At 39.8% G+C, this 122680-nt stretch overlaps 12 protein-coding genes across 25 annotated transcripts in view; 6 read left to right on the forward strand and 6 right to left on the reverse strand.

The window, feature by feature from the left end:
* The window catches only part of cops2 (COP9 signalosome subunit 2), a 6177-nt gene extending 3175 nt beyond the window's left edge, over positions 1-3002 (reverse strand). Inside the window, exons 1-9 of one of the 2 annotated variants that reach the window (XM_022768276.1) lie at positions 2869-3002; positions 2272-2385; positions 2111-2188; positions 1880-2005; positions 1665-1754; positions 1487-1564; positions 1169-1343; positions 865-1043; positions 571-623 (exon numbers count right to left, since the gene is read on the reverse strand). In XM_022768276.1, the coding sequence (XP_022623997.1) occupies positions 571-623; positions 865-1043; positions 1169-1343; positions 1487-1564; positions 1665-1754; positions 1880-2005; positions 2111-2188; positions 2272-2385; positions 2869-2922 (947 nt within the window). In that variant the 5' untranslated portion in view covers positions 2923-3002. Of the gene's footprint in view, positions 1-570; positions 624-864; positions 1044-1168; positions 1344-1486; positions 1565-1664; positions 1755-1864; positions 2006-2110; positions 2189-2271; positions 2386-2868 lie in introns of both variants that reach the window. The other variant, XM_022768275.1, reaches the window with a different exon arrangement.
* A 25715-nt stretch (positions 3003-28717) lies between these two features.
* Positions 28718-35614, forward strand: fgf7 (fibroblast growth factor 7). The gene is made up of 4 exons (XM_022768297.1): positions 28718-28933; positions 29378-30016; positions 33548-33654; positions 33833-35614. The coding sequence occupies exons 2-4, from the start codon at positions 29731-29733 to the stop codon at positions 34046-34048; spliced, it is 609 nt and encodes a 202-aa protein (XP_022624018.1). The 5' UTR covers positions 28718-28933; positions 29378-29730; the 3' UTR covers positions 34049-35614.
* A 7779-nt stretch (positions 35615-43393) lies between these two features.
* dtwd1 (DTW domain containing 1) lies at positions 43394-47378 on the forward strand. Of its 4 annotated transcripts, none has more exons than XM_022768228.1 (5): positions 43394-43622; positions 44940-45257; positions 45445-45582; positions 46371-46656; positions 46782-47378. In XM_022768228.1, the coding sequence occupies exons 2-5, from the start codon at positions 45000-45002 to the stop codon at positions 47009-47011; spliced, it is 912 nt and encodes a 303-aa protein (XP_022623949.1). In that variant the 5' UTR covers positions 43394-43622; positions 44940-44999; the 3' UTR covers positions 47012-47378. The 4 variants fall into 4 exon arrangements, with proteins under 4 accessions (XP_022623949.1, XP_022623950.1, XP_022623947.1 ...); XM_022768229.1 differs by having other exon boundaries at positions 43394-43509; XM_022768226.1 differs by having other exon boundaries at positions 43394-43494.
* Positions 47360-60324, reverse strand: LOC111238631 (NAD(P) transhydrogenase, mitochondrial-like). Of its 2 annotated transcripts, XM_022768225.1 has the most exons (22): positions 60236-60324; positions 59949-60114; positions 58916-59145; positions 58640-58839; positions 58455-58542; positions 58208-58296; positions 57913-58100; positions 57182-57315; positions 56898-57089; positions 56215-56365; positions 55139-55300; positions 54921-55031; positions 54665-54810; positions 53886-54081; positions 52855-53088; positions 52181-52341; positions 51761-51940; positions 51504-51663; positions 49183-49264; positions 48219-48337; positions 47741-47856; positions 47360-47614 (listed from the first exon to the last, which is right to left on the reverse strand). In XM_022768225.1, the coding sequence occupies exons 2-22, from the start codon at positions 60076-60078 to the stop codon at positions 47468-47470; spliced, it is 3216 nt and encodes a 1071-aa protein (XP_022623946.1). In that variant the 5' UTR covers positions 60079-60114; positions 60236-60324; the 3' UTR covers positions 47360-47467. The 2 variants fall into 2 exon arrangements, with proteins under 2 accessions (XP_022623946.1, XP_022623945.1); XM_022768224.1 differs by having other exon boundaries at positions 59949-60306.
* Positions 60325-61388: 1064 nt separating this feature from the next.
* Positions 61389-66414, forward strand: spata5l1 (spermatogenesis associated 5 like 1). The gene is made up of 11 exons (XM_022768270.1): positions 61389-61510; positions 62551-63169; positions 63259-63444; positions 63734-64018; positions 64093-64278; positions 64662-64820; positions 64996-65205; positions 65313-65540; positions 65659-65793; positions 65977-66102; positions 66230-66414. The coding sequence occupies exons 2-11, from the start codon at positions 62576-62578 to the stop codon at positions 66365-66367; spliced, it is 2247 nt and encodes a 748-aa protein (XP_022623991.1). The 5' UTR covers positions 61389-61510; positions 62551-62575; the 3' UTR covers positions 66368-66414.
* Positions 66415-66707: 293 nt separating this feature from the next.
* cunh15orf48 (chromosome unknown C15orf48 homolog) lies at positions 66708-68113 on the forward strand. Its single transcript, XM_022768271.1, has 5 exons — positions 66708-66762; positions 66867-66927; positions 67042-67130; positions 67275-67335; positions 67629-68113. The coding sequence occupies exons 2-5, from the start codon at positions 66889-66891 to the stop codon at positions 67695-67697; spliced, it is 258 nt and encodes an 85-aa protein (XP_022623992.1). The 5' UTR covers positions 66708-66762; positions 66867-66888; the 3' UTR covers positions 67698-68113.
* Positions 68114-72737: 4624 nt separating this feature from the next.
* slc30a4 (solute carrier family 30 member 4) lies at positions 72738-81267 on the reverse strand. 2 transcript variants are annotated; one of them, XM_022768246.1, is made up of 8 exons: positions 81145-81267; positions 80306-80822; positions 79142-79288; positions 77584-77737; positions 76087-76303; positions 75049-75154; positions 74813-74947; positions 72738-74026 (listed from the first exon to the last, which is right to left on the reverse strand). In XM_022768246.1, the coding sequence occupies exons 2-8, from the start codon at positions 80703-80705 to the stop codon at positions 73872-73874; spliced, it is 1314 nt and encodes a 437-aa protein (XP_022623967.1). In that variant the 5' UTR covers positions 80706-80822; positions 81145-81267; the 3' UTR covers positions 72738-73871. The 2 variants fall into 2 exon arrangements, with proteins under 2 accessions (XP_022623967.1, XP_022623968.1); XM_022768247.1 differs by having other exon boundaries at positions 81141-81267.
* Positions 81268-81298: 31 nt separating this feature from the next.
* On the forward strand, positions 81299-85583 carry bloc1s6 (biogenesis of lysosomal organelles complex 1 subunit 6). Its single transcript, XM_022768248.1, has 6 exons — positions 81299-81404; positions 81647-81747; positions 82298-82457; positions 83718-83805; positions 83887-83973; positions 84086-85583. Exons 2-6 carry the CDS (start codon positions 81684-81686, stop codon positions 84203-84205), a joined length of 519 nt encoding a protein of 172 aa, XP_022623969.1. The 5' UTR covers positions 81299-81404; positions 81647-81683; the 3' UTR covers positions 84206-85583.
* Positions 85584-92665: 7082 nt separating this feature from the next.
* Positions 92666-95345, reverse strand: LOC111238663 (nicotinamide riboside kinase 2-like). Of its 2 annotated transcripts, XM_022768285.1 has the most exons (8): positions 95076-95345; positions 94343-94433; positions 94049-94097; positions 93609-93795; positions 93423-93494; positions 93216-93322; positions 93002-93095; positions 92666-92916 (listed from the first exon to the last, which is right to left on the reverse strand). In XM_022768285.1, the coding sequence occupies exons 1-7, from the start codon at positions 95099-95101 to the stop codon at positions 93010-93012; spliced, it is 618 nt and encodes a 205-aa protein (XP_022624006.1). In that variant the 5' UTR covers positions 95102-95345; the 3' UTR covers positions 92666-92916; positions 93002-93009. The 2 variants fall into 2 exon arrangements, with proteins under 2 accessions (XP_022624006.1, XP_022624007.1); XM_022768286.1 differs by lacking the exons at positions 94049-94097; positions 95076-95345 and having other exon boundaries at positions 94343-94432.
* A 3592-nt stretch (positions 95346-98937) lies between these two features.
* On the forward strand, positions 98938-104990 carry LOC111238620. 6 transcript variants are annotated; one of them, XM_022768201.1, is made up of 6 exons: positions 98938-99398; positions 100616-100702; positions 102068-102200; positions 102769-102946; positions 103037-103284; positions 103797-104990. In XM_022768201.1, exons 3-6 carry the CDS (start codon positions 102177-102179, stop codon positions 104043-104045), a joined length of 699 nt encoding a protein of 232 aa, XP_022623922.1. In that variant the 5' UTR covers positions 98938-99398; positions 100616-100702; positions 102068-102176; the 3' UTR covers positions 104046-104990. The 6 variants fall into 6 exon arrangements, with proteins under 6 accessions (XP_022623922.1, XP_022623923.1, XP_022623925.1 ...); XM_022768202.1 differs by having other exon boundaries at positions 102071-102200; XM_022768204.1 differs by lacking the exon at positions 100616-100702 and having other exon boundaries at positions 102071-102200.
* Positions 104991-105890: 900 nt separating this feature from the next.
* On the reverse strand, positions 105891-108330 carry LOC111238636 (hyaluronan and proteoglycan link protein 3-like). The gene is made up of 5 exons (XM_022768238.1): positions 108198-108330; positions 107876-108098; positions 107626-107771; positions 106887-107189; positions 105891-106180 (listed from the first exon to the last, which is right to left on the reverse strand). The coding sequence occupies exons 1-5, from the start codon at positions 108328-108330 to the stop codon at positions 105891-105893; spliced, it is 1095 nt and encodes a 364-aa protein (XP_022623959.1).
* Positions 108331-110837: 2507 nt separating this feature from the next.
* On the reverse strand, positions 110838-121408 carry LOC111238650 (lactadherin-like). 2 transcript variants are annotated; one of them, XM_022768262.1, is made up of 10 exons: positions 121181-121408; positions 118007-118132; positions 117788-117919; positions 114759-114872; positions 114006-114187; positions 113741-113896; positions 113512-113656; positions 112771-112955; positions 112529-112684; positions 110838-111782 (listed from the first exon to the last, which is right to left on the reverse strand). In XM_022768262.1, exons 1-10 carry the CDS (start codon positions 121254-121256, stop codon positions 111639-111641), a joined length of 1416 nt encoding a protein of 471 aa, XP_022623983.1. In that variant the 5' UTR covers positions 121257-121408; the 3' UTR covers positions 110838-111638. The 2 variants fall into 2 exon arrangements, with proteins under 2 accessions (XP_022623983.1, XP_022623982.1); XM_022768261.1 differs by having other exon boundaries at positions 112771-112973.
* Positions 121409-122680: the final 1272 nt, after the last annotated feature.

Below are 122680 nucleotides of genomic sequence, written 5' to 3' on the forward strand. Positions count from 1 at the left end.
CACATGAATAAAAGGTGGGAGTCTGTATAAGTCATTATCATATATAATAACTAATGTGTTAGGGGATTGTGTCAATAATAGCTAATCACACCTCTCCTTTCTTCTCCTTTATAAGTTGTTCTCTCTTCACAATGACATAATGAAGTTTAGTAATGAAGCCTGCAGTGACTTTGCCAGACATAACCTTACAACAGAGTGCATGGGACAACATTAAATCAGACAGATTAAAGGTCAACTGTTCAACCATATTTTTTCTAAGCCTATGGAAATAAAAAGTGAACCATATATTTTGTAGCCAAGGAAAACATTGTTTTAAACATTTTAGATGTGTACTTTTGTTCTCGCTTAAAATAGGTTAAACAACTGTCACTGATGAAGCCTTCTCACTATTCTTGTCATTTGTCCATTTTTGCTCCTTAGTAAAGCTGTGACTGCTGAGATGGTGTAGACCTCAGAGTAAACTTGGCAAGTAAAATGTTACAAGAGATAAAAAAACAAAAAAATAACCAACACTAGAACAAAGTGTGATGTATTTCAACACTTTCAATTAAGACATGAATACATGCTTACCTTACTAAGTTTGTCATTGCTAGGATCTCGGGGTCATTTTTGTATGGTTTGGCCTTTGGAAAAAAAATATGAAAAGTTATGCCTGGCGCTAACACTGAAGTAAATGTTAACAAAATCCCACAATAGTTTAATAGTTCAAAATAGTTTAAACACATTCAAGTCGTGCTTTATCAAAAAATTCAACTGCAAAATGCTCAAACTTATGTGGCAACTAGCTGTCTTGTTCTCTCCCGTTACATATTCTGAACAGTTATCAAACGCAAACATTTAAAACAGTCACAATTATTTTCATACCTCTTGAGAGTCAAAAGGGTTTATTCCTGACTTCATCAGCATGTTGGCTAGGACCAGGTACTTCAGGCATGTTGTCCTTCTTGGGCTTCCAGACTCGTCATAGTTTTTAAAGGCCTCAAAGAAGTCTGTGTGAGCTTTCTCAAACTCACCCTCTCTCAGGTGCATCTTCCCACCACACTCTGGTCAGGAGCAAACAAGCACACGTCTTTCAGCAAACAGCTATAACAGTACATAATGAGAAAGTATCACAACGCAAGGCTAAACAAATGTTCTGTGAATGAAGGAGGTATGTACACCATCATACCTCTGATAACTCCCATTATGAGTGGGTGAGGAATGGCAGATTTAATATGAAGTGACTGTTCATATAGGGCTTTCAATTTCTTGTTGTTTTTTTGTGCAGTGTACATCTGGATCTCGAGAGCATAGATCTCCAACAGCTGTGTGCCCTTCTTAAGGTCATCCTCTCCATCATCTGTCTGTAGTTGACATAAAAACATTTATTAAATCATTATCATAACTGATTGATTGTTGCTTTTAAAACCTCCTTTCTTGTATGAAAACAGGGAAATTTATTATTGCATATTCAATCAAAAAAGAATTAAAAAATTGAACTATTTACCTGACATGACTGGTGAAGTTGCCTAAGGATCTTTTGCAGTTTCCCATACTCTTCTCTCTCCAAGTACAGCTTCCCCAACTGCAGGGGAGAAACAAAAAAGAGCATTTTTTTTAAGACCTGCTTTACATGGAAATTATCACATAAGACTGCGTGGAACCAGTGAAAAATCTTTGTGTACCTTTGTGTTAGTTTTAAACCACAGTCTGTCATTTTTTGCATCTTTCAAAGCCTCCAATGTGGTTTCGTAGAACTCCTGTAGCAAGTCCATCTAGTAAAACAGGAAACACATTTCAAGAAGACACATTTAAAATCACCTGGTTTTCCAAGTTCCAAGGAAACAACATATGTAACTGCCAGCTGGAGTTTCCTTTGTCTCACATTGTCTGTCGATACCTGTTTGGAGGTAGAGATGTAGTCCAGAATGGAATTGATGGACTTCTCTGAGTAGTTCCTGGTGACAGCACTTCTGATGTACGTAAGGAGCTGCTTGTACCTGTTCATCATCTCTGGAAAGTTGGTCTACAAGGTTGAGAAACGCACATACATAAAAAAACCTCTTGATGCAAAAATTAATTCTGGTGAGGCAGGCATAAAAAAAACTATGGCATGTATTATATTGCATACCAACTTGAAGTTGATTTTGATCATCTGTTTCAGTGCTTTGAATCCCCATTCTCCTTTCTCTCCTTCTAGTTCCAATACCTGAACACATAGCAAAATCAAGAGATGTCAATATATCATGCTTGAATATAACGTCGGCTAATTTTTAAGGAGCACTACTCCACCTTCTGGAAACTGCTGAGTGCTGCTTTGGGATCATCCTCCTTCAAGGCTTTTGAGTTGTAGTACTGGTTCTCCAGGTCCACATTTGGCTCTGAATTACTGTCCTCTGAGTATTCCTAAAGTTAAGCATGTGCATGTCAAAGTGCAAACATAGAAGTTACATATTTAGAAACAAAACATGTCAGAAACTCTTCGCTAGCTAACGTAAGGCTAAACATTGCAAAATGAGTTTTCATATTATTCTGCAAATATGAGCCTTGTGCTAACGTTAAGTTAGCTCAACGCAAGGGCTTGGTAACTAGCAGGTTGGCTTGTTTTTCCTGCTGGCAAATTAAATCTACTGGCAGCTGTACGCGTGTACCCTAATATAGCTAACAGGCAATGTTAATGTTCATTAATATTAGCCAGCTGCCTAGTAGCTAAAGCCAACTACCGTTAGCTAGCTAGGAAGCTAACGATAATCACCCACTCTCAGCTTGATGTTAGCCAACAAGCTAACTAGCTAAACAGCTAACGTACTGTCGGCACTGCACTGTTAGCGCTCAGCGGACAAAAACGTTGAAATTTAAAGCAAGGTAAATAATTTCAGGTTTAAATACCAGGTCGTAATCTTCTTCATCATCGCACATGAAATCGTCTTCCATGTCAGACATCTTGATGGTGTTCCTTGTCCTTATTCAGAGACAGACGGTAGCCCGGCCTGTGCTGTGTTTTGCAGCGGCGGTGAGGTGGTGTGTCAGGGCGGCAAGAAGCAGGAACCTATTTCCCTCCATAGATGGCGCTATTGGATCGTCTCAGCTGCAGTCCTTTGGCCGTTGGAGCATGACACGACTGTGAGATGCATCTTTAAAACAATGTACTGGAATAATAGATTGTACAACTCAGCGGTGGAAAGTAATTAAATGTACTTAAGTACTGTTCCTGAGTACAATTTTAAGGTTCGTACACTAGAGTATTTCTATTCAATGCTTCTTCATTACATTTCAGAGGGATTTTTTTTTTATACTTTTTATTTCAGTACATTAATCTGACACCTGCAGTTAATAGCTAGTTACTTTCCAGATTCAGATCTGATATTGAGTCAAATTAACATCAGAAAGCTACAGCATCAAAATTATTAAGAATAATAGCATACTCCAGTAATATGAGGTGACATGAGCCATTTTGCTGCATAATAAGAACTCAGCTATTGATACTATAAGTAGCTACTTCTTGCTGTTAATTCTTCTGTACTTTTTAAATTTTATTTTGAATGTAGGATGTTTGCTTGAAATGGAGTATTTGTACATTGAAATGTACTTACATACTTAAGTATTTAGCTACTTTTCTCCACTGCATTGTCATATGGCTGGTTTTACTTCAAAAAGGGATCTGAATACTTCTTCCACCACTACTGACACAGCAGTTCTGTTACAGAAACTAAATTATATGTTAGGCTACTGCATTTTTCTGAAATAGTATCATGGGAAACATTTGGATGAAACATTACATATAGTATATACAGCTCCGGAAGTTGGATATATAAGGATTAAAATATTAATATAAAGCTATATTCATAACAAGAAATGTTTCAGCTCTTTTTGGCCTTTAGCTTCTTAAGCTAGGGAAAGTATATATGACCTAAAAGAAAAGAAAGAATATATACTTATAAAATGTATGGATCATGTTGCAACTGACTGAGTTGGAGTATTTAAATCCATTACTAAGCATATTATGATTGTATGTTGTATTTTGCATGTCAAATTAATCAGCTAAGTAACTTCTAACTGTACCTGTCAAATAAATGAAGATAAGTACAGTATTTCCCACTAAAATGTAGAGTATAAGTATAAGGTAGAACAAATTATAAAGGCACAATTGCTCCAAGTTGTACTTATATACAGCACTTGAGTAAATGTGTTAATTTCCACCACTGTAAATGTCCATGAACTCCAGTTCTGTGTGTCAGGTTTCAGTCAGCACTGTGAGTCAGGTTCACGTTTAAAGGATTTCGTGACTGTTCTCAACAATCTTGGCTGCCATACAGAGAGACCATTGGCAGCATCACATCCCTCTCTAGCGTCTCTGCTTAACTCGGGGGGGGGGGGGTCATTCCACATCAAACCATATGAAAGATTTTATTACTGAGGACATTACTTTCCTGTTCCGAAAATTTACGCAATCTGCTTGTGTCATCAAGTTATGTGTCATACGTTTATTTCCAAAAACTGATGAGTGCGGGTGAAAAAGTTCATCATCCTACGCAGTCAGTTTGGCCATAATATTTACAATATCCAGACATGAATCACCAACACCAATACTAGAGGGAAGAATGTATTCACAGACTGACTTATTACTTTAAATGCATTAAGAGGACCCAGAATAATATTACTTTTGCGAGTGTGTACAAAGGTGTCATAGACAGTACACTTTTTTCAGCCATATTATCTTTAATGTGCACACTGACAGATTTATTGCATCTCTTACATAAAGCCACGCAGCAGCTGTCTGCTGGCTTCACAAAGAAAGCAGAATATTATAATTGTTCTGCATCAGCACTGGGCTGGTGACCTGTGTGTCTGTGAGTGTGTCTAAAGTTACAGGATACAGATGTGCACATCCATTTGTTGCATGTATGAGATGCATCACTCTACAAACAGTGGTGCGTGTGTAGTGTCTATCAGCACTTCATGAACTGCACTGCATCAACACAAAGACTTAACAAATGAGCAGCGCTTCTCTACAAAAATCAACAACACCAGAAAAAAGCTGTGGGTCTGTGACAAAGGACACATGGTTGCTAATACACCCTGGTTCACCATCACAACACCCACACAACATCCTGAAATGACATGGCATCAGGCTTTTTCACATACCTGAAACACACCATTATTATTATACTGCAGACTGGCTAATGTGTCAACACCTTCACTGTTGCTTAAGAGTGAATTTCCCAGCTGTGGTGGGGAGATGCTGCAGTACTTGAAGGGCAAAGGAGGACCCTCCCAGCCCAAGCTCAATACAACTCTATCCCATGCACCAACTTGGTGCCAAAGACTTTTATTTATCTGACTGAGTCAGGGGGATGGTGTGATAAACACAAGTTCACCATGTTTAACCTTGCCATGTAAACCTACTAACCTTATTTAGAGATCCAAAAGTATGGTATTAAGCCTTATAAACACCTCCGAGCAGCCCTTCTCCTTTCAGATAATCTTTGATGATTCATTTGATAAAATTAGTACATTGATATTATTCCCGTGGCGTCAATGTATACACTGGTCTCTATAATCCGTTTAATTTTTGGTTGCCAAAAATTGTTTTATGCCGAACCTAATAACCTTAATAGAGTTAATATAATCTAATTTCTGGCAGTTCCTTAATCATGAGACAAGAGTCTTTAATATATCTCCAGCATGGCATCTGGCAGCAAAAGCCTGTGTACCTCTCTGAGCAGGCTGCCTGCTTGTATACTCTACGCAAATGGCTCTCACCACTAAAGTGCTCACATAAGGGTGCTAACCCTTGTTGTACTGCTGCCAACTCCCTTGAAGATCATTAGTCATGCATGCTTACACGGTCACACACATAGCCGTTCATATAATGTATATACACTGTTGCTCATAAAGTTGGAATTGAATGTTTTTTACATCTTTCCATGAAATGATTGTGACATTGTGATTTATTCTTGACAGATAAAGTGTATATCTTCCCAAAACTTTGCACTTTGCACCTGGTCAAAAGTGATGCATTTAAATAGGAATAAACAGAGGATTGTGTCTGAAAACAAAATTATTCCAACTTTATGGGCAACAGTGTATATATATATACATATATATATATATATATGTATGGTCTAATTTACACACCTGCTTAATTGTGTGCGCCTCTGCACATAATGGTAAATAGCCAAAAAACCTGAGCAGTTGCCAACCTTGTACAACCTTCCCTGAGGTCATCATAGCTGCTCTCACTTCTCAACTTGTGCAAGATGCGTGACTAGCCATTTTGTTTTTCTCTTTTTATTTTTTTGTTGCTGTTTTCATTTTAACAAGGTATGTAGAAGCGTGTCTCAATTTTATGCAACAACTTCCATCAAGTGGTGCTGTTATTACAGATCAAATCCAACTTTCAAGAGCTGAACCAGCCACTGCAGCCAAGTCCACACGCACCCCTTCTGCATCACACGCTAGCATAATGTGGTATGTATGTGGTATGTGGGCTACAGTTTGAGAATGTTGGGGTATCTGGAGAGTTTGTGTGCATTATAAATGTATGGGGGTTAGAAAAATACTATCCAATGACCACTTTTTGGTGGAGGCGTGTGGACACATTTCTAAGGACAAAACAATCTCAGCTCAATTTGCATTGTGATAGAATCAATATAAAAAACCCTAAATTAAAAGGAACATTTTGACATTTTGTAACATCATGCATATACTTTCTTGCCAAGAGTTAAGAGGAGAAGATCGATCACACTCTCATTTCTGTACATAGCTTAACATAAAGACTGGAAGCAGGGAGAAACAGCTAGCCTGCCTCTGTCCAAATGTGACAAAGTCCCTCTAGCAGCAACAATAAAGCTCACATATTAAGATGATATATATTCTCTTAATTTGTGCAGAAACCAAAGTGTGAACAGACACTTAGTTTTACGAATGGGTTATGTGTCAAAGTATTTCCTGGCCAGCCGCAGAAACTGGCAACAAGTCTCCTGGAAGTTACTGCAAGTACGTGTTTCTTATTATGTGGAACTACTCTTTTAAGGATGACTGCACTGCCAACACTCATTAAAAAACATAACAAACATGAAGTCACACGTCTGTGGTTTCTGTCAACCAAAATTCCCTAAACATTTTTAATTGCAGAGAAATTCTCCCTACACAATCATTGAGTTAACGGTATTACTTGTTTGAGTACAAGGGAAATTGGTAAGAGTTTATTGTTTCATAACTGCAACCATGTCATGAAGTCCAGCCGTCCAAAGCCTTCCCTGCAGCACAAAGCAGCAGAATATCCCACCCATGCTCAATGATGTGACTGCCCTCCGACAATGGCAGGCTAACGGCTCTAAGCTACCCTGTTTTTATTATTCTCTTTTGTGGATGAAAATAAAAACAGATGTGGCCCAAAAGCGAGTCCAGCTTTTAGGTTAGGTCCGGGATACAGAGTGCAGGATGGGTCTCATCACCTCTCCTGCCCACTCCTTTCTCCTCCTCCTCCTCTGTTGCCTCATGCCCTCTCCCTTTTTCCTGGTGTACTCATCCCTCTGGGTTTGGTTTAGAAAATCAAACCAGGAGACAGGGTATATTTAGATGCCCTTACATATTTCAGATGCCAAGGCTGAGGCTATGGGACTGGTGGTTTCCAGCTTCACGCTCATGCAAAGCAAGAGGACCACATTCAGTACCAGACTGACAGAAGAAGTGTGACCCTTTAGACGCTTTCATCAGCACGAGATAGTGTCAAACCCTTCGGCAGACAGGATGCTGGTTTTGCAGAGCAAGTGCTTAGCGACGAACTAACCTTCTGTTGTCACACCGCTGACCTGTCAGAGAACGCGGAGTGATTTATGCCCTAAGCTGACAGCCAAGCTCAAAGGAGCCACGGCTGTGAGAGCGCTTGTCAGAAGTGAAGTAATAAAACCTCTGCTTGTGCATAACTCATCTGCTGTTGAAAGGCTTGCATGTGTCTTCAGCTTCCACATACAGTATATATAGATTGAATACGTAACTATTTCTGGAAGCTCTCGGCATGCCTTCTAACGGTGGTCTATTGTCTTCTTCAGGGTCTCTTTCTCTTTGTACAAATTCATCTAGTTTGATTTTCTGTGTATTGTCTTTCATCCCTTTCTGGTCTGCAGCTGTCATGGCTTTTATTGTGCCATCTGCTGTGATTGTGACTCTTTCACTTGAAAAGAAGATGACAACAGGCTTGGGAAGAAAATACTGCAGCTAGTCCGAGGAATGTTTTGTTGTGGAAAAAAACTACAATAACAGTAATGCTCTTACAAGCTTTACTGTAGTTTACACTGTCTGCAGAAAGGTTGTAGGAGCTGTTTCTTACCAGCGCAATGATGCTTTAGAATGAAAACAATATTGTAAATGATATGCTTTCAATGGGGTTTCCCATAAGCATCAGCACTGATGTTTTTTTTTACTTGTATGTTTCCACATGTAGGTGATAGTTTCAGTTTTGAGAATTTGAGTACAGTTCTGATTGTGCTCTGCTCTCTGCAATGCACCATGTGTTGTCTTCACATTGTGTGATAAATACTGTAAATAAGACTGAATGACACCAACACTAGCAGTAATATTAATACCAGTGTCTACTAGTTTGCTACTGAGTATCAATACATGTTTGGACTGATGAGTGAGGAATTTGTTCTTCAGGAAAACACAGTTTCCACTATTGCAAAATTCTCCAGACCCCCCCCCCCCCCCCCCCGCATAATGTATCCTGGATTCAACCTGTGTCTTTTTTTGCCACAAATAATACAACCTTTTGCTTCTAAAACAATATTGTACACACATATGTATGCTGACAACCTTACTTGGGCTTTCTAAGCTGAGAGAGAATGAAAGATCTTAAAAGATCAGAGCAATAGAAAGTGCAGAAATGTTGCTGACAAGAAGTTTCTTTTTGGAGAAGAAGAACATTTGGATGCAGTAACAAATCGCAATAAAACAGATATTACAGTGACTGAATGTACTGTATTTGTGGCAGAGAGGCTGTTATAACTGTGTTTGTCTGACCTGTTGTTACTCCAGCAGGCTCTCATGTCTGAGGCTAAAGTCTATGAGCATCCCCCAGATCAGATAAAAGCCCTAAATTTCATCCATTAGGATCTACTTTGTTTATTTCTCCACTAGTGAGTCGCCCATATTCTGCACTGAGACTGGTGGTACTACCAGGAAGGCATGCAAGATTTTCCACACTCAGTCACAAATAGTAACTTTCCATTGCATGGAACCAAGGTCCTTGCTGAGAGATTACTTTAATGTACCTTATCTGTCTCTGAGTGCCCTAAATGTTACATGGCAACAAATTATAGTTCTAGGAAAAGCAGGGGGTGTTTAAGTTGGAGGAAAACGTCTTGATCAGAGTGTTGATTGATGGCCATTCATTGGCTCTAGCCTTGTTTACGCCTGTTGGTGCACACATATGTTAGCTGGTGCATCGATGTCTGGATGCAAGTTGTGTGTCTGACCCTTGTGGCACAAACTTACCAGAGTGGAGCACTGTGACATTCCATTTCCCACACTTGATGAAATCACTTCTATTACAAGATAAAGAGCTGCTGCAGAGGTGACACACACACAGCTGTCAACGCTCTGGCCTCTGATGCAAGATAAACAAATAACTCAACTCACAGAAATAAGTTGGATTGTCACAGATCATTGTAAACATAGATATTTAACAAGACGCATGATCAAACCCACATCAAAACCAATTTTGTTTCCCCTGTGCATGCAGTTTACGCATAAACTACCACAGATAATGGTGTGGTTAACAACATTTAGGCAATCCCATAAGGAGGGGAATGAGACGGAAGAATAGCAATTCAGCATTCAGCATTTTTTTCTTACTTCTGTGGTTCCAGATGAGTTAGGGCCTGCTGAACCTGAGATAAGGCTAAAGAGCGGAGAAAAGCCTGGAGAATGGCACAAGTTGGAGCAAGATTGGAGCTGAAGCCGGGTCCAAGGCATGGGGTGGGGCTTAGGCTGCATGGGAATAGTGATTAGGATACTACATGGGCCAGTGCTGCATCCGATGACACTTTGCATGCAGATGTTTCTTTACGAAATCAAACAAAATTTTTCATATTCAGAATTTTCCATATATATGAGCATAAGCTTTGTCCTAAGTATAACAAAACAAATGTTATTTCACATATCAGAATCTATTACTTATTTAGGTGAGGCATATGGCTCAGGTTTAGTCATGACCACAGCAAAGGCTGGCCGCCTGCCAACGCTTCCATGTAATTGTAGACTCTTATGCTTGTAAAGGGGAAACAGGCAAACACTTTCCCCCTGGAGTAAACCCATGGACTTAATGCATAACATACAACACAATACAGTAAATCTATATCATTCACAGTGTTGTCTACATATAAATTGTCTATGTTATGTTGAAGTCTGCTAACCACATATTTACACAGAAGCAACAGGCTATAGCATAGCGTGGGTATGTTCTGAAAAAGCCATGCAAATGAATACATGTGGTCTAACGTGTGAGGTTTCAGCCTGCAAGAGATAAATATATTTGTTTGATTGTATTTTTTTTTTCTTTGTTTTTTTTTTTTGGTCTGTCATGACCCTCAGAAAGAAGGGTCAAGAAACTCAACAGAGTAACCTAATATAGAACCAAACTTTTACAATCTGTAAAGAGTTAGGAGGCGGCGGAGAAGAGGGTTAACAAATGGTTCTGGGCACATTTCCCACAAAGGCGGGAATTCCATCCTGCTTCACCAATCTGGACATGTTTACCTACAAAATGTGGAAGCATGATGCAGTGTCTATGTGTCAGTGTCAGTGTGTGTGTGTGTGTGTGTGTTTATCAGCATGTGTGTGTTTACAAGCGCATGTGTGTGTGTGTGTGTGTGTGTGTGTGTGTGTGTGTGTGTGTGTGTGTGTGTGTGGTCGTGGTCAAAGGAGACCCTCGGCTCTCGTGACTCTGGCTTGGGATAGGAGCAGGGGGTGGGGAAGATACTATCAGGCCCTGATTTCTGTGGTTATGATGACATCCAGATAATAGCAGACACACACACAGACACATGCACGCACAATAGATACACATGCACAAGCATCACTTCTCTCCGGGGCCCGCCACCACTGGCCTCTCACACACGCGCGCACACACCAAAACACAGACACACACACCAGAGCTTGAAAATTACAGCTTAGCATGCAAGCGTTGAGCAGATGGGTTGCCTAATGACTGTTGTGTACAGTGCAGAGGGAGTGTGCTGCTTTCCCATTACACGTCGCCCTTACAACTTACTAGACCCCAAAGCGCAGGTCTGGCTTTCATTTACTTTATGTCTTAACTGGCACTAGAATGACATATGTAAGTTGCAGGTGGTCAGACTATGAAAAAAGACTGGAAACATATTGGAGACCGCTCTGCACTTGCTTTTTTTGCAGGAGGTGGAATCATCACTTGTCAAACGTGATGTGAAGTTTTAAGTTTATGGCATTCAATCACCTGATTAAGTAACATCATCTACTTGCTTCCTTTGTTTTTATATCTGTTTGCTTTCAGATGCAGCATAACATGATGAAAGTCTTTTATAGTCAAAGTGTCTACAAACAACAGTCCTTTTAGGAGGCTTTAAATGACATCAGTGTGTTAGCGTGAGAGTCGGAGGTAGACTGCTGAGGATCCGTCATGATTGCTGTCAAGGGATGATTACTTTAAGATGATCTCATTTAATGACCTAATATTTTAAAAGATATCGCCCGACTCTCCTATCATTAAAGGGGGATAATGTGCCTCTTAAAATCAACCTGGGCTCTTTTCCTTCTCCTTGGAGAATACTTGGACAATATCCTCCTCGCGTATCAGAGGATTTCCAGAGAATAGAATCAACTGAACTTGGAAACATTCAGAAACTCTCCATTATTAGAGCTAACACAAAGAGACAAGACTAAATTGACCGGTACTGAACTGTATGATTTACTCTTTGAACAGCATAGCGGTCCTATGCTGCAAAGTATTCATAAATTTTTGTGCAATTTCTTCCATTTCAACTCAACTTTGACAGACAGATTTGAAATAAACTGACTGAAACACCTGACCTGACATGACCTGTCGCACAGGGATTGCTGAATATTCTACAGCTATTGTATCTTCAGTTTAATGATGATACCCTGATGGAAAAGAGCTCCTCTAATTATGTCATTTAGTATAATACATCATGCTTTTTTTGTTTTGTTTTTGTTTTGTCATAGATATAATGCACAACGTGTGCAAGGGTCATCTGATGGCGCCATATCCACAAACAATGAAACTCCACAGGACTTGCTACCCACCAAAATAAAACAGATCAAAAGTAGATTTTTCTTCTAGAGAAAACAAAAATAGATCAATCTAAGTTAGTAAGGGTTAGGGTTAGTTAAGTAATTTAAGGGTTTTGTTTTTATTATGTAATTTTATTGTTTAGGCTTTTATGGTGGAAGCTAATTGGGAGCCAAACAAAGAAAAGTATTAAAGAAAGTTATGTATGAGGGCTGAGTTTACACACTTCCATGTGAGTCATTCCTTCTAGTTTTCTTTCAACTTTATTATGCTTGTTTACCTTAATGTTTTTATCTTTTTCCAGGTTGGAAGAAACAGGTATAGTAAGAAATAAGCTGTCAGACACACACATACAGCTCAATATTTGTAGAGTTGTAATAGTATTACTTAAGCCAGCAATGCCAAAACACAGTGTTCCTTATTTCCACTAATGTCACTGATGATCAATACTGTATATAAAATACATCCAAAATATGTTAATATCTCTATAAAGAGAAAGGATTAGCTGACTGATAAGGTTGCATCTGACCTGTTCCCCAGAAACAGTCACACACACTTGCAGACAAACACAGTTATAGAACCAAACCCATAAAAGCACTCATCAGGTCATACTCACAGATCTGCATTTACACACACCTATCTTTATTACTGGCTGCTTTTAAGAAGCACCAGCCAGCAGCTCGCTCAGAGCCATATGAGTGCGTGACTGATGTTGCCTTCATGTGCGTGACCCCTCTTTATGCATGTTCAGCGGGTGCGTGAGGAAGAGACAATAGGGGAGAAAGGCCTGTCTGCCGGCTCATCTATACCTAATCTGCTGTTGCATGCAAAAGGTGGTGTGTCAGACAGCCATGAAGGTAACTTCAGATGGACAAACGGCCGCTCTGAATTACATCACTTTGTGAGGATGCTTTTGTTTCTGTGAAACCAAACACATCCACTTGAATGACATGGTGAACTGGCTGTAATTGAGATGTCAGTGCAGGAAGGCGTGTTGAACTTCTGTTAGTCTCAATTTCTCCCCTTCTCGCACGATATCTCATCCATGATACCTCCCTTCCCCATTCTCCGGTCTCTCCCCCTCCATCTTCATCCTCATCACTCTGTCTCTCTGTGAGGCACAGCGCTGTGATATCCTATACAGTCTGCACTTTTGACCAACAGTCCTGGATAATGGTTTTCAGATTCTTCAAGGTGGCCTGAATCTGTGCCAGAGCTGAAAATGGAAAGCAAACACAAGTCCACCACCCTCTGTTCCTACTTAGCTCCAATGTAAGCTGATTATTCAGGTTCTTAGAAATTTCTGTCATGCTTTTTCATGTGAGACTCCCATCCTTCAATGGCCACACCGACTGAACTTGAGTTTGTTTTATGACTGCCGGTCTTAATGTAATACAGTCAGCTATGGTGGAGTCAGTCATTAGTTTCAGGGAGAGCAACATGCTCCAAGAAACGTGCTAATGTACGTTAATGAAACCTCTACATGCGTGACCCAGGTCTGTACGATGAGGTTAGCTGTTATACAGTAGGTTGTATGTGGATCATTAAACACAGTGCCAGAATCTCACATGCATTATAGGTGCTTTAACAAGCTCTCCTCACATCCCACATGGCCTTGGTGTGTGGTTCCTCCGCAGAACCACAGAAATATGTTTACGGCCTCATCTTTTCTTGTCTTACAATTATTGCGGTTTTGGAACAGCCCGAGACTTGTCTAGCGATCCATGATTCCACCATGGTGTTATTATTGGACAACAGGAAAAGTGAAATTAAATATTATAATGCCTTGGTGATATCTTTCATTGGTTTGGAATTTGCTATGTAAACAGCCAATATCTCAATCAGATCAATGACACATAATCCCTGTGAGGTCGTGGTGGCTGTGCAATCACTAGACAGATGGGGCTATTTTCTCTGAATGTCTGGGCAAAGCCTGAGATCTCAGACTTGTTGATGACTCCACCAGAGTTGATGTGAAACTAAAATTAAGTGAAAACATCCTGCAGTATGGCAGTAGAGGAAGAAATAGATATGAATCACTTTTTGCTTTCATTCAGTTCAGTACAAAGATTTCTAGTCACCGACTATGCAGTTGGTTCATTCTTCATTTTTTGTCTTTTTTGTTTGTTTGTTTTGCTAAGCAATTGTAGCGCCGTTCCAATACGAATATGCAGTTGTACATCTGTAAGCAATTGCATGACTGTTGAAAACACTTGAATGTTATAGCGATGCTTCTTGTGGTCTTCAGCTCAGTCTTGGATTCTAACTATGATCAGTCTAATGCTGGTTCAAACTGTTTTACTAAGTTCAGCACAAAACTAGACCTATAAAAACACCATTTATAAGGTTAATAGCTCAGCAACCACCTATCTGCAAAAGAGTTATTGCATCATGATTGTTTTTGTTTGTTTTATGGCCATTGTTTGCTTATTATAGAGCTTCCAGCAGAGACAGAAGGAAATGAGGAGGGAGAAGGCAAATGGCACACAACAAAGGACCCCAGTCAGACACAAGCCAAGCATGCTGTGGTCATGATCAGCACTTTAGCCCTTTAGCCACACACCTGCATCATGATTATTTATGTGGATTTCAGTGAACCTCATAATACATCATCAAGTCACAATTATAAGCTAAACTTATATCACACAAACAATGATGATCTTTTGTGTCTTTACTGGACACAGCCATTAAACATTTATAGTGCTGGTGGAAAAAGTAAGTGAACCCTTGGATTTAACAACTGATTGAAGCTGGCGGGTAGCTGCTGATCAGATCTGCACAATTTTGGCCCATTCTCCCTTATACAGCTGCTTCCGCTGACCCATATTCTTGGGTTGTCTGGTGTGAATGGCTCTCTTCAGGTCATTCCACAGCATCTCTACAACCAAAGCTACTGATTCACCCTCAGTTCAGCTTGATGATTTTGTGAAAAGGATTCATTGTTTGTATTCTGAAAGCTTCCAAACGAGAAGGGTGAGAAAAGTACTTCCACCATGTGAATTGCCACTGTCTGAAATCTCCCAAAGTTCTCAGGATCTTCATCTAGTCACGTAATTGATTTGACCCCCTCTGTTTTAAGAACATGCAGAGCACCATATGTGCACTGGTTTCAAGGGCTAGCAGGTTTTGCAACAGCATTGTAATTTTTTCCTCTATGGCCCCTGAGCTATACTCTGCTCTTCGGTACAGATGAGTGGTGTGACCACAGAGAAGTCACACAGCAGACACTATATCGATGAGCTCTGAAACTGATTAATGCATGCATTCCATGTTACAGGATGACACTAAACTGGGGAGTATTTAATCTCCAGGATGTGAACCAGGCCGGCGGTGGGCTGGAGAGGGAAAATATAGCTCTCTGGGCTTGCATAAATTGTGAAATGTTAAAGATAGATAGAGCAAGAACTTTGAAGCATGAACAGTGCATATGAGAAATTGTATTTTTTTTTTAAACCAAAGACTCACATTATGTCAATGAAAAAACATCTCTTAATGAAGTCTCTTACAACTTGTAGTATTTTATCATTTTTGAAAACATAATGTATATATATGTATGAGGTGAAATAAACAAAATGATACTTGCATGCTTGAACTTTTTTTTTTCCTTTTACTTCCTACGTGAGCTCTCTCCTTTTCTGCGTGCATGCCATCAATATGTTTTTTTGTGTGGTTTAAATATTTCACCATGTGAACCCCCTCCCCACACACCATCCTTTACCTCACCCACCCCCGGCTGTAAAGGTGTGAGGTGTGTCTCATAGTGTGGCGGGAGCAGGGCAGGCGTTCCTACACTGCTAAGAGGTGTTAAGGCCAGTAAATCTGGGCTGAGGGGTGGTCTCTGAGCCTGCCCCAGCCTTGGCAGGACCCCTGGGCCCAAATTGAAAGCAGACGTGTTTGGAGTTCATTCTCTGAGTTACTACTGTTCAATTGTGATTTACAAGAGTGTGTGAGATATGGAAATCTCTCACGCAACTCAAGATATGGGCTGAGTGAAAGCACATTGTGAAACAGGCCCCTCCGCCCTGTGGGAAGGACTAATCTGTAAACTCATGCTATCCCTCCATTTGGACAAGACTGTTTATTCAGTGTTTTCATCCTTTCAGCCTGTCATCTTCTCAAGTAGGGGAACAATGTCCGCTTTGGCTAATGGGAAAAGCATGGCTTTTCCACGAGGGGTACTATCCTCTACGAACAAACACGTGTTATATGATAGTATCTTCTCTGTTAATAAATTCATGAAAACTATTTAGTAATTGACATGTCAGTGCTTTCCAGCGAACTCCCGCACTCCTGCTAAAATGTCAGTGACTAGGGTACCATAGTCTCAATAACAGTGTTTATATCTATTGCTCTGGTCGATGCTTTTGTCCAAAGAAACATGTAATTGACATGACATCCAAGTCACCGTAGCTCTATCTGGATCTACAATTTTATTCACTTTTGCAAAATTAAAAGAATAATATGTATGCATTTCTAAATAAAACATTTAATAAGATATTTACTTAAAATCTATTGACTAATATGTCATCAGAAGTAATCACATACTGTATAAAGTTGATAACCACATGTTTTTTTAAATTCATCATATTCATCTGTGTGGTGGGGTATGAGAAAACACAAAACCTGGCAGCCTGACCTCCACGCTCTACCATTACAGTTTTACACAATTGTTTACCCACTAAAATTGGAAGTTGAAATGCAATCACCAAAACCTGAAACTCATCTTCCAAATCCCTAAACAAAGTCTGCAAAATTGAAAGCACAATTTCTTTTTCTTTTTTTTTAATTTTATTTATATAACTCTAAAGGCCACAGATGAACTCTCCTGGTTTGGGGGAAAATGGAGATCAATGGTGAAGCAAGAGCTAGAGGTCAAGGAGAGAAAGTAAGAGGAGGAAGAGGAGGACGAGGGAGGGCAGTCGTCTCAGATGAGATCGTGGGCCACATCGATTGACCGTGTGCTCAACCATGGATTAATCATGAAGGAGGCTGGGCGAGTTATTTATATATTTGAGTCCATATTACTGTAACCAACTGATCAGATATTCATAGTAGTGTTTTGTGTTGAGCTCATCACTTTGTTGTTGTTTGGTAGATCTTTTCATACGATGGCGTGTGTAACATTTTGATGTAAAAAAAAAAAAAAAAAAAAAAAAAACATTTGGAAAGAGAAAACAGTTTTAAATGCAGTGTTTGCTTTTGCTAGAGATTTGTAGAGTTTCGCATTTTGTGTTTTGTGTTTAGAGTTTTGAGGAAAATGAGCCACAGATTCAGAAAATGTTTGTAAACAATTGTGAAAAGAGACATTTGCTCAGCTTGTCGAGTCGCATCTGTCCCGCTTGACAATGCCAACAAGTGTGGTTCAAAACAGAGCAAGCACACTGCATATCACACTATGTGCAATGTAGCTGGCACATTTTCCAAGTCTTTGCAAAGGCTGACTCAACTAAACAACAGGTTTCAACACAACCAGCAACAACATCTCCACAGTCTTTCCTGTAGTTCCTCCACAGCTGAAATAAAAAGTAAGACATGGAAAGTTACAGATTTCAACTGTAACTGTAATAAAAAACTTTAATAAAGATGTGTTAAGCAAAATTGTAAGTGATAAGATGAATGTCCACCTTTTAATTTTCTATTTTACATCATCTGAATACCATTTGCATTTACCTGGAAAAAATTAAGTTCATCTGGGTTAATTTGTTAATTGTTTGAATACTTTAGTCAATAATGTTAACAGTTTTCACTATGTGTGCTTTGTTACTAAGCAGAATGGCAGTAAAGTAAATGTTAAGTGCTTTTATGACTAATTCCCTACAACAGATGTCACAGGTAAACAGAAACACATGTCACCCTTGTGGGTTTAGTTTGTTTTGTTCAAGTGGATGGCAGCAGCACACCTTTGGTTATAAACCAGGCCAGTTCAGGACATAACTGTTCACTTAAGTTATTTCCTCTGGCCTGTGTCCTGGCCTCTTGCATGCATGCATGTTGCCTCACAAGGGTCTCTGCTGGACACACACACACACACCCAAACACATATACACAAAACGCACCAGGCTCCTTCCTCCAGACAACACCTGCTCTCCACACGAACAGTTCCTGTTCATCCATCGTTCTCTAGCCACAAAACTCTCCTGCCCTTATGGGAAGTCTTGGCTTACCAGGCGATAGAGGACTTTAATGAAACACTTAGAAACTTTGACCTGTGACCTTGCTAGAATAATGCTCACTCAGTGACGCTGACCAATGCGAGATGGAAGGTCAAGGGATAAAAAGGTCAATGGAATTACAGACATGAGAAATGGAGGCAACCCTGCTGTGATGCCATAATGTAGACCACCATCTAATATCCTCGCAGGTTCAGGGCCAATCGCACGATGCAGACAGATAAACTTCCTGGCGAGGTAGCCGCTAGCAGGAATTCATAAGGGTAATGTGTCTGTTCTCCTTCCAACATCGGCTCCTGTTGTCCAGCTCTGCTATGCTTCTCCCACCCTCACCATTAAAAAGACATCTATCCTTAAAATGAGACAGAGAGGGAGGCACGACAGAGATTGAAAGGCACTGTTACCTAAAAGCCGCAGACAGTGGTGCTTTACTTGTCAAAAATAAAACCACATGGATACATCACATGGACACAGACGAGCGTTGGCATGTGCGCACACTCAAACACATTCACAGATTGACTTCCATTTGACATCTGCATAGATGATCCAGTTGGACAAACACTCATGAATGATGACTAACTTGCGGATGCAAATAAAAGTGTAAATATTATGTTCAGTGTTGAAAGCAATATACGTAAACTCGATAAAAGATATTGGCTCCATGTTTTGAGAAATCCTTGCATATAAACTCCTCGCTGTGTAATCGATGTGCGTGTGTGTGCGTGTGCACTCATGAATCCATGAACTTGTCAGCCTTTTGTAATGAGGGTTATGAAAATAAAACACAAAATACTGGCTCTTGTTACCTTCTATCATAACACATGACACAGACATTCCTCTCAGAAGCCAATGAACAGTTGAGTGACTCAGTGTTATGGTTATGGCTCCACTAAAGCCAGTAGCTATGAGAAGATTAAGGAGGACTTCAGATGGATCCAAAACGAGCTCTGCCCCAGAAGGAATTTTATTTGGCCTTTCACTTGTGGGAGATTAATTCTGATCATGAGTCCTTTTTGTCTGCTTATTATTTTCACTAATTACCATTACTAAAGTGAAGGACAGCTGATTAGTGTGTGTGTATGTGTGTGTGTATGTGTGTGTGTGTATGTGTGTGTGTGTGTGTGTGTGTGTGTGTGTGTGTGTGTGTGTGTCTCCACTCACTGCCTCCCTCACTGGCCTCTCCTGCAAACCACACCGCAGCTCAAGTGTTCCATACAAGTGATTCACAGAGCATTCACTTTCTTGTTTTTTGGGCTTTGGGTTTTTGAAGTAAATCTACTTTCAGGGCACAGGTTTCATTTTTGGATTTTAAAACTTGTGAAAAAAGTGAAAGTTATAAAGGAGAGAGCTCTTACGGAAAATTACATTATATATACTTATCTAGACCCAGGAAGCTGCTTATAAACAACGTTCTGTAAAATCGAAGACAGATCAAGACCAATCACTAAAAATGTACCTCCTACAGAATCATTATTTTCCCATGGTACAATGTGCTTGGCACTGACTCTGTTTTGTGATGAAAGAGATTCAAATATTAAAGTAGGCAGTTCCTGTCAACACAGGTAAGTCAATGTGGTCTCAGGCAAATTCCAATTACTTCACCTGTTTTCTACTGAGACGGTATCTAGCATGACTGACAAAGTATAGCTGAAACTGACTGCTGAACTGAAAGCCTGACAATGTACAGCTTAGATCAATGAGAGCTGAGTCCGACGTGGTCTTTTATGGCCACTGTATAAAGAATTTTAGGTGACAGCATGGATTTTCCTCCGGCAACAGACCAAAGAGACCAAAAATAAAAGTACCCTGTGGAGTCTTTGAACCACTAGAAGTGCAACATGTAACAGTTGCCCCCACAGATTTTCACTCATCTCGCAGTTTTGTTTTCTGGTATGAAACCACAGAACACAGAGTTTCCAGCATGGATACAGAAGTACGTTTTTCAGTGGTTTGGGTGTGTTGTCGGAGGTGCTGCTGGTGGAAGTGGTGACAGTGACAAGACTTAAAAGGTGGATGTAAGTAAAAATAACAAGGTGCACAGGTTGTCCCGGTTACCAGCCAAATCAGCCACTGTTATCATCCCAGTTTAAGTTATCAGTAAAATTTCAGTTGGTGTTCAGACAAATAAAATCGTATTTACCTGCAGCTCCTGACACTAACAGGTAAAATACAAAGGAAACATGTCCATTATGCTGTGCTTGTATCTTATTTCTTACCTGGCTTATTGAACAACTCCATTTTCATGCTCTTTAAATTAACAAACATAGATATGAAATTAGTTATTCATTAAACCTAATTATTTAATTTCAGCAGTTATTCAGCCGGACTGCATAAAAAAGGAAAGCAGCATGAAGGTGGGAAACGCTATCACAACGTATTGATAAAAATCTGCACCGCCACTTCTGTCAACATATTTTGCAGTATTACACAGTATGGCACCTGTATAACATTACTTTAGTATCACTGTAGAGAATTAAAAGTGCCTATCTGATGGGGTTTAGAGAGTTTTCTTCCTCCAAGGAATGTCGTCTGGCATTGCCATCCCTGCACACAAGGCAATCACAGTCCAGACTTTTCTGGTCTGTGATTCCCAGATGGTGGAACGAGCTACCAAATGCTACCAGAGCAAGGGCGACTCTCTCTGTCTTCAAGAATCTCTTGAAGACTCATCTCTTCCAAGAGCACCTCCCCTCCTAACATTTTCTAAGTAGTACCTACTGTGCTCTCTCAGTGCACTTATTCACCTGATCTCCTTGCACTTATTGCATTGATGTAGTACTCCTACTGTACTGGAGCTTTAGTGTTGTAGCCCACGTAAGAATGTAATGTCTGACATCAATATAATAATTGCAATATAATTGCAATCTGATAAAGGAGACCCCCAACAAAATATGTATATCTTTACTGATAACAGTCTGTGGTGAAGTGTCTGTGACCAAGCCACACAAGAGCAACTCTAGAAAGACTGCAAACAGCTTTGTCCCCAAAACACCCCCACCCCCCACCCCCCAGCATACTAGCCCTCCTTTTCACATTCCCCCGTCGATGCCAGATTCATGCCAGGTTCATTAAGTGCTCCATTTAGCTCAGTGAAGCCCCATGCATGGCTCTTTTCATGAAGTTAATACGCTTGGTGTGTTTGAACCTCACACATGTTATTATCACTGCACCCTGCTGTTTGAATCCCCCCCATTTTTTATGATTAGACTAGAATGTGCTGCACCTAGATGAACCATGGCATTTTATTAGCACACTAGTTGTTAGTCTGTTTTTAAAAGAATGTTTTGCAAGGGTTTTAACATGTTATTATTGTAAAACAACCTCCACCCCAGCTGTATGGCCAGAGAAACACAGACAGACCCAGCTAACATGACAAAGAGGCAAAGACTAAAGAAAGACGGTGAGAAAAACAGAACAGAGAGGGAAATGCAGACACTCAGAGTAATAATGAGACTCATCTGGAAGTATTTTGTGCCAAAGAGGAAAGCAACTGTGGTTATGAAAAAGGTTGTGACAGCAATCTCCTACAGTAAAGAGTGTTATCTGATGTATTTAATTTCAGATAATTCTTTAAATAAAGCTCTCTTTAGATAAGACATGGCTGCTCAGAGTAATTATGATCATAATTTATTTGGAGAGTCGAGTTCCGATACTCAATTTACCAACAAATTATGATGTTTTTTCAGTAAATATAAGTATACAAAACAAACACTATACAATATAATTCTAAAAAAACTTGAATTATATGTATTATGGTATCACTTGTTTATTAACTACTTTTTGACACCTGATAGTTAATATCAGAACTGCTCAAAAGCTAAAATCAGTCGACAGCAGCAGTCCCTTTAATTGTTGTTGATGATGATGATATGTGTTTTAATGTAATCCACATTAAAACAGCCCATTCTTTTGTAGTTAGTGGACACAAAAATACCAAAACTTATGGTACTTATAGTACAAACTAAGAGCATTTGGACTCGAAATATTAAATATTTCTCCTGGATGAGAAGAAAGACAAAGTATCCTTGACTTGTACTTTAAGTTTAGCATGGAACTGGCTAAACATTAATTATTTTCATGGTTTTCTCAGGAGGCATATTTCATATTAGTTCATAGTGGTGTCGCTAGAGGAAGTCAGGAAGTCACAAAAATCATTAGCATTCATCTTCTCTGAGAACATCTGTACAAAATGTCATAATCCATGTATTAGATACTGTAGTTGAACTGGGAACAAACTGGTGGACGGTCAACCTAAGTGACAAACAGCGATGTCACTAATATGGGTAAGAATGTGGTGTCTCTCTCATAGATTTTTACTTGAGAGGTTTTAAGGTGCAAAAGTTTGAGTTTCCTCACATCGCTGTTGCATCTCTGAAGACAGTCAGTGCTCATACTGTCAGAATGGCAATGACATTATGACATTACAGTGTAGCAACAAGGTCCGTGTCCTACAAAGCAACTGGTCAACAGCAACCGAAAACAGCATCTTTTCTTCATGCATTTATGCGTCAGATTATAAATACAAAACCAAATTAGACACTGCTATATAAACTATCCACTGTTCTGGGTCAGAAACTCAAAGCGCTTATTTTAGAACATCTTTCTCCTTTCAAGCCACTAAGGCAGAGCCTGTTTTTATAAGTAAGGCTCTGCTTTTTCTGATACATGAACAGATATGGTGAGCAGTTAAGACTGTGATCCCTAACAGCTGTTCCTGCATTAGATGGGATCAACATATTCCCCCGACAGTGAAGCACAACACTGGTTCACATTCTCTAACAAGGCCGATTACACTGGCCCTAATGCACTGCAACTGCCTACAACATCACGAAGTGTGCCTACCAACAAATCAACGCATGTAATACAAAAAATTTCTGCGATTGACTTTTGGTACTCAGTTCTACCACAGTAACATGGAGCCGTGATGTTCTGTCATTAACTATCCAGTATTTTAATCATATCAGGTATTAACTGACATTTCACTGCGATCGAGTGCTGACTGAATAGAAGAAAGCCAAAAGTCAGTCGTGCAAATAAGCCGTTCACCCCTCTCTCATATAAACTGTAGGTTCCAGTGAATGGAAACCTAAGAATATGAAACTGAATAGACAATGTTTGCAAATGCAAAGATCTTACTTTTCATATATGTAACCTCTGTGAGTATCTGTTTATATTTACAGGATGTGTGCTGTGGAATTATCATTGATAGACAATAAGGATACTGTTATCCAACATGATCAGAAATATTATGGATATTATTCGGTCAGACATGATGTCACAAACCTTTTTTTTAAAAAAAGGAGAGGTTGTTCTATATAATAATAATATTTAATTTCGGCCGAAACGTGGTTTTATCATTACTTTTGTGTTTGTTTACATTTGTGCATACAGATTTGTCGCTTGAATACAGCCTGGGTAACTGACCTTTAGGTATAAGTTAACATTAGATTTCTAATGCAAACAATATCCTCTGTGTGGTGTTAACATCAGGTTTATATATTTCATTCAACACACTCAAGGCTGTATTCATAAGAAAACCCTGTGTGTAAACACATTTATCGAAGGAGAGCAATGAACATTAGCAACTCCTATCTCACACATCAGAACAGAAAGCAGCAGTGACAACCGGAGCTGTGAAACATGTGTCATCTTTTACTGCACTAACACCCAGTGTGTTAGCAGGACCCAGGAAGAGACGCTTCAAAGAGCCGAGCAGAGTAGCTGTGTGTGTTTTTGTGTATGTGTGTGGGTCACACTGTGTATACGCGTGCAGTGTTAACAGACTACTGCAAAGCCTGCTGTCACAGACAAAGCTTCACTATTCCCTTTGTACACTACCTTAAATGGTGAGTACAGCCTCAACACTTGAAACCTGCTTTAGTGAGACGATATTTAACTTGTGAAAAATGCATTTCTGGACACATCTGATCTGTATAAAACAGTTTAAGAGAAAAAAAAAGAGTCTAAATATAACTAAATATATGGGAACCTAGACCATATCTTATTTGCTGAGTTTTTCTAAAGATTAAAATATTACTTTTCATCCCATTCAATTCAATCAAACTGACGGCTTGGCTGCATATCATTGAGAGGAGGTGAAATTGGCTTGGGAGAGACATGACACTGGCTGGAAAAGTACAGCAATCCATATGAATTCAGCATTTTATTTCTGATCTGTTCCCATTGAACTGAACGCATGTGACTTTTTGAATTGAACTGGTTTTACAAGCGAGTGTGTGTATGTGTGTGTGTGTGTGTGTGTGTGTGCGTGCGCACATGCTTTTGTGATTGTACAGTGTGTGTTTGTAAGCTATAGTTATTTATAGTTGGAGCTAATGTTATGAGGCTCCATCCCAAGAGATCCCCAATTATCATGGAATTTAGAAAGCAAAAGCTAAACCCAAACAGTCTAAAATAGTGCTAAGAATAGACTGACCTTAGACATAATCCATTCTCCCGGCATAATGCAGTCATATCACTAGAAAACAGGGTAAAGAGCACGTGCACACATACAGACACAGAGGCTCTTCTCTCTCCAGGAATGCTTTTAGAGTGCTAAGAGCAGACACCGTGTGTAGGCAGATGTCTCGGCAGTAATAGTGGAAACTACAATAAATTCTGGATTTATGTGCTAACACTCCAAAAAGTTCTTGAGATACAACAGAATGATAAATCACATAGCAATATTCCTGTCCTGAGTGTAAGGGATCGGAAACAACATGCTGAACAACTGCTTATCTGGTGAGCCTTCAGACAATGAAGTGGCGTGTGATTTGCATGACAACATTTTAATGAAAACAAGTTCCCAGAAAGACAATCCTACAACATTGTATTTCATTCAGAAAAACAAACTACTAAAACAATGTCTTTTTCTTTAGTTATCTCTATGATAACTAGTAAAATGGTGTAGGAAAAGTTAGATATAAGCCTAATGAACACTTAAACTTCACAAAAAGCAGCAATTAGACCAACTGAATGTCACTGTGAGTTTACGCAGGCACACACACAGCAAAGCTCTGAGACTGGAGCTGGAGGTTAGTCTGAATTTGGAGTCGGACTGGGATTTGAGTTCATTGTGAGCTTGCATGTTTGCGTGTTACACTGCAATCATCTAAACCCTCACTGACTCTTTACTGGCTTCAGCAACATTCAACATAACATTAAACAATGGGAATGAATTAAAAGGAGTTGTAAGATTTTAAAACGCTGACCTCTACTCGTCAAAACAGCAAATAACTCAGACAGAAAAAGAGAGAGATAAACAAAGTAGCGGGACCGGCTGATGGGAACGAAGGCATACAGTCATTGAGATTTAAAGAGGCTCACTCACGCAGGTCTGGTGTGCCTGCCTCACGGCCACTGCACTTCCTATGCTACTGTAAACTCCAGACAGCGTATGGCCTTTGATCCTTGAACGGCAGCAGGCAGCCATTCAGGCTATAAAAGCAAACTACCTGCACACACATACAGTACCTGTATGCATGCACACAAATGCACACACACACACACGCACACGCACAAGATTCAAATGAAAGTGATTTCCGATAACATATAATGTATAGATGATGTGTCAACTGAGGACACACGTGCAGCTTTTAGGTCTCAGTTTCCTGAAATGCTAGTAACCCAGTGAAGTAGCATTATCATACCTTTCTTGTGGCATTGCATTGATCTACAGTTTCACTTCTATTACACCTCTACTAATACGACTACTACTACCACTATTTCATTATTACAATAAAGATAGAAGAAATAACAAGAACTGACTCTAGACGTGATTCTCTGAGCTCTGATGGCAAAAACACTTACAGTAAGAGAATTTTGAAAAGCTTAACAGGTGACTATTTTAGATTTGAATGCTTGGAGAAACCAGTTCCTGTAACAAGGATAAATAATGCATTCAAAAGTTAAAATCTAATCTGATATGTTGTAAGTCTAAGCAAAGGTCACATGGGTAAGCTCAAACATCTTTCAAGAATAAAGTGACAGAGATACAAAGCCTAAAAAAGCCCCCTACAAAGCCCCCCCCCCGCTTTCCTCATCATGTAAGGTTAATGATGCCGTCCTTAACCTGTGAACTTGGGAGTCTTGTAAAAACGCTACAAGAGGTACATTTAACCGCTGCAATCAACTATTCAAGAGGTGTTTCCAGCTTCATGCAAACATGCTGTTGGACCTTTCAGCGACCTAGTTTTTAAAACCTTTAAACCTACTTTTTCACATGACTCGGTTTCCGATTACATCAGCAAAGTTGTTACGCATTTCAAGTGATGCCCCTCGATATAATTTCCTTGTCCCAACTGACCCAACCAAGGTGAGAACAAGGGTTCAACGACTGCTTAACTAATGATAGATACTCTCCATTCTTCCAGCCTTGCAGCGCTATCCATCTATCCATTTTACAATGCATACAAATCCCGCTGGGGACTCTTAGGAGATCCTGAGGTCTTTCAAAGCCAGATAGGATACTTAATCCTTCAAACATGTTCTTTGGAACCAGAAATGCCTCAACAGGGAGAAATAATCATCACACGCCACTCAACTCAACTGGCTCACTTCAAAATGAAGGACTAACATTTTCTAGACTGAGCTCCTTTGGATATCACAATGCCTGACTCTAGATATAAAAAGTCTAGTAATTTGACTGCTTTCATTGTTATGCCAACTCCACAGAGGGTGTGTCAGTGTCCTCTCCAGGACACCACCCAGAGAGTACAGAGACACAGACAAAAGTCAGAGTCTTCCCTGAAGGAGTCTATAATACAGCAGTACTCATCTGGGGGATTCTTTGTATCCCCAAATCCCACCATGCCTCTCACCTTAGCTCTGGAAAAAGGGAAGAGTTCAGCCCCTATCTAGGACTTTTTGCATATGAGCCTAGCTACTATGGTCTCGCCTGTAAGCTGCCCTTACTGGTTTGTCTACAGGAGGGGGCTCCGCTTTCCTGATTCCATGCAAGGTTAGTCATTTATGTTGAGGCCAATTCAAAGGGGTTTTGGAAATGTTTTGTTTGGCCCCTCTTGGGAGAAACTGGCCTCAGGGGTCCCTACCAGGTGCTACCTGCACGTGACAACACAGCTTCTAAGGTCACGCAAACCCCTCCACCTTGAGAAGGTGGCAACTTATGGACAATGAACCTATAAAATTCTCATAAACTGCAATCCACATGTTTGAAAAATTATTTTTTTTATTTAGGATTCAAACAAAGTATTGCCTTCAATGTATATGTACAGTACCTAATGGAATTATATGTCAGTTTATGTTGAATTGTTAATTTATGCAAATCCACAATGTCATCATAATTTTTACATCTAATTGTCTGGTATTTGCAATATGGTGGCTGCCAGAGGTGATGTGTTAAGTGATGTTTCCTTGGCCTATGCATCCAAAAGACCAGTGTGAACTGTGTCTGAGGTGATAGAAGGGACAAATGAACAGGCTAGAATGACAGGTCAGGCCTTTACGACCACCAGTTTAGAGATGAGAAGGAGACCTTCTGTGGCCAGACGTCCCCCTCTCTCTCAGGCCTGCAGCCCTGACCTCCCTGGGGGAGCACGTCATTAGGGCCCATATAAACTTTTGAAGTAGTGAGTCCAAGGAAAGGCCAGGTATGTAAGGCAATAAATTGTGACTTTAAATACAAACACGAAAAGTGAAAGAGTGCATGACCCCTGACATGGAGATGACTACTTCTGAGCCGTTATGTCTTCTGTTTTTCTCCCCTTGGATGGATACCTGTCAGCCATAACTTATTACTTCCCACTATTACACTCAATAAGAATGAGAACATAGGAGTGTCTTTGAAGTTTTTTACTTGAGTCAATAAATCCTTACCAATGATTCAGCGCAACTATGTAAAACCACTAATTAATTGTGACATTTAAAATGATAGGGAAGAAATTCTTCAAAGCTTAGTCATTAGAGCAAATATCTTAACCATCAGTGAATGTGAGTCACTGTGAGCTCTGTAACATGCACAGCACAAACCTATTTAAGTGCAACATGTTTCTTGGAAAAGACAGAGAGTTTGTAATAAGTTCTGCAAGAGTGAGTCTACATGCAAATGTTTTTTAAAGTATTTAGGAGTGCATACCAAGGAGAGCCTGTTATTCTAAGAGTTTATAGCTCCCTCTCATGTCCAGAGGGTGAGTGACAGCGAGAGGCAGGCAGAGAGGGTGTTTCTCCATTGCATCTCAGCCAGGGACAGCTGACTGGTTGGGATCTAATTGCTCTCAAGTGAGGTCAGCAGGAGGCATTTATCTAAGCAGAGTGCACAGCGACAGTGGAAGATGCACAAAGTCGGCCTGCCAGAATCAGGACGACATCCATGGGAATTGACAGAAGCTCCCAGCTCTTGTTTAGTTTTACTGCATTACTGGACTTGGTTTACAACCCTGACTTCTACAGCAGTAGAACTTAAGAGTCTTCAAATTAAAACTCTTGCTGAAAGGGAACACCAATCTGACAACTCCTGTCATCCCTCAGAGCACATGTAAGTCATTAAACTATGAACTATAAACTATTTTTGAATAAGACTGGCAGCATAGTTTGTTTGTTTGTTTGTAACTACATAGTGTATGTGTACTGATACAGCGAGGGTTACAGACCATAGACTTGTGAAGCAATCCAACAGCACTGTTGCAATATTTCACTGTTCCGAGTTCGATGTCAGGGAGACGTGTGTCTGTCACAGTGCACCACAGACAGTTAGATTTACTGCTAGAAAACGTGCAATACATATTCATATGAACACAGAAAACCAGAAGCTATTCGAAAGCGGTTTGAAAATTTATGGGAGCTCTACTATGGTGCTGGATGAATCACTGCAATCATTTATTTTTTGAAGCTGCTTTAACAAAACTCTTTCGACTTGGAAGTGTGAGTATAACAGTTTGTTTCCAACTGCATTAAATAGAATTTTTTTTTCGTTTTACAGTGACATTGTGCATAACATTTCCTGACCTGGATTATGATGCCCATTGTTGGACTATGGTCTCAAGAAGATGGAGAAGTCAACGCGCACCGTCACTGAGGACTAAAGCAAGACCTCATCTCATAACACTGTCACCCGTCCTCTTCTTCAGACCACTCTAAAGCTTCAGCCAACCCCAACCACCCTGTCACAACGTCCCACTAGGACTAGGACTGCTGCAGAAACAGAGTCCCGGAGGTCGCAACACAAGGGTCACAAGTCAGGGTTCAGGGGGTCGCTGGGCTGAGGAATAGTGCACAGATCTCTATCTCACATTTCAGTATGTTGTTCATTGATTCCCACTGCATTGTATTATAATGCGCAAATGGATGCTGACATGGAACCTTCAAAATCTCTTCTCGGGACTGTACCTACATGCAATCTTCCTATTTGGCAGTGTATGTGTGGTCTACAGTGACTGCACTCCAGAGCAACTTGCCGCCATCATGAACTGCTCCAAACATGAGCGCCACACCAGGAACTACGACTACATGGAGGGAGGAGATGTGCGTATCCGTCAGCTGTTCAGCCGCACGCAATGGTTCCTAACAATAGATGACAGAGGCAATATCAATGGCACTCAAGATCCCACCGACTGCTACAGTAAGGATGACTCTTTTTGTCTAGTTATAATACCAACGGTTCAGGTTCCTCTGCATTTATTAGCAATACAAAAAACATAAATATATTTTCCAAATGTGAAATAACTTAAATGCAGGCAGGAACTAGAATTTGATGCAGTATTTAGTTGTGAAATCTTTCCACTGAACCAGTAAAGAACCTTTGGCCTGTCAGGGTGACAGAAGCACATGGGAGGTGTTATTGTACAGAGTTCTCAACAGTGTAATCACAGTGTTAATGGGTGATGTGTCTCTGTTAGGGCAGCCAAAGTGACAGAGGTAAAATGAAGCAGGTGGAGGTTTTGGCTTGTTAAACTATAACATCATGTAAACACAGGCTGTAATGAAGTAAACCAAAGAGTCTCGGAGACCGATGGGTGCCAGTTCTCCGCAACCTCAGACTCACACTGGCACAGACTCACGTTTGTTCAGCATGATTTACTTGACAAAGAATTGGCATGAATATCAGAAATGGAAAAATTATGAAAAATGATATTCAGCTTCTGATGAACCTATGGTTAGCAACTGACATCTCACACAGAGACAGCTACCATAATGTGTCCCATCCAAAATTACTGTTCCATACAACTGAAAGTAAAATTTGTCAAATAACACATGCTCATTAACTACTGAATGGCTCATTTTATTTGCTAGCCATGGTAATTGTGTTTTTAAGACTGTAAATTGTTACAATTGTAGCTTCAGAGCCAACATTTTTCAAAGCTCATATTTTTAGATACTACTGGGAATCTCTGTCATGGTGAGGATGTTTTAAGTAGTTATCATTTCCTCCTATCAGACAGTGCGGCTGTGGCTGGAATGTTGGCTTGACAGAGAGATGCCTCATGGAAAAGATGCTTGTGCAACAACTGGCAATGAAAGACAAAAAAATTGATACACCCATATGTGGCTGACGATCGCACGCTAAAAACAGACAGAAATGAACCCAATAAGCCTTAGAAGAGGCCAGCGTGGTGCTGGTATATACTACATACTTTTTGAGTGTAGTGAACAAGACGTTTTAAGTCCCGAAAAGCTGATCGCATAAGGAGAAAGCAAAAAAGAGGAATGAGAAACGTGGAGCTGCATTATTTTTGGCTTCCACATTCTGTGTGCCTCTGTAACAAAAATAAAGGCTTACATCCAGCGAGCTCATCTCTTGCACCACACAAGTTTGTTTTTTTTTTAAACTTTATTATATTTCAAAGGGTTGTTTTTACAAAAAGTCAAAATGTATCCAGTGCGGATTTTGTTATTTCATTGAAGCTTTTGTATCTACAGTGTACAGAGAACTAAAATGTCACACACTGTCAACACTGATATTGGGCAACATATTCAAAAACAGCTGTTCTGTAGAAATGTTCCTGAAAAAATAATGTGTTCATTCTGCGCAGCCATATTGCAATAGTTTCTAGTACAAGTTTGTTCTGAATCTGTAAACAAATCCTGACAAGAAAACAAACCTATAAGATAACAGATAGATTTAATTCTAATAAAACAGTAGATGGTAATTACAAGTGAAGTGAAACACCATGACATCGCTCAATTTGAATTTTAACTGAAATGATAAAAATGTCAATAAAAAGATGTGTTAAGCCACAGCAGATAAACAACTGCCACAGCAGGATGACGAGAAAACAGGGACTTCAAAGACAGTAACTATACATAAGAAGGTAGTAATCGTTTAGTGCTCTACTGTCACTCAGATTGTAACACACCTGGTGTCAGGTGCAGCTAAATTAAATTAACAGAGAGACTTGCCGTATTCTATATCCACTTTAAATTCACTGTAACTTGGTAAATGCCAAACTGTAATACAGATCTGATAAAGATGTGGAGTATTTTTAGTTTCAGTGCAGATGAAATGAAACTTGCATTCGACGACAAAGGGAGTACAAATAATTAAAATCAATTACATGTTGTCAAAGGTCACACCTGTGTGATTACATGGCATTTAATATGAAGCATGTCCTTATTTATCTTAAATGCCCTATTCCTGGAAAGCTGTCTCTCAACATCCTCACCCATGATTGTAAACAATCGATTCAGTCTCTGCTCAGAAAAAGATGAATTAGGGATTACCCTCAAGTTAGTTTGCTTAGCCAGGGACTGGACCAGAAAGTGATGACAAATCTGTTCAAGCTGAGGATAGCCTGAGAGGTTATCCGCATCAGAGCCACAATGTTAACAATATGTGCGTGTGCATGTGAGTGTGGAAATGTGTTCCATCTTTCTGCAGCAGACCAAACAACTGTAGCTGTTACATGTACTAATATGGGAATAGCACCTCCATGCTATAAGAGCGTGCTATAAAATGATATGCTTCTTAACAACCATAAAAACACACTAATCACAGCTATACACTCGGGCCCTTCTCGAGACATGCAATCGCATCTGAAATGAATGGTCAACTGACTTTGACTGTATAAGTGGGGGCGGTTTACAAATTAAGATGAAACAGTGTTACTTTGAACTCTGACATCACCTTCACCTCGAGTCATGATAAATAAAATCAAACGGGAATATGAGCGCACAGCCAAAGGGCAGTGATATTAAGTCAAATATCAAGTGCAAGCAGAGCACAAACAACATTCCAAGATTGGGAGACTGCCATCTGTTTGTGATCTAGCAAACGCTAAAATGCAGCATGCTCAGTGTCAGTCTGAAAAGCTTTAATAGGCTTTTTCCTCTGCCTGTCAAATTAAAATGGAAAAAAAAATATATAAAAAAAGTGAACTGCAAACTCTTTCATAATGTTTGAAACACATTTCTGTGTTAGTTTTTACTGTTATATATATTTTAATTTCTCATTGAGCTGAGTAAATGCTGCTGGAATAATGATCAGTAATATGTGTATCTGATGGATTATAAGATAAAGTAAAATTCATTCTTACTTTAAAGTCTTGATGATAAGTAATTAGCTCTTTCAGTTTCAAGGGAGGTGAAATATAAGACTGAATCCCTATTAAATGTTGTTCATTTAAGACCTTTTTCTTATGTGGTGTAGACACAGTTCTGTATACATGATCTGAATTTCTGTCTTTACAGATGTAATTAGTTTCATTCTATCAAAATGGTACTGTGGCCTCTTTTTTCTTGCATTTTCCACTAAAGCATCCAGACTTTGTTATTCATTGTGCTAGTACTATTTGTTTCTATTTGCAAAATAGTGTCTTTACTCTCCAACAGATTTGAAAAGCAGGCCTAAAATGTAGCGTGCAAAGCACATGCAAGGAGGTAGTTCTCTCAATCCCAGGAGAGAGAGGCCTAATCTGTCTCCCATATGTGCTATGGCATAGGTTGTGGTTTGTGTAATGGCCACCCAGGCCAGTTAACAAGGCTTGAATAAAGCCAGAGAGACCACAGACTGATTAACCACAGGAACTTCCACCCTGTTTGTTAATGAAGATGAATGTTGAGTGCAGTGTAGAGCTGGAGTGAAGGCTAGATGATGATAGTGTCTTATCTGTCCTGTAATATGTCTCATTTTCTTAACTGTTTGACTGTCTGGCAGGTATCCTGGAGATCAGGACAGTGTCTGAGGGGGGCATACTGGCCATCAAGGGTGTGAAGAGTCAGCGTTATATCTCTATGAACAGGGCTGGAGTACTGCAAGGCAAGGTAATATTTTTCCTCAGTGAGATGAATTATAAACCATTTTCAGCTAATTGATAATAAACAGAAATAGAAGTATTGCAAAACATCCATTTGAATGTGAAGACCAAGGAATGTCAATAAAGGCAAATACTGGCAACTTTAGATTGTACTGTATTAATGCTTTCACATCTTTTCATCACAGGATACCTACAACGAAAACTGCAACTTCAAAGAGGTTTTCCTAGAAAACTACTTCAACGCTTACTCGTCTGCAAAGTGGACTAAAAATGGCAAAGAAATGTTCATAGCCCTGTCTCAGAAGGGAAAGCCAATACGAGGGAAGAGGACCAGGAGGGAGCATATAGCATCTCACTTCATCCCTATGAAATGCAGGGAGGAGGAGAGGAGGGTGGACTGAAACAGCACAGGACTAAGTCGCAAATTGTGCATGATTTCAATCACATATTATATATGTTAACAGACACATGTAAACTCATTACCAACATCACTCTCCACTCTCCTCAAGTTGTAGATTAGTTGTGTATGTTCCATAATATGTTGTCATTTTCATATGAGAAAACAAAAGATATCAGATGGGCACATTAAAGTATTTCAAACATCCTCAAATAAGATGCTGAAATAAGAAATTTTGGAAATATTTGAAATAGCTTCAACTGATACACAAACTGTAAGACCACTAAAGTCTACTCAATGTTATTGTTATTTTGAGTTAAATATTATGTTTCCTTATAAAACAGTTCAGTGTTTTCTTATAAAACAGTAAAATATATTACACACAGTCAGGACTGAATCCTTTTCCAAAAATGATTGACACCCAGCCAGATGAGGAGACCTGTATGATCAACATAAATGTGCATAACAGAGATTTGGCTTGACTTAGATGTGCTGAAGCAAGCTGGACTTGTCTTTTTTAATGGTACAAGTGCTCAGAGCTCACAAAACTGAGGCACAATAAATACGATTACGACAGCATGTTCAGGAAAATGAAAGTTTTTGTAGGATGATCTGTTTGTGGATGACCTGTTTTGATCTGTCTGTCCTTCCTGCATTGAAAACCAGACTCTGGTCAAATGCATTGTAGCTGCTCACTGATTTCCTCTTCATTATCAAGGTGTGATTTTGAAATGCTAAAATGTTCTGCTGCTGCTGAAAAGATATCCAGATTAAAATACAAAAGTGAACAACATAATAAATGTGTATGCTATGCAATCTCTTTCCAACAGAGTTAACAATCCTGTACACTATTGAATACTTATTTATAAGGAGATTATTTTTGGTTTCAGTTAAAACATCACCATTTTACTAAGTATGAATGAAAATGTACCAGGAGATCGACTTCCACACATATCCAAAAAGGCCAACTTTCTCTGTATGATGTCACTGTAATATCCCAATACTGACTACAACATTACAATACCTTATAATTCACAGTTGTAAGTTATTTGTTTTATTTATACACAACAGATGAGTTATATGTTAAAGCATCACTTTTCATTACAATGTGATTGTTCCACCTGCAACATTTACCGTGCAACTGCTGAAGCACAGAATTACAGATCGCATTCACTGTTTTGTTGACCACTAGGGAATATAAAAGACTCCACAATATACTCACAGGAACTAGCTCATCACGTAACATGTTAACAAGCAATGCCCTACATACACATCCTTTTTACGTAATTTTTCCAACATTCACAAGCACTTTCTCCTGCTGTGGTCTTGACCTTTTGTGAGGAAAATGTCTGGTACTCGTGGACTTGCCAAATGTTCAACCTTTGTGTAAGCAGCCACTCTGCACGTCACCTGAGCATTTCCTCACACCACACACCTGCTAATGTACAACCCACGTCTGTGAGCAGTGTTGATTCTTTGTGGATTTGACAGCAACTGAGTTCTGAAGTAAGATGAAGAGGGAATGTTATTCTATAAAAATAATACACCCTCATTAACTCAATTAATCGGACTGGAGAAATAAACAAGTTTTTAAGAAAGATGACCTTGTTATTCAATTACATATTTTTAGGTATCTGTAATCTCACGCCTCATATGGCCTAATTTTTAGAACATGATAAAACTGTACAAAATGTATGATCTCTTATTTGCAGTGATTTTGTTCTTATTGGAAAATGACTGTCTGTGGATTAGTCCTAATTTAATCTTTGAATATCATTTGATAAAATTATTCAGCCTCTAATGCTATAATTCACACACGCCTGTAGAGAAAATGTAATACACATTAAGCAACTGCTGTGTTTCAAACTCTGATATATTACCGCAGTCCTCTGGAGATATTAAGCAGCCCATTTCTCAGCTTAGCTGATTTAGTGACAAGATAATCAAATCTGTTGATGTTGTCTTTAACAAAATTGAACACACATTGCAAAGAAACATTTGGGAAAACTTTAGTGTTCTTGGACAATCCTAAGCACATGATATACATGAATATGATCACTCAGTCTGATAAGGGAGCGTGAGATGTGGTAATACAGCTTGAGGATAAATCTATTAATTTATGATGGAAGATAAAAATACATCAACAAGGTCAAATGTTGCACTAATTCCCTCTGAGTTTATAGTGTATTGAGAATAACTGGAGTCTTGCCAGTGTGCAAAAATATTGTAGACATATTGGCAGGAGGCCTACACCATACGTTCAAATACACATACATACAAACCTCTGCGTGCAGGCGCACTAACACACACCAACACACCAGCACGAGCTTTACCTTTCGCCTGGGTTCACATCTGGCTTGGAGAACCCCTGTCAGATAAAGACAGTCAAATTGAGAGAGCAAACCCCTGAAATACGTTTGACCCAAACAATATCTGAGCAAGGTGAAGGCTTCTGCCAAGTCACGCAAAGTTAGTCTTAGCAGATAATTTGTAACATGCTCAAAATGTAAACACATTTCAGACTCAAGGCTGTGTATTCCCAGCAGGACGAGGAGAGGCTGACGCCAACAAGAGCGAGAGAGAACTGTCATAGACGTGAAGCTACAGACTTCCAAGAGAAAAGACGCAACATATGTATGCCAGACACATGAATTATAAGTACAAGGTGATCCAAGACCCACAGATGGTGTTTAATAAAATGCTCCTGATATAACAAATAATTTTAATACTGTTTTTAATACTTTTTTCTCTTTTTACAAATTGTGGGATTCCTGCACTTGTCGTCATCTGCTGTGTATTAGAGTTATCAAATAGTCAAATTATGAAACTGGCAATACTCTTGCCAGCATTGACACAGAGTTTCTTTACAATAATATATTTTGCCTTGTAATGTCATCACTGATTGTACAGTAGACTGGTTAATCAGGCTGAGTAGTTTTTATTTTGTATTATTAATAAACATAGATCAGTAATTGCTTACCAGATGTAGCCATAATTTAAAGGGATAGTTCGGGTTATTTGACGTGGGGTTATATAAGGTACTTATCCATAGTCAGTTTATTACCTGCAGTAGACCTGAGCTGGCAAGCTCCCAGTTTGGAGGAGCAGACAGGAGTACGGGCACAGAAGCTCAGCAATATGCTGCTTGTGGAAAGGGAGAGCAAAAAAAAAAAAAAAATCATATTTTAGCTACCTAAAAACCAATATCAGGTTGAGTGCACGCTATAATTTGAATATTTTCACTGCTTTATCTTGCTGTCAAACAGCCCTTCCCGTGGCACTACATCTTCTAAACCTCCGAACTTTGTTGTTTGAGTCATAAAGAGCTGTTATCCATAGTCCTATGGATAAGTACCTCATACAACCCTATGTCAAACAACCTGAACTATCACTTTAAGGTCAAATGTATTGGTTAATAATCATGGAATCCAAAGTTCTGTATTAGCAGATAGCAAATCAGTAGTTAGAGAGGTCTACTAGGGTTTTAAAGCACAGCAACAGTACAACTTTTCAAATTTTAATATCAGTTTAGAGCAGTGTTATTGTTAACAAGGTTATGCGTCTTAATTTTCCCTGCTTAGAAAAGTAGCTAAAGAGCTACTGTGCAGTTTGATGGAGCTCCTGGGATCAATAATTATTCTATGACAATGATTTACTATTTGTTACAATACTTTAAAACATCAGTATTATATTTGCATTTGTGTGGAAGCATGAACACAGAAAACCACATGTCCCATATTACAAACAGAATGTGCAGACAACGGCAACGTTTGCAGGCAGTTTGAAGGAAGTCACTGGCCGTGAATGGAATGAGGCAAACAGAAAGGGGGAGGATGAGAAAGTAAGGCAAATGAAGATGAACAGGGCAATAGGCTGGGGAGTCTCGTGCGATGTGGAGAGGTGGTCTTGGGGCAGCAGGAGAAAGGGGAGGCCCCGGGGGGAGGGGGAACACGCAGCTGAACTTGATACATTTCAGGGCCGTAAACCTTCATTTCCCCAGAGGAAATCTGTGGTTATGCAACTTGGGGAATTCTGTGTTTACAGCCTCTAGCACGGTACCCCCAGAACACCAGATCATTGTGAAAGAGGATCGGGACCTCCAGCAACTCACCACAATATCGCACTTTCCCTAACAGTGGATTAAATCCACACAGAGAAATAATAAATTATGATTAAAAGAAGATGTTTATAATCCACCACAACATTTGAGAACACCATTCGGTCACCAAGTCCACCAAGAAAGTAAAAACACATCTTCAGTTTCAGCTGGGTTTTAAAGGCTATTTTAACTATTGTACATCAAGAAATCATTGTAGACCAAGAAGAAATAAAACAAAAACCTCTAATGTCCAAATACAACACAACAAGAGCAAATAATACTGTTCAACACTCAAAATTCTGCCTGACCTGCAGAAATATGTACTGTAGATAGATATGATACGATGCTAGATATGATGACCACATTTTTAAACATGAACCCTGCAAATAGGTTCAAGTTTTTTACCTGGAGCAGGTTGCAAAAGTCAGTAGCTGACAGGCTGGACCAACAGTGAAATACTATAGTGTCTCTCTTCAGTTTTTAAATATAACACTGATGATGAGACAAGAGATTGGCCAACTCTATGTTTATGAAAGTTCACAATGAGTAAACTCCACAAGAATGACCATGTTTGGGGGAGTGTCCGCCTGTGTGGTGGCTCAGGTAGGACGGTTGATTTATTATCAAAGCAGACAAAAGTCCTACAAATGAATAGAATCAAAGGAAACGCAGGATAGTCATCCTTTAACATATTCATGATTGTAAAACTTTTTCAAACTCAGTGCAAAAAAAAACAAAACAACAAAAAAACACTTTTGAGGCTCAAAATGCTTGTGTGCGTCTCCTTTGGAGTTCAGTCAGGTCAGTTAAGCTGAATTTTGTGGCCACTCCCCAATCATGACAAAATAGCCATGACATCAGAGCATTTGTGCCCATGTGGTATGCACCCTAACCACTCGGCTATTGGGTTGCCCCCACAATTTTATATCTATAGAACTGAGGTGCTCCATTGTGTAGAAAAAGCAGAACCATTTTACAGCATACATTTTACTCTACACGGTTGTGTGTTCCAGTTGTTGGGAAAAATACAAATACATTGGTAACAGCAATTGCAGCGAGAGAAGTAAGTAAAATGAGAACCGAGCTTCTGGATCAAAATTGGCTGCAGGCTAACCTGAAAGTGCTAAGGTCAACATAGTTGCAATCACTTGAATTTACTACTACTACTACTTGAATTTGGATTACTGTAAGAATTTGGATGTACTGAGCTTGACAGTTTGACTGTACTGACAAGTGCATAGTTTTCAGTGGTTATTTTAGGGGTCCTGGGAGTGTGCATACAGTAATTCCAAAATTTTTTAACCCTGTTCATCCATTAAAGTTACTGGGTTGGAACTAAGATGCATTTTTGTTGGAAGGACATGCTGGTATTGATTTTTTTTTTGAGCAAAGAAATTTTTGTTTAGCCCCATTGTGCTGGGTGTTTCAAACAGGATAGGATTCAAAACCCTTTTGTGTTTCCAAGGCTTGATAGCACTTGAGAAAAGTGAAACAATTGTTTTGTTTTTTCGTGATTGGCATGCGCTGTACCTTTAAACCTGCACTTTAAGACTACTGTATCACTGATGCTGGATTTCCAGTTCACTTTTGCAAATATATTATGGACACATGGAAGCTTTTTTAAAATTGCTTAAAATACTTCCTGACTAAAACTGGTATGGGTTTTAAGTTATCATGGCACATGTACAAATATGAATGTACACAAATACATGTATGCACTAGTGGGAATACACACAAGTACAAATAACACAGTTTGAATTTATCTCTCACCATGAGCTGGATTCTTCTCTTTTATTCTTTATTCTGTTAATTCTTCAGGATTTATCTCCAGCTGCTACAGTGAACCTTTTGATTCAGGCAATGTTCAGTAAAACACTATGGTGATTTCTTGGGCTGGGCAGCCTGGATGCACCTGAAAAACAATATTTTAAATATTAGATTCTTAAATTTTCAATTGTCTGACGGTATTCAGAATTGGAAAAAACATAGAATACAGAGGAAAATAATGTAACACTAACAGTCCTCTTTGAACTTTATCTGGACTAATGTGAACAGTAAAACAAACATTCCTGAAATGTGGTCAGACAGTTTGTTTTTTCATTCCTCTGTGTAAGACTAAACAGGAAATGACAGAAAATAAATGAATTGTCTGTAACAGTCAATCCATTCAATTTGAAGCAGACAGATGGATCTCAGCCGACTTATTGTTGTTTCTATCTGTGACAATTTAATACTAAAGGCAACACTGAGCTTGACGACCAGAAGACATCATCAAGAAATCCTGTCTATGGAAGCCGAAGCAGCACACAAAAATTTTGTTTCAGAAAGCAGAGTCACTTTGAACCTGTGGAGCAAGAACCATTAGATGATGCCTTGAAGCATGGCCACATTTTGTAAAGCGAAGACACAAAGACAGGCTCGTAGGTGCTATATAACACAGGCTGCAGGGATGACAGGTAAGCCTGCTGTGATATACGATGTATGTTTCACTGCCATGATTCTCAAAGCAACCTGGCACGCAGTACACATTTGGCAGGTTTCTAATAATTTTGAATCTAATATCACAGACACTGGGATCATTCGATACACATCTGCTTGCCATGCAAGTCTGCGTGAGATTGTCTGTTTCACAAAAAGTGTGACAGTTCAGATATCTTTGAAATCTGACATAAAACAATCTGTTTTACATCACACCAAGTACATCTGGCTTTGAACCAGACAAATGCAGATTAATATTCTATATTAGTTTTCCCTTTGATCGGCTCTTACTGGAGAAAGATCTGCAAAACCAGAATTTTGCTAATGCAATATAACTTTAAAGGGCATCAACTGCTTGCAGAGCATCCAAGAAATTTCCATTGTATAGAGTGAAAAAAAATCATAGTAATTGAACCGAATTACCATTTTATTTGATTTCAATATTAAAAGCTAAAAAATATGAGATCTGGATAGTAGCTGAGAGGTATGGGTCCAGGCTGTAGTGAAAACATAAATCCAATACTGTGTCAAGAGGAAGGGAAATTAGACTACAAAAAGTAGTCTGCATCAGACCAAACAGGTAAGAACTATCTATTAGTTCTTTGTCATTTCTGTTAGATAGTAATAATATTTGTTATAGAATATCAACACTTGTTCTTCTCTAATTATACTTTGAAAATGTGGTTATCATAAAAAATGACAAATTAAGATTACAGAATAATGTCACTGATTGTACAACAAACTGACATGACATTACCATCTTTATGCACCAAAGTGATGCCCAGAAAGTCTGCTATTCTGAATTTACAGTGAATATTTGACTGTTGTAGCTTCTGTGAAGAAAGTCATGTAGTTAGGGACTATTTTATGTATGTTTGACCTTTTATGTACCCTGGTTCATCAAAAAAACACACACACACACACAAATTAAACAATGATTAACCATTGTTTGAAACAAAACACTGAAGAGTTTAGAAATCCAGGGAAAATCTGTAAGCTGAATTCATTTACAACTTTTTATTTCTAATTATTTGAAAATAATACCTATTACAATGAATAAAAATGTATCACAGGATAAAGTGCATTCTGTCAATTTATTCTAATATGTGCAGATAACATAGTTTTTTCACCAGTTTAAGATATCATGCAACTACCCAAAAAGCAAGCTACCATTAATGAAATATGAATGTTTTTCAAGAATATAACAATGAAACACAAATTTTCAGTAACATTAACCTAGCTAGCTACGTAATGGTACCATCACCTTAAGTACAACATCAGCGATGAGTGGTTCTCCATAATTCATCTACATAAAATATCAGAAAGTAGTGAAAAAGACCCATCACTATTCCTTTAAAACTTAATTAAGTTAACGTATTCAGATTTCTTTTCTTTTCAGACCAAAAGTAAAAAATACAAAGATGCTGAGTTTAATGTCATAGGAAACATGCAAATATTTACATCTGAGGAGCATTGTACCAGGGACTTTTAGACATGTTTACTAAAAGAATTACCTAAACATAGTTCAAATATAGATATAAATATAGATCAAATAACAATATTCTTGCAAATTAATTTTAGGTCACTTGCATAATTAATTAATCAACTAATTTCAGTACTGGTTGGTTTTTGGGTATCTGGGGAAATGTTGTTTATAGTGGAGGTCTGCAGGGGCCCAAGAAGAAATTGTTTACCTGGGGCCTCCCAGTAGGTCTTAGGCATGGATGGATTACTGAACGGGCCTAATGGGCAGAGGCCACAGGTCAGGGTTGAAGAGGGACCCCAATCACCTGCAAAATCTCCTAGGAAGAGACCCAAAACAGTCAAATTCAAAATCAACACCGAGACTAAGAGACTCAAAACGACCACAAAGAGAGGCAAAACCACCATAAAGAGATTCAAAACGACCACAAAGACAGGTAAAAACACCATGAAGACACACAAAACGACCACAAAGAGACGCAAAACTACCCCAAAGAGATGGAAAACAAGTGGGGACACCCTTTTAAATGGCTGGCTGTGCCCGGTTTCTCCTTGGATCACAATTTGACAGTTAGCTAGCCAATTTCAAGGCTAGAAAAACTCAACAATTAACCTGTAGCGTTGTGGTTTATTTAACCAGCTGACCCAGAGTGCTTCATTTACATCATCAGTTACTCAAGCTTAAAACGACCAACAGTAGTTTGGTTAATTGTTCTTCTCCTTTGCTTTCAGCGTTAGTAGCCTACCTTCATTGCTGTGCCACTGCTGTCCACCACCAGGTAAGGTTGCAACAGCGCACGTTCGGGATTTAGTGCTTGGCAACTGGTGAATAAAAAAAAATCCATCTGAAAAACTTTATTTACAAAATGGAACTTACAACATGTTTACCAACAGATAAAAGACAAAAATACAAAAATGAAAAAAGTCTAAGTTACGAATCAAATTCATTATGTAGGTCTCTAGTATACAAAGTTGAGTCGAGTTTGTGCAGTAAATTTTATTATTTGCAGTCATATAGAATTTTAAGTTGGACATGAGGACATATGTAATAATAAAGAAGTCAGACTAATGATAGACATTTCAGTGAAAATGTAAAATAAAATAAATTCATTTAGAATTTTTTCTTGAGTATTAAAATTAATTATTAAAAAGATATTGAGGTCATACTGATAAGCTTGACCTTAAGGTACCGTCCCAAAAAATGACTTATAGTTACTATTCAGATTCTCTGCCCTCTCCGTGTTTAGCTTTCCCTCATTCGAAACACTATTTCCGGCGTAGAAGAAGACGCCCACGTCGTGGAACGTCATTTTACTAAATACAGCTAGTCCGTCTTTATCGGGACTAACCAGTGGACCACGTTGCTTGCAACTCAACTGAGCTACACAAACGTCTGTTTTCCTTTGGTCTCTGTTATTATCTAATTTAAGCCACTGTGATTTCGTTCGCTTATACTAGCCGAAGCAACAGATGTTGAGCAAGCATGCTAACAGAAGCTATCTTCACTAGCATGAATCGGGTAATGTTGACTGTGTTGTAACGTTAGCAGCTCTAAGAGTTCAGTATGTAGTCTCATCGAGCTAAAGAGAGAGAGAGAGATACCATAAGAATACGATGTTAACTGACTGTTGTGCTCATGAACTCTCAAACGCTCATCATTCAGTTGAATGCAGTCGCATGTGTTTAGCTCATTATACGTGCATTCAGTATCTTTGTCACATTAGCTGATGCTCGCCAGAGGTGGAGGAAGTATTCTGATTGTTTTCCTAAATAAAATTAGTAATAACACGCTGCAGAAATTACAAGGAAATGTCATGCTTTGCGAATGCTACTGCAGTAAAAGGTTTTAATTATGATCAGGAATATGTACTTTTCAAAATAAAAGTACCCTACGAAGACAAATGTCCCTTAGGAGTGTTGTACTATTTTACACAGAAATTATTAGTAACATCAAGCTAAAACTATTGCAATCTAATACAAAAGTCCTGCAATAAGTCCTCCCTTCATGAATGTTATAATGTTGGGTTTTTTTTTTTGAAAGGGTTGATTCATCTATATGATCATTTTGGAGTATGTAGTTTGTGCTGCTGTTGAATTGTATGACATTCTATACAGAGAGGTGATTCTTGTTTTGTCTAACAGTCCTAACCTCAAAATGATCGATTGGTGATCATTTCTCTTTAATGAACAGATCAATATGGTCAGAAAATTGTATAATAATGCTGCAAAATTGCAAGGAAAGCTGAAAATAAGGACAAAGGACAAGTAAAACACCAAGAAATAATGATTATAAACTGAGCAAAGCAGCAGCCATATTTTCAAAATCTGTACCCAGAAACATATGTATATGAAAATGCACATAGCCTACATTTGCATACTTATACACATATATAAACTCGCATGCATAGTTGCCAGTTCAGGTGAAATCAAATGAAGGTCTTTCTCTGAAAGTGTTTCTAAATTTCGTTGTCGAGGTACCCTGAGGTGTCTGGTCTGTCTCTGTCTAATCTGTGTTGGATTTTACTTCTTATGCTTAGTGACTATGTGCCCTTATAACCAGGAAAAGACAGCATGTAAACTACATCATATTCATTAAGTATTTGAAATCCTAGACTCCAATCTCACCATAGTATTAATATTATATTAATATACCTAATACCTCCCAGCTCAGTCCATCTATTTGAAAAAGAGTCCTCTATGACCTTTTTATTATCAACGCCTGGCTTCTTTAATGGTTTTTCTACATTATTGTGCCCCTTACTTTTAAATTTATGTAAATATTGGATTATCTCTGTCTGATAATATTTGCATCATTTGTTTTGTCATTCTTGTTCAGCTATGAATGTACAGCCCACATATACTTCAGGATTGATCTGCCAACATTTAAAGAGCAAGCATGAGCAGCCTGGATCAAGACCAGCGTCTCAATCCTAGTTGCCGTGACAAAACAACAGTCTCAAGTGATTCATCAGACACTCGTGAGCTCGCCAAGCAACCTCTCCAAGGTCTACAATTGGCATCACATGCAGTGCTGGAGAAAGCGCAGCAGAGGGGCAGGTTGAAGTGCTCTAAATGTGGAGGATCAAGGATGTTTTTCTGCTACACATGCTGCTCATTAGTGGGTGTCGGCCTGCAAGAAATCCCCTTAATCAAGGTCAGTTAGAGGTTAGGACTCACTTGATTGTTCTTCTAAGAGAGGCCTTCAGCTAAGGAGTTGCTGTAATAGTAGTAGTCTAATGCGGAGGAAAACGTTAAGTGATGTCTTTCATGGAAGGTTTATGAAATATTTCAAACAGTGTGGTTGAAATGTAAGTCTTCTACATATTGTATGTTGTGCTCAGCTTCCTGTGAAGATAGACATCATCAAGCATCCAAATGAGACAGATGGCAAGAGCACTGCAATCCATGCCAAGATCCTCGCACCCAGTGATGTCACCATATACACCTACCCCTGCATACCTGAGTTTGAAAAGGACAAGGTTAGTTGTTCATCACTAAAAAGTTTATTTAACTCTTACACGTTTAGAAAAATAAAAAATAAAAGTTGAATTGGTTGTCAAAATAGCAGTCGAATTGTTTCTTTTTATCAATTAATCAAGCAAACAACTACTTGTTTCAGTTCTATTGTTAACTCATATTTCTGCTGCTTATTTTTTATTCTTTTACCTATCACGAAAACACCATTGTCACTGCATTTTGTTTGCTTTATTCATTTATATTTTATTTTTATAGCAAGTTGATGCTTTTAATAGTGTTATTCACTAAATTCACATTGATATTGAGTTAAATGGCTGTTTTGTGCATAAGTCCACCTGTATTTGTCATAGTAAACACATTCAGATCCATTGATCCATACCATCCAACTTAAAATAAATAAATTTAGAGGGTCGAGTCAGTTTCTGTATTTTCATATTTCGTGATTGACAAGTTTAAATTTCACAGCACTAGTTTATATTAGACATAATCAAATAGACTTACAGTGGCTTTAGTGCACAGGCCATGTAGTATGTTTATTGTCTTTGACAGCTCCAGACTTTACATTTTTTCTTCTTGCCTCATCTATTTTACTCAACTGAATAATCTCCTGTTTTTAGTTTTTCTTCTTTCTTTATCGAACTGTCTTCCCCCGGTGCTTCCTAAACCTAACCATGTATAAAACACCAACTTCAGAAACAACATATCTTAAAAACACATTGTTTGTACCGTAGTCTTGGTTTGTATGATGGTGTTCCGCTCTGAATCTGTGTCGTCTCTTTGGGCTCCCCAGGTGGTTTTAGTGTTCCCTGGTCCTGGGGCTGTCTCAGTTCAAGACATGATGCAGTGTTTGCTTGACAGGACTGACAGCAGGTCACATGACTTTGATGAACCCCGCATAAAGAGGCTGAAAAGTGAGGAAGTTCAAGGCGCCACACACACTGCCAAGAGCCTGGAGTCAGGGACCCCAGATGAATCAAAGGGCACAGAGTCAAGGGTGTATCCCCTACAGAGGGTGGTCTTCATTGACAGCACATGGAACCAGACCAACAAGATCAGCACAGATGAGAGGCTGCAAGGTAATCATGAAAGATTTCATTTGTGCAGCTTTTCAGTCAACTTTGGCTGCTGCTGATTATTAATAGGTTAACATGATCTCACTCTGTGTTCTCTTGTGCTTTCTGACTGACGTGTTCTCCTCCAGATTTACTCCAGGTAGAGCTGAAGATGAGGAAAACATGTTTCTGGCGCCATCAGAAGGGCAAACCTGACACCTACCTAGCTACCATTGAGGCTATTTATTATTTCCTCAAGGACTTCCATGAGCATTGTCTTTCTAGGGAGTACAATGGAGAATATGATAACCTTCTCTTCTTCTACTCCTACCTGCACTCGGTTGTCAACAAAGCCAAGATTTCTGCTGGAAAATGCTGAAGGATGCTGTGAGGAAAAAAAAAAAGAAAAGACGAAATCCGCTAAAAAGAGACTGTAAAGAACTGGAGCTAAAGAGCAGATACATGCAAGCTCCAGTATATCTGGTTGTATTATGATTTTTATTTTGTAAGGGATACCATGACATCTATTTGTATAAGAATATGCACTAAAACATTTCTGTTTACAAATACTAACATGAATGAGGTGTGTTTAATAAATGAGTAATAAAGGAATCGAAATCAAATCAGAGATTGACTTAGATATATTTTTATTTACAAATCAATACACATTAATTTTGAGTTATTTATGTCCCTTATTTTCAAAAAAAAAAAAAAAAAAATCATCTTCTGAATCTTAGGCACCTGTGTAATAGAATCACATCTGTTGCAGACCCAATAAATATATCCTGAAAGCTAATGCTGGAAATATAGTATCTGTCATCGTGATGAATGGCAACTAGTAGTAGGCCTCTCTGATCTTGGCTTGCAGGCTATCACAGGTCTTCTTGGCATCTCCCAGCAACATTGATGTGTTGGGCTTGTAGAAAATGGGGTTATCTACTGCAGCGTAGCCCACGCCCAAGGTACGTTTCATCACTATCACCTGGAGAAAGGTTGTTTTTTATTAAAGTATGGTTTTACTTTTTGTACCACAAAGAGAAAAATACTATGATATTGTTGGTGCATCAATACATATCAAAAAGATAATTAGAAAGAAAGGTAGACCAACCTGTTTAGACTTCCACACCTCCAGAACAGGCATGCCAGCAATTATAGAGTTGGGATCCTCTTGTGCTGCAGAATTCACTGTGTCGTTGGCTCCAATGACCAGCGTCAAGTCAGTTTCTGTGGGCCACAGATGTTTACAGACTGATACACCAGACAGATGTTCTGCAATTGTCCCTACCAATGTTATTGGGTTCCCCAGCACCACACTTATCTCCCCCTGTCATAAACAGAACCATGTGTCGGACTGCATGCCTGGTTGCTAAGAAAACAGGACTGTTGCCCTAATAACATGGCATGTCAAAATATCAAGACAACACAAGGCCTCTGCAATGGTATCTGAGAGATGGGGGGGTGCAATTATTACACATAATTGATCTAGTATTATTATCATCATCATCATCTGGTAATATTATCTGACTCCTTCCTGCCAAAGCTGACAACCACATAGCAGTAAATATTCAAACAGCACTCTAGGCTACCTGGGAAGTCGTCATTGATCTCATCCATCTCCAGGACCACATCGTAGGGAACACCAGCCTCAGCCAAGAGGACGTTCAGCTGGCCGGGCATACGACCGGCGACTGGGTGGATACCAAACCTGTTGGAGAGGAAGGACGCAAAATATTACTGTTCATCAACACTTGCATTTGACATATTTGCATTTAAAACATACTACTTCTTGACCATTAATGACCTGCTCATATGGTGCCACAAGTAAAAATGCACCTGACTCTTTGACAACAATTCAGATTTGTTGTAACATGCAGAGAAAAAAAAAAAAGTGGTGGAGGGTGGAGATATTTTACTTGAAAATCCGAAATTTTAAATTTTATGTAAAAATACTATAAGCAAAATGTAATGTAATATTTGATGTTTATTACTGATTAATTAATGTGTAGGTAGAATTTTCATGTGGAAGCTGATGGAGGTGAATCTACTGTTAACTACTTTATATACTGTCGAGTAGTCTGAGCTCTAACGGTGCATTATATATATATATATATATTTTTTTTTTTTAAATTATCACGTTAAGTAAAATCTAAATCTGTAAACTAAATTGAACTATAGTTGTCATGTAAAGTAGAGGAATAAAACATTTTCCTCTGAAATATAATTGCACAGAAGTATAAAGTAGCATAAGATTAAAATACTCATATTTGAAATTTTACTATCAATACTTCTGTGTCATTACTGTATAGTTAATTTAAAAAAAAAAAAAAAAAAAAAAGGTACTTTGCCATTTCCCACTTTACAAACAGCATAAAATGCAAATATTTCCCACAAATCACATTAGTTGCTTTTTGATTAAAATGCCTAATTTAAAAATAGTAATGGGAACAAAACCTGTGATTGTGGACTCTCAGTTTAACCCCAACTGAGGACGGAGAAGCCGCAGTAATCTTGTGTATAAAGAAGATGAAGAACATGAGTGCTGACACTCACCTGACAGTCTTTCCCTGTTCCCTCAGCATCTTCACCATGTCTGCTATTGGGTACTGGGCTTTGGCTGCACACAGACCCCAACCTAAGCACAAAGATATACAGAGAAACAATGCAATAGCCTTACAAATTGCATTCTTAATCTTAGGCTATAATCTGCTTCATTTTACAAGTATCTAGAGATTCTTTAATCCCTCTTTGGTTGTTTTAGTTTATTATCCAATTTTCCAAGCACTTCATATTCTGGACTGGCGTTCTTGTTAATTGCCCTACTGGAATAAATAAGTATTTGATACATTTATTGTTCATAACCAAATGAAAGCTCAGCGATCCAGCAGGGGTTCAACAACAATAAAGCCAGTTATTCATCTAGCCTCTATTCTTTCTTTTGTCCTCTTCTCTCTGTCCTCATCCACCACAAGTCTCCTTGTGTATTAAATCATAGCATTTCATTGGTCTCAGAAACATTTTTCTAAAAGAAAACTTTTGCATGTGTGGTGTGCATGTGGGTCCCCTGCGTGCAAAGAACTCCTTTCCCTCTGTCTGCATAACCCCTATTTAACCCTGGTGGTCAGGTACTTCGTAGAGTTCAGCATTAACCCTAATCGAGTTTTTTGAAGCCAGTTGCCCGTAACCCGTATCTTCTAATTCCCCAGACAACTGGAGCCTTCTGTTTCCTCACTGCCGCGCTTTGTTGTTGACAGCGCATGGAGAAGTCCTGAGTCTGGACTCAATAGCTCTTACGACTTTTCACTGTTTCTCTAATCAAACCAGCATGCTGGACCACACAGCTGTCCTTGTGTTGGTTTGGAGCCATTGGAAAACAACAGCAATCCAAGTATCCAAGTTATTCAGAGTGGTTCCTCTCGCTCTGCCGACTCAACGCTCAGTTGTCAGACTGGTTTGTCTGGATTTTTCTATGTAATAAATCAGGATGTGGTCGTCATCTCACACTCAAGAATCTGACCATCTTTGCTAACAAACATGTACCGACACACTCACTTAATACTGTTGGCTGTACATGTATCACAAGACACCGGGTGTCTGTGGGATCATTTGTGGGCAAACTGCTCCCTCCTGTGGTGACCATGCCTCAATATTCTGACTTCTAATCAATTACTACCTATCAATCAGGCCAAGATCCTAAATGTTTTTGCAAAAGCTTCGTGCTTCTCCAGAGCTGCTGCACAAACATATTTGATCTGCGTTTCGTCAAGTTAAGTCAATCAGACGAGAGAGAGCGTTGATGTTATTGATCGACAGTCTGAAAACCTGTAGCTGGAGTGCAGGGGGAGGATCCGCACTGTTCAGTGAAGAGAGAATCTGATATTCAAGTTGTGGCCCACCTTAGTCTCTGATGTCAACCATAGCCTCTTTCTTACACCTGTCTCTTTCAGAGGCCCCAATCGTTTTCAAGAGTGTATCAACTTTCCGCTGAGGAAAAGCTTTTGCTAATGTGTACAGTATGTATGCAAGATTTAAAATTACCACCAGAAGGCAGACGCCTTTTTGGAATTGTAGCATTGGTTTGGTTTTTAAACTTAAATCATACACGTTGACTACTGTGCAGTCTTTTTGACCATGATGTTTTGAAAATAATGCTGTTGATGAAGTTGGACTGGCTCCACACACAATGACAGTGTTTCCCTGATGTTCCTCTCATGCACTGACTGCTAACTGACTTTAGCTGAAATTTAGAAAAGGGGATCTCCACTGATTTTTTTTACATCAAAGTCTGTTTGCAGGCCATGGGGAGTGCAAGTGATGTCACTTGAGTCAGCATTGTTCGGGGTGAAAGTCTACAAGTTTTAAAACTTAAAAAAAAAAAAAAACGGTTGGTGTGCCGTTAGAAAGAAGTAATAATAAATAAACCTCTGTAGCGCCACTCTTCATCTCCACTTGAGGCCAAAAGCTGACTTAAGTTGAGTTGCATCATGGATAATGTTGGCACCAGGTTTTGATGAGTAAAAACAAAATCAATGCCATCTGTAGTTCTGCTGCATCAATTTTGATCCTTTCAACACTTCACACTTGTAACGTTTCCGTCGTTTGAAAGGTTTGGACAAAAGACAATAATAATAAATATTAAAACTCTGATCTGATTCCATGCAACGATATATAAAAATGCTTTCAGCAACATCCAGCTATAAAAAAAAAAAAATAATAATAATAATTTTGGCATGTAAAATAAGTTCTGGTTGAACTGTTTTGTTTTTTTAACCAACTCGTGACAGACATGACATGTTAATCTGAGCCACAAATTTGAAATTGAAATCCCTTTTTAACACCCAGTGCACCACCTTACACTGTTGTGTTGCATGTACCTGGTGTGATGATGATGTTGTTGGCTTCTTTGACTATATCAATGGTCTGGTCCAAGTTGACCTCAGTGTGAGTGCCAACAATCTCCATAGGTTTACCGCCTGCTGTGGAGGTGGTGCCGTACCCACCCAGGATCACATTGGGCAGGGAGCGGTTCATAGCCTTGGAGGAGAAGGAGAGAATAACTCATTCTCTGGATATTGTGCCGATTGTACACTGTACAATTTACATGTGGCTGGATGTGCTTTCATCTACTCACCACACACATGATGTAGGAGAGGATGGCACCGGAGGAGCCAATCAGAGCTCCAACAATCGTCATGAGATTGTTCTCGAGTAAGAAACCCTCAGCACAGAGCGCCCATCCAGAGTAGCTGTTCAATACGGTAATGACCACGGGCATGTCAGCGCCGCCGATGGCTGCCGTCAGGGTGACACCCTACAGGGAGGTTGGAGAAGTTGTATAGAAGTAAAACAAGGAGTTAGCAAAAATCATTTGAGCTACATGAGCCAATTAAAACCAGTTTGAGTCCAAAATGAGATGCCCAATCTGGAACCCTTATCAGTGGAGTTGAACATCTTCATTGTTTTCCAGTTACTATCTTTTTTCCTTTTTTTTTTTTTTTTTTTTTTTTTAAAAAATAAAACTTCACCTGTTCTCAACTTGGTGAAAACTCACCATAACAGTGGAAAGCCCAGACACTCCCAGTAGACAACCCATGCCAGTACCATAGCTGGAGCTGAGCATAAAAGGCACCATGCCTCCCATTGACGCTGCCATCAGGCCGGCGTTCAACATGTGGCGTCCCGGCAGGAGCAGTGGGGCGGAGTCCAGGACACCTAGAGCCAAAACAAGTTTCAGAGAAATAATTGCCACTCTTTTGTAAGGCTAAAGGGAAATAATGTGACAAGATAAAACATGCAAGCACACTTTTCTCTTCAGCAGCGTCAAGGGTCTTTGAACCCCCAGACTTCTGTGTTGAGGCCTCTAATCAGACGTCTGAGAGTCTGTCCCATCCATAAATCAGACAGCAGCCTTCTTCCAACCACAGCCCTGCCCTAGCCATAACAAATTACCAGAAATCTTTGCATGTGTTCCTCTTGATCATTTGCATTGTAATGTAAATTTGCGACTGCTGAGACATGCACACAAACAGCAAGTCTGTGCCTGGATTTTCCAGAGGATCTTTAGCTTTAACTAGATGAAAGAGACAATCAGTGCCAGAGGATATGAAGCTCAGTGTGTTTATATAGATATTAGTGTGTTAAATAAAGAGCAATGATTGACTTTAAAAGGACACACACACACACACACACACACACACACACACACACACACACACACACACTTACCTTGAAGCTTCCCATAGGCCACCAGTGATCCACTGAAGGTGACACCTCCAATGTAGGTGCCCAGATATGCCACGGTCTTGAGAACACCGGCAGCTGGGTGAGTTTCCAGGTGGGGGTACTCAATCATGAACTCAGCAACGCAGGTGAGAACAGCTGCCAGCCCCACAAGGCTGTGGAAGGCTGCCACCAGCTGGGGCAAGTCTGAGATTTCAATGCGCTTGGCAATGGTCAGACCTGCAGTCGAGATATGAAGATGAGCCCAAGAGAGGAAAAAAAAAAAAAAAGAAAAGGCAGATTTCAGAAAATCTCAGTGAGTTACTATGTTTGGCTAAGTCAAACACCAGACACTAAGCTTCTCATGCACACTGGTTGAGTTTAAATACAAAAAAAAAAAAATCATTTTGAAAGTAAAAAATAAAAGTTAAAAAGGAGCAAATGTTTAAAACGCAGACACCTGTTTTCAGTTACAGGGCCTGATCTTCAAAGCCAGTCTGATGAGTCCTAAGTTAAGTGTTTAAGTGTGTTTTCTTGAAAACATAAGGACACTAATTTAACACTGAGTAAACCCTCATGTTCTGCCCCTTTTGTGTGTGTTTGTGTGTTGATTATAGTATCATTTATCATCCTGCTTTCTTAAATTACTATTAGCATGTACAACATTCAGACATGATGACGAAATCCACTCATCTCTGTATCTGGACAGGATCAATGATATTCTGTTATGAATTAGCAAAAAAATAAAAATAAAATAATAATCACACTCTTTCAAGACCAGATGAATTGCATGCAAAGTTAATAACGTAACTAATTCATGATGGTCTTGTAATGGTTTGTAAATAAACTGTTGGACTTCAAAAAGGAGCTTTATTAATTTTGTTTTTCTTAAAGACTGAAACAGAGATGCCTCGTTGGTGGGTAGTGTCTCTCTGCCATGATACAGAAAGACAACACAGGATCTCTTCAGAAACTAAATTATATACTCATCATGTGTGTCTCAATTGTAGATCCACTAGAAGCAGTTAGCTACATACCCAGGGTTCCTCCAGTGGCCATGGCCAGAGACATCTGAGACAGCAGTTCTGGTGAGGGTTTGAGGGCACCAAGGGTGGCGGCAATGCCCCCTGCCACTCCCATCATGCCCAGGGCGTTCCCAAGGCGACTGGTGCCCTGTGCAGAGAGGCCTGCCAGTGCCCCAACACAACACAAGCCTGAGCCCAAGTACATCATCTGAGGTAGAAGACACAAAGTCAAACTTACTTGTGTGGTGATGACACATTTGATCACATTTACAATCACAGTCAAGTCACTCAACAAGATGTCCTTAGCTCATGAAGGAATAAAGACATTTTTTAAATGGATTCAAAATGTACGTTTTAAAACTTCACACACAAAAAACATCTAATTTAAAACGTATGTTTTAAATTTTCTATACGTATGAGTAAAAACTAACTAGAGCATTGAAATTATTAGTTAGTTCATGAAAATTAAGCCAATAAATTGTTTAAGAAAAATTGCTTAGGCATGAATACCTTTGGGTTTGGACGACTGGTTACACAAAAGTTAAAAAGAAGTTAAAAGTTAAGATATAATTTAAAATTCTCATCAATAAAGTCATGTGTATTATGTGTGAAATGAGCTACACTTGCAGGGTTGTTATATTAGCCACAGTTACAACATATAACCAAACACAAACAACAAATTCACTATGAACACAACCACAGTCATCTAGTGTACCAAAACTCTGACAGATTAATTTCACTGACAAGCTACTTAATACTAATTAATGCCAATTAAATATGTATCCTGTCACCTGCTCAATGCTGTATCCAGCTGCCACCGAAGCTCCATATCCCCCAACAAATACACCGGTGGGCAGCAAATACAGGTAATTGTACTCAGGAGGGTCAGTGGGACGCTTGAACATGTCCAACATCCTCTGGGTGATCAAAAATCCACCTGCACACACACACACACAGAGGAAAAAAAAAATGGGAACTACTAATTTTTTTTTGATTGGGAAGACAAGGAATCTTGCTCTGTTGTTATTTTTATGTTGAATACAAGACCGGCAATGTTGATGGAAGAGACAAAGGCAGCAGCCAGAGCAAGACTCTCGGGCAAGGTGGAGGGTGTGAGACCTCCACCCATCAGCACCAGACCTCCTACTGCAGTCAGACCTGACAGAGAGAACGGACAAAACGTCAAGATAAAATAAATAAATAAAACTACACACACACACAAACACATCTAATTTGGCCATAACCTCCTTATACTGACTCCTGACCTGAGATGGCATTGGTGACAGACATGAGGGGTGAGTGCAGAGCGGGGGTCACGCCCCACACAGTGTGGTATCCAACAATCCCAGCCAAGCCGAAGGTCGTGACCATCTGAGTGAACGCTGTGTTGGGGGAGATGATGCCTAGGAGCAGACACGTGGACAGACCTACAGAGACACAGAGCAGTGCTGTTGATGTTGTTGTGTATAGTTCTTTCCATATTGCAGTGGTGGGAAAAAATGTGCAGTTTCTGTTGTTTAGTTCCCCCCCCCCCAGTCATTTGCCATTAAAGCAATGGAATAAATGAATAGGAGAAACACACATCTATAGTTTCATAACAGGTTATCCAACTACGATGATTTGTAGTTTCTCTGATACTTCAAAGAACTGAAAAATGTATTCCCCACTGTGCTTCATTAAAATGACATGTCTACATTCAAAAGTCCCGTTAAGATCTAGTGATCTCAGAGTTCTTAATCTTAAAACATTTCCAAATAAGATATTGTTTGAAACTGAATTATTTTATTATCAGTTGATCTCCAGTGTTTTCTCTCAATAAAAGATGTGGGGAAAAAAAAAAAAAAAAAAAAAAAAAAAAAATTTCCCCTAGGTGAGTGGTGGTCTTCAAACTGCTTTTCATGTCCAACTAACAGGCCAAATCCAATTATATTCAGATTACTATGATGAGAGAGACTTAAAGTATCAAAATGTTTGGCCTTTTTGCTTGATTAAAAATCCATTATCAGAATAATTGCCGTTAGTCAACTCTAGTAATTGTTTCAGCTCTATCTGGAACTGCTACATGTTGTACAACCAAAATATAACATCAGAGTAAAAGATGACAGGAAAAGACAACAGCTTTTTGACGTTGGCAAAATAAAACTAAAGAATGTCATTACGTTCCAATTTCTACTGCGTTCATTATATAATTTAACATACATTTTGTTTTTCCTCAGTAGAGAACGGGGTTTTGCACAAAAAAGATCTTACAAATCCCTTGTAAAATAACCTAAGAGTTTATGTAATTGGGCCACATGTCCAGAGGAACATTTCTTCATGGATGTGTGTTTTTGTATCTGACCTGTGGTGTAGATTCCAGCAGAGGTCATTGTGCGGTTGAATGGAGAAATCGCCGCCGCTTTCTCAGCCTCCAACTCTACGACTGTTTTCTGTTTTACTGGGGCTGGGGGGGCTGTTTTAGGGAGAGGCGATGGGAACATGTTCTTGCCTTCCTGGATACAGCAGAAAAACACACAAGAGGACCAGTGTGAGAGCACAGAGGACGTCCACAGAGTTTTGCGTGAGAAACACACATCAAGACTTTGGAGTCTTGCATTGTGGGAGATCTCGCTTGGATGGTGGGAGCACTCAAAACACAAACCCATGGACTGCATAGGAGATTATACTGAACAAACAGCAATCACGAACCAGTTACCAGTGGTTTTCAAAGATAAATTCTCTTTTAAGGGGCCTGAATAATGCTTAGTTTAACAAGGGGTAAACCGATATGTCCTGTTGAGGTTGCATGCTTTCTCTGCCATAAACAATGTGTCAAAGCCACAATTCCTGGAAAAGTATATTTTGAAACGTTCATAACATTCTTGCTGGGATCCAGCACGAGCTATTCCCAGCTGGGATGGGGTTTTTAGTACTCATTTGGCGTAGTCTCCCAGCATGACAGAATCTGATAGCTCACGCTGAGAGTGAGGGATGCCAGCAGAGTTGGAGGTTGCCAGGAGAAAGTTACAACAAATAAAAACTCACCTTCATAACAAGAGTCCCACGGATGACATGGTCAATTGTTCCATAGTCGAATTCTTCCGTGGGCTCATAGTGGAAGTATTCCTTGTCTGGGCTGATGGCCTTCAGCAGCTTCAGTATGTTATTTGAATACAGAGTGCTGGCCTGGGTGGCCATGCGGCTGGGCAAGTCTGTGTAGCCAACGTGTGTGACACCCTAGTCATTAAAAGTATACCATTAGTCAATTTTACACATGTGAACAAAACAGAAAGACAGAATTTCTTTTGTTTCCTCAGCAGAAAGCTCACCTTGTGAACATGCAGCTCACCAGGCTTGGTGGTCTCGATGTTGCCCCCTGCCTCTGCAGCCAAATCCACCACAACGGAGCCGTCCTTCATCGACTCCACAAACTCCTTCTTGATCAGGATGGGAGCCCGCTTCCCTGCATGGGAACAGGAAACAGAGGGACAGGTGAGATGGATCAAATGTTCATAATATCACGCATTCTGAGAAACATGGAAGGAAGTCAGAGAAAAATGGCTCCACAATAAAGCCACATTCATAGATTTTTGGCCATAGAAAGGAAGAAAAGCATCTGTATCAAAACAAGCCAGTTGGGTTGTTATGGCTAACATGTTAGCAAGTCATTTCCTACTTACACAATCAATCAACAGACATGAAACAGCATAAGCATTTACTTTAAGTCTTCTGGCTGGCCACCTGACGTTCATTTATAATGTTTTTGATTTAGTCCCCTCCAACTCCTGAGAAAAATATCTGGGTCTTTAGCTGCTTTGTGTGTTCACCAATCTGAACCTTTATCTGTCAGCTGTAGGCAGGTATCGCACAGGTGGTTTATCCAAGTTTGTTGCTGGACACCACTGCCAACTGGTGCTGATGACAGTAGCCGAGTATCAACGATAAACATTTCCAGGCTGCTGTAAAAGTCATGAGGTTCAATCTTACGATGCACAAAATACACATTAATGGAGCTTTTAACAGCAAAACATAAAAAAGAGAAGGCACCAGTGAGACTGACCTGGAATCAGGGCAGTGCTGATGAGAATGTCGACCTCTTTACACTGCTTTGCGAAAAGGGCCATCTCGGCCTCAATGAACTCTTTCGACATCTCTTTGGCGTAACCTCCGACTCCCTCGCCAGACTCTTTGATGTCTACTTCTAAAGGCTCTGCCCCAAATGACTTGAACTGCTCCAGGGCTGCTGGCCTGACAGACAAGAAACAGTCAGGTTATTGTTAAAATCATCATCACTCCGTCTGCAGTCTTTTTTTTTTTTCTTTTTTTTTCTTTTTTAAAAAAAAACCATCTTATACCTAGTGTCAAATCCTCTGACTATGGCCCCCATCGACTTGGCTGCACCTGCCGCTGCTAAACCAGCGACTCCACCTCCTATAACCAGGACCTGTGTATGACAGAAACATCATATATATTATTGTACAGGGAGGGGTCTGGCACAGTCCACCTTTACATATTTTATTTAAGGTACAATGAGAAGAAAAAGCAGAGATTGTGGGAAGACGAAATCACTCATATTGACTTGTGCTATATGTAGACGCTTACCTTAGCCGGGGGTACTTTTCCTGCAGCTGTGATCTGTCCAGTGAAGAACCTTCCAAAGTGGTTGGCAGCCAGAACCACAGCTTTGTACCTACAAAATAAACACTCAAGTCAAGTTTACAGTAACTAGACATTCTTAAACAGCTACAAACATAAGAATCTGTATGTAAATGTCCATTTGTCTTTACCCAGCGATGTTAGCCATGGAGCTGAGTGCATCGTAGCCCTGTGCGATGGTGACTCTGGGCACCTGGTCCATGGCCAGCACAGTGCTCTGTCTCTCTGACAGCTTCCTCATCAGCTCCGGGTTCTGTGCTGGATAAATGAAGCTCACCAAGGTCGTCTTAGGCTTCATGAGGTCTGCCTCACTCAAACTGGGGGCTCGGACCTAAATCAAAAAAGGAAAATTCAGTAATATCTAAACTCAAATAAACGATTTGTCTGACTGGCAGATGTGTACGAACCTTAAGGACCAAGTCTGAGCCAAGGGCTCCCTGAACATCAGTGATGGTGGCTCCAGCTTCTACGTACTGTTGGTCAGAGAACTTGGATTCCTCACCAGCTCCACTCTCCACCTGTACCTTGAATCCCTGTTTGACCAATGCCTGCACCCCCGCAGGTGACAGCGCCACACGACGCTCATTCTGTACCGTCTCCTTAGGGACTCCCACTACCACATCCTTGTAGAGCACACCTGAGCACACACAAACCAGATGATAGTTGAATCTGCAGTACATTAAAAAGCCATGAAATGCATTCACAAGTCTTGGTTGAATATTAGAATCTGTCGTTCATATAAAAAAAGACAATAAAAAAAAGACAAAAACTGAGTGACTTTTGTGTCTTTATCTTTTAGTGCAACAACACAGGAGAGCATGCGTGTAGAGCTGAGATTGTGTGGCTGCAAACAGTGTCAGGTTACACATGTCTCCATACACGGCATGGTGACCTCGCCGCCATGGAGACATTATTAGCAGGTGATTGGCTCTGAGCCAGCATACACGGAGCGGCCTACACTCCCACACAGACACGCTTAAAATCCAAAGTTAAAAAGCGCTCAGTAACTTGCAAAACACTCACAAACACTCGATGACAAGTGCCGAGCAAAGAGCACTGACTCCATAAACAAATGTCTGAACAGAATCTGCCAGACTGCAGCTGAAGTTTTACATGTCACCTTTAACTGACCTCTCATATGTTCTCAAATATTAGCAGCACCAACAGCTCAGTGAGCAAAGCGACTGCCTGGTCCACACCGGAGTTCCCAAATTTTGGAAAGATCTCTAGCAACTTGTAGCAAACAGCTCATGATCTGTGGAGTTTTCCGCTCTTCTGGTCAGAAGGAGCGTGTCCTTGAGTGAACCGTTACACTCTCATTCCTCAACTCAGACACAGAGGAAAGCCAAACCAAAGAGAGAACGCAGACCCAGCCTGTCCTCTGTGGAAAAGACTGCAAGGTTAAGCAGAGAGATTTCAACAGAGCAGTACATTTCCTACCTCTGGAGGCCTTTTGATCCCACAACACAGGGAAAGTCCTGAATTGCCTCCTCCCAGGTATCTTCTGACGGACCCCTTGCTGGCGAAAAACGACAGAAGAGCTGGAGATGCAGCGCAGGAGGGTCGACATGGCCACTGAGCGTCCGCCCTGAGACTCCCTCTGGCTCTTGAATATAAACACAAACAATCAGACGTAGCTGATAAGTTAACACTGCTGCTGCATCTGCTGTCAAATAACAAAGAACATTATAATCTCCCCCCCCGGTTAGGTCCTGAGCCCAACACACTCAGGCTGTAGGTGCTGCGAGGCCTACAGAGAGCAGAGTGACACTTCAGCACTGCAGGACACGACACACACACTCACACAGGGCCCAGGGTTGATTACAGACTCCGGGCTTGTTCGCGAGATCTGGAATTATGACGGCACAGAGGGAAACTGTGCCAAGTCTGGCCTAGTTGTTGTGGGTAGGAGCAGAGACATCGGGTAGAAGCATGGGTAAGTCAGATAAAATGTTGTGGGGCGAGAGGGGGCAGCTCAGGACACAAGACACAGGTACAAACTTTTTTACTCAAGCAAACTGTATAAAATTCTGTGTTTACAAATACTTGTTTCTCAAAGACACATGCTTTAAGAAAAATCAATTAAGAGTGGAAACGTGTAATATTTTGGTGTTTTAATTTCTGAGCCAGACCAGTTGTCCCTGATCATGTGTTTGCTATTTTTTTCCATCCATTCATTCATTCACTCACTCACTCACTGAATCACACAGTCAACCAGTGTATTTTCTCCTCCACCACCTGTTTACTAATTCTTCCATGAAATGAAAAACTGGTTGATTGCGTTATTATTCCCAGACTTGCCTTTCAGATTTGCAGAAAGAGCAGGTTTATGGTTCAACTTTCCCTCAGCAGCGACAGCAGGGGGAGACGTCCTACCCAGGATACCCTCTCCTGCTTGCAGGGACAGTCAGACGACCTTCCGTTCCGTGCTTCCGATATCACAGCTGCACTATTTATGTATAAATAGCGAGCCACGTGACTCCACTCATGGTTTCACGTGTACTGGATCCACTAATGTGAAAATATCACTTTACATGTGTTTTGGTGGTGAAACAATTTACAACTTTCATCATTTTTATGTGAAATGAAAATATGTGTTTGCAGTGTAAGTATTGCATATTTGCAAATCGCTCTGTATTATTGTGGATACTTTAACACAAATGAAAGAAATGTGTTTGTGGATAAATATATTCGTGTATCATGCTACATATTTGTGGATTATTTTCTGTGGGTAAGAAACAATAAAGTCAAATAAAAAGTTCCACAGAAGGTCAATTCAAAAAAGTTAAATATCAGTGTCTGCCAATCTACTTTTGTACACTCCAGTCCGGTAGGTGGCGGTAATGGCGGTTTGATAGACGCCAAACAAACCAGAAAAACAATGTTGGACAGTTTCATTTAAACCCACATGGATTTTGTAAACATTAGTAGCTCTGTTGTTACCAGTACCGCTACCATTCATGACATTTTAGCCACCAATCACTAGTATCACTCTTTACCTAGTAAGTAACACTGGGACGTTTTTTTTATTCAAACGTTTTCACCGCTGCTGAGAATGAAGTTGTAGCTAGTAGCATGTAGCATGTAGCCTAGCTGACACTGCAGCTGGAGTAATGGTACTATAGCTTCACTCATGTCTGTTTGTCTGTACTGTTAATAAAACCTTTGAAAGAAATGTTTAAAATAGTGAATTATGAATATTTCCAGTGATTTACATACACGAGAAAGACACGAAAAACATTTGGGTTAAATCACTGTATATGTAAATAGACCGTATTATACTATATATATTTTATTATATTTCCTACATTTTTCAGCCGCATTTGTGTGTATAAATAGTGAAAGAAATATTTTTACAACCTTGAGGTACTATATAATAATATATCTAGTAATTATCAATGAAGATTTGAACATTTTTATACGTACCAGTGTAGTTCTTCTTGTGTTTTGGGGTTCTGGCATATTTGGACAGTTGCACTGTTTTTTAGTTTTTTTTTAACATGTAGTGACCTAAGTTTAGGGATTTAGCTTTTTGCTCTTTTATTAGCCTCATCGTTATCTTCTTCACTTGCATGATCACCTCTTCACTCCTCACATTGACAGACAACTCCACCTCAAGCTAAATTTGAAACTCTGAACCATCTCTGAGTCACGTCTGAGCTCTTTTCTGCATGAACTATCATTTAGTAGCCAAGTGTCCAATTACCACGTATAGAAGGGCTAACACAGCTCTTTCAATATTGATGTAAACCCTCTCAAATCTAAGCTTAGACTTCGCACTTAAATGTAGTATCCATTCATTTTATTTCAAATACAATGTTTGTAGAGTCTGGAGAACAACTGTCCAAATACTTCCGGTCTGTATAACTGAGTTTGTGCTGTAAAAAAAGGACATATACATATGCAGCTAGGACAGTCTGAAAGGTGCTAAACAAAGACAGAAATTTGGTAAAAAATTAACTAAAATTAACCATGACCCCAGATGGCTAACGTACTATAAGAACTAACGCTGTCTACTTATCTTTTTGTGTTTTCCTGTCAGTGTGGTTGGCAGCTGCTCATGGTCAATGAAGTCTCTGAGGCAGCTGTCAGTGGATCCATCAGACCGGGGCTCTCAGAGATGCAGGCTGGGTCCAGGCTTGATGTCGGAGCTGGGTCTGAGTCTGGGCTCCCCCCTGTTGGTGTCTGTCCCCGGGGGGAGCTGCCTGTGCACCGCCTGGCCCCGGCCTGACCTTGCAGAGGGCTTTCTGCAGATGGACCTGAAATGTTCTTCTCCCAGTCTGATCTCCCACCCTCCCACACACCTGCACCTGGACCCGGGTCAGCTCAAACCTGTACCCTGCCCCAAACTGAAAGGTGTTAAGATAACTGTTGTAGTCCAGAGTGTTGATTTTAAGAAACACACGCCTCCTCGCCTTGTTCATGAGCTTGTGAAAGACATGCTGAAAGGTGTACATGTCCACGAGACGTATGTGATAAACCTGGAGGATTTTGATACAGATATTAGATATGTAGTTATTGAAAGCATCAATCCGGATTCTGCCAGCACTGGAATTATCACCTCAAAAACAGGTGTTGAGATAGCTGGCATCCAGACCGTCCGGCACTACAGGAGTCAGCTGCAAGACCAGCACACGGTGTCACTGGGTGGTCTGGAGGAGGTCAGCATTTCACTGTAATGTCATTATTGGTTTCTATCGTGTTCCAACTATGTGACACCCACATTTATTTATTTTTTATTGTGTTTAAGGTGAGTGCCTCCCTGAGAGAGATGCTGCAGCTGCCCCTGCTCTATCCGGGCACTTTGAGCTCTCTGGGTGTGTCGTGTCCCAGAGGTGTGCTCCTGGTGGGGCCTCCAGGTGTGGGCAAGACCCTGCTGGTCCACAGAGTAGTGGGGGAGGTGGGAGCCAGCCTGGTGGTAGTCAGAGGGCCAGAGGTAAAAAATTACATTATTATATTGAATATTTTCAAAGGTTAAACGTTTTCACCCGCAGGTTGTGAAATTACATTCTGCAGATTCCATTTATATTATGATGTGGTAAATTGTCTTAAACTGTCAACCTATTTGAAAAGATAAAGTAATTTTTTGCTCACGCCTGTATATGAAAAGCAGATTAGTGTTGTTTCAGGTTTTATACATCACATCATCCAATTCCCAAAGGTACGGGGACACTTGTGTGTAATTACAGTTTATTATTAATACTAGTTGTTAATGATTATTTCAGGTGGTGGGATCACGGCCGGGCGAGAGTGAGGAGAAGTTGCGGGCTGTGTTTGAGCGGGCTCGATCTGCAGCTGAAGAAGGTCCGTGCGTGCTGTTCTTAGATGAGCTGGACACTCTGTGCCCGAAGAGAACCGGCTCATCTGCACCGGAGAACCGCCTGGTTGCTCAGCTTCTCACACTGATGGACGGGATCGATCAGTCGGATCGCTTCCTCATCGTCGGAGCCACCAACCGGCCGGACAGCTTAGACTCAGCACTGCGCAGGCCTGGAAGATTCGACAGAGAGGTACGGAGGGTGAAATGCATAAATCAATACATAATGATGAATGTAGATCTCTAAATTTTACATCTTTCTTTTAGGTTATCATTGGAGCTCCCACCTTGCAGCAGAGAAAAGCCATCTTGTCTGTTCTGTGTGCGAGGATGCCTGTGTGTCCCAGTGTGGACATGGCAGAGCTTGCACAGAGGACTACAGGCTATGTAGGAGCAGATCTCAGCGCCCTGTGCAGGGAGGCTGCCATGCACGCTGTACGGGAAATCTCAAAGGTAAATACAGCAATCAAGCAGCGCATTATATAGAATCAAAACACAAAACAGTGTTATATTACTTGAAGGGAAACCTTTTAGTTCCCTTCAGGCCTACATGTAGTACCTTCTGTCAGGATATATCCAGGACTGGATGGCATTCTGGGGAGTATTATGGTGCTTATTTGGCAACCCAACATGTTTATGTATGTGAAAGACAATGTATTTGTTTTAAATATATAAACCAAAGATTCGCTGGAGAGCAGTATTGGTGAAAAGTGGATTATCCTGATGAAGCAAAGTTAATTGAACTGAAAATGAAGTGTAAAAACGTCGTCCCTCCAGAGTGTTGAAGGCATCTGTGCATAAGTTTTCTAGTGTTTCTTTGACATTGTTGTTGGCAGGGTTCAGGAGAGCAGGTGGTGCGTATGAAACACTTCCAGGATGCCCTGAAGTTGGTGCGTCCCTCATGTCTGCGCAGCAGCCTGGGCAGGACGGAGCTCTCTCCAGTGTCTTGGGAGCAAATAGGAGGCCTGGAAGAAGTCAAACTCAAACTAAGACAGGTAAATGGGCAGCAGTGCTTGAATTATGCAGCAAAATACAAAGAGTTTTCAGCTGAGCTTGTTTACTGATAATGAGCCAAATTGTGTCCTGAAAATCAAAGACAAGTACCTGTGATTGGAATTCATTGATTTAATTTCCCCTCCATCTGCCCCACCTTGTGTCTGAACATCAAAGAGTATCGAGTGGCCGATGAGATATCCCGAGGCGTTTGTCCGTCTGGGCCTTAGTCAGCCCCGTGGTGTGCTGCTATATGGACCTCCAGGATGTGCAAAGACGACGCTTGTCAGGGCTGCAGCATCCTCCTCCCGCTGTACCTTCCTGTCTGTCAGTGGTGCTGACCTTTACTCCCCCTATGTCGGAGACTCAGAGAAGGCTTTAGCACAGGTACGTTCATTTCACAGCCTGTAATAAGACCTGTGCTCGGCTGCTTGCGTTTGTGTCCTCCTGTCTGTTACAGCCATAAACACGTGCACCTGTCTGTCCACATGTAGCTGTTTCGGCAAGCCCGGGCCTGTGCTCCCTGTATCCTGTTCCTTGATGAGATCGACTCTCTGATTGGCTCACGGTCAAACAGTCAGATGCCCAACGGTGTACACACACGCCTCCTGTCTGTGCTCCTGAATGAGATGGATGGGGTTGGCCTCAAGACGCTAGAGAGGAGAGGGACGGAGAAGATCCTCCAGGCAGAGGGAGTGGAGGAGAATCACACACAGGAACAGGTCAGATATTAAACAGATGTGTTCAAGGCTCTCACTCCTCCTTCCATCACTTAAATCACAACATCTGATCAGTATGAAGCTGATTAGTGAACATGTATTGATATAAGCTCTCTGACAGTTGGACCACCAGGAAGTGTGCAACAAAGATGTGATGGTTGTAGCTGCTACAAACAGACCTGACTGCATAGACAGTGCCCTCCTGAGACCTGGCAGACTGGACCACATCATCTATGTCCCACCACCCGACCAGCAGGTGAAATACATCTCACATGTGAATAAAAATATAAAAGATTATGGCATAAAAGCAACTGTCCGGCGTTTTAGAGGTAAATTAGATAGTTAGATAATATAACAATCACCTTTTTGTATCAGTGTTTCTTTAAAGAGCACAGAACAAGCTAGCTAAACTTGTATATGCGTCACATCTTGTGTCTAGGCTCGACTTGCCGTCCTGAAGGTGTGTACAAAGTCAATGCCTGTTGATGCTGACGTGTGTCTGGAGGAGCTGGCGACAAAGACCGAGCTCTACTCTGGGGCTGACCTGGAAAGTCTGTGTAAAGAGGTAATGTGAAGCACAACCAAAAGTCTTATTTTCTTACACCAGGCTTTGAAAATACAAAATGTAATCCTGTTCTTAAATGTTGACATAGGCAAATGGGTAAAGAGGGAATAATATTTTTGTTTTCCAGGCTGCTCTAATGGCGCTACAAGAGGAGAACATGGAGGCTTCTGTCATCAAACACACTTACTTCCTCCAGTCCCTCAGAAAAATGAGCCCCTCTCTTACTGCCCAGCAGATCCACACATATCAAACACCACTCAGATGACAAACCACATGTGCCCATGTCCTCTGCATTGATCAATTGTATTATTAAAAAATTGGTTTGAAATAAAATTAGTAAAACTTGACCATTGGTGTCTTGTATTTTCTCCTCTCTTCTCTTCAAATGACTGTTCAAGATCTCCATGTCAAAACCATCTATCAACCACTGACTTTCACTTTTTAAATGTAGCCACACGAGGGCGCTGCACACTCAAAAAATGTATTGATCATCAGCAAAGTGGATGTGTTGAAGTATTGGACTCCACTGGTGCATCTCAGTGCAGGAAGCTCCGTCTGTCTACGTGCCTTTCACCTCGTACAACCCCTCATCCTGCCTACATCAGCCCGGCTCACAGGATGCTGCGCTAAGAGACGTCAAGGACTTCTTTGCACTAACAGGTGAGACCTGCCAAACACAGCTGCCTCTGAGACTTGTTGATTTTATTTCACTGATGGACTCTGAGCCTTATTGTTAGATGGAATTATTATACATTTCTCTTTAGGTATTTGAGAAAATTTTGAAAAATGAGTGGATTTTTCCAAATGTTGAGAAAGCGAAAGGAGGTGAGTCGTCTATATTTTCACCATGTTGAATGATTTTGTATTGTGAATATTGGTTTTATAGCCCAGGTAGGATGCATTTTGATATTATGATGCACTTTCTAATGTGTGTTCCAGCTAATTCCTCTGATAGGGTTCATGGCTTTTGCTGCAACAGGAGCCACCTCTGCTGCGCTCTACTTTCTATTTACTAAAACTGATGTTATGTGAGTGTTCGAGTACTTTTTTTCACATTTTGATAAGATTATATTCCACTGAATTTATTTTATAATATAAAGTGTTTTGATTGCACTTAACCTTTCCTGTTTTCATACTTATACTGACTTTAATCTGACTTCTGACTGTTTTAGTCTGAATAAAACCAAAAACCCAGAACCATGGGAGAGAGTGGACCCATTAAAACCCCAAAAGGTAATCTCTAACATTACATTACATTTTCAAAGGTTTGGATGGTTGGTAATAAGCTTTAAATACGTGCCAATTCTTCCAGGGTGCAGCTGCAATCTGCTGAGTCACTGAAGAAGAAATGTTATCAAATTAGTACCAGCCTTGTATTGTGATCTGAGTAGTGATGTTTATTTTGCCACACATTTTGGCTCACACCATCGTGCAGAGACTCAGATTACCGGTCTGTTTAGATTGGTGTCACACCTGCAAATCAGGTCAGGTGAAGCCTAATTTTTATTTTTGGCATTTCACTGCAGCTTATCACCATCAATCAGCAGTGGAAACCAGTGGAGGCGCTGGAGCTGGTGAAGAGCCTCACCAAGTAAAAAAGGCGGGCATCTGCTAGCAAGATCCACGATGTGACTACCTGCCTGTCCCTGTCCCCCCCCATCAGTCTAACAGAATCCTTTCTGCACAAACTAGGACGCTTTGACACTCAGTGTGCGGAAATGCTTCTGCTCCACTGGTGGGGTTTCACCCTGCTAAACCCAAGGACACCCATCTACAACAGTAGGAAACTATGCAGATAAAAATTATTCAAAATGAAAATCTTACTTTGTTTCTTTGATTACAACTAGAGCTATATTTATATCGAATGAGCTGCCTTATTAATTTAATGCAGTTGCTAGTAACAGCAACCCGGATGCTCATATAGTAGATGTGAATGTACGATAGTGTCAATGTGAAGACACAAAATGTAAACTGGGTAAATAATGTACTGTACAGTGTCAATAAATTAATATTGTGAATGCACAACTGTCTTTTGTTCTCAAAGCTATAAACATTTAAGTAGGAATATGCATATTCATGTCTGATATTCTTAGTCTGTTCTGTGTTAACGAGCTAATAGATCTCCCTCATCTCTCCTCCCAAAAAGTGTAGCTGGCAATAACTGACTATATATGCACTGACTTTGACTAGAGGATGTGCTGCACCGCCCTCTTTAATATTCTGTATTTTTCTGACTTTTAACTAGTGCTATGAGAAGACCAAATTATTGCTTTGTGCTATAGACCTCTATTAGCCTTTTTCACAGCAGACATTTTGATTTGTCAGAGTAGGAGAAGCACAGACATTACTAATCACATTAATGGTAGGTCCAGTGTATTCAAATGTGTTAGTGAGCCAGCATGCAAAATGCCACAGCCACACTGAAACCGGAGCATCGACATGAAACAGATTTTTATTATTTACACCTTTGTTTTTCATACGGCATCATGTCAAAATGTTCTTCTGTGAAAAAGGTCTATTGTCCCCAAGCTATTAAAACTTGGGCTGTATCTAAAATCACCCCCTTGTTCACTCATTCAATACTCTCAGTAAAATGAGATCTCAGACACTAATCATCATTATTTTGCACCATCACTGACAGGTGTTGAGCCACACTTATTTTGTATAATGCAGAACACTGCATTAGGGGATTGTTAACAGAAAGTAGTATAGCACTTTACATTTACACACATTCAGATACTGAGGATATAAAGAATATAATGCACTATATAGTAAATAGGGAATGATTTTGGACACATCAGCCATGGGCACTGTAGTTCATTTTGAGTTGATCCTACATGCACTTTAAATAGTCACTAGAGCACAAAACATGTATTAATCCACCACAGAAAATAATCCCCAATTATTTACTCCTGTTTGAGTAACCTTTCCCAAAATCGACAGTGACCAGCTGTTTTAGGAAACTACTGAATCATTTTTTAAGCCAAAAATATTTTGTGACACATTGATAAAGGAATGATGAAACATTTTGGGAAATGCACTTTTTCACTTTCACTTTCTTTCTGAAAGTCAAATGACAAGATCAACTATCTATACAGTAAATATGAATCTGCTGCCAACAACTGTCAGCATAGTAGCTTAAACAGCTAGCCTGGTTCAGTCTAAAGGTAATCGTCAAATAACCCCCTGTAAAACCACAACTTCTTCTCATTTTTTACACTTTGTCTTTTGTAAGGATTAAATAAATGAGATATAATGTTGATCAGTGAGCTTTCAGCAAGAAAGTCAGATAGCTAAATTGTGTTTCCTAATTTGTTGAGCTATTCCTTTAAAGAGTTTTGTCTCTATTAGAAAGACATGAGCTTGTGGCTGAGTTCCACGGACAGGCTGGTGAAGTCAGAATAATGAGAAATCTGTAAGAAAAATTAATGTTATGTTTATGTCTCATCAATACACCATTAACTAGAATTTTTTTACAACACACAGTATCTTTGCAGGAAGAGCACAGGTCTATCAACTAACACTAATAGTTCCTCTTTAGTTAGGTGTCCCAGTGAACTATGTCACCAGCAGGCACAAAACTAGTCCCAGGAAAAAGGCACACCTAGAAGGAAAACAGCCGTTATTGATGTTATCACATCTGCCTGTGCTTTCCCTGCTATGACAAGTCACAATGGCTGTAGTGAAAAGGCCTAATGCTTTAACTGAGTAGTTATTTTTCATATATTCTTAATATTTAATTTGCAAAACAGTCTCACTTCAAGGTCCCCCGTGATCTTCATCAGCAGATTTAGTTTAAACATTTATGTGTGGACATTTCTGAGCATTCGTCAGGCTTTGCCTTACAGTTTCGATATGCATAATAACAATGAGCTCACATCATAGGACACCATGGTTTCATCTGGGGTCCAGTTTCAATCCTCAAACCTTGTTTACAAAGTCCATGTGGTTTTGAATATGATGAGGAGTGTTTAAAAACCAAAGGTGCTAGGATGGTAGGCCTAGCTTTATGTTTGGCAATGTTATGTTTAGGATTACCGTGCATCTTCCCTAATCAGCTGGTAGGACGGTGATATTGCTCAGTGACGCCACAAGCCTTCCTCTCCTGGATGGTGAGGTTGGAAGAAGGTGCTTTTCCACTGGAAAAGGCCACGGATACCTTCAACCTGAGGTGTTCGGCTTCCGTTTCTGTTGATTCTGTTACTGTGATGAGGTCAACTAATGGAAAGTGGTGAGCTGTTTTAGTCCTTTCCCCGGTTGGGTGAGTTCCCTGTCTGACAGTTATCTTTCTTTTGCAGCCAGGTAAGTTCTTCTTCTCTCATAGCGTTGTTGTCTCATGGCTGTAGGCGTTGGAGTTTCTGTGTCTGCCTTTCCTTTCTCTTGGCATGTTCAGAACTGCCCTGGGCAAATGTGATGTCAGTTTCTGGAGCAAGTTGTAAGCCTTTTCATTCAAACCTTCGAGAAAAAAAGATCCTAAAATGATTATTTACATTGTGGTCCTCCAATAGTGTGAAGTTATTCAAGAATGGACCGAGTGAACTTGCTTTTTCCACACTTTATGTAAAATACACAGTATTATTGAATGTTGTTTGTAGACAAGAAAATGATAAGGTGTTGCAAGGACAGCTGTAAAGCAATTACTGCCATGCAATGGGCAAATGCACTCATCTGCTTAGTTTATGGCTGTGTGGGCATTCAGCATTCCCAATGTGTTTCATAATAAGAGACAATCCTCTTAACATCCCTCTCATATCTCAGAGGAGAGAAAACATCAGAAAACACTCCTGTATTGTCTGACACATCCGCCCATTGGGACCTTTGGCTGCACCCTGAATCTGAGTGTATTTCTTATAAATTATTAAACTGCAAACAAGAGGTGTAAAGGAAGAAAGAGAAAGGGTGGGAAGGGTGAGAAAGGCATGGGTGTTATTTCCTGGTCTGACTGAGTTGCTCTTTTATCAGGAGACATTTCTTTCTTTTGTCTCACTCGCATGTTAGGTTATACAGTACATGCACATTAGCAAGGGTGTTTCACATTTCAAACACTTTCTTCCTCTTTGCTGCCTGTCAGTGTGTATATTTTTCTCTGATCTTGAATGCAACATATATGCTACCTAGTCACAGTTCATAGCTTCAGAGAATGGTAACAAGAGGCGTTATGGACGAGCACTGGCCGGAGAGCATTTTCAGTTCTCTAGTGTCCTGAAGTCAAATATTCTGAGGACAGATGTGTGTTACTATCAGATCTTAATTTCACCTATTAAGCAATGTGCAACTGGAGGGTTATTTAGGGAAACAATGACAGAAGAGGAAGGACGTAGTGTGTTTGTGTGTGTGTGTGTGTGTGTGTGTGTGTGTTTGTGTGTGTGTGTGTGTGTGTGTGTGTGTGTGTGGTGCAGAAATTTGTGTACGTGACTGGGTCACTGACATTGTGATACCACAGATAATGTGACTAGCAAGTAAGTGCTCATACAGAGCATGAGAAGTGACAGATTCCCCCGTGTGTTGTCAGTGCTTCGACAATCAAAACGCTGTCAGTATATATATACATATATATTTATTATTTCTTTAATGCAGTCTAATGTAACAGGCTCGGGCACTGGTGGGTGAGAGGGCTCAGGGCAACATTTTATGCAACTCTAGAGTGAGGCGAGGCAGGGCAGTCAGGTGGATGCTGTAAACTGCTGGCTCTGCTGTAAGACAAACAGAAGTTAACTCTCTCTGGTTCACTGGCTTTATGTGAATGCACCTGTTGCTTGGAAACTGAGACACTCCCAGTTTACTCATGTTGTGAATAATAAATCCCTGATATACTGTATCTGTATTTTGAACATTAACCTTGTTTTGTGTGACACAGTTGATGTTTTAATGTTTCAAATATGTGGTGAATACATATAGTATGCTCCATTGCATAATTATACTTTAGTATTTTTACCTTTTAACACTAGATTATTATCCACAAACATACTCCTCACTGATGACACATTAAAGGACTAATCCACCTATTTTCCAGCCATATATTTATGCATAATTCTATAATATGTACATCACCATCAAACCTGTGATTAATAATATTAATAATAACTATAGAAACAACAACAATAATAATAATAATGATTATATAAAAACTAGTTTTCCTATTTTCATAACAGTTTCATCGAGTAAACATTGAGGTTTATGCTCCTGTTTACTGCACCATAAAGGGTTCTTGGTGGTAAATAGGGAAGTGTGACGCAAACTATATATTTACATGTTATCCTATCACGTCTCTCATGAAGAAAATTTCTTAGCTGTGGCAGAAGTGCACCACCTAGAGTTTGAAAGTGACAGCAACATATCCAGAACACCTTATGCATTCAGCTACATCTATTTTAAATTCTGTGATAAGACATCAATTCTGTGGTAATCAGACTTGTTTTGTGTGTTTTTTGAATTTGCATTAATATTAACTTAACGTTAATTAAAGTTCTGTAGTTTTTCGAGTCATAATCGATGTAAGTGCTCTCACAATCGGTCACAGAAATATGGATGGAGATGGGTCAAACACCTGCAACAGTGACTAATTCAGTAAAAAATTATTATCGAAATTTGTTAACTTATTTCAATTTGTGCAGAGAAATGAGATACTGCGACACAAAAGTTTAAATACTTTAATACAAACAAATACAGTGATCCAGTTCCTGATTTTCCTTGGTGATTAATATCAGAGACATGGAAAGGTTTTCAATAAACCCCTCAACAGCCTCTCAACACTTGACAGAGAAAATACTATAAACACCATTATTGGCACATTTCAGTTCACACCTCCTTCCCTCAAAACACTGCAACTTTGAAATACTGAAGATTTCACAAACCTGTCAGCATTATTACACTGTCAGTCAATGATATGAAAAAAAAAAGCTGAATATAGAGTGAAACCACGTCGGTTCAACCACTGTAGCATTTACCATAGTTCAAAGTCAGTCACACTTTGATTGTCAGTTGCCTGCTCTGCACAATGAAATAAGAGACGTGCTAGAATAAAATATCAGTGTCAAAAATGTCAAGTTATTTTAATTATTGGTCAGTACAGCCAATGTAGACTACTTTAAGAATAACTAAGGTTGTTGTGTTTTAAAAAATCTGCCTTGCAACAGACTTTGGTTGAGGAATATTAAACATTAAGTGCATCTGATGAAATTTTAAGTCTACTAAAGGGTCACAATGATAAAGGTTTTTTGCCAGTGGTGAGGAATACAGCTTATATGCACTGTGACCACAGTTATTATCAAATGACATGAGGTACCTTTTCTTTTGCTGACATCCTTAGTAAAATAATAAAATCTTAGTATACAGTCCTCAAATCCAGTAACAAAAAGTTAAATTTACATCTGATGACAAAACATCAGTTGTGACAAATCAAACAGTAAAATACAAAAAGGTTACCTGCTGGAATAGGCTTTAATGGTGAATTAAGAGCAAGTTTTTTCCCCCCCATTCTTTTCAGCTGAAGCATTCAACCTCCGCACCGAAAGCTTTGCAAGCATAACAGCAAACGGTCCCTGGAGGCTGTGGTGATCCTTTAATTAGAGATGTCATCTGCCTTTGTTCCACCGACTGTCCTTTGGCACTAGTCTTTTTTCACTTACACACCGTATACTGTGGCTCCTGCTATGGCATTGAGCTGAGACAGCGGTGTGACATCCATCCAAACCCTCTGTTTACTATATTCTCTGTTGTCTGGCTCCATAAAATGCACTGTGGAAGTCAATGTGAGCGTGAGTCTCTCTTTAGGCGCTGGGCTGCTGGCAGTTTGCACAACTGCGCACCGGCCTCTGCCTGTGAGTCTGCACCTGCACTGTGCACCTGGTGAGACCGTATGTGTGAAGCAACAGGTGGCGGGCCTTCGCCTGGACGTCTTCCCAGTTATTGGCACTGGAGGGCGCTGTGTACATACAAATGCACTTCAATATAATTGAAACAACTTTCAGTGTCACTAAGACCAGGAGTCCGCAATTAGGTTTAACCACTGGCCAGCTTTTTTCATTTGCAGTGTTCAGATAGCATGCCTTTGACGTAGGAGTGGTATTAAAAGTACAGTATTTACATAATTGTTGTACTGAAACTGTTAACTAAAGTATATTTATGAAGAATCGTATAAACATTTTGATGTAAACACAATTTTGGAATAATGTTAAAGCCTAGACTTTCTAGTATCTGGTTTTCTGAGTTGTTTAAGTTGTATGATTTGATTCCCTATAAATGTGATGTTCTTAATATAAAATGGTGATAAAAACATATTGGAAGAGAACATGAAATAATGAAAGGGAGAACTAAAGCTGCCATGAAAACATTTGTCAGTAGGACAAACACTTGCCTACTATGGCAATACTTTTTGCAGCAGACATTTTGACATTTCATAGAGGGAAAAACACGAGTTTAATTAACCAAATTAATAATAATGATAATAATCAAACTGAGCCAGTTTCAGGGCTCTGGTGCCGGCTCACTGGAACAGTTTACTGGGACACTTGACACCTCACATGAAGAAAATGCATTCATTTGCTAAGTGTGTGAACAGAAAGGAAGTAAGTCTAAATATGGATGACTTACTTTTTTGTATGAATGTAAATTCTTAATTTCACTTGAATTTACAAAAAATATTTAGAAATATATTTCCTCATTTCTCCAAATCCCTCTCCCTTATTGGCAGTGCTGATGTTATACTCACTGAGCTGGAGATGCACTAGTGCTGCGGTCTTGTCAGTGGTCAGTGCCCAGACATTCAGCTCATCGACTGACTGGACGTCCTCCAGCTTCAGGAGGTCCTCTTTGATCCGCTGAGAGTCCAGGTGCCTGGGAACACCTGATACAGCGAGATAAAAAAAAAACAACACAATTAATGTACTCACTCCGCAGTCTTAATACTAAACAATGTAATCTGACAGTACAAGAGCCAGGACTTACCCTCCAGTACAATGAATACTGTGTCTCGCATGATGCGGAATGTGGTGAAGAGAACCAGAACAGAGAAGATATATGTACAGATGGGGTCTGCCAACTTCAACTCCGGCTGTGAAGACACAGGGTCATATCACATTTACTGAAATCAAAGTTTTAAGCATAATTACTTCCAATAATTAATCCCTGCATTCGGTGAGAGCCTATTGCATGTGCAGCCATCCTCAAGTAATCTCAGTTCAAAAATTTAATTTGAAACAAAGGGTCACCAACTATAGCCAACAATCATACAGAAATACATCACTGGGAAAATGAATGACTACATGGTACAAAGCCACTAGTTCAACAAGCTATCGTTGGCCAATCTTCACATATTTGTGATAACTTGTGGAAAATGTGTATACAGCTTAATTGTTCACACTGGGCTGTGTGATGGTCTCCAACATAATTCTCAATTGACCACAAGTTAGCTCTCTAAAATTATTTTGGTAGGTACAATTCACACACAATGCAGCTGCAAGTAATCGGTAACACCTTATTTCCAAATAATCTTATGAGAAGTTTCCTGGAAAGAAACATACAATTTGATATTAATTATGGGTAAAATGGACAGTGACCGGTTGGTCCACCTCCAGTCATTTCTAAATGCTAAGCTAGCACAACTTTGAGATGTTTATTCAGAGCAGGTTAGCAGGTTAGCTACACATGTAAAATGTGTCTACAAACAAATGTAAAATTCAGCATGAATGAAGAATAAAGTTTCCAGTGATACACAACTAATTGAACTAACTTAAATAACAATCTCAGAAATTTTACCAAAGTACCAAACTATATGGTTGTTTCTAGAAAACTTTCAAGAAATTATTAGGAAATGGCAAACCTATAAAATAGATATTTATATAAAAAATCTAGTTGGTCTATTAAAGGAAATGTTCAATTTTATCTGCTGAAAGAAGCAGTGATTCTAGGAAGTAACATTAAAAGTAAACTGTGTTAACTGGTAACATTCATGGCTAACAATTCTTTAAAAAAAAAGCAGGGTACCTTGAAGCGGACAATGTAGGCAGCTATGAGCACCCCGACACTCTGGAGGAGGTCTCCCAAAGCATGGATGAAGGCTGCTCTGACAGCCAGGCTGCCATGTGGCCTCTGCTGGTGACCTGACCCTGTTGACTGCGAAGCTGAGGCAGCTACAGGGCCATGAGAATGACCATGGCCATGAGAGTGCAGGTGACCACCTTGGTTTAATAAGAAACCCATTCTAAAGACAAGAAAATAAAGAAAGAGGAATTTATTTTAAGCAATAACATTCTATACAGTACATTTTGTCCAATACACATCATGGTTTAACTGACCTAGAAACTGCAGTTATTCATTGACATACTGGATGTGGTCAAACATTACACACTGAACATCAGCAACTTCAGGCTCTTAAAAGTAGTTTCGACGGTACTTTGTACTGAACTGTTACAATTTTGCTGATACGCCTCCCTCACGAGAATGCATTTAGCACTGTCATGTTGCTACACTTCACTTGTTCATTTGTAAAAGCTTCACAGTTTTAACTGCCAGCAAAGGCAGAGTGGATAGTAACTGTAAACAAATGTATAATATGGAGAAACTCTGTATTGATACATTTACCAGACCATGCGGTTAGTTCAGGTGAGTTGGCCTGTATTGTTTGTTTGTATTGCTTTGAATTGGTTTGTAGTGTGTCTTTGACTGTCAGTGGTGAGTTGTTGGAGAGTGGGGGAGTAGGGGGAGGTAGAGCACAGCCTGATCCGGCGGGGGAGAGTTTAGCTCAAAAAGGCATCTCTCCTTGACTCTATCTCCCTCATTCAAAATGGCCGCCACTTTCTCCAACTGGTTAGGGGAGTTTGTTTGCTGAATCTGCTAGTGTGTTTTGTCCGGGTTTTGTCCGAGTTGATGATGTTGTTTGTGGTAGCATAGGCAAGATAAAGGAGAAAACAGTTGTGGTGTGAGGAGCAGTGATGGCTGGCATTAGGGGAGTGACTCTGGGACGCCAGTGATCACTGTCTAGCCTCCTGGAGGTGTCGTGGGACCAACTAGACGAAACACTGGTGAAAGGAGGTTCCCACCTGACGACCCCAAAGACATTTTAGTTATCACTGCTCATTAGTCTGTATAGCTGAATTAATAGTTATCATAGGACTTAGGATGTTAAACGTAGGCAGCTATTCACTGAGTCTGGTCCATTTTCTACAGCACAAGTTTCTTGTGTTTACCCTAAATAAAGTATTGCACAAAATGCGTATTGTACATGAAACTGGATATAGTACAATAAAAACTTTTACATATGTGGCTTGCTTCGCCTCTCATCCCTCACGGTTCTTACAAGCCTTCCCTCTCTACTGAGTAAATGTGGTAATTAAGAAGAGGATGACTTATCTTTTGAAGTTTTTTGCTTGTTTGTGTGTTGCTTGTTTTTCTCTACATATACTATATCTAATCTAAGTAAAAAAATCCTCACAGTTTTCTCTAAAAAAAAAAAATGTATACATAGGAGTAAGTTTCACTTACACAAGGTTGACAGCCACCCCCACAGCTGCAGTGATGAGCATGACATCTCCGTCTATGTTGAAATCTTGGTGTACCGTCCTCTGAACCGCCTCATAGAGTAGTGCGGCCGTCAGAATGTAGATGAGCACCACACTGAGGACTGCCGATACCACCTCTGGGCCAGGAAATCACAATCAGTTGTACAAACAAGGCACATTCACAAAAATAACAATAAAAGCTGTGAGAAAAACCTGATTCAAAGAGGTAGCAGTGAGCTCTACCTACCAGATATGATAACCTAAAACTAACCTACAATTTAAATGATTTAGTCTGTTGAAATTGTATAATTACCCTCAATTCTCACGATTAAAGGGGTCAGACCTTTCTCTTCCGATATTAACAACATGCTTAGTAACTTGTTTACCCTCACACAAGATGGGGAGGCTCTTAGTATCCACGCTACATACTGTTTCTGATTATAAATAATATTCTCTCTTTGGCATTTGATTGTCAAATGTACCTTTACATGGACAATACTCTTTTACACAGGTTTTGTGATCATTTTTCCACTTTTATTCTACTTTTAAGCACGGGAATAAGTCCTCATTAATCTTAACCCTTGATGACAAAAAAACGAAATGCATGTTATTCTCAGAATCCAAAGACACATATTACAGTAAAAATCACAACTTCGACCGGGTTTAACTGTGAGAGTGTAACAGTCCGAATATGTTCGAATCTGACCTGAAGAGAAATTAGATTACATTTGAAAACAGTATCAACTACAACAGAAAGCAGCTTCCCTGTGATGTATAAAAAGAGGATTAAGAAGCAGTTTTCTCAGTTCCTTTATTATAGAGATGTTGCCTCCACTCTGAAGCCCCAAGATTAAATCTAAATTTCAGTCCTTGTTATCATGTCTAGTGACAATACAGGACTCACCACTTTTATATGACAAAGTTGTTTGGCTGCACGTAGTTATCTATTTACAGGGCCATTCTTGGACAGTTGCTATCTTATACCTTAACTCTGCTGCTTATTAGCCAACCTGTTCTGTATAAATAAGGCTTTTTACATGACACTAGCTTCAGGCGACTGAGTGACACGCAGTCTCTTACGGGGACACATTGAAGGATCCGCCTGCTGTGACAGTGTTGTTCCATGGTGGTTATCTCCCTGACTGATTGCAGACAAACTAAAACAGAGTAATAAATCAGGACAGTCAGCATTCTGAGATATACACGTATATCGGCACCAAACACCAAACTGTAATAGATAAACTCCACCGGTGGAAACTAGACACATAGTGGAGTTGAAATGAAATGATAAATATGTGACTGTGGGGGGCTAAATTTATCTGGTAGAATGTAAATCATCTGCATCTCTACTTCAATATAAAGTAGCCTATCTGTTATCTGATCTGGACTGAACACTGCTGAACACATGCTTTCTTTCTTTGAACATGATTCATCTGCATCAAAACCACATATATCTGTTTACCTCACACAAAACAGAGCTGATGGAAAGAAAGGGAAACAGAAAAGGAGAAGTGCATAGGCTTCTGAAATCACAGACATACCGAGGCGATGCAGTCCAAAAGTGAATCTCTTAGTGGGTGGCTTGGTGGAGAGCCAGAGGGCCAGCAGGGAAAACAAAATGCCCACCACGTCTGCTAGCATGTGCACAGCGTCAGTCATAATGGCTAAGCTGTTTGACATATAACCACCTGAAGGTAAAAGACAATGTGATCAGTTAAAATGATAAATGATGAGCTTTATCTAAGCTATTTGTGCATGCACAGATTGTGAGATACAATGCACAGGTTAAGATGGGGATGGCTCCGTACAGATATATATCAACAGTGAAGTATGTAGTTGGATTTCCAGGTAACACGCTGTGGACTAACAGACACTCTTTGGAGCCAGGATGTGGTAAATTCACTTGGAGTATAATTACTAAATTCTGAAAACAATGACATAAAATAGTATATGATCCAATGTGCTCCTAGGAGGATGAAATCTAATTTAAAATGTGGTGAACTGTCACACACTTTCAGCAAAAACTTAATCACAAAACTATGTTCCAGTCACCACTTTTTTATTAAGAACCACTGACTCATACAGAAAACAAAGGCCCTCTGTCTCATGTAAGAAAAAAAAAAATCCATGGGAAATTTTGGGCTGAGATATTTCACGGTACTCTCCACCATCATCAAAACAACAAATGAGGGAATCTCTATTGTAAGAATGGTGTTAGAATCAATGCCAAGGGGCACTGAAACACTTAATGATAGTTTTTCCTTTAATTTGTCACTTGTCTGTATGTTCACTTGGTCTTCAGGGACTAAGTGATTAGTTTAATTTATTCACTGAACAATCTACTGATTATTAGTAAAACTAACTATGCTTGCTTGAGGTTTTCTACATATGTATTAAATAATTTAGGTCTTAAAACTAGATTTTGAGAGTTCCTCCACTAGACTGGGGCCAGGAGATGGACTTTGGAGGACTGGTCAGGTTAGTGATTAATAAAATTATGTTGACCAAAATGATAAAGAGCAAACTTAGGGCTTTTGAAATTGCCCACTGGTTGGTAATCCAGCCTTTTAGCTTTGAGTATCGAGACCTTGCAACTTGGAAAACTTTGAGAAACACTTTGAGCATTATTTTCTGACATTTTATATACTAGTTGCAGCACTAATAAAATAATTGTGTAGTGTGTGATTCACTCTGCTCCTGCTTACCTATAATTTCACCTGTCATGAAAACTAAATACAGCACAGCTGCAAAGACAAGCCTCTTCATCACCCTCCTGTGCTTGATCCTCTCCCTCTTCTTGGTGCAGGAGTCACAGGGATCCATATTTAACCCTGGGCTGCCCAGGCTCGAAGAGGAGTCGAGCATGGAGTCATCATCATCATCAGCCACCACCAGCGTGTTCACAGCTACCCCGTTGGACGGAGCTCCGGCAGAGTAGTCCGACATCTCTCCGGACACCACCACCTTCAGCTTGTTAAATTTGGGCGTCTCATCCTCCACAAGCTCATCGTTCAAGTCAAAAGGCGCCGTGTCGCTCAGATCCCAGTCGCTCTGCTCCCTCCTGAAGGCGGACCGCACCTTGCTGAAGAGGTTCCCACCTGACATCTTGAATAATCACGCGGGCAAGGTATAAACAGATGAGCTCTGTCTGTAGGTTACTGTCCTCCGAGGAAATCATTCACATTCTTGTAACGGTGGTCGCATTTGATTTCCATCTCTCACCTGGAACAGCAACAAAAAAGACAGTGATACTAAAAAAAAAAAAAACACACACACACAGAGCATCATTCTCTTCAGTACAGCTTAACAATTTCACCCACGATTTCGCTACACTGTCACTGTGAAGATGATGTTATAGAAACGTCCTTGAGTCACTCACATCCCCACATGAGCTAGTAAACTTTAGTCATCTTAAAAACAGCCTCGGCTAAACAGTAAAAAGCTAGCTACTGTAGGTTAGCTATCTTGTCGTGTCAGTTTGCGACTAAAAGACAGCCCTTCTAGTGTGGTAGTTTGATTAGAAATATGAGCCGGACTTACTTACAAGTGTACGTTTCTGTTGTATAAACTTCGTTGGTTTTTAGATTTGAAACTTTCGTGGTAATTCCGGTGTAAACATCAGAGCCCAAACACCACCTCCGGACTCGGAAGTCACAGCAGCAAGTTCGGTTTCGTCCGCAGTCACGTGATGACGCAGGATCACATGACGCCTGGTCGGACGCAGCAGCAAAACTCCAAAACCTCACTAACCGTGGTTTCTCCTCTGGCTTAGGGTCAACAAAACTCAACTCCTGACACCTGCAGGTAATGTGTTGGTAAACATACATTGAAACTGGTAAGATGGCGTCGACTGAGCTGGAATGTTTACATATTGTCTGGCTGCTAATGTGGCATACACATTATGCAGCAGCTAAGCTAAACACTTCCTCAACGTTTAGATTCCCCTTGTTTTGACCAAATATGACCCTGAGGTGATATCTCAGCTGGTAAAACGGTGATAAAACAGCGATAAAACCTCTGTCTGATTCCTTGCTGCCGCTTTTCAGGTTATAAAAGCAGACTGGGTCAACAGAGTCGCTGCATATGGAGGTAGAGGGGATGGAAGATGAAGGACCTTCGTCCCAGAGTGAACTTTCACAGAGTGAAGGTGTGTGTGTGTCTGTGTGCGTTTTAACCTGTTCTCTGTCTGTCCACACCTGTCTGATCTTCCTGTTTGAACTTCAGTATAGATAACATGAATCCAGCTGCAGCTCCAGTTTGTGCATCCTCATTCACCTCATTCATTCTATTAACTTGCCAGGGTCCAAGGAAGGGGCCTTGAAAATTAAAACTATTTTAAGAGTTTAAGGTTAGGTACATACATGTACATGTAGAGCTGCAATTATTAGTTGAATAATCGATTAGTTGGTGTACACAAATTGGCCAGCAGTTATTTTGAGTGTTGAATCAGTAACGTAACAGCATTATGCGAGATTCAAAAAATTAGTTTAAGTATTAAGTGTTTATAAACAGATTGCATGCAGGTCTACACAGTGTCTTTAAGTACAGCTTTCTGCCCTTATTTAAGTCAAACACATGACATACAGTAGATCACTTATAACAATGCAATCTTTCCTCTCATGTGTCAGCTGTCTAAATTTATGGAAGGGGACTTTTGTGTCAAAATACTGAACACATTTTTCCTACATATTTGCCAGATCTCCAGTCAGAACGACAGGCGTCCCTGCTTCTGGAGAGCTCAGCGCCAGTAGAGAATGTGTTTGTGGATAAGAAAGCGGTGGATAAACTCACAGAGGGATTACTGTCTCACTACCTACCAGATCTGCAGAGCTCTAAACGAGCACTTCAAGAGCTCACGTGAGTTTCCTTGTTTAGTCTTCTGTTATTACTTTTGCACCTCACAAATTAGCAGCAGGTAGAGAGTTGAATACTTTACAGTGCTCCTTTTTTGGGCTACAATTAATTAGTATCTTTTGTTTTCACAATTGCTTGGTCTATAAAATGTCAGAGAATAGTGTCAAAAAGCCCACCACTATGTCCCAGAGCCACAAGTGACAAATTATTTTTATTTCCAAAACTTAAAGATTTTCAATTTACTCTCACATAAGTCAAAGAAAAGCAGAAAACCTTCACAAGTTAGACATTTTAACAAATGATTTAAACGAATAATCAATTATCAAAATAGTTACGGATTATTTTTCTGTTGATAGATTTATCAATTAATCAGCCAATCATTTAAGGTTTATGCTTTTCACTAGTACTACATCACCACAAAAATGTAATAAACCCTGTCTCATCTCATCCACTACTTGTCTGAATGAGGTAATTGTGTGTCATGGTGGGGCAAGTTTATGCTGGTTTTATTCAGACTAAAGACTGTAATCACTGATTTCAATTAAAGGTTTTGCCCCAACAACAGCACTGTCTGGATCTGACTGGTCTAAAAAGTATGAAGGTTTCATGTCACTTTTTCCTTGGCCTCCATTAAAAAAAAACACCAAGAGATGAAGGAGTTTTGTAAAGTAGAAATCATTCAAACTCAGTTGCTTGTAAATTGTGTTTTGGTTTGTCTTTTTATAAGGATGGTCCCATGTATCCTACTGTAAAGGTGGTTAGAAAGTAAGCAGTAAAAAAGTTTTTAATAAAAAGTATACCTCCCTCACAACTTTCCATTAATTGGTGTATGAAGAAAGTAAAGATAAATATGTAAAATATCTCTAAAAACAGTCTGCAGTCTTTGCCTGCGCAGCTGTCAGTTATCTGATTCACAAACAAACATACTGACACGTGCAGATACCAGTATAGACAGGTCGCACAGGAAACCATGCGTTAAGCAGAACTAGATGGATGGGTTGCACAGTTGCTTTTATGCTGGTAGTTTCACTAACAACATGCTGGTGTTCACATGCATGTTAAAAAAATGATAATAATGCTATCACAACTTCACAAACATGTACAAAGCCATTGGACACTTTTGAATATCCTGTCATTGTCTGAATAATTAGCAAACAGTAGATTTTGGTGTAGGATATTCAGTAGCTGTCCTTCACCATGAGTTTAATTCACTTGATATTTGTTTTTTACTCTTTGTTGTTTTGTTTTTTTTGTCTCAACCAGACAAAATCAGCTGATATTATTAGACACACTGGACCAAGAGGTCACCAAGTTCAGAGAATGTAATGCCTTACCCGACCTCAATTCACTGGTATGTTTGTAAGTTTTGAATTTTAATCTCATTTGTACCAGAGAGCAGGAATGATTTCTAATCCAGCTTGTTGTCTTTTAGTTTATGGAGGCGAAGGTTTACCACAATAAACTGGTGAACATAAGGAAAGAGATGATTATGCTCCACGAAAAGACAACGAAACTAAAGGTAGGCTTGCATTAACATAGTTAAATCCCATGCTCTCGGACAGGTTGGTGGATGGATGCAAATGAAATAATGCACAGACTGATTAAATGTTGACGTTTGGTTTTTCTCTCAGAAAAGAGCTCTGAAGCTGCAGCAACAGAAGCAGAAGGAGGCGCTGGAGAAGGAGCAGCAGCGTGAGAAGGAGCTGGAGAGAGAAAGGCAGCTTATTGCCAAACCTGCTAAAAGAACATAGGATCCCCACGTACCGTATCCCTGCTGTATTAAAGGACCATACAGGTGCTTTTGCATGTTTTGGCCTATTTATTACATATCAACTGTACATCACATTACTGCTGGCGGCCATTTTCCAAAGCGCAAGTATTTTATTAGTGTTTTTTAAGATAATTTTTGGGGCATTTTGCCTTTATTTGACAGACAGCACAGTAGAGATTCAGACAGGAACAGAGCAGGAGAGATGAGACGCAGTCAAGACTTCCAACCAGTTCCCTACAGGGGTCTTTGTAGTCACATGGTATCCATCTCAGGCTCCAACACACCACCATTTGCATTTTTTAATATGTTTCCCTTCCATCCAGGCTGCCATTGAAATCTACTTGAAATATGCTTGATACATTTAATCCACAATACAGAACATTATGTCTTCTTTTTCATTGTCCACCATAAAACATTGTTACATAGTAATGCAGTTGACAGTGCTCACTGATGTGACAAGTTTGCTCTGAATTATTGCACAATACCACAGTTTAGACAATAAAGGTAGATGATTTTATTGCTTTGTTGCCGCTCATCGAAAACAGGTTTCAGCCGGTTTGAAGTGCGGGCCAGGCCACATTCATTGCATTTGTGACATTAGAAATGGACTTCAGTCCAGGTTTACCACCTGTTTCCTCTTTGGTTCGTTTCCAACTGTATTACAGCAAACACTGTGAATGTCTGTAATATAATTTCCTTAACTTAGAGGACATGAGTTGTTAATCTTGACTCATGTTGTTTCTTGAAACGGAAACACAGTGGCTGTCCACAATTTAAGAAGAATCCATTCAAAAAACCTTGAAGACAGTCATATGCTTTGGAAAATGGTTCACTTCACAGACAGTGTATGTGACTCTTAGTAAAGGGGCTAAAACCTGCAAAAACTGATCCTTCTATCTCTGAGATTGCCAAGCTCACCACAAACCAAAGACATGGACTAAATCATCAAATGCTGGCACTTCCCACTATCAACCTCTGATGACACAAACACAAGCACTTCCCCGAGAGTGGAACAAATGACTCAAAGACACTTTTGCAGTCATCAGACAATGACCAGGAGGAGAATTGGTGCGTTTGCTGTCTTTTCTTAAAGTGTTAATATATGTTGTTCCTGGGCTTCATGCCCTGTTAATGTTGAATGTTATAAAACAGGTATGTTGTTTAAAATCAAAAAATTGTCTGCACTAAATTTGACTGACTGTATTTCTGGGGTCCAGATAATATGATAATTGATGATAATATGCACCAAACTTTGCCCCCACCATACACAGCATCTGTAAATTTGTGTAACAGACCTTTCAAGAGGCCTCTATGCACTACCTATGCCTGGAACCCCACTGTTTGTACTATTAATAATAAAAGCAATACAAACTGGTTCGTAGTAAATTGACTTCTTTTTTAGTTTTAGTACAACATCTTCTATCTAAGCTGTACACTGTGTGAAGATTAGTAGCCACTGTTGTGCTACTTGTCACAGTTGCATATATTTAAGTTATAATGTAAAACAGGTTCTCAAGTGTCAAGAGTTGCATCTTCATGTCTATTATAAGGTATAAACTTCCTCTTTTCAGTCCCACATGCACCATGACTGACTATGTAAACTGTATTAAGCATCTCAGTCCACTAGGTGTCAGCCGAGACCACTTCACTTCACTTGATCCCGCTCTGAGATGGTTTCATGTGCTCCAAACCTGCAGGTTTTTTCTGCATCAACATTTCTCCACCGGCTGACTCACTGAAGCACACCTACAACCAGAAAGGGGGATCTCATTAGTGAGTTCACCCTAATTGCGTCTCTGTGTAATCTTTGGTTTTGAGAGTCTCTGTCTTCCATCCATCGCACACGATTAAACATTCAGGATGCAAACTAGTACTTTACAAACCTAGGACTGATGTTGGTTTACTGACTCTTGTCCTTGTTGGTTCCCAATCCAGCCCTAGCCTTTCTCCCATAAGCCTTAAATTGTCAGTGAATTGGTAAACACGAGCCATATGTTTTCAACAAACATAGTCTCTTTTCACATGCATTTTATACACCATTGTCACGTACCAGCCACACAAACAAGAGCCTGTTGGCATTAAAGTAGGTTACATTCCTCTGTTTCCCAACACAACCACGCATCTGTCCCACCCCCCTCAAATTCACATAAAACTCTAATTTTATACTCTACTACTACAGCAGGAAACCCAGTCAAAACCAACATGGCTTGGTTCACCCCCGCCCAGCCCTCCTTGGAGAGGAAACTGCACCACAGTGTGGCCATGGAGGGGTCCAGATTCAGAGAGAGGGGCAACCTGATTCCACACTGATGAAAACGAGGCCATGCAGTTGGAAACCACATTTTGAATATAGTTTTCAGTACCTTGACTTTGGGTTTTGTTTGACATTTTTCCTGCTTTTCTAAACACAGTGGCTCCATATAGGAATGCCTTTTGCAACACTGATTGCTGTGTGTATTCCGTTTTCTGAAACTGGGTCAGAGTAATGCGAAGACCAAAAATGGAGAGACGTTCTGCTCAGGTCTATGATATATAGAAGCTGGTGAAATTATTAATTATGATATGAACCAGTTATGAATCATCAGTCCTTTAGTAGCATTATTTATGCATTTTATTTACCAGAAACGAATATGGAATAAGCAGATCCCATTGGTAGTTTAAGATTACTTAAATTTGTGAATGAGTTCTGTTTAGGGCCCCAGAAAGGCTTTGGGTGGCCCTCAATTTTATTTATTCATATTTATTTAATTTATTCACCTGGAAATTACTTTTATTCCAACAGGCCGAGTGCTTTTTTTTTTTTTCTTTTTTCTTTTTTTTGCCTTTGTTTATGCCTGTGAGTTTTTCACACACAGGCATTGTAATATTTTACCAACCGAATCAGCTCTTGATTGGTTAATACTTTGATTGAATAGGGCTTAGTTCTTCCAGAGGGAGGGGGCGTATAAGGCCTCAGAGGTAGACAGCTCAGAGGAACAGTGGTTTCCGAGGCTGGGCCCTGCTCCTCTTAAGTCTTTGGTTTTAACTTGTCTCCACTTTTAGAAACTTGGCCGTCGGGGAAAACACAATCACCGCCTTGCCAAAGCCACAAGCGAGTCACAGACATGGAGCAGCAGCAGCAGTTGATGATGTTGTAGCGGGCAGCCTTCCTGTCTAAGTAAACAGTGATTCAGACGGGTGAGGAGTGGGAGGCTGTGGTCTGCATCAGACAGGCAGCACCAGGCCTCTCCCAGACCCACCATAACAGGATATGGTCCTCGGGGCCCACGCTGAGGATGGTTGCATCATGTTATTATTTCCTTCAGGTTTTTACCATATGGTTGGCACGGTGGTATTATGCATGCTGAGTACCATGTGAAGAGCTGGATGGATGGTTCTGGAAAACATATCTCCTTGTGGTGTTTTTGACCAATGTGACAGTGGATGAGGTTACTTTCCCTTCTCAACCAGGTCTTATATAACTCTTCATACGCAAGTCTGGGTGGAGAACATTAGTAATTAGGTTTCTCTGACTCAACAGATGGTACAGAGTAGATATTTAAACATAACAGTTTACTATGTAACCACCACATCTTTTCAAAACAATAATTATACATTTCACATTTATTTGAACCTCGTGCATCGATGTGAAGTAACTGAATAAAATAACTCTAGAAGAGTTTGGAATATTTTACTGGGTGTTGAACTTCAGTGCTTTCATGTTATGATATTTTTACTGCTGTGCATTTCAGAGGCAGATATTCTCCTTCTTTCTCCACAACATTTATCTGACAGCTGGTTGCTGTGGAGATATAAACCATATAATCATCTTATGAAACAACATACACTGTTACAGAAATAAACAACCTGATAGAACTTAAAGTAGTTAAAGTGAGTTCATCTTGGTTAACCTGCTGGAACCGCAAACAAATGTAGCGGGGTAAAAAGTAGAAATATAATTACCTCAAAACAGTACTTGAGTACAGTTCTGGCTTCACTTACTGTAGTTAGTGTCCACCATTGATAAAACTGATTTATTTGTACACTACTAAAATAGACATTAAAATGTGGTAATAAAGTAAGACCTTTGTATTAGCTCTCAGCCCGTAGTATCGTACTTTACTGGTGCATACTCCTACACAAATTTTCAATTCATACCAACCAGCTGACACAGTAAGCCTGGAGCTTTCATGGATCTAAGGGATTTCTGGATCAGTAGTGATGATCCAATAATAAAATACATCTTGTGTTAACATTTTTGTGGGTCCATTTTGCAAAATGTGTACTCTTACACTTCAACACACTGACCTTACAATGCTTATGTAAATTTATTTCAGTTAAAACTCTGAATGCACTGTACCTCAATATTGGTGGCGGTACCGCCATTGTGATTGTAATCATTGAGGCGGTGCTACTTTTAGTGAAATAAATGCTCTAAATACTTCCTCCACCACCTATGTGCTGCGACAACAGCAGTGAAATGTGCGCACTTCACGTGTCTAACGCCATGGATGGGCTACAGAGCGTCTTGTTGTGTCTGCACTGTGGTGTAATTTGTCCCGAGGCCAGTTCTGCTCAGCGTAAACACAGACAGAGTGGGTGAACCGCAGTAGGCGAGAAGCTGTTTTCAGGTCAGCCCCACAGGTGCAGCCTTAACCCTGCTCAGCTCACTGCCATGCTGGCTCTGGAGGGTCACATTTTCAACGCAAGTTCTTACAACCACCCCAATCATCACAGAATGTTTTATGGCACAAATAGCGGGTTACACAGGCTCCTCTAAGACTGTAGTAAAAGTAGTAAAAATAGAAACAACCGTAGGCTGGAAAAGGAGGCTTTGAAGAGCAGCGTACTTGTGGTGGAAGGAAAGATTTGATTTGATTAAATGAATGTGCCTTGTCCTTGTTGTTTTCTTTCGTTGTGTAACAAGAAAACAGGGGGAAATATTTCAAAAGGACGAGAAAAGAAATTGTTCTCAGATTGGCCGGCCACAGAATCGCAGCCACCTCTACTGCTAGGATGGTTAGTGGTCCCGTCTGACCTGTGTGAGGTGGAGATGTAAGAATCCAAACCTTAACTGCGAGGACTTAGAGGTCTGAGGGGAGGATTTATGGTGTTGTTTATACACTCTATTTGAGTCAACCACAGCAGACTGTTGCTTCCTCTGCTTTTTGGATGCACTGTAGAGAGGTGTGTAAGGACACAGAGCAGGAGACGGGCGCAGCACAAACACACACACACACACAGACAGACATACGCAGACAGAAAGGCAGGCAGACACACACTTGCTCACATACATAAAAACAAGATCCAGTAAGAGCCAGTACTGCGACCCTAGTGTGGTGGTTGGTGTGGTTTAGAAAACTGCAGAGTTTGTTTCAGTCCAGAGGCAGCATGGGTGTCAGAGGACGATGTCCTGTATCACCACGGTGCTTTTTCATCCATGGAGCACAAGAGGTTCACAGTAACCTAGTTTCTGCAAGCTAGGGCCCACATTACTGAAATTATCTGTTTAACTGTCCCTGATTAGCCTGACACATCCCTATGTGAAGTAAGGAAAGCCACAGAAAGGTGAAGAATTACAAGAATAGAGGTCAGCAAAACATATGCAGCCATGCAGATGTGAAAAAGTCTTTTCTCAAAGGGAGGCCTTGCCAGCAGCAGTCAATGTTATATAACTCCTTATCTCTCACATTCAAGTCCAGACCGACCCGCTTGCACACTTTGTGAAGTAACACTCGTTTTAAAATGAGTTAGCTCCCCTTTGAGGAAATTAACACCATCTCAAAATTATTTTTGGCATCGAGGTTAAGCATATTATGAGTTACTGTTAAAATGCTGAGCCATACGAGGAGGTTAACACACAAAACACCTGGTACTGACCAAGAATCTCACTTTGAGAACACTCAAAAATGGATACGTCTGTTTGTGACAAAAATGAACACAAAGTAAAACTTTATAACTTGAAAAAGTTTGATCCAAGCTTGAAGAATTGCAGTGTAAACAGTTGGGATGAAGTATTTTGGTGTTTGTCCTGCTTGAAACTAAAGCAGGCCGAGGAACATTCCCAAGATGGATAAGATTGTAACAAGATCTCCCACTCACTATCTCTCTCTCTCCCGCTTCATATATTTGAATGTGCTGGTCTGAACTGAATCCATACAACAACTCATAAACTGAAGTCACAGCTAACTTCAGGCACACAAACACTGCTCTGGAGTGTAAAGTACATATACTTTTTTATTGTTTAGCTCGTGGTTGTGTAGTTGTGTGTTGTATAAATGTATGTTATAAGCTTGTGGCTGAGCAGTCACAACAATCACAGGCCACACTGGAAGAAATGAAAGTTCAGGAAGACGTGAACATTGACGTGTGTGAGGACACATACAGCAGGTATATTATAACGTACCAGAGAAGAAATGGGTGGAGAAGAAGTCGATTGAGGCCGTTGAAAATCATAAGCATGACAATAACCTCGATTGTAAACCGTAATACACAGGTTTGTGAGAGAACTCAATATGCGTCCCTTTATTTGACGCAAGTACATTTAAAAAAAAAAAAACATGCTGCATAAGACAGATGTTCACTGTGTGTCTGTGCTGTTGCTGCTGAGACTCTGACATGTCAATAATCATGCAGTCTGTCTCGAACCAGAGGAACCCATAAAAGCCGCTTTGTGCTCTGTGAATAATACAACACATGCTCTTTTGGTCAGACCTCGACTCGACATGCATGTGGTCTTATATCAACATTTTGTTGTTTTATTCCTGAATGACACACTGAGCAGGGGGAAAAGTGACTGTTCAATGGAAAAAGATTCATTGCTATAGATCTAAAAAAAATATCATGTAGTTTGGAAAAAACACTTGGAATAAGTTATACACTGATTCTCAATCAAAACTGATACTTAACATATTGAGAAAGATGTTTTAACCAGTTACTATAATGTATAGTAAACACAACAGCAAGAACCCTCATGCAGAACTACTGTGCAAAGAAAAAAAATGACTTCTCATATCTAGACCAAGAAGGTTCTGAGAGCTCTGACCTACTTCCATACATGCCTATATTACATAATGTGTGCTTTTACAGTGGAGTGAAAAAAGGACAGTGTGAAACTGATTTTACTCCCACAGAGGAGCCTAACACACCCTTAACTCAGATACTACCTGACTTCTCTGGATGTTTAAATTAGGCTTTCACCAGTTGTATTTTTCCACTACAGGAAACACATGGAAAATATTACTGCATAGGCCTGATGAATTATTATGGCACCGCGTTGCATAATTTCACTGATAGACTTTCATGTTATTTCAGTGAAGAACTTTCTCTACTTTTCCAGATAGACACATTTGTGTTTATCTTAAACACAGATGACACAGCCCTCCGTGTAATGAACCACATAGTGTGTACATATTTTTTATCCTTTTTAATTCACGTGCAGCGTCTTTGAGTACCTTGAAAAGTGTCCTACAAATGCAATGTATCATCAAAACATAGGGAATAAACATAAATACATATTGCTATCTGTGTGCCTACGGTAATAATAGCCTATATTAAGCCGGGTTTGCAACCAAAATGCCACAGCTTTATGAAGCATCTGAAAAACCTGTTGAGTTTGTTTATTGCAACTCGGATAGAGCAACTTTCAAATAAATGTCTTTGTGCAAGGGATTTATCAATTTTCTAAAAACATTCACCAAAAAATACAAAAAAACAAGTAGCACAGGAGTTAAATAGGTTTGCCCATATTTTTTCCCCACACGCGCCAAGAGATGCTACTTTCCTGCTCAGAAAGTCTGCATTGCTTCATCATGGTCTTGCAGGCGTGCACCCAAACCAATGTATTACCAGGCTTTCAGTATGTTTTTGTCGAAATACTAAAAAAGAAAAAAGAAAAAAAATCATATACTGTATAAGCTTAGCAACACCTGGATCTAATGTCTTGACACCAAGTTTAACATGATACCAGGGAAGTAAAGTACATTTGTATGCTTATATTTTAAGTTGTTGGTTTGGGTCTGCATTATTACAGACACAGCTCTTTATAGGAAGGCAAGAGGGCATTTAAAAAAAAATTAAAAAAAAAAAAAATTTATCTGAGTTTATTCCAAGGAAATAGCCCCAAGTGTATCTGAATTTAGATAGGCGTCGTGCTCACAACCTAAGGTCAACACGAGGTTCAGCCGTGTGACTCCACTTATCACTCACACCAACTGTTGCCTGCCTGGAGCAAGATAGCGAAAGCTGCCAGCTCTCTGCACCTGACTTGGCAGCTGAGTATTGGCACTATTATTGAACATCACAATTTACAAATATGTATTTCACACATGCCAATATCTATTTTTTTTATTATTATTTTAGACGTGTGGTCCTTAATGTTTATTTTTATATTTTGTATGGCCTTAGTGTAACAACTGGAGAGAGGGTGTTATCCCCTTAAAGTAATCACAAGAGCACAGAGTTAGCAGGAGGATCATTTATTGACATATGCACCCATCCTCTGAACATATCCATCAACTCTCTTTGGAGTGTAGGCTGTAAGAAAGCAATAAATATGGTTGATATAAAATCATGCCAGCATTTGATGCTGTCAGTTAAACATTTACAAAAAATCTTAGCAGTCAGCTAAATGAGCTGCCAGGTAGAAACTTAAGGCAAGGCGGTCTTCTGCTTGCAGGCTGAATATATGCTCCTTTTAGCCGATCGCATGACCTGCAATTGAAAAAAGAAAAATAAAATCAGAAACTCATACTTGGATAAAATTATTTGTAACATGACAGTCAGATAAGTTGTATACCTTTGTTGTTAAAGAGACTTCTGGATGTTATTCAGGATGTCGCCATAGACAAAGTTGAACAGTTGTTCCTTTGACTTGGTGCCATCTAGCTGCACTGTAATAGCAAACACAAGTTTAATCAATATGAGAAATTGAGATCTTTCAATACAAAAATGCAGTTGCATGCAAAATAATTGACAAAAAATAAAAAATAAATAAAAAGGCACAGACTTACAAACATCAACAGCTGATGCCTCCATGATGTTCTTGTGTCTCAGATACATGGGCCAGACGTGGCCATCAAACAGACCAGGGGGGTCTGGCACCAAGTAGTTCCTAGAGCTGCAGAGACACAGCAACAACAATTATATAAAGATAATGTGACAGCACGCTAAACTACAAACACCAATTAAGAACAGTGTCTTAACACTGAAACACTTACCACCTCCTCTTTTTGCATTCTTCATATGGGATGGAAATAAAGTAACGTTGGTTCAGCACGTCGATCAATGGTCTAGAATTAAAAATTTAAAAAAAAAGGTGGAGAAACAAATTAAGACTTACTGGTCACCACCTTTACATTTACAGCAGGAAACAACTAACAAATGTAAAAAGCACAAGTTTTTACCCATAGGTGTAAAGCAGGAAGCCCTCCACAATAAGGATGTGAGTCTCCTCCTCCTTATGGTCAGACTTTGGAACGATCTCAGTATCCAGGGTGTTATTAACGCCATGCGACTTTTCAAACTTCACCGGGTTCTCCAACCATGCGTAGATGGTGCTCATCATGGCGTCCATGTCCAGAGCAGTAATGACTGAATAGAAAAGCGAGGAGAAGGATGGAGGGGGAAGGGGGAAAAAAAAAAAGGAAAAAAAAGGAAAAAAAAAGGAAAGAAGAAGCGTATAGAAAATTGCAGAAAGCAAGTAAGAAAGAGACACATTTAGTATTCAAGTTACACTGTATAGCATGCAGATTACAAATAAGTCATGTTGCAGCGGGAGCGCACACACTCGCACACAACAAGCACATACACCCACACAAACGCTTCCATAAAAACCCAGGCTTACCATCATACTGCTTAAAGCCATCTTCACCAACTTCAATCTGATCTTGGGGCTGAAACATACATTGATAAGATGTACCCAGGTACATTCCACTAGTGCTACACTCTGGTACATGGAAGGCTCTGATAGCGTTTATACACACAAGCTCAAACTGTATCTACTAACACAGACAGCAAAGTGTTAACACCCCACCAACTTGTGTTACTCAGAGCAATCCCTTTGGTTAACTAAATACAAAATTCAAAAGGAGGTGTGTGTGTGTGTGTGTGTGTGTTTGTGTGTTTCCATGTGGCTCACCTTGAAGAAGTCATCCTGATGTACCACACAACAGTTGGGCAGGTTCTTGATCAGCCTGTTGGTGAGGGTGGTTTTCCCTCCATTGGTTACGCTGCACGGAACAAAGCAATAAAAGGCAATGAATAGTGGATGATGAAACCCACATAAGAAATGTTCAAAGATTAGTGAATAAACAGCCAAATAAAATACTGAATTTGGATCATGCATGTGAAAGAGCAGGAATATTTAACATTTTACAGGTCACGTATTGTTAAATTATTATTAATTTCCCATAACACCATTTACTTATTACGGGTTTTATATAAAATCAAGCAGTTTTAAAGCATCAGCAACATTTATTTACACATTAACACGAAATTTACACATTTAACGGATTTTCAAGCAATAATATCTGCAGCATGTAAAAAAAAAAAAAAAAAAAAAAAAGGGTGGGTCAACTGAATGTATGGCGGGTTTACTGCAACCATTAGCTATAGCTTTGTTTATTGACTGCATTGATTAACCTTGGAGGATCAAGCTAAGTGTTTACGGAAGCTATAGGATGCATATTGATAGGTCTGGTTCTGGTTATTGAATTACATTAACAGTACCACAAAAAAAGGGAAGTAACAATTTTACGCATGTCATGACCGCCCTTCCCCACGTGTGCCGGGCTTCCAGGGCCTATAGACTTGGTTAGCCGGTTAGCTTAGCTTAGCGTAGCTTCCATGGCCATTCATCGATCAGAACTCACCCGCCGATGCCAATGATATACTTCATGATTTCGGGTGGGTTGGTCAAATCGTAAGAAGAGTCGCAGAGAGTTCAATAAACCGGTCCAGGAGGTCAGTGATCAGACGGGAAGAAAGCTTAAAAAAGAGAAGGTTGCAGCAGGAAACGTCAACTACTTGATTCCTCCATGGCAGCAGAGTTGAGTTTGTAAGGTAAGAGCAGAGACGAGGCGTCGCTCGTACGCGGTCTTCCACCGAGAAAGAACCTTTAGGTCTCAGTCGCTACTACACATACTGGAGACCGCGACGTGATTGGCTATTTAAACACCTCCAGTTGTATGAAACCTCCATGATAACCAATCAGGAGCGAGTGACACCACAACCCCCGCCCACTCAATCCCCGCCCACCCATCCCCCGCATTTTAACCCTAAGCAATTTTTAATGCAGAAAAAAAGAAATAAAAAAAACACAGAGCTGGAAAGTTTTCAGTTTTACTGAAGTAGAAAAGTAGAAATAGAACTGCGGCTCTATACACCGAGATAAAACCAATGGAGTCCAATACAACTGTCCTCCAATGAGCGCTAACATAAACACATAAATCATTTAAGGTATTGAAAGGTACCTTCAGGTCTATTATTTAGTATTTCTTTTTTTATTATTGTGTTGGTGCCACTTTTTCTTGAGGTTAAACCCATCATTGAATCTTTGATGAATAAATTGAGGCCACAGACTTGATTAGAAGAGACTAGAGTAGACCTTTATTCTCAGGTGATATAATATTGTCGAATCCACTTAGATAAAATGAAATAAAGTAAAATCACCAAACAGATGGAAAACACTAGGCTATGAAAAAAAAGCAACATATTCATAAGACAGTCAAAGAAAGACAGTTGAAAAACATAAAAGAGGGTTGATATTCACAGTTTATTATTGGGAGCATTTAACTTATGTTATCTATAGGAACCAGGGCCTCTTCATGGGATCTTAACAGACCCATGTTAAGTAAAGGGTGACATTGCATTCTAGGCATGGTGTTGATGACCTGTCAGATTTTTTCCCCTTACTCATTTTCTGTGTGAGGGTATAGATGCATAGATGCATCCAACAGTGTTATCAACTACTCACTTAACCTCAATACCCATCCATGTACACATGATATACAGGATAAAGCTGCCACTATAGGAATCACTTCATGTTATTGTCAGAGAAACGAAAGATAACATCTCATAACTCACTCACATCATTGTGGTGTTTCTTTCACCAGCCTGTAGCTGACCTCTGTCTGTTTTGTTTAGAAACTTCCCAACCGACTCCATGACACAGTTTCCTGAGGTTACACCAAAATATTACTTATGTTGGGGTTTACATCCTCGAGAACCTCAGCTATGAAGAGGAAGTTGCCAAGTGTGGAATTCAGTTCAGCTAGTAAGATTTCTATTCATAGTTTGACTACTTCATTGTGCCAGTTTGCAGCCTTGGACTGTGATTTTCTTGAGTTTCTTGAAACCTACAAAACACTGCACAAGAGTCTTAATATGCAAAGATTGAAACTGGTAATAATGTTTCGAGGGGGTCGAGCTGTGATAAATAATCTTCTCCGCTTCTACTGGAGCTGTAAGAATAGGTTGATATCTGCAAGCCTTACAAGCCAGATGAACTGCTTCAACCAACCCCGTGTCTTCACATTTGACCAGCATGTGATACAGCATCAGACAATAGCATCACCTTTAAAACACACTGGGAAATTCTTAGTACTGAAAGAACTTCTCGAAAGCGTAACATGTAAACCGCATTATGTTTTTCATGCTTTAACTAGATTAGATGGAGAAGACCTTTTCTGTGAATCTGCTGTCTGTTTTGACTGAGATTTGGCTTGTTAAATGTAATTTATTACCCCATATCCTAATACAACAGCTCAGCTACTGCAGCCTAGCACACATCAGATCAGGTGCGTCCTTTAAGTTTGAACCAAGCTGTTTTAGTAGCACTTCTGTAGCTTAAACATGTCTGATGGTGCCAATAGCTAAACAAATACCTAGAATATCAATGTTGTGGTTAAACCCTCCCTCCGGAAGTTCTTGTATGTTCCAATTGTTCCAACTTCTGAACCAATGGCTGTCCTCAGCGATGTCCCGCCTCCCCCAATCACCTTGCTGCATTTGTTCCAATTCTTCCAAAACCCGGGAAAGTTGTGGAATTCGTGATAAACAGTATTTGTATTTGTTGTGAGCTAGCCAGCTAACATTCATGTTGTTTAACCTGTCTTTTAGGCTAAAAACATGATGCTAACACACCGCTGTCAGTCGGTCTGTATAGTGCTACAGTGCTAATGCTGTTTGCTGCTTTTACTTTAATTTTTCATGTTGAGGCGGGAAAATTAGGCTTTTGTCATTCATACATATGTCAGTGATCATGCTGCTCAAGCAGCTGATGTCGATTATAGATATAAAACATGTCAGAACATCTGTGTGTAAACATATATATACTGTGTATGAATATGTATTTATATGTCATGCAGAGAGAACTGAGCAGTAACACCTTGATCTCATGTCCTCCTCTGCTCTGTTACAGACTCAAACTGCTTCATTCCTTAAAAAGAAATGTTTTCACACACCAGTTGCATTAATATAATAATATGACATGTCTCTCTCATGTTCTGTGTCACTGTAGTAAACCACTCTGCTGATGTTCATTTGCTCTTTTGGAAAATACAAACTTCCAGAGATGTCAAAACGCCACACTGATGCTGAAGGCACCCTGAGTGGGTGGGAGGCCACAGCCTGCCCCTGCCACCCGGACCATGCCTGCAGGACGTTGAGGTCCCCGCCGTCTTCAGGCCGGATACCCCTCCAAAGAGAAGAGGACTTGTGGGACTTTTTTCTTTCTTACATATCTATCATTTCTGCCAGTGTTCTTCTGTTTGTTGTTTTTAAAATCTTCAAATAAATAAAAAGTAAATAGTTCACTCTGCACTTTGTTTGAAAGCTTTATTATTTATGATTTATTTACATTATGTAACATGTAAACATGAGGACAACATGTAGCTGGAACACTAACAAGACAACATGGATGGCTCATGAAAGTCACACTGTCAGGGTTCAAAGGTCAAAACATTAAAAAGTCAACATAAACATGTCAGTAATTATTCATGTTAATGACAGAACTCAGTCACCAGCTGGTTCCTTCATAGTCACATGATCTCAGTCCAGTTTAACAACAACTCCACTCAGACACTTAATCTTGGTTTTTCCTCTGTCAACGTCTGGGAGATAATACATCTGTTCTATGTTTATCAGGCGGCCACATTATTTACAAAGACCTGTATTACACTGTGCAACAACCCCAAGCTTTTCTCCTGTTTTGTAACAACTGGGTATCGAACCGCTGACCTTCTGGGGAGGGAGAGACCCAGAGCATCTGTATACTGTTGTATTTAAGCTCAGACTGTTTGATATACTGGAAATAATAATAGAATTTCCCAGAAATGTTAATGGTGTTATCAATAATATTATCTGTTCTGTTGTTCTCCAGCAGCACACTGGGGCTGTTATTTAGAAGCACGTCACCGGAAGTCACTTTCAGATTTGAGTTGTGTTGTGACATAAAAGAAAAAAAAAAAAAGAAAAAAAAGAAAAAAGAAAAAAAAGGTGTGTTGTGACATTTTACTTCAGTGTCACGTGTAGTTCGTCCGGTAGTTAGCGCTGTGGTCCTTCACACAGAGAAAGAACAGCTGATAATCACTGAAAATACAGAAAAAATAAATAGTCTCAATTGTTCACACAGAAACACAACAGATATATAACGACCACAGATTGTTTCTAACGTGACACGGAGTCACACTCTCTACAGGAGATGAGGAGGTTTCTACACGAGTTTTAGTCAATTACTGGAGGTGAGCACGAGTCCGGCTGAACCGGAGAGGCTGGGTCATGAGGACCAGGGTCTGACCGAGGGTCAAGACGTGAACAGGAGTTTTGAAGAAAAAATAACACGTTTCAATAGTTTTAGAGCAGAAAATGAGTTGAAACAGCGCGTGGAGCTGATGACAGTGAGTGATTGCACCTGGGATGATGAGAGAGCGGGTGGCTGCACCTGTGTGGCCCAGAGAGGAGCAGAGTGCGCGGGGAGCCGAGCCTGGAGGACGCTGCTACCAGAGGCAGAGGACAGGCAGCGGGTTTTCGGGCGAGGTTCCCGTGTGAGGCTGGGCTGAGATGGTGGTGGATTTGGGAACACCTCCGTCCGCTCCCCGGTGTGGATGACGCTCTCCTGCGCTGGACCGGCTCTCGCCCCCGCTGTAGACAAACTGGAGACCAGACGGCTCCAAAGCTCCGACCCCGCGGAAAAGGTAAGTAGTTTTAAGTTCATTTATTTCACTTACCGTTCCTTTGTCTGTGTGACGTGTAGTTTTTATTAACAGTCGTTGATTTTTAAGAGCAGCTCGTTTAGTCATATAATTACTTCAGAATGATGCAGTTTGTAACAGACACTGACTCCTGCCGCTGCAGTTCCCGGCAGCGCCGCCGGCGGTGGGGGCGCTGTTCCATTAGAGTCTGGACAAAAATTAATATTTTAATGAAAAATGAGGAAAGCTTCATGAATTTGCGTGTCATCAAAGATGCAATGCATTCATCTATCAAGTAAACTAGGCCTTTTATTTCTCATGCGCTAACTAATGGTGAAAGAAGTACTCAGAACCTTTACTTTGGTAAAAGTAGCAATACTACCATGTAAAAATACATCATTAAAAGTAAAAGTCATGTCTTAATAAATTTAATAAAAACTTTTAAATCTATATAGAAAATATGGAGGTATCATGTCAAAAAGTGAATGGCACCTATCAGTGTTATATAATTATATGATTATATAATTATAATATATTTTATAACCTTATATGTACAATGTTAATCTGAAAAGTATAGCTATCAGATATACTCTAATTCTTTCTGAAATAGCACAAGTATAATTGACATAAAACGGTAAGTGCAAGTATATAATTTATACACGAGCAGTGTAAAATGGAAATACATACAATCTACCAGTGGCCCTAACATGGCAGAACAAAAGAGTAATTATAAACTCAGAGTGTAAAAATCAACACAATACTATTGTTTTTTTGAAGTAATAACAGGATTCATGCAAGATGAAGCTAAAAGTACTTTTTATGTTCCAATGTTTGATCACGTAATCACAGGCTTTCAATTTGTTTCAGTTTTTTGGACCATTTATACACATGACTATGCCGCTCTAAAATGATGCTGTCTGCTCGTTGCTTTTTCAGATGTTTCCACTCACGCAAATATTGTGTCACGCACTTTAAGTCATGGGCGTGGGGGTCAGTGCATGAATCTTCTTCCTTTTCACGAACGTCAGTTGTTGTGATTCCACTGGGCAGTTTTATTTTTATATACACTTATATATAATAACCCAATGTTGTGTTAACTTGTCACATGAAACTTCTTTACTGCTAATACAGCTGTTTCTTCTGTCTATACGACCGTTTAGTGTAATTAACGTATCTAAATACATTTGCAGAGATTCACAGTACTGAAATTTGTTTTGCAGGTGAAGATTTTGTCACCTGCGACCTGAGATGCTGAATCAGCTGCACAGCAAATAATGCACTGTCCCACTCATAAATGTCTCATAAACGTGAGAGATACTGCGGGGTCTGTGAACATACTTCACTGACTGTACACTGTGTTCTTCTCTGCTTTTTTTCACCCCTCCTCACTGCTCAGGTGTCTCATTTCACCTCAGGCTTCTAGCAGTCACATTTGTGTCATCCTGCATTCTTCATGTTTTATCTGATTGTATTTCCATACATGCTGTATTTTCTGCATGACTGGAGTTTGTTCACAGTGAGTTCAGGATATCTAGGAAATCTTCTCCCCAGGCTACCAGTCTGGCTGTGTGGTTGTGACTTAAATCAGGAGTCACATAGCAACAAGTGCTGATAGGGATCCAAAACCTTAAGTTTCTTTTTTTAAGGTTGTGTATTTGTAATATAACTGAGAGAGTTGATGCTGTTTAATAGTTACTGCACATTGTGTTCTGCTCTTATGACTGTGACTGAAAGCACCCAAACATCTGACTGCCATCTGGTGGCTGTGATTAAACCTGTTACAGAAGTTTTATCCTGTACACTATACAGTTTATTAAATCTGGCTCAATCCTGAGTTGTAATGAATGATTAGGAAAGACAAAAAATGAAAGAATAAGAATTCAGGGAAGTTTCAAATGTTTTTTATCATAAAAACAAAAATGATCTTGTCATGTGGTTGATTTTGAAAAAGAAAATCTCATTAGATCAGGTAGATAGATAGTAGTATAGATACACAGATATACAGTTGGAGTACTGGTAGTAATATTGGCTTTAGTGTAGGTGGACAAAAACAACAAAAACATAATTGTGTCTAGAAGTTTGTCTGTGCTTCCTAGCATCAATTTTCAGTGTTAGCTTCAGTCTAGAGATTTTATGCTACACCCACTAAATGTGATATCTGTTAAAGCTGGAGAACTTACAAAGGAGAAAAACTTGGACTTTATGGTAAATAATTTCTCTGAATCGTATTAATATGCAGTGATGAAATGAGACTGTATGTACTTCTTTTACAGTGTCTTTGTTTAACCTCAACACTGATAATTTTTTCATAGTTTGGAGACAGACTTTTTAACAAATACAAATCTCTTCGACACAAGCAGAGTTTTTTCACATGCACAAAATTGAATTTCTCATGCAGATTTATTTTATAGGTTCACAAATGTTGATTTTGATTTCTATTCAAGGGCTCTGGACTGAAGTTGGAGCTAAGCCCCAAATGTTTACAATGTCTGGCTACGCCCCTGGTTACAATAGCAGTTAAATCTACTACAGTAAAATGCTGATTGCACATATGCATCAGTAATAACAATCTAATGCAGGACTTTGCTTGTTATCAGTGTGCTATTGGTACTTTTACTTAATTAAATCTTGTTTTTAAATAAATAAAACCCTCTCTGTCTATACATGGCCAGTAGGTGGCGGTAATGTACCTGTTGGCTGCCAACCGCCAATGAATGCTAAAAGAAGAAGAAGAAGAGCGAGCGAGAGAGAGAGAAAGAAAAAAAGTTTTCTTCGGAAAGGATGAACAATGTTCAACAGCAAGAAGTAAGAAACTATGTGAACGAATTAAGAATTACCTTCTTATAATTGTGACAGAAATCAGATGTAACTGGTATGTGTTCTTGAACCAAACACCTCAGAAGAGCTGTCCGCTTGTCCGTGATTTAACAAGCTATTAGCCAAGTAATTGTCTTTGCTACTAGCTAACTTCCAGCTAACAAACGCCAACCATGATAATGTGCATTTGTTATTGTCTACTCTCAAGAACAATTGGTTAGGAGACCCGAGGAAATAACTGTAATCTCAAAGAAACGTCAAAGTAAAACATGTTCCACGACAGAAACATCACAACAGATGAGCAGCTTTTTAAAGAGTTAGCTAGGCTAGCCGAGTGATAGCCACTAACATTCCTGCATTGCCGTGCTTATTTTTCTTTTAGTTGTTGTTCCTCTTGTCCTTTTGCCCAGCACGCAAACTTTCACATCACACTCCTGTCTCTACTACAAATAACTCACATTTGAAACGAGCGGACAACTACACTCCAGTAAACATATGTCACTGTTGATTTATCTGCTTTATAACTAATTTCTTTCTTTTTTTGTACACTTTCCAGAGTCATGTGTCTATCCAAAAGGGACTATTCATTCCTCCCCTGAAAAAATGCTACAATTGCTGCTCTCCAGGCAAATTTCATTGTCCATTTTGTTTACCAGTGTATTTCAAACCCACAAAACTCTGCAGAGTTAGACTTCATTTGAGCAAACATCTGAAGAAAGCCTTTTTTGTTGGAGGTAAGGTTTTTACATCCTCTGTTCTGCATATATCGGATTGGCTTCAGCTAAATGATTCACTGATAATTAACTCTGTTTTTCATATTTCAGAATATACGATCCACAGATGCGGACAGGGGTGCAGGAGACGGCAACATTACCACTGTTTGTACTGCTCAGCCACATTGATAAGAAGTAGAGATTTCAACAATCATTTACCATTGTGCAGCCAGGCCCAACAGCTGAGAACCCAGAAATCATCCCAACTACAGGAAGAGATGACACAAAGAGTCCAAACCAAAGGACGGAGTGCTCCATCACTGACCACTGGAGAGATTGACTTCCCTTCATATGAAGAAGTAAGGCTGTGATCAAGTGCATTAATATTATGTCACACAAAGAAAATGTAGGTGCACCTACAGGGATCCAAATTGTGGGTGGTAATGTAAATCTTGGGAATTAATTAAACTCCTCATTTGGTCAAACTTTTTCTAGTTTTCCTATGTCAATTTGTACTATTAGCACCATATTTTAAAATCACTTGATGAAACTGTTTGTTCAGATGTCCTTGAGAAACAAAGATATCTGGAGAAAAAATCCTCCTACTACAGAACACTTGGCACATGATTAAGTAAACTTGCCATAATTGATCTGCAAACATTTAAGAATGGCCATTTTTATTGCAAGTGTTTTAAAGATGCTCTTTGAATGCTAATCAGGGCAGAACCAGCTTTGGATGTTGTCTTATCTGTTGCAAATTGTACATCATATTACCTAAAACCCAAGTCACTTTAATTATATATGTAATAATGCCTGTCATTGAGCTCTACAATTTGTATGCCGGTCAAAAAAAATTGTGTTGTCTTCACAGGAGAGCGATGACAGTGATAACATCACCATCAACCCAGATTCAGATGAGCAGAGCAGCCAAGAAGCGTGTGCAGAACCACACTCTTCTAAATGTGACCAAACTGTGCAGACAAACATCGAAAAACCACAAGATTGTGATGAATTCTACTTCATGAACCTTGTGAAGTTGTTTAAGAAGTTGTCCCCTAAGAAAAAGGCAGAGGTCAGGTTGAAAATTGAGAGAGTTCTCTTTGAAGCTGAGTTTGATTAGAAAAGTGTTTATACACACAAACAAAATGAGTTTTTTTGTATAATGTTGTATTGGAAAGTTTCGAGAAGCAGAGTTTCAGTATCTTCTATTTTTATTCTGGACAGTATCTTTGTGTCAGCCCACTGCGTCTTCAGTGGAGGTGAAAAACTGGATTATTTTTACAAGCTCTGGTGAAGCTTTATTATTACTCACTCAGTTGAGATGCGCCATTGCCTTCTGGGGCCCGTTTCACCAAATTGGCAACATACAAACAACGATTTACAATATGGCATAATGTCCTCTCACATTCATTTTAAATCATTATATTAATCAACTCAAATGACCTACTTCACGTAGATTTTGCGTGGCTCCTGAAGAAATGAGGATGAAAAGGTTCGACTGAACTCAACTGAGAATCGTATGAATATTCTTTTGTCCAATGTGCTGCTACTGTCCACTTTTCCCATACTCAGAATACCTCCAACCAAAGAGTGAATTCAGTGTTTCCTTTTTATGGAGCACTATTCTGTACTGAAACACACATTGTGGGTTAAAGTAGTTATAAATGAGAATGTCTATGAAGCGTTTGGTCAAAATAAATTTACATGATGTTAAGACCTGTACGTTTGATACAAGGCCGAGAGATGTACTGTATGGTTAATAAGGGAGACTGCTCAGCCTACCTCAGATACAGCTGGAGAAATGATCTCAGAGCTGGACACTACAAATACTTGGCCTAGTGTGTCTTAAATAGATAAAACAAATTAAGCTGCTGTTTGTTAAGCCTATGTTGTGAATTGTTTTTTTTTTTATTCAAATAAAGGACTTACATGTATTGGCTTTCGACCATGTATTGTGTTTTCAGTTTTGAATGCAGGTTTTTCTCTTTCGTAGTTGTCTAGGTTAAGATGGCTGTGTTGTCCAACTTATTTTTTATGTGGGTGATCCATTTCCGTGCGGAGAGAGAGACATGAAGTTTCTGTACAAGGATTTTAATGATTAGGAAAGACATTTGTTATACAAAAACAAGTTACAATCCCAGTAATGTAAAAAATAAAAAAAAAAGATCAGCCAACACCTTCCTTAATGTGAAAATCAACTGAGGTACATTATACAGCAGAAGTATCAGTAACACAATAATCTCAACTCAAAATCCACTTGCTAGCTTTGTTTGAATAACGTGGCTTTAATCAGCGAATAGACTTTCAAGTTTCATGTACAAATGCTATTTTGCAAATGCTAATTTCAACAGTGTATACCATAAATGGTGAGACTACATCACAGTAAATGTTTTGCTCTCATGTTCAAAATGAAAAATATACAGATAATGCACTCATAATAAAGTACAATAAGAGCAGTGGTTCCAAACCTTTTCAATCTATTAGAAGAAGCAATGTTGAGGCTTCCTGTTGGCCTAGTGTTATACCGTGTAACTGCAGTATCCCTGGTTTGATTTACAGTCAGGGTACTTTATTGAATGACATACCGCTCTCTCCCCATGTTTCCTATCTGTACCTTCATTGTCATTCTGTCCAGTAAAGGCAAATAATACACCAGAGTAAGAAAAGAGTAAAGCAATATCTACTTTTTTAGCCATCACCACTGTCTATAACCAGATAAAGAAAAGTTTTCATTGTTTTCTAGAGGCATGAGGAAGAAAAAGTAAATGTTATTTTGAGTCATTTTTTCTGCTTTCCTCTTCTGCTCATCTCATGACCCCTCAGATTTTTCTTCTAACTCCATGGAGTGGCGTCGACACCCAGGCTGGGAACCACTGGTTTACAAAGTATTTGTGAATCACAGAAGGATACATAGTGTGTCAACTTTACATTTCCAACCCAACAGAGGAGCTGTGGAGATCTATATTCATTCATAATCTGACTTGTAGCAGTAGACTCCATGCTTGTGTTGTGGAGGCGGGAAGCCAAAGCTGCGGACCCCTGGTTCAGAGGGGCCACAGTTTTGGCGTGGCCTGGTGATGGCATAGCGAACGCTTCCATCAGCCAGCCAGCCGGCGTCACAGTGGTCCAACCCTGTGAACTTCCAGGCAGCGTAGAGCTGTCCAACTTTGGCGATCTCTGCTCCGTCCCGCTGACACGCCTGCTCAGCCTCAGTCAGGTTCATCTTGTGAGAGGGCTGAAGATAGTAAACCCTCCCTTTGAAGGAAACACATTTATTTAGCTATTAAAAGATCTTTCTGCACATTAAATCAGGCTCTTAAACAATTTGGCTAGTAGAGATTTTTTATTATTCTGTTATTAGATTTATTTGTATGGTGGCTGTTTTAGATCATGAACTCATGAAGACATCATCACCTAAAGCCTTGACATTAAAGAAAGTATTTACGTATTTTAGTTCTGTATGTTGTAACTGTTAGCCTTGAACTATTGTAATGTGTATGACATTTGGGAAAATGTTCAGTGATTATAGTGTGAATTACTAATTTCATTTCTTTGTGTTAGATGTCCCGAAGCTCATAGTTAATTAACATTGCTATCTAATTGCTCACTGTTGAGCTGAGGTCATTGCAGATTTAATGAAGCTTGATACTGGCTGCTGTGAAGGGACCACAGGGAGGGTGTTGCTCTTTCACAGCAATCAAGAGACATAGCACAGGTGTAAATAATAAAACTAATGACCGCTGAATTCCATTTAACAGCTCTGGCTGTCTCACTGTCACATGACTCACTGGGACGCTTGAATAAAGCCAGCGTTAGTGCTATTAGTAACACCTGTGCTTTTCCTATTATGACAAGTCAAACTGCCAACCTGCTGTGAAGAAGGCCTTTTTTAAAAGCAGATTTTGAACCTGTGACTCTGTTGGTCTCTCACCACCTTCCACTTCCTAAAAAGCCACCTCACCTCTGAGCGAAGAGGAGAAGCAGAAGACATCGTAGCGATGAAGGTGCAGGTGCCGTCTGCCATAGCTCCGAACACCTGGGGCGAGGCCGTGCCCTCCGCAGGGCACCCTGGGCTGGGTGATGGGGTACTGGACTGTTCCGTCAGCCAGCCAGCCTGCATTGCACCAGTTCAGGCCCTCCTTCCAGGACTGGAAGAGCTGTGTGAAGGTGGCCAGTGTGGAGTCCTGCTCCTCACAGACCTGCTGGGCTCCCTGGAAGCTCAGGTGGTAACGACCATGAGGGTGTTGGTAGGGAAACACCACACCTGGGTGGAGGAATTAATTAAACAGCTTACACAAAATATGTGGCCTTCGAAGTACAACAATAGATAGTAATAGGTTCACTTAAAAATATGTGTGTTATTACTGCTAGTATTTAGTACATGCTAAAACATCTACTCTGTACTACTTCTTTTGCTGCTACCACTAGTACATCTATCATTAGTAATACTACCACTAGTATGAGAAAATGGGTCCCTGGGCACAGACAGGTAAAAGGATTGGAAGGTTTTCACCTATGATAGTTTGACTACACCATATCTCAGCAGTTTAAGGGAGGTTCTGAGGTTCTGTAAGGCAAAGATACTGTGAGGTGAAAGGTCATGGATGTATCACAGACTCTCTTAATACATCCTCTTGAAGGCTGAAAGTTTTACATTTGTTCATATAAGACACGTAACATTATCCAGCAACTGGTTGTACCTCGTAACTCCAGATCAATTGAAACGCTCTTGTCCTCCAGTCCGTCCACCACTTCGCAGTGGTAACGGCCCGTGTCATTCAACTGGAGTTCAGTCATCAACAGTGCTGCATCTCCTGGGAAATCCTGTCTGAGCTGCACACGACCCCTGACCAACAGACATACTGTGACTTAGAGGTAAAGACAAACAAGGTCATACAGCCACTGATACGAGAAAATGACCATCATTAATTAATTTGTCCTTTCAACAACCTGAATTCCCCAAAGCTTCGACTGTGGGGGCTGATCGCCAGCAGCACGTCTGTCTCATGTCCCCCAGCAGCAGGGAGCCAGGACCACTTGATCCTGACCTCTCTTGGTGAACTCAACTCAGGCTCATACCAAAACCTGCATGGCAGAGTGACATTACCCCCTCTGACTGCAAACGCTGATGCCTGAGCAGAGTCCACATGGAGCTTCACACCACTGAAATGAACTGTGGGAAATATAGACATTACATCTAAGAACAGAGCTTTAAAATATGGAACGCACATTGCACCTGTTTATATGATGGGCCTATATATCATGTGCATACTTTGTTTGCTGCCATTTCTACTGAGGAAGTTGTGGTAGAAGAAATTGTTTGGGGCTGTGGGGGCAGTCAGGACCCTGCCTGAGAGAACCAGTGGAGCCCCCAACAACAGCAGAGTCTGGAGGCAACAAATCATCATCATCCAGGCTTTGATGACCAATCCTGGTCCTTAACTGTCTCTGTGCAATCCTCCAACCTGTGGAGAGAAACCTGGTCAGGTCCTAAAAGCACAATACAAGAATTCCTTCTGTATGACTGTATTTTCATATTATTTCTTAACGCGTTTTCAATTAAAACAGAATCTACTGTATTTTTAACATGAGACGTTGTGACAAGACAGTGTTAGTATGCTATTGTTATAGTGCCACTTCCCTTCACAAGTCACTGAATATAATATTTCTGCAAGTGTGCAACAAAGCTGTAACTTCTCATGACTAATTTAAAACATATCAAAGTATAAGCAGTTTTTTTTTTTTTTTTTTTACCACATTGTAGGCAGGCTGTTTGCTACTATTTCAGTTGTAAGAGCATATATTTTCCTCTGTGTATCCTTAGCTAGTACAGATATGTACGAAGTGCGTCACCTGTGACAATTGGCAGCCTACGTGGAGGAACATAATTCACCTGGACGCCAGGTGAGAACAAACAAAAATAGATTCAAACGTTCTGATAAACCTCAAAATCGTTAAGCAAATTTAAGAAGTTAATTTGACTGATAAAGTCACATAATGAAGAGCACAGACATTTGACACCACCGTTATTACGTTTGCTACTTTCTTCACTTACCTCTGATTTTTCTGCTCGCGTGCTTTCAGCGCCTCCAAATCAAAGAAGCCAAAGTAAAAAAGATGTGCAGGAGCATGTGGGGGACAAATGAGCGTCTCCAAGAGAACACGGTGGTTAATGAACAAAAAGCATCAAATACAGGTGTACACAGCTAAACTACAAGTACAGGTGTAGTCTTCTCCAGTCCTTATTAATGATAAAACAGTTAATCTCCCTGAAGAGGAGCAGGACTGTGATGCTGCTCCGTCACTACAATCGCAACAGCAGCTCAGCCTGTTGGACTGGAAACCTCTCTGTGTGTGTTTCTGCAGCCAGTGAGTGGAGGGAGGAGTAGTAATCGCTCCAATAATAGTTAATAATTTCCTGTCAATGCATTGTCAATTTCAGTTTTTATATCTACGCATGCAAATTCTCCAAATCCCCACCTGTTGCTCTGTCCTTTCTCAGTTCTTGTTCTGTCTCAACTCAGTTTTCATCAGCCTAAAGAAATGCTGTAATTTTTTGTATAATTATTTCCATACCTATTTTCCCTCGAGTTTCTTTTTACAGTGAAATCTTGTATGTGTATCTTGTATAATGTATTTTCCCAGTTCTCCAGTATTGTCTGTAGAACTACAGAAAATTCAAAGATTGGATTTTTTTTGTAAAATTATTTTACTGAAAGGCTTACTATCCATTTGAATCTCAACCTAATCATCATGTTATCTATTCTACTAAACCCTTCAGTTTTTTTCTCGCTGAACAACATACACTATATGTTGCTAAATCTGCTTTCAGGTCAATCTGAAATTCAGTATAATTATGATTTTATTCTGCAAAGCATGTTATATGCACTGAGTGAATTACTTTCTGAAAGCACCGACCAGTTGTTTTAGTTCTCAAACGTAAGTTACAATGACTTTAAAAAATCCCAGTAGGCCGAACCATAAGAAATAGGCTGTTTGTGGAGAAGTATCTTGGGTGACAACTCCTTTGCATCCCTCCTGAACTCTTTGAAAGCAGATGTTCTTGCAGAGGGTCCCCTCATTACACCAGCTTGCAGCTGTGTTTTCCTGGATGTTTTATAGGAGGCCCTGCAGGAAAACATACACAAAATACACATCTACATACAGTAGGCATAGACATACACTGTGAGGACAGAGATGCTCCGTCCTCCACTGCATTCATTTCATAGAGATGAAAGCTGTTGCCAGGGGCCAAGCATACCAGAACTGCGAGCTTAGCAGGGAGATGAGGGGCTAACAGGGTGTAATTACTCTCGTAAACAGCAGGCTGAAGCCTGGTAGTCCAGTGTGGAGAAGACTCATAACATCTTTGTGTTTTGGGGAAGTTTGTGCAGGAAAGCAAAATGCAAGTGACAGCAGGTAAAATGTTTAATTCTGTTTTGTCTGCGAGCTTCTAGTCAAATACGAAATCCTGCTGTAGCTCCCTTTCATGTTAACTTTTTGACGGCAAAAACAAAGTCTACTTTCTGGATTATATCACCACCTGAATAATGCAGATGGCCAGAGTCAGTACTTTTTAAGAGGCATGCTCCTCTCCTTCATGCCTCAATGATTGTATCTAGCCTCACTGACCAGTCCATGCAAAACTGAGCCACCAACACTCACTCAGACATGGACATTGTCTGACCACACTGAACGCTATGGCCAGCAGTGGAAAGAAAACTGTAACATAACTGGCGACGTACAGTATAACAGCTCATACTAAAGCGTAGCAGAGGCATGTTTTGTGTGTGTGTTGTGTGTGTGTGTGATTGAAAATAAACACACAGATTTCTTTTAACATTTAATAAATGATCTCAGTTCAAGACCAACAATGAATTTTAAAAAATGTAAAATAATGTTTATTTTCTACATATTTCACATTTGTTGTAAAAAGGATTAAATTATAATGAAATTATATGCAAGAATGAAGCAGACAAACCTGTTAAAATGGGTAAAAAACAGATATCACATGAAAAATTTAATGCAAAAATCCCTACATTTTTTCTTTCAATCATTTGATTGACACAATAAGTGTGCTGCAGATCCAATTTGAAAATTTAAATTTTCTACTCCTGGACATATTTTCTCTTCCCAGACAATTGGAAATGCCAAAATATACAATATATTGCACATGTCCTGTGTTATTATTCTGTTTTGTGCTAGAGTAACAAAACAGCAGTTGGATAATAGACATAGTGAGATACAGTGAGTATGCTAGTGAGGATGTGTCCTCTGCAGACTGTTAAAACTACAAAAAAAGTAACAGGATTATTTCCTGGTGTGGGGCTGCAAAAGTAGGTTAGCTTGGAGTACAACTGAAGAGGTGAGGAACACTATTATCAAGTCTGCAGATTTCAATCAATCAATTTGGATTCTGAGAATGAACAAATAATAGAGACTAAGAGCAAATCTGTGCAAATTCTGTGTGTCGAAACAATAGAGGACTCTCCATGAGCTACATTTACAAGCTGCAATGTCAAACAATTTTATTAACATAAACATAAAAAGATCTCTAGTCAGAAAGTGCTACAAGTGTTAAAGTCCAAGCTAACACGATCTCCATGGAATACAAAACAGACGATTTTGTTCGAGAGCCATTCTCCGCTGCGGTCTGAGGAGATGGAGCAGGTGGATGAGGATGGAGCATCGATAAAAGGTTGTTGATGAGTTTCTAGTCGTCACAGCCCAGCAGCTCCATGCGTAGAGCGATGCGCTCGTGCCACTCCCAGGGGACGACTCGAACATATCGGGCGTAGAACGGAGGCTCAAATAGATTCTTCTTATGGGTGTTGTTGTCAATGTTGCCTTGGAAAAGCTGCAAATAAACAGTAAGTTTATGGTTAAAGTAAAATAATTACTTACCGAGCAAATGTTATCGTATATAAATGTTCATCTCACTAACTAACATAATAGCACAACCAAGCTGAACCTGCGCATTTTCATGATACTGCAATGTTCTTTGGGTGATTACGACCACCAAACGCCTTAATGACCAATCGTCCTCTGTGGCTGTTAATCAAACCGAGCTGTGCTGCTTTCTGACAACTGGACAGCTCAGATCCTGCCAGCCCCACCCAGACGTTCAGAGCATTCAGACAAAGCCCCGGGCAGCATCATTAAGTCAAGAGCCTGGTAGCTCAGTAAAAACATCAAAGCATGTTTTACAGTTTTATTGGGTCATGTGGGTCCAGCCACTGTAGCCAAAATGCTCTAGTAAAGGACAGAAGAAAAAATATTTCCTGATCCTCTCAGAGAAAGAGGCTGCTGTAAGGAGAACGGGCCCTTACAACTCACAACTACAAAAATATATCACATCACAAAGGAAAAGAGAGAAACAGAAAGGGATGCTGACAGGCTGATAATTATGTATGACTTTCTGGACTTTTTTTTTTTTTGTGAATTACTTTTTTAAAGACTACATTCTTAAGAGATAGACCAAAAACAATAACACTTTACTTTTTGAAAACCTCTTATTGAATTGAAATCAGACTCATTTACTAAGACATACATATTCAGTATACTGAATTAGGGAAAGACATTTTATATACATGTATGTCTGACCTTATCATTGCCAGTGTTCTCGTCCTTCACCATACTCCACGACTCTTCATCGTTACTGTAAGCAACTTTAAACACTGACACAAACTGCACCACCCCAAAGTCCCTCGCCCCCTGAGTGATGATGCCCGTGAGGCGCTTTGTCTTCTCTAGATCGACCTGGAGAAGCAACAAAGAAAACAGTTATACTCTGCAACATCTGGTGGTGTCAAGGGACATTTCACCAGTGATGACATTTCTCTCACCTGGATCCATTCTGAACGGTTGTTGTGGGCAGGAGACCAGGCGTTTGTCTTTCCCTGCTTGTCCAGTCGGGCAAACTGAGGGTGCCACGTGAAGGTATCAATGCCCCACGTGCGGAAAGAGCTGGAGGCTGAAAGCTGCCCGTCTGAGATGAGGCGAGACTTCATCCCAAGAGGCTCTGAGCAACCTGCCGTGTTTGAATAAACTGTGAATCGAAAGCAGGTGGAAAGACGGAGGGAGGGAGGGAAAGCGACAGAAGGAGAAAGAGCGAGAAAGAGGGGGAAATGACAAATGAAGATACCCAAAGAAAAGACCAAATCAAATTCACCCACCATTTTTACAGAAAATTAGGAAGAGTCACAGAGCGTGCAACTGATTAGAATTATTTTTACACCCACCAGTGACCAAAGAGAGAGGCACACAAAGTAGAAGAAGGCATGCAATAAAGTGCAAAGAGCTACAAATGCTTATACTACACATTTTCTATGTGGCCTAACCTCGTCAAGATGTTATGCAGTAGAAATAAAATCTTTGATTGTCATTATGATGGACAGCAAGATTGCAGTAAGAAGAAATCAACAACCTTCACTCAAAATAGAAACTATAATTTTGAGTCAACCCTACTGTAGGCCATCTGCACTTTTTCATTAACTTCAAATCTGTTTTTTAACCGCTGTTTCTGTCTGCCAAGTTCCTGAACTTGTGTGCATTAGAATTCTACTGAATGTTATCAGTGTGTTTACCATTGAGTTCACAGCCCACCAGCTCCATGCGCAGTGTGCAGGCCCTGCGGCAAACCACAGGGATGATGCGGATGTACTGGGCCACGATTGGAGGGTCAAAAAGGTTGGTCTTTGTGCTGTCGTTATCTATGTTGCCAACAAAAACCTGCAGCAAACAGACACAGGAAATGAGGTGAGTAAGCTGAAAAGAAAGTTTGTTGTTGTAAACTATATTTAATATGGGTCTAACCTTGTCCATCCGTTGGCCATCCCCTTTGTAAGTGCTGTAAGTGTTTCCATCAAAGCTGCTCGCCACCTTGAAGGCCTTGATGTACTCAGCCGTGCCCATGCGACTGGCACCCTGAGTGATGATGCCCGTGAGACGCATCTTCTTCTGCATATTAATCTGGAGTCAACGACAAGTAGTGTAGCTTCAGTGAACCTCATAGCTCCTCACTGGTCAGTCAATGTGACCTCAATGTTTTAGTTAATGTGTTCAGTCCGTCTTCTCTCACCTCGATCCAGGGGTTCCTGTCGTGGGCGGCTGATGTCCAGGCGTTGACGATGCCTTGGTTGTTGAGCCGAGCCAATTCCGGGCCCCAGCGCTGGAGACCCAGAATGCCGTAGTGCACAGAGGAAGCAGAAATCTGGGACTCCACTATCGCGCCTCCCTCCATCCCTAGCAGAGAAATGCAACCTGGGAAATAGCATGGACCATTAGACCATTATCAAAGGTAGAAGTAATTAATTACATCAACTGCCTGTCCACATTTTAGAGTACACATTTTCTCCAGTCTCTATTGTTGAATGGTTAAATAATCGTGCTTTAATTTGGTCATGCAGGTTTATTTTGTATTTCTCAATTCTTTTAATTTCTTAGAAATCATTTGAAATCAATTGTAAGAAGTCAAATACAGTGATGTTCTCTTTATTTAAAATTAACTGAGGAACATTTAATTTGTATCGTAAGTTAGCTTATACACCATGACTTTTACTTATGCTTTAGTACAGTACAGTAAAATACTAAGTACTTAAATACTATAAATACTCCTCTTTGCACTAATGATTATAATATTGAATAGAGACATACTCTGGAAATGGCCACTTCCAGAAACATGTTCTTTGACATTTTAAAATGGTTATAAGGATAGTAGATAGTAAAAGTACATATAGGAGGAAGTACATCCGTCAAAACTGGCCACTTGTGCAATGGAAACAGTACATTAAAAGACAAGTGAATGAACATGTATCAGAGTAAGTGAACATACGTAGCTGACACTGCTTTCCAACATATGGTGAGGTGCACTGGCAGGTGTAGTCTCCGTCAAGATCTCTGCATGCCCCTCCATTCTTACAAGGCTGGCTGGCACAGTCATTCACATCTGAAAAACAAAACACCTCATTATTTTTAACTCCTTAAACTTTAAACTTAAACTTTAGATTTATTGAGAATTAACTATTTCAAATAAAGCTGATGGCCAGATATGGTGCACACCTGCTCAGTCAGACTCAGAGAGAGAACAGAGGCGGGGCTGAGACAGGTGGATGGCCACAATAGCCTCACTGTGACTCCAACATACAGTTGGTGAAAAGTAGTTTCTCTTAAATCTAATGCGATGACAGAAATGCCCCCGAGGGCAACACTGAGGAGACGGGACAACCAGTTTAAAGGGCACAGTAGGTTATGGGTCAAAGATCACGATTGATAATTGTATTTTGTGTCATGACTTAATGAATGTGAACAGGCAAAGGAGGGTAATTCTACATATAGCACACATTTTACCTGGAAACCCAGCAATGGCCATGAAGCCAGTTTTATCTGTTTCATTCATTTCAACTGTTAATATACTGTCAAACAAATGGGGTCTGAAGGGTGCATTTTAGTTTGATTAATAATTCTGACAGACAGCTGAGTACACTTCTAACACAGCTCACGTAACACTCTCTACACTCCACAAGGTGGCACACTTGCACGGTGTGTTTTATCTAGAGCAGAGAGATAAACACATAATTTTAACTCAACAGCAGCACATTTTACTCTTTTCAATCATCTTCAAAAAGGACCTAAATATTTTCATGGAAAATGATGATTCAAACACTTCTCAGACGTTAGACCAAACAATATACCATCCAAACAACATAACAGTTCTCACCATCAGAACCTTTTTCTATGTGCAACTGGGTTTTTCAGTTTTTGAGGGATGCCAGGTGACTGCAAGTGACTTGCTGATGAGACAGAAAACTGCTGGACCGGCATGTAGATCCCTCAGTAATGATAGTCTTTGCATATATACATTATAATCTGGTCAATAACAATAGTTCTTTCAGGGAATTATTGGTTTTAACTGAATGTTAATGTGTGTTTATGTTTCCCTAACCCTAACATATGCATTGAGAAGAGTCCTCATTGCAGCCAGCTAGTGAATCACAGGCAACTGAATCTATCAATGAATCATACTATCATTCAAGTGAATAGGAAAGTGGTCTCAGAATTCTGGACCCCTCTGTTCGTATGAGGGGTGTAACGCAAAGCTACTGTTGGTGTCTGTTCATGTCACCTTCGCATCTGTTTTGATTTATATAGGAAGTTGTTACACATAGTCTAACCTGCTTCATTTTTTTCATTTGAATATTTTCTACTGCCATTAAAAATATTTAGAATTTTTTTAAAAACCGAAAATGTCAATACAAAAGACTCATTTCACCTGTCTCACTAACCTTAAGAAACCAGACCTCAGAACTAAAGCATATGACAGGTTGACGTAATGCCACATGGGACTGTTTAATTCTTATTCCCATTAACACTAAGAGGATTGCTCACAACTCAGAAACACATGCCTGTATGGCAGTGACAACACTGGCACAGCAAGGCTAATAACATTGAGAAACAAGTGATCCTACCAAGAGACAGATTGTGAAACAGCCTTACTGATTTGCTCTTTAAATCCAGCCTGCAATGTGCTGGCTGTACAGAACAATTTGTTTTGTTGACTGTGACTATTTTTCTCATGTTTATGTAGAAATGTTGACATGATATTCTTTCCAAGTAGGCATGAATTAAAGAAATGTGGTACCCTGAATTTTAATTTAAAGGTTCCACTCGAAAATGCAATTTTTTTCATTGTTTCTAGCGTTTCTTGCAGATGAAATGCAACTATTGCTATAAGCTGGATATCCTCTGAAATACTATTTAACCACTATAACATCATTAGTTTCAACTATGAATTTATGTCTAATGTCTACAGTATAAGGCACAGGTTCCACCCCATTCAGGCATCTCCATACCTGTCCAGCCTATGACGTCTCACTGAATCACCGTTAGAAAATATCTGGGAGCGGACAACCACTCTGCACAAACACTACAATTGGTGTTCAGACTTTGGGCTTTGGGAGGGTGAGCTGTTAATTCACAAAGATGAATGAAAGTTATATTTTCAAACTATGACTCTATCTTTTACATCAGTATGTGTTTTGCTCTCAGCTGTCATACACACAAAGCTTATAGTTGTTTACACTTCTTAATTACAGGTGTCAGTGCTACATCAGAAACACTTTTTTTTTTTTTTACTCCAGATGATTTTGATGACGACATTTGTGGAATATAATCCTCTATTCCCTTACTTTTCTAATTCTTTGAAGTCATCCTTCTACTAATAATCCAAAACATCTGCAAAAATTCAAAGATATTTTAGCAATTTATTATATTAAGAGGATATGATGGAATTCATTATTATCAAATTCTTCATCTGATTTGGTCAAGCTTAAGCACAAACAGATTCAGTGGTGAACCTGTGTGGAAGGCGTCTGCATGCTAAGAGACTTGGAGTGGTGTTTTACTAATTAGCCAAAAAGAGTGACCACAGAGCCCCTTGAATGAGAGCCTTTCATGAAACTACTGAGCTGCCTGCACATCTCTTCCCCCGCTGATGCGGTGACAGCATGGAAAAAGCTCATGTTCACCTTTATAGAGAAATTTGCTGAGAGTTAAGCCCAATACTATTTGTATTACTGTCTCCTATTTGCTTCCTTTTTCCTGTGTTAGAATCCATCAGTATTATCATTAGTTCCTACGCCTATTATCTAAATGCTCTGCTTTTTATTTAGGCCACAAAATCTTTTCTTAATGATAAATGCTTCATGTCAACACTCATCTCCAGAGAAACTGACATGTATAAAGGTGTGCACTCAACAGAGACTAAAATTCAAAGATATTTCTGAAGAGTAAATGTAAATGTAAATGTGTACAGGTGCAGAAAGGGCAGCTCAAGGTAATTAATCGCAGACACAAGTATCTTACTGATCTGGCAGTGCGCTCCCTCGAAGCTGGGCTGGCACTTGCAGATGTACTCGTTGAAAACATCTCCTCGTCGGGTCGGAGTGATGACCTCACACACCCCATCGTTTTTACAGGGGTTAGGGCTGCAGGGTCCTGAGACAAGGAAGAAGGATCAGTTTTAACACATGATTGATGATGCTTTTTTTGTCCCAAACCCCAAAAAACTCCTCTTCTCCCTACCTGTCTCTGTCAGGTTGCAGGTGTCTCCGCCAAAGCCATCCGCACAGATGCAGATGAAGGGATCCTCTCCTACACCTGTCACACATGTTCCTCCATTGTGGCAAAGATTCACCTCACAGTAGTCGCCTGAGTATATAAGATTGAGGGAGAAAATCAGGGAGTGTAAGGTATGGAGTCACTTCAGCAACTATATATACAGCTGCGCATCTCACATTTTCACGCAGTCAGTTGTACGACTTTGGTGTGTTTAACTTGTTGCAGCGGAAACCAGACATACAAAATTCTCTGCTGCCAGAAGCTGCAGTAAATGAGAATTCGTTGCAGCTACAACACATGATATTTCTTGAATAAGGAAACTCTTGGTCTATTTTTTTGTGTTACTGATGCTGCTTTCTCCACCAACAAGTTTAAGCCACAACTGAACAGAGCAAGCTCCCACTCAGTATGTTAAGAAAAAGAAAATAAGGTAAGCCTGGGTGAAGCAATGAGTAAGTTACAACAGCTCATCATAAAATCATTCCTGGGTAAGTATTTTGGACTCCAGATGTGTCCTGGTTGATTAAGAGTAGATTCAAGTGTAAGTTTGGTAAATACAGGCCCTGAAAAACATTTAAAGGTGTTATGGAAGTATTGCACTTCCATGCTAAAAACCTGACGTCTCCAAGCCCAAGCCAAAATAACTCTCATGACAGTCTCACTGGTTGAATAGCTTGCTCTGTGAAAAGTCAAAGTAACACAATGTGTAAAACTGGTTGAGTGCCCCCTTAATATCAAAGTGGAATATCACAAAGTGAGTTGAGTTTGGGATACATGTGTGGCATTATGAGAGCTCTTCTTAGTGCTCACTGTGTTTTAATGCATCATAATGTGTACTGGGAGGGGAAAGTGAGGGATTCACTGTGTTTCCTCTCATTGCTAGAGTGTCTGGCCTGAGGGTTGTAAAAACAGCGGTGCTGCAGTGCTGAGTCACAGATCCTGGCTGGACCAGGCAAAGACCTCAAGTGGGAGCGGCAGGGAACAGATTCATGAGTCACACAAAACCTTTAACTCAGAAATCCAAAACATCAATTTAATCAGTCTGTTGACTCATCAGGTCAAAGTTATCATTCAAGTACTAACTAGACTTTGTTGTCATCTTCTTTGGGCGCATTGAGGTAAAAATCTGCAGGAAATTAGTGAACACTGAAGAACTAATCTTTTTGGAAAGTGTGCCACCACATTCATGAGGTGTAGGAATGTGATACTGAGTGTGTGAGCACGATAATTTTGCAGATTTTGTCAACACGCTCAAACTGTTTTCATGCGACAACACATCTGACAGTTGTTGTCAGCCCACTTGGACAGACTGGCTTTGCTACTGAAGTGATGTGTTTCAGAAGAGAAGAAGAAATTTGATGTGGTCACAGTGGAGTTTAATGTGAAAACAATGTCAATGAATGTTGGAATGGAAGTTGTAATAATTTAATATATCATAAATACTTTTCTTTGTCTTTTTCAGCTCTATACTTGTGCAGTAGTGACATACGGACAGTTAGTGTGTCCTATTGCATATAGATACTGAAAACAGGGCTGCAACTAATAATTATTTTCATTATCTATTAATCACTTGGTCTATTGAATGGAAACGAAAGGAAAAGTGACTCAAGTCAACAAATTTTTTTGTCTGACAAACAGTCCACAAATCAAAGATATTCAACGTGTTATCACATAAGACAAAGAAAAGCAGCAAATCCTCAGAATTTAGAGGCTGGAGCTACGGAAAGTTTTGAATTCATGCTTGAAAAAGGCCTTTTCAATTAATCTTTTATCAAAATAGTAATCCACCCAATAGTGATCCATCAACTAACCTTTCAGCTCTATGCCACTGATTATACTGGAAAATCTAAAGGTGTAAACAAAATCATAAACAAATAGCAAATGCAGCCAACAGTGACAACAGAACATGTCTATGTGCTGGATTAAGAGCTTGGAGGATTAGCCAGGTTGCAAAGAAGCATGCAGCTCTTTCAGGAATGAGCAGTTACACAACATGACAGTGCAGCAGCTCAGGAGTGGCTCAGGACACAGCACACCTGAGTGACAGGTGGGTAATGAGCAAAGCAATAGGCACTGAATGTATACAAACATCATAGCAGCAGAGGAACAGCAGCCACATAAAAGACAGTCACTCTGGATTTCACTCGCAGGATTTTAATGCACCTGGCTGGCAGCACATGTTCCAGGTCAAACTGAAGTTGGATGAGTGGACAGCTGGTTCATGTTGGCTCCAGACAAGATCACATATGGTGTTATTTTCCTCTCCATCTGCACCATCTCTTCATGTGGCCAGAGAGGTGTTTACATCAACAATAATATAACAATATAACCTAAAAATACAATATCAATTATTTTAACAGGATGAGCCCTTTGCAATGCGTCATCTTGTTTTCAAGAGTGTCCAGAAATGTAAATGTAAATTTCACAAATTACTCTTCACTGTGGGTGGTGCACGCAAGAAAAGAGAGAAAAAAACATACAAAAGAATAGTTTAGTACTGCAATTAACATTTCTTCAGTATAACCACTGAGTAAAACAGAACCTTGTAATAACAGAGTAGTCTCTCATTTAATCAGCAATTATAGCATGACAATAAGGAGCTGGTATCTTGGGATATAGGATGTACAAATTACATATTGACTGCTGTTAGGAAAAATTGTATACGGCTGAATCCTGAATATTGAAGTCACTTTTGTTGATGGAAAATGTTAAAGACTGTCATTATTAAGTTACAGGCATTCAGCATAGAGAGACGTGTTTCATTTGAATGGCCAACCTGTTGCAGATCTCTCCCTTTGTCATTCATTAAACCCCCTCACTTTTCCCACCTCACCAAGGGTCCTCGACACAGTACGACTCACAAAACCGGATCCCTAGGTGTCAGTAAAAGTAGCAGGCCTATGAACTGGTTTCATTACTTTAGACTGAACTAACCTCGTAAAGGGAAACGGGGAAGAACATGTCATGGAAAAGAAGACGAGGTGGCATAGTTCAGTGCCAAAGTCCCTTTGTGGATAAAATGGCTTGTTATAGACTTAGAAACCGTTGAGAAGTCGACAACATAAACAGACAACAGTTCTATATGAACGCGATTAATCTGATTTGATACGTGTCAGTGGTTTAAAAAAACAAACTTACCTCTGACTGAACACAGGCAAAGCAGAAGAGTACATGTTGTTAGAAACGCTGTTATTACATTTCCGGGACGTTTCATATTTGTTTACTTTTGCTTTGTTTACTCCGCAGGTTAGTTTGCTGGTTTGCTCTGAGCGACTGGGTGCCGCTTAACTTCCAACGTATGCTGCTTTAAAGTGCTGTCGGAAAAATCGGACTTCGGAATGTAAAGGAAGGACTACGTGATGAATGAGAGAGCTGGGATTTTTCATAATACCCGAGTTAATGAGATGTGACGTTATCCAAGGGGCGGAGCCATGTCAGATACAATAAGAAAAAAAAAGTTTCCCAGCAATTAAACACCAGATACAGCAAAAACTGGATTACCACCTGGGCAAATGCATGGGCCCCCAAAACTAAAGGTTTACTCGAAGTCATTTGGGTCCACCTAATTTTATTCATCACTAATTTGGCAGACATTTGCACCATTGCATACTGGTTCGAGAAAATGTTAATTTCTTGATGCTGAATGTAAAATAGGCAAACACAAACGTTTGAATATCACAAACTGAATATCAGTAAAAGGGAAACCATGATTGTAGTTTATATTCTAAGCATACATTTATAATAATTATTGTAAAAGTATTGAGTTGTTTTTGTGCCTCATTCCTGAGGGCACAGTGTGACTTTTTGTGCAAAGACAAATACACTTTGCAAACACAAATTATATTTTGAAGAAAACATATTTTTGAGCAAATTATCCACAATATCAATGTGTGTAACTCAGTTTTAGTCAATTCTATGAGAAGCTGCTAGGCCTAAACTTAATACTTCAATTGGCCATACAAATATACTGGTATTAAGTACTTGCATACTATCAGGCATGTACTGTATATACATGTATACATTGTTATGCATGTGTAGGGCAGTTGCCTAGCCACTGGGTATCGCAGTTTCGATGTTTTTTTACCAGATGAATCCCGGTTTTAGTGATGTTTGGCCACTGTGGGACACCGTAGTTTTGAGTTCAATGTTTTCTTCTGTCATGGTACAAGGTAAGCAGTGTTAACAGCAGCCTGCGCCATCTTACAATAGCTAGTTAAAAATTTGCCACGGGTCTAAGACGTGAGCAGTTGTATTTCTTGTCTTGAGGTTGTTCGTAATATTGACTTGCCGGCTAGCTTTCTGTGCCTCACAGCAGCACCTGATTAGTGGAAACTGTGGGATGTATGATCTGATTGGTTACACGTACACATGCTATTCATATGTGTGACCATAACCCAGTAGAGGGCCACAGGAAATTATACAGGTGATGGTCAAGAACAGGCACGGAAAAGTTTTTTCCCCCAAGTTCACAATATTTATTATTCTGCAGCAAGATAAACAGCATGTTTAAGAAACAACTTTTTTTTTTTTTTTTTTTTTAAATAAACTCTAAGCAAGAGCACGACAAGACGGCTGGGCGCGGCCGCAGACACGAGGGTCCGACAGGACAGAGCACTCACCTCACTCCGTGCCCAACAA

The sequence above is a fragment of the Seriola dumerili genome, unplaced genomic scaffold, assembly GCF_002260705.1.
Source record: "Seriola dumerili isolate Sdu_G_001 unplaced genomic scaffold, Sdu_1.0 BDQW01001449.1, whole genome shotgun sequence".
In the NCBI taxonomy this organism is placed as follows: domain Eukaryota; kingdom Metazoa; phylum Chordata; class Actinopteri; order Carangiformes; family Carangidae; genus Seriola; species Seriola dumerili.

Bases quoted from the DNA above. Each gene is read 5' to 3' on its own strand.
- bloc1s6 (XM_022768248.1), top strand. From the start codon at position 81,684: ATGGAGGTAGAGGGGATGGAAGATGAAGGACCTTCGTCCCAGAGTGAA. The intron at 82,458-83,717 runs GTGAGTTTCCTT...TGTCTCAACCAG, and splicing joins CGAGCACTTCAAGAGCTCAC to ACAAAATCAGCTGATATTAT. The intron at 83,806-83,886 runs GTATGTTTGTAA...GTTGTCTTTTAG, and splicing joins TACCCGACCTCAATTCACTG to TTTATGGAGGCGAAGGTTTA.
- LOC111238636 (XM_022768238.1), bottom strand. From the start codon at position 108,330: ATGATTTGTTGCCTCCAGACTCTGCTGTTGTTGGGGGCTCCACTGGTT. The intron at 108,099-108,197 runs GTATGCACATGA...TATTTCCCACAG, and splicing joins TAGAAATGGCAGCAAACAAA to TTCATTTCAGTGGTGTGAAG. The intron at 107,190-107,625 runs GTACAACCAGTT...TCCTCCACCCAG, and splicing joins AATTGATCTGGAGTTACGAG to GTGTGGTGTTTCCCTACCAA.
- LOC111238631 (XM_022768225.1), bottom strand. From the start codon at position 60,078: ATGTCGACCCTCCTGCGCTGCATCTCCAGCTCTTCTGTCGTTTTTCGC. The intron at 57,090-57,181 runs GTGAGCTTTCTG...TTTAATGACTAG, and splicing joins GTGAGCTGCATGTTCACAAG to GGTGTCACACACGTTGGCTA. The intron at 54,811-54,920 runs GTCTTGTATTCA...GTGTGTGTGCAG, and splicing joins CTCTTCCATCAACATTGCCG to GTGGATTTTTGATCACCCAG.
- LOC111238650 (XM_022768261.1), bottom strand. From the start codon at position 121,256: ATGAAACGTCCCGGAAATGTAATAACAGCGTTTCTAACAACATGTACT. The intron at 118,133-121,180 runs GTAAGTTTGTTT...TTATATACTCAG, and splicing joins TTGCCTGTGTTCAGTCAGAG to GCGACTACTGTGAGGTGAAT. The intron at 114,873-117,787 runs GTAAGATACTTG...TTTGTTTTTCAG, and splicing joins GGGAGCGCACTGCCAGATCA to ATGTGAATGACTGTGCCAGC.
- spata5l1 (XM_022768270.1), top strand. From the start codon at position 62,576: ATGAAGTCTCTGAGGCAGCTGTCAGTGGATCCATCAGACCGGGGCTCT. The intron at 64,019-64,092 runs GTACGGAGGGTG...TCTTTCTTTTAG, and splicing joins CTGGAAGATTCGACAGAGAG to GTTATCATTGGAGCTCCCAC. The intron at 65,541-65,658 runs GTCAGATATTAA...GCTCTCTGACAG, and splicing joins AGAATCACACACAGGAACAG to TTGGACCACCAGGAAGTGTG.
- dtwd1 (XM_022768228.1), top strand. From the start codon at position 45,000: ATGAGCAGCCTGGATCAAGACCAGCGTCTCAATCCTAGTTGCCGTGAC. The intron at 45,583-46,370 runs GTTAGTTGTTCA...TGGGCTCCCCAG, and splicing joins CTGAGTTTGAAAAGGACAAG to GTGGTTTTAGTGTTCCCTGG. The intron at 46,657-46,781 runs GTAATCATGAAA...GTTCTCCTCCAG, and splicing joins CACAGATGAGAGGCTGCAAG to ATTTACTCCAGGTAGAGCTG.
- cunh15orf48 (XM_022768271.1), top strand. From the start codon at position 66,889: ATGAGTGGATTTTTCCAAATGTTGAGAAAGCGAAAGGAG. The intron at 66,928-67,041 runs GTGAGTCGTCTA...TGTGTGTTCCAG, and splicing joins TGTTGAGAAAGCGAAAGGAG to CTAATTCCTCTGATAGGGTT. The intron at 67,336-67,628 runs GTAATCTCTAAC...ATTTCACTGCAG, and splicing joins ACCCATTAAAACCCCAAAAG to CTTATCACCATCAATCAGCA.
- LOC111238620 (XM_022768199.1), top strand. From the start codon at position 100,670: ATGCACTGTCCCACTCATAAATGTCTCATAAAC. The intron at 100,703-102,768 runs GTGAGAGATACT...TACACTTTCCAG, and splicing joins CTCATAAATGTCTCATAAAC to AGTCATGTGTCTATCCAAAA. The intron at 103,285-103,796 runs GTAAGGCTGTGA...TTGTCTTCACAG, and splicing joins ACTTCCCTTCATATGAAGAA to GAGAGCGATGACAGTGATAA.
- fgf7 (XM_022768297.1), top strand. From the start codon at position 29,731: ATGCGCAAATGGATGCTGACATGGAACCTTCAAAATCTCTTCTCGGGA. The intron at 30,017-33,547 runs GTAAGGATGACT...ACTGTCTGGCAG, and splicing joins AGATCCCACCGACTGCTACA to GTATCCTGGAGATCAGGACA. The intron at 33,655-33,832 runs GTAATATTTTTC...TTTTCATCACAG, and splicing joins CTGGAGTACTGCAAGGCAAG to GATACCTACAACGAAAACTG.
- LOC111238663 (XM_022768285.1), bottom strand. From the start codon at position 95,101: ATGAAGTATATCATTGGCATCGGCGG. The intron at 93,796-94,048 runs GTAAGCCTGGGT...TTTTCTATTCAG, and splicing joins TGGCTTTAAGCAGTATGATG to TCATTACTGCTCTGGACATG. The intron at 93,495-93,608 runs GTAAAAACTTGT...TTTTAATTCTAG, and splicing joins TTCCTGCTTTACACCTATGG to ACCATTGATCGACGTGCTGA.
- slc30a4 (XM_022768246.1), bottom strand. From the start codon at position 80,705: ATGTCAGGTGGGAACCTCTTCAGCAAGGTGCGGTCCGCCTTCAGGAGG. The intron at 76,304-77,583 runs GTAAGTGAAACT...TCTTGTCTTTAG, and splicing joins GGGGTGGCTGTCAACCTTGT to AATGGGTTTCTTATTAAACC. The intron at 74,027-74,812 runs GTGAGTATAACA...GTATGTACACAG, and splicing joins ACTAGTGCATCTCCAGCTCA to CGCCCTCCAGTGCCAATAAC.